This window comes from Pseudochaenichthys georgianus, chromosome 16, assembly GCF_902827115.2.
Source record: "Pseudochaenichthys georgianus chromosome 16, fPseGeo1.2, whole genome shotgun sequence".
NCBI lineage: Eukaryota > Metazoa > Chordata > Actinopteri > Perciformes > Channichthyidae > Pseudochaenichthys > Pseudochaenichthys georgianus.
This window is the reverse complement of record NC_047518.2, coordinates 41,617,814-41,744,919: the sequence shown is the minus strand read 5'-3', so window position 1 is coordinate 41,744,919 and position 127,106 is coordinate 41,617,814. Positions and strand designations below refer to the sequence as shown.

The following is a 127,106-nucleotide window of genomic DNA, read 5'->3' as shown; positions in this document are numbered from 1 at the left end:
TCCCATTGAGGGGGGGGTACTGTGAGGAATTGCAGTATCTCCTTCTCCTTTTTTCTGTTTGTTTGTCTATCTGTTTGTCTGTCTTCCTGGCTGGGCGTGGTTGACCTACTTTCCGTTTTCCGCCAACTCACCTCCGCTCCTGTTTCTCATCATCACTGATTACCACTACTCACCTGCTGCTGCTTAAAACTCCGGTTCGATCATCAGACTTCGCCAGTTCTTCGTATACTCACAGTGGTAAACTCCAGTTCCGGCTGACTAGTATTGCTAGTCTTTTTGTTTACTCTTCCAGTTGGATTTTTCATATACTAATCCTGTTCTGTTTTGTGCCTGTTCCAGATACTCCATATTCCATTCCGTCCTGCCTGCCACGTCCAGCCCAACCTCCGTCTCATCCCTGCTCCACGTTCTTCCCACTCTGTTGAGAGTTTACTTTGTCTCCTGCCTGTTTTTTGAGGAACGTAAATAAATCCAGTTTTTTTGACACTACACCTAAGTCTCCGTCCCAAGTGTTCTTGCATAGCGGGTTCAAGTTTTGAGTCTCTTTACGAGGAGCGTAACAGATACACAATGAATCGGAGCCGACGTTCTAACCTTCGGTTCGTAGGAATCCAGGAGTCCGCTGAAGGCAGTGACGTTATCGGCTTCATGTCTCGACTCATCCCGCAGCTCCTGGTGCCAGATGCCTTCCCTACCCCTGCCGATCATTGAGAGGGCACACCGCTCACCGACTGCCAGGCAAAACTCCCGTGCCAGCCCGCGGGCCATCATGATCGAGCTGCTGAACTTCCAGGACAAAGTGAAAATCCTTCGTCTTGCCAGGGAGAAAAAGTCTCTGGACTACAACGGGAAACACATCAGCATATATCCCGATTTCAATCCCAAGCTTACCAGAAGACGCCGGAGCTTCGATCCAGTCAAACGCAAGCTCCGTGAACATGAAGTACTTTCTCCTCTATCCGTGCACCCTCTGCGTTGTTGTTGATGGCACACAACAACGCTTCTCTACCCACAAAGACGCAGAGGCAATCTTCATGTCTACCTCAAACTCTCCTGGGTGACGAACATCCCCAGAGATGAGGCTGCTGCTAATGATAGCATGTTGATCCACTTCGATGGTGCAGCTAATTCAATCAATCAATCAATCAATCAATCAATCAATCAATCAATCAATCAATCAATCAATCAATCAATCAATGTTTATTTATACAGCCCACTATCACAAATGTTACATTTGTCTCAGTGGACTTCACAGTTTGTACAGAATATCAGTATGACAATATGAAACCCTCTGTCCTTAGACCCTCACATCGTACAAGGAAAAACTTCCGGAGAAAACCCACAGTTTAAAGGGGAACATGGGAGAAACCTCAGGGAGAGCAACAGAGGAGGGATCCCTCTCCCAGGATGGACAGACGTGCAATAGATGCCGTGTGTAAATGGAAAAGATAATACATTTGCAAAATAGGTAGTCCAAATGTTTGGAAATGCATGTGTGGAAGATGAATCCACGAGGATATCCATCCAGGACTTTTGATCCAGGACCACAGCCACGACTCAAGAACTAGGGCTCGCGATCCAGGACACAGGACCGCATGATCATCCATGACTCCAGATCCCGGCGTATATAGACACCAAAAAGAAAGACATTTGGGGAAGCTGGGTTAATCGGAACATGAGAGTACACAGGTATAGGCAGAGAGAAGGAAGAAGTAAGATGTCCCCCGACAAACTAAGCCTATATCAGCAAAACTAGGGGCTGAATCTAATCAGCCCCTAGCTGATAAGCGTTATCAAAAAGGAAGGTCTTAAGTGCACTCTTAAAAACGGATAGGGTGTCTACTTGACTTTCTCCTCGGTTTCCTCTCTTCTCTTTTCTTGTTTTTTATTTTTCTCATCTTCTCTAAAAACAGAGACCTGCTTACGTGACGTGTCATGACTGCTGAGATGTTGTTGACACTCTTTTTTGTGTTTACTATAACTTAATATAACAGGTGGGCACTGAAGGAGATATGAGTGGATAACTAGTCCGCATTTTCAAATCTCCGCGCGTCCCTAAACAAGCTGATATCTTACAGGAAGGAAATCCAGAGCATACAAGTAACCGTTTAACAATAATCTACTTTAATGGTAATATGACAATGCAATACAATCAAATACATTACCATACAAAACCATATAATTTCATATGCATAATGTCAGAAGTGGGCCCACCCCTGGCCCCTGCCCACAGGCCGCCACGACGTTCCAGTCCAAGCGGCGCGAGGAGAGAGAGGCAGAACAGAAAGCTGGATAGGCTTTCATACCAATGATACAGGAAGGGGTGGAGTTTAAGGACAACTGGTCGTCTTTTCCAGTCATCTCAAACAAACACCTCTGACCCTCACTGTCTCCTATTTCTGCAGCCTCTGCAGCCTCCACACATACACACATCCCCCCATCACATTCCAGAGACCACAGTGGGGTCTTGTTCCAGCTCCCCCACAGCCATAAAACCCTTAACAGGCCTTTGTCTACCGCCATTTTAGTCCTCACATTTATGAAAGGATGAAACAGATAAATCAATATAAAACACAAACATAGGTATTGTTTGAACAGTATTCACTTAACTGCTACTATTTGATAATTACCAGAGGAACTCAATGGACCTCTTTTAATATCTGGAAATTGCAACAAGACTTTCTGCCTTTTTCAAATGTAACACACTTCTTAAATATCAGATGCTGCAGCACCCGCCTGGCTCTTTCAGTCGTGTGGTTTGTTTACATTTTACAGTAACATTGAAGTCACTTCTTCTTCTTTGGCACGTTAGAGCCCTCTACTATTGCAATACTGCCCCGAGTGGCTGTTATTGTTAAATAATGCTTGTGTTCGTTCGGATGAATTTCTTTGAGCTACGACTTCTTTATCCTCTTCGTAATGCAGACTGAGCTCTGTGTAATTATGTATTATGTTTATGTTTAAGTTTATTCATGGTAATGCTCTGGGATTTGGTGTCCAGGGCTGCTTCTTAAAGGTTGTTTTGTGTTTTTCTGTCTTTTTCTTTTTGTGTTTGAATGTTTTGTCTGTTTTACACTAATGGTTGAATCTAGCAATCTTTCCAATCATGAATCACATTTATGCGTAACAAGTGACAAGTACATTATATGCTATTATTTCCAGACTGGATGAATGAAAGGGTATCAAAATCATTCATTTGAATATCAGGAGTCTATTGCGCAAAATTGATTTACTTCGGATATGGGTTGTTCTACATAAACCTAAAATCATCACACTCTCTGAAACTTGGCTTAATAGTAACATTACCGATTGTGAACTACAAATCACAAACTATTTGCTTTACAGATCTGATAGATGCAGCAGGGGTGGAGGTGTGGCTATTTATGTCTCCTCTGACCTTGTGACTGAGCTAATTGCTACTTCTATAGAGCCTCTACATTTTGAATGCATTTTTCTTAAAATTATTTTTCATGAAAATAAATGCTTAAAGAGCCTGTGACACGAGTTTCCCCCATCATCCAAACCCATCAATTTGAGTAAATATTGTCCCCTTGAAAACCGTTACTGAACTGATTTTGGATATTTGTACTTTGATAACCATTAATCTGCCTTCAATGTTGACCATTTTCTGGATCTTCTCGGGGATTCTTCAAGTCCCGCCAAATGATGTGTGACGTCATTGCGGGCACAGCGCTCCAGCTGCACCGTCCAGGATCCCAGCTTCTGCATGCAAATGCACGATGGCGCACACAGCAGCAAGCTCAGACAGCGATGACAGTTTAATTTTGAACGTATCTGAGAGCTCATATGAGGCTGAAGGATCGGTTTATGTTGTATCTGTTAGAAGTTTAGGAATGAGGTGCGTCAATATGGGCGATCATACGGTCATGTAGCCAGTGGTGGACTGGGACTAAAAATCATCCCGGGACTCTCGACCGACCCACTTCGGTACCGCTAGTAAGTTGTCAACGGGGGGAGTGGGGGATGTCAGGGGCGGCGGGTGCTGCAGATAGTAAATGTAAATATGTAAATATTTGTGTCACTGCATCCTGGTAAAATACAAATAATCACATATAATGTCTGTGTCTTTGACATTAGCGCTGCGAGCCACCTGTGCCCTGTACTACGAAGCCAGTTCAACATACCCTGGATATGTTTGAGTAACAAACAAACTAACAACAACAAACTAACAAACGAGATCTTGCTAAGCGGTCCTACGACGCTGGTTATCAACTCGGTAAATCAAGCCAGGGTTTCTCTCTCCAGCTGAGAGCGCGTTCACGTCTAAGACACAAGTGGATCTGACTTTAATTACATTTGTCTCGAGTGTTTCATCAACATAATGTGTTGCTTAAAATAATACTTCTGCATACAGTCTGTGACACTGTAAGTGTTGCACGGCCAGATACGGCTCAGCTGACTCAGATAAGGACATATATTATATATTATGATATTATATGATCGATGATCTGATTGATGATGTGATATGAATGATAAGTGCGACAACTTGCGATAACTTCTCTGCATACGGCAGTTTAAACTGTATTTCCTTTATCCTGTAATATGACTTGAGAGATTTAAACTCCGCACACTGAGTTGATCTCTTTTCTATAGACGCCGGAGGCGGGCAGCGTCAGGTAAAAAAAGTTATTTAGCCTTCTCAAACCTGAGCCTCACGCGCCGCCTATGGGGGATGTGCAAGTGACTTATCCGACCGGCCCACTTCGGTACCGGCCCATCGGGATTCGTCCCGATGGCCAGTCCGCCACTGCACCCAGCCCACGTAAACTGTCAACGGGGGGAGCCTCGCTGCGGGGAAACGGTGGACCTAGTGTCCCGATCGGAGTGGGAATAATAATAATAATAATCCGTGCATTTTATCCATTAATTTCCCCAACATTGTGGTAAAAAAAAACACACGTTTAATCCATGTTGGTGTACTACAACTACAAAAAGCATCGGTTTGTTTTCTCATCAGGAAATGCAGACCGGCACAAACAAACGATTTTTAATCATCATTCTCACCATCATTTAATCTATCATATGTACAATACTTTTTGGAGGATTTTCAGTTCAGGAAATAGGCTTGTAAAAAATTGGCATTCTTAGCATTATAGCAAGATATACTAGTAGTAGCATCGGTCCGATTAGCCAACTAGGGCGTTTTAGTCATGGTGACCCACGTTGAGCCACCACTGCCTGTCCGACTACGTATTCAATATGAGATCCTGAAGTTCAAATGCATGCCAAAGCTGAAATCAACAGATGATATTATTGCTTTCTGGGGGGGGGGAATCTGATGAGCTACCATTGCTCAGTACATTCGCAAAGAAGTACCTGATTGTTCCTGGTATGAGTGTACCAAGCGAGCGTGTCTTTAGCACTGCTGGTGATATAGTGTCTGCCGAAAGAGCAACACTTCACCCAGACAATGTCAATATGCTGTTGTTCTTGAACAAGAACAAATAGACTTGTACTCTTGCATATTGAGTCTTGACAGTCCACAGTCTCCTCACTGTCCGAGTAACATCGATGATAGATGCTTATGTTAACTATGTATGACATTTGTATCAAAATGGTCGGTATGTATGTATGTACATCACTATGTATATGTAGTATGTACTGTATAATGTACACATGTAGAGTTGTAGAAAAGACATGGTGTACAGACAGTACAGTACACTCTGACTGTACAGTCACTACAGTGTAGGTGTGTAACAGTGTAATGCATATATTCTACTCTACACTACCTTTCAGCAAAGTTTTAGGGATTTAGGCTCTGTCAGCTCAGGGACTGTTTGGTTACTTTAGTTTGGTAAATGAAATAAATGTTTGAACTTTGTAGTAGTTCACTGTAGTTGCTGTCATAAGTCATTTGTAGACTAAGTGGCAAAAAGTGTTTTCTTTACATTTGTACTTTGTAGAGAAATGTAGACACACGTTCGAAGGGAGCACAATACACCTGACGAGTTTGAATTTGAGTTGATTATGAGTTTATTTTCAATTGATAATTAGATCACAATAAGTTCACTTTAGTTACTCACACAAAAATTGGTTGGATAAATCATCTGATTGAGAGAAAAAACGTTTCAGTAGTCTAAATGTTAAACAGCTAATTAATGAGCCAACTCGTATCACTCTTAGAACCCAATCTCTGCTTGACTGGATACTGGTGTCACACCCTGACTGTCACAATCTTAAGGAGAACCCAAATGCAGCACTCGAGAAACCAAGGAGAATTGGTAATATACTTTATTGGAGATTCCACTGGATCGGAGGAATACCAACCGGGCAGTATAACGCACCGGAGGACAGCGGGCAGAAGGTCAGTCAGGGACAGGCAGAGGGTCAGGGAGTAAGCGAGGCGGTCAGCGTGGATACAGGCAGGGTCGGATAACAGGCCAGGCAGGATAGTCGAGGGACAGGCAGGATCAGGAAACAGGCAGAGCAGGCAGGTCGGGGACAGGCAGGGTCGGAACCGGGTAGGCAATCTAGTTTTGAACGCGGGAGAGACAAGCATGAGGCAAAGTACAATCTGGCAAAGAGTGTGTGTAAGGTGCGGGTTTAACTACTGGCAGAAGCTAATGGGTGCAGAAGAGAAAGAGAGTGAGCTAACGAGTGGGTGTGGAAAACAGGTGAGACAGGTGAATGGAAAACTACTGGTGAATGATGGAGCAGACTATGACAGAACCCCCCCCTTAATGGACGGCTCCTGACGTCCCTAAATGCTAATCTACAGATGAGGGTGGGAGGTGGGATTAATACTCATCTGAAAAAGTTCTTTCCGCCTCCCTCTCCTGCCCCCTGTGGGAATCTGCATCCTCATCAGAAGCCTGCCCCTCGCTGTCCTCCTCTGAAGAGCTGACGGTAAGAGGAGAGACTCTCCCTGTGTCTCTGCCCATCGACGTGACGGTCTTAGATGGTTGCTCGGGATTACGCCGATGGAACTCCCTGATGAGCCGGGTCCAACACATGACGAGCTGGAACCCAAGACCTCTCCTCAGGGCCGTAACCCTTCCAGTCCACCAGGTACTGGACTCCTCTTCCTCTGCGACGGGAACGAAGAAGTCGTCGGAGAGTGTACGTAGGCCCGCCGTCAATCATCCGGGGGGGTGGTGGGGGAGGGATCGCAGGAACCAAGGCACTCTCTCGGACAGGTTTGATCCTGGAAACGTGGAAGGTGGGATGGATCCGCAGAGTCCGAGGCAGTCTTAGCCTTACTGCTGCAGGATTGATTATCCTGACAATCTCAGGATAATCATGATATTAATACTAATGTTATTATATTAAAGCAGGGGTGGGGGAACCTCCGGCCCCCGGGCCGTATACGGACCGCTAGACCATTTGGTACGGCCCTCGAGGTAATTTATAAACAAAGTGGCCTGTGCCTGGTGGTGGGGCCCAATGTGATATAATTTCATGGGGCCCAAAATCCCTGGCGGCGCCCCTGCCAGGAGGAGATAGGTTTCCCTTCAACAGAGATTCAGGCCCTGTTGCAAAAACAGGCTGTGTCTGTTGTGCACTCTCAGGACAGAGAAAAGGGGCTTTACTCCATGTACTTCCTGGTTTCCAAGAAGACAGGAGAATTCAAACCCATTCTGGATCTTCGCATCCTGAATCAGCACATTGCCTGCAAAAAGTTCCATATGTTAACCATAAAACAATTACTGGAACTGGTGTAGCCGGGTGATTGGTTCACAATCATCGACCTGAAGGGCGCTTACTTTCATGTCAAAATTGCTCCAAAGCACAGAAAGCGGGTGCAATAGGGGCGTTACCCACCCTGGGCCAACCTCTCCAGGCGTGGCTCCTGAGAGGGATAGGCTGAGACGGGGTGGACTGTCTGACAAGGTTACACAGACTATCCAGGCAGCAAGAGCAGGATCCACCACAGCCTGTTACAAGACGAAGTGGTTGGGATTCCAGCAGTGGTGTGAAGAAAGGAGTCTAGAGCCTCTATCCTGTACATTGGGCTCTATGCTGTCCTATTTACAGATACTGGTGGACAGGGGGCTGGCTCATTCCACAGATAAGGTGTATGCATCAGCCATCTTGGCTGTGCAGAGTCCTGCACGGGTCTGATTTTCAAAACCTGAACCCGCCCCGCTACCCGCACATATTGCCAATTAGTTCCGCAACCCGACCCGACCCGTCGGCACAAGATCCGCAACCCGACCCGAACCCGCATATATATGAGCAGTAAAAACGTGCAATTATTAACACACGCAGTTGCATATTTGTCTTAAAAAGCCTGGGATGTTGGTTATTTTCTCCATCTAGGAACCAAAAGCCTCCCAGACGTTGGATTTCGCTCTTGAGGAAGTGTTATTGAAAATGCTGTATTCTCCGCTGGAGAGCTTCACCTCAGCCATTTCGAATGTGGCGCGCATGCTCAGCAGCAGATTGATGTGGTGCAGAGGTTATGATTATGCGCGGTCCCGCGGGGGAGAGGTCTGAGGATTTTAAACATTAAACTAAATTATTATTATTTTAATATATTTATTATGCAATACCCGCGACCCGACCCGCATCATCTTTGCTTTACCCAGAACCCAGCGAAGCATCTTTTTTGCGGGTCACCCGCCGGGTACCGGCGGGCAGGGAGGCAACATTGTACCTCCTCTGCCCAGTTTGTGCGCTGGCATGGCGCACTGAACAGCTGTTTGTGTGCTTTGGGGATGGTGTGGCCGGTAAAGCTCTGTCCAAGAAACGCCTGACAGGATGGCTCTGCGAGTGCATTTCACTCTGGACTTTCATTTCTATGGGCAGGCGGGGAGAGCCTTTCCCACCGGGGTCCGTGCACACTCTACACGTAGTATGGCTGTGTCGACAGCCTTGTTCAACGGCGTGAGTGTGGAGGACATATGCACGGTGGCGTCTTGGTCTGCGCCAGGCCTGTTCATAAGGTTTTATCTCTTGGACATGTTGGGCTCCTTTTCATCGTCTGTGCTTGCTGGGGCAACACATTGGACTGCTGAAAGGAGGGGGCTGTGGGTCAGTAAGCTGTATCTGACCCCCTTGGACATAATGCAATTACGTTTTCCCATGCTCCTTAGGGACCTGGGAAACGTGGTGCGCAGTAAACCCCATACAGGGATGGAAGACCCTCCCCGCCTGCCCATAGGCAGCCTTCCCCACCAAGGTCCGTGTACACTCTACACGAGGTAAGCGTGTGAGTGTGGAGGACATAGTACACTTACGTTTTTTCCCATGCTCCTTAGGGATCTGGGAAACGTGGTGCGCAGTGTGTAGTCACTTCTGCTGGCACGTGCAGGGTGGAGCTATGGGCTTATTCAGACCAATTAGGCTCTACCCAGCCAAGTGGCCCCAACTTCTCCACGGTCACAACCGGATGATAGGAAGTTGGGGTGCGATGTCTGTTAACCGAAGGCCGGTCAGGGGCAGTGTGGTGGGTCGATGTTGTGGGGCGACAGGGCATTTATCCATCGGGGCTCCACCCCAGGGTGGGAATTTCACGACGGCCGCGACGGCCATGGCCGTCGTTGCCCCGCACTTTGGCCGGGGCAAAATGCAATTCACGGCCAAAGTGGCCTTTGTGCCCCTGTCAAAAGTAAAAAAAAATGTCCTGTGGTATTGGTATTTTGACTAGCAATTTAGTTAAATTGTTTCGTTTATCAACGCTACAACATAGCGTTTCGTGAGTCGGTTGTCGTTGTTGGGGGGAAAAGCAAACAGCTGTTTGCTGCTCGCGATGTGCTCGCGATGTGCTCCGAGCAGGCTCCCGTGAGCGGGAGGGCGCTCCTTCTTCACTACAGACTATCGCGCCACCTAACCATTCGCCAAAATGTTTTTAATACGAGCGGTAACCGGCCAAGCGCCGGGCAAAAAACAATCTTCTAATAAAAGAAAGTCACCGGAGGAGTTAAAGGAGAGACAGGGAGTTGGCTGCAGTGCCGCATCCTAAAACCCTTTTATAATCTATCGATTAGATTTATGATTCGAAAATTATAAAAGTAGGATAGACATGTGGAGATTATCCGGCTGAACAAAACGTGCATTTATCAAACAGGTTTGTTTTCCACAGACCTTATTTCCAGCTATTTTCCAAAACCCTGTGGAGAAATTCCATTGCTTTTTGTGGAGGGAACCAGCAGCTTACTTTCAGGACGCGTCACTGGCTGCACCTCTCAATATGATGCCAGTATAAACAAGGTCTTCTGTCGGCTCTGTACATCAATGCCGACCTATGCTGACAAGTAAGTGAAGAGTAGACAATATAAAGGTATTGGGGAAATGTCCCAGCCGTTTAGGATAATGAAGGTTCTAATCAAATCTATTACATAGCCATTACATGTCTAACTCCTAATGACAGGAAGGCAGAAAGTGCATTATACAAATAATAATACTCATAATAATAGCAGCCATTTTTTAACAATGACCACAATATCATTATTTTAATAAACCAAATATGAACAATTGAGGAAAATGAGGAAGAACTGATGATTAAAATGTTGTAGTACAAGTAGTAATGTAGTTAGTGCATAAATGAATGCAACAAATGTGTTAATTTTCTTAATTATTAGTCGATTTTTTTTTTGGTGGACGAATGCTCCGGGCCAGAGGTTACAATGGTGGGGCCAGTGATAATACAATTTTACCCCTGACTGACTTATGTGGTTTATGGCTGAACTTAACGTATACGATTAAGAAACACTATTGCTATTCAGCCGTTTGTAAAACGACTGGTGTTGACGTTAGTGCTACACTTTTCAGTCATGTTGATTGACCAGCGTAATTTAACCAAACAGCCTTTGTGCCCTGTCATGTGGCCTTTGTGCCCTGTCATGTGGCCTTTGTGCCCTTAAAAAAAATGTGAACGGGAAGGCCAAATGGCCTTGCCCCTAAAATGACGAAATGCCAAGCCTGCTCCACCCACTGTACCCATAGAGTCCAGTAGAGGGCGGAGCCTGTATGAGATAGAACGGTGGGTTACCAGTGTCCGGGACGCGTCTATCGTTATTCCAACCCAGTTTAGATTTAACCACGCCCACTTCCGCATTACGCAAGAACGTAGCTCTACGCGATAGCGTCATAGACTTCTTCTTCGGCAGTTATAGCGGTCGCGGTAAAGTAGGATATTGAATAGTTGTTTTTTGTCTTTCCAAAGGATTTGTTGACTGAAAGTAAACGATCCTGTAATCAAAGCCATTTCGAAGAGTCCTGAGATTGTATTACTGGTGTTTTATCATCTATAAATAGCCTGTGTGTATTCTCAAATGTCGTTTTCAGGACAAACAAAAGACGTTTTAAATATCTTATCAGCTAGTGTAAGTGCAGAAATATTGAATATAACCTTGACTATTACTGTGTACTTCATTTATCTGACAGCATTATTTAATGATACTATTTTATATATATATATATATATATATATAGTGTATATATGTGAGTGTGTGTATAAATGAATGAATACATCTGTGTGTATAAATGAATAAATACATGTGTGAGTACATATAAGTGTGTGTTTATATGTTTATAAATGAATAAATGTGTATATATATATATATATAACAGTATCATTAAATAATGCTGTATGTGTATAACTGAATAAATACATGTGTGAGTACATATAAGTGTGTGTTTATATGTTTATAAATGAATAAATGTGTGTATATATATATATAAAATAGTATCATTAAATAATGCTGTCAGATAAATGAAGTACACAGTAATAGTCAAGGTTATATTCAATATTTCTGCACTTACACTAGCTGATAAGATATTTAAAACGTCTTTTGTTTCAGGAGGCGGAGGCCGAGGACCCCAGCTCTCTCTCCCTACAGTATGCTCCGTATCGTGTTGCTGTATCAGCTGATTGCTGCACGCTGCAGCTCAGCGTCTCTCTCTCTCTCTTTTTACACACAGCGGATTCGCTGCTCGTTTAACAGCCTAATATTTGTCAAACTTTCTTATGTTCTTTCTCTAACACGTAATGAAGTGTCATGGTTTTGGATTTTTGTTTTCATTTTCCACCTTTTGCTTTGAAATGTTTTCCTCCTTGTGTCTGTCTGATCCTACTCCCTGTGTTTGACTTCCTGTCGTTAGTTTCCCTCCTGTGTCTGATTGTGCCTCATTGTGTTCACCTGTTGCCTTTGTGTTTCTGCCTCCCCTGCCAGCTGTGTCTTGTCCTGTGATTACCCTTATGTGTATTTAGTCTTGTCTTCCCCTGTGCTCCATGTCTGTTCGTCGTCATTTCATGTCCCTGTCACCTATGCTTGTCCGTGTCTCCTGCCTGTTCCCGTCGTAAGTTTGTTCCTGTCTGTCGTGCACCCCGGTTTTGTTTGTGTTAATTAGTTTATTGTTTTTTTCTGCCTTCGGCTTTTGTTAATAACGCTCGCTTTTTGTTACCTCACTTATTTTAGTCCTTTTTAAACTGCACTTGGGTCCCATTTTCCAAACAACCTGACAATGAAGGCTATTAAGCGTTTTAGCTCCTATATTGTTAATATTGACCGCCATTTCCTTTATGAATTAAATCAGCCTCCCTGTCTGTGTCCTTGCGCTGTCCTCACATCCCCGGACCCCCAGACTCGGAGGAGCTGAGTGATGTCAGTATTGTCTATGAAGCAGGGTATAGAAAGTAGCCCACATTATTGAAAAGAAAATACTATTTATTTACTTTTACAAACAGTGAGTAGCTGGGCAGCTGCAGCATGTTTATTGCAGGACATGTGTTGGACACACAGACTGTGTGGTTGGACTCTGTCCCACAGGCAGGTTGCAATGTAACATCAGAGGAGACTGGGTCAATTGTACATTCTCAAACTGCACCAAGCCGATCGAATAAAACGGATTTAGGAAAATGGAGGTGTGATTACGTTAAGCTGTGTGCATATTTTTAACAATAACATAAAGGCTGTGAAAAGTGTTTCTTCTCACCTGTCCTTTTGTGACTATTTCAGACCTGCAACACAGAACACAATGAGATAATACACTTAAATCCAGACTCAAGATTAAATGAATGGTTATTGTAGGTACATGTAAAAACAATGTAGCCTCATGAAGAAGTAATATAAAAAAAATAAAGAAAAGTCTGTAATCAAGGTTGTGAATTGACAAGAAAAAAATACAATGTTTTCTTAAATGTACCCAATAAAAAACTAATGTTCCAGTTCTTTTCTCAGAGATTTGAGAGTTTGAATGTCAAAGAATATTCAAGTTATTTTATCTTACTATCACCACATTCACACAGAATTGTACACTCCTCTACTGGCAGTGTCATTTTTTATAAACCTACAGTCCTTATACACGGTTGTCTTAAAAATTGCAAATCCCTAATTCGTAAAAAAGGATATGTTAAGATATGGCTCGTTGTAAGCTTTGATGACTTATTGTTACACTTATTTGCATTTTCCTGCTAGTAAATGAAAGTTGAATGAGCAACCAGGCCTCCAGACGCTCACCCTGCAGCCTCATCAGCCTCCTCCGGCTTCACAGACTTCCCTCCGTCCCTCAGGAACCGGACAATATCCCGGAAAGTCTGCAAAGGACTAATGGTTAGAATAATGTCATGTTTCCAAAGAAGCATGTAGGAGCCGAGATCTTCCTCACAGCTTGCTCATGTACTGGATCCCATGCTTTGTCAAATTGACTTATGTATTATTGGTAAGCAGGGGCAAGGCGTGATGAGATTAGACTACATGAAGATCACTTCCTTAAATATCTATTTTGAGTTTCCCTCAACAAAATAAAAATCATGTTAAAGGAATCAGACATAAATATGCTCCTTTCTGGAAGCTTAGATATATACATATGTAAATCTGAGCGGAGCGACTCCCGGCGTCTCACCTGAAGTGGGACTGCCTGCTAATTGGTCTTTTCATTCAAAATCATTTTATATATATTTTTTGTTTCATAGTTTATTAGATTGTATTGTAGTTATTAATGTTTTCTTATTGTTATTTTTTTATAGTTGTATTTATTTCAAAGTTTTTAAATATTTGATTGTAGTTATTCTTTAAATATTGTTTATTTTATATGTTGTAAAATGTTGGATTATTATCTTTTTTTTTATCTCCTTGTGTACCATGAAATCTCATATACAATACACATACTGTATACTGCATGTGTGCAAAAAATGCCTTAAACTGCACCCTGGGAAAGAAAAGTGCAGAAATTCCTTATTTCAGGGTTGAGTGAAGCAGACTGGACCCAAATGCAGATTTCACAGAAAAATACCTTTATTCCAAGGTTAAATTGACAAAACAGAACACTACCACGTGAACACAGTCCAAGACAAACAAGGAACTAACAATGGCAGACAGAAAAACCAGAACTAAAATACACACAAGACTAATCAAAGAATCAAGAGACAGGTGAGGAGGGAGGAGAAAACACAGGGGCACAAGGTGAACACAATGGGGTAATCAGACAGGATGGAACACAGACAGAAAGCAACAGGCAAGACAGGGGGTGAACACTTTTCAAAATAAAACAGGAAACCAAAGACAGAAAAAGACAAACAAAACAGACAGATCGTGACAGGAGGGGGACTCGGGCGGACGGCCCAGGGGCAAGGCAGAGTTCATGGTGGGGGTCTCAGGCGGACGGCCCGGAGGCAAGGCAGAGTTCAAAAAGGGGCGAAGGCCACAGCGGGCGAACTCAGGGGGCCAGGCATGAGGGCGAAGGCAGCGGCTGGAAGAGTCGGGGGCCGGGCCCGAGGGCGATCGCCGCGGCCGGGAAAGTCAGGGGGCCGGGCTCAAGGGCAAAGGCTGCGGCTGGGGAACTCAGGGGAACGGGCATAAGGATGGCAAGAAGGCGGCGAAGGGACAGCTCCGGAGGACGGGCAGGAAGGCAGTGCCGGGACAGCTCTGGAGGACGGGCAGGAAGACGGCGTAGGCCGCGATGGGACCCCTCCATTGTCAGCTGGATCGCCAGAGCACTGGGATCGAGAGCAGGAGCTGGTGGAACCCCTGGCGGGTCAGACGTAGATGAGACCCTGGACGGAACATGGGCTGGTGTCAGTGGGACCCCCTTCGGAGCAAGGGCTGGTGTCGACTGGACCCCAAACAGGTGAGGGAATGCTCCGGTTTTAGGACAAAATTAACATGGGATCACTCCGGTCATTGTACGTACTTCGTCCCACTGGAATATTAACGGTCAGATTGAATACAACATCGACCCAATTTCTCCAGTCAATGACGGGAAAGTGACAAAACACTGTTTCACACATTTAAAAACACTTAAACAATTAAACAATGTTTACCCATGATTCAGGCACCTGCCCTGGCTTGTAAAATGTGGTGATGCGCCCTGGAGGTATCAGACTATTTAAAACATGTATACCCAGGATTCAATCCCTTTTCCTGGCTTGTAAAGTGCTGTGAAGCAGCCTGTTCTCTGGGTGCAGTCTGGGTGCAAGAGCCATGCGCTGCAAGGAGATCTCTGGGTGTGCTCTGTGGCTCTCACAGCCTGCTTCTTTCTGGCTGCTCTCTCCCTGTATTCACAGCACTTTCCCCCAGCTTTCAAACACTTATTGCTGGGTATGGAAGCCTTGTGCATCACCCTGGAGCTCTGCCTAGGTGCCTTTGAGTGTGAGACCCTGCTAACAGCAGTGATTGTTGGACACTTTCTTTGCTTTACCCCGGTTCTATCACTCTTTCCTCCTTTGACCATAAAACGTGTTTCCTGCTGGGGTACTGCCTGGTTCCAGGGCACCCCAAACCCTCTCATGGTCGGGGCACCATGAATTGATGCATCGGACCCAATGTTGCCATCACCAGCCCCGCGTTGGTGAGGAGGTGGGACCATTTAACCCGGTGGTAACCCAAGTCCTCCCTTGGTCTGTGTACCAGGCATTGAAGCATCGGACCCATTGTTGCAATCACCGGTTACGCTAACGCATATAAACGGAGAAACATAAAGAATTTAAATACCATTAACTGTGTCTGTTTCAGTAAGGATGTCGTCCGAATGCCCGGTGTGCAGACTCTTCTATCTGGCTTTGAACAAGCACCTTAAGCACAAACATGCAGTGTGGAACTTGGAGGAAAGAGGCATCATTCTTAAAATGGCCAGTGGCAGAATAAATGTTCGGACCAAACCCTTTCCCATCACAGGGTGTTCGTATGCTGGGAAGAAACTAGACCGTCATGTAACTCATGACCACCCTAAGTTCTCCCGAGATGAAGCACATCAGGTCCTGGCAAGGCTGAAGCATAGTGTGGCCCTGCAATTGCTCCATGACCTCAGACAGACTAATCCCATCATTAGAATGGCTACATCATTGGATATAGACAATGAGGAGGAATACCCGGTGCCCCCTCCACCCTTCTCCCCACATACTGAGTGTGACGAAGAGCACTGCATACAATGTGGCATTGAGGGCTCAGAAGGATGCCCTCATTGATGAGGTGAAGACCCTGCACTCCAGGCTGAAAAAGGGTGCCACTGCTGCTGTGCTTGAGGAAGAGGAAGAATGTATACGATTTAAGGACCTGGCAATCTCAAGTACCTCCGGCATAAACACAGTAGCCTCCGGTAGTGAGACCCCTCTCAGGATCCCGGTCAAGACTCTCATGCGGTCCCCAGCAGCCTCCGGTAGTGAGACCCCTCTCAAGACCCCGGTCAAGACTGTCATGCGGTCCCCAGCAGCCTCCGGTAGTGAGACCCGTGTATGCCAGAAGACCCGTGCGTCCGTCTACAATAAGCTGAAAGCTAATCTGGCTAAGGACTGGCCCTCTCCTCACTAGTCCACTGGGAAGGGACGGGGGAATACCATGCGTGAAATCACGTTGCCTCAAAGCATGGAGACGTACATTCAGACATACAGGGATCATTGTGAGGGTGTCGCATCGACAGTAAAACAGAAAGAAAATTATCTGTCCAAGGTCAGCCGGATAAAGAACTTCCTCGTATTCATGGCCCATGGTGTTAACCGGCTTTCAGATTGGCTGTTCCTAAAAGACACGAAGAGGGTCCGTGGCTGGAGCGAGTATATTGTAAAGTCGGGCCGGGCAGTCACAACATCGCTGTTGTTCCTGAAGAATGTGAACCATTTCCTGAGGTCCTGAGTCAAAGCTCCGGGGGTTCAGGCTCATCCAGTCTGATATGACTCACATCATCAGAGAGGTGAAAGCCAACATGAACGACTTGAAAAAGTCTGTCACTGTCCACCAGTTTAAGGTGAAGAGGAACAAGCTGGATCGTCTGCCGAGTCAGGCAGAGCTTCTCGCCGCCATGGCGGCGAGAAGCGCATCCCTGATCTCCTTGACCTGATGGCTTGCAATCCGACCTCAATCACCCAGTACCTGCTATATGGCTATCTAATGGCGCGTTTCCACTGCAGCGGGTAGCTCGCTTTAAGCGTGCAGAGCCGTGCGGGCCCCGTTTTTGGTTGTGTTTCCACTTGGCCTAGTACCGGCTACCAGGTCCTAATTCACAGTTTTTCTGGCCCCATAAAATGTATATAACCTTGAAGATTCCCAGGGGTTGATACAGTGCCAGGTATCAGACTATTTAAACCAAGTTTACCCAGGATTCAGACACCTTCCCTGGCTTGTAAAATGTGGTGATGCGCCCTGGAGGTATCACACTATTTTAAACAACTTTCCCCCGCCTTTCAAACACTTATTCCTGGGTTTTAGCCTGTCATTTTGCACGATATGATTTAACATTGAACCTCTCCTGGAAATGGACATATTCTGTGCATTTCCAGGAGAGGTTCAATGTTAAATGATATTGTGCAAAATGACAGGCTAAAACTCTCTTCCAGACGTTTAAAAACACTTTTCCCGACCATTTAAACATTATTTCTGGCTTGTAAAGTGCAGTGATGAGCCCTGGTAGTATCAGAATATTTAAAGGGTTACCAGGAGCATGAGAATATCCTCCACAGAAGGGGGGGTGGTGGTGCCGTGAAGAAGGCCGAATATGGATGCTGATGGGCTGACAGAAAAGCACCACAAAATCCACCACCTTTAAGTGTTACCAGGGGCATGAGGTTCTGTTGGGTGTGATGATCTGGGTTTAGTCCGTGGGGGAGTGCTTAAGTCCGGGGGCCCGGGGACTCACGGTGTGCAAGGTTATGGAGGTGTCCATGTCAGAGACACATGCTGGAGGTCATTAGTCCGTCCTTTGGGGCTCTTTGAGGGGCCACTGAGAGGTGCAATTACTGGTCTCTCTCCTGGAGGTGTTAAATAACCTGAGTCCCCATTTCAGGGACACATGCTGGAGGTCTCTCTCCCGAGAGTGGACGTCCATTGCCTCTAAATATAGGTAAAATTAGGTCTGTCACTTTGGGTAACCACAGCACTGTCAGACGTCTCCCGAGAGTGGACATCCATTGTCTCTAAATTGGGACAGGACATGGTGTTGGCAGGAAACCCGGCGGAGTACGTGTTATTCATGCATATTTGACTAATCACTCCCCCCTCAAATGGAAATATGCGTTTACATAAATGGTGACCAAACCATTTGAGACCCACTGGGATAACTTAGACTAAGTTAACTATCTAAACACTCAGCGAGTCCTTTACCTCACCTGAGCTGAGGTTATCAGTCTCTCAGTCTGACAGCAGAGGACTCTCCCCACACCTTGTTGACAGCTCCTTATATCCGTTAGCGCAGCTAGCTAGCACCAGATGCTAACAACAACAATACACGCAACCGGTGCACGTGCTTTATCTCACTCGCTCGCGCCACACATAACACACACCCTCCCGAGCTTGAATGACACACAGAGACCAATCGAGGGTATTAGTATGATCTGTATGAAAGTGGCCATGTCGGCAGGCCACATCATGTAGACAGCCAGTCACCCTCTGTGAGGCAGAGTCAGACCCACATTTGCGCAGCGTTGCGTTCACAATACATACATACAAAAAAAAAAGTCCTCAGGCTAGCAGGCCAGGCCATCGGGAAACCTCCCGGTCCTCCCGATGGCCAGTCCGGGCCTGATAGACCACCCAAATACTGTGCAAGCTTTTTTGATGACTTCACTGAACTGCTGTCTATAGTGTGTATTGACTTTGACCGTCTAGTCATTGTTGGTGATTTTAACATCCATGTTGACAACCCCCAGGACAGAGGGGCTAAAGAACTGTTTTGTGTTCTTGATAGCTATGGACTGACTCAGCATGTGACGGAGCCCACGCACAATAAGGGGCACACACTGGACTTAATTATCTCAAAGGGTCTGAATATCTCTAAGGTTGTGGTGACTGATGTTGCACTCTCTGACCATTCCTGTGTTTTCTTTGAGAGCTCTATTTCTGTTCACACAAGTGTTCAAAAAGAGGTAACCACAAAGCGATGTTTAACTGAAAATACTAGGGAAATGTTTACTCAGAATTTTTCTTCCACACTTGCCCCTGCTAACATCTCAGTAAATGAGCTAGTAGATCATTTTAATTCAAAAATTAAAAATGTTATAGATGCCATTGCTCCAACTAAGGTAAAGGAAGTGTCTGGGAAGAAAATATCTCCATGGAGAAAGGCCCTGACCTTGAGAGCAGAAAAAAGAGTGTCGAAAAGCTGAACGTAAGTAGCGAAAAACAAATCTCCGGGTTCACTTTGAAATCTATAAAGAGAGACTTAGCATTTATAATTTGGAATTGAAAAACGCACGACAGTCTTTCTTCTCTGACATCATTACCAAAAACAAAAACAATGCACGTGCCTTGTTTGCTACCGTCGACAGACTAACTAACCCCCCAGTGTCAGTAGCCTCTGCATTTCTATCCACCAGGGCATGCAATGATTTTGCCTCCTTTTTCACTGACAAAATTCAGAAAATCAGACAAGGAGTCAGTGCCTCTGCATCAGGTACAGCAAATGTGTTGTCCCTATGTCCACCTAATATCAATTCAAACACCATGACACAATTCCATCCGATTAATGATAAAAACCTGGAGGACATTATTCAACTTCTGAAATCCTCCTCCTGCTGCCTTGATATTATTCCAACAGGATTTTTCAAAGATGTTTTTCGTTGCATGGCCTCAGATCTACTTCATATAGTAAGCTCTCTTCACTCAGGTATTTTTCCATAGGCCCTGAAAACTGCAGTCATTAAACCGCTCTTAAAAAAGAATAATCTAGATGCTTCAGTAATGAACAATTACAGGCCCATGTCAAACCTGCCATTTCTAGGTAAAATCATTGAAAAAGTTGTTTTTCAACAGTTGAGTAATTTCTTGCATTTAAATAGTTGTTTCGATATGTTCCAATCAGGCTTTCGTCCAAACCACAGCACTGAGACTGCTCTTGTAAAGGTCTTTAATGACATCCACTTAAACACAGACAGTGGCAGAACTTCAGTGTTAGTATTATTAGATCTCAGTGCTGCGTTTGACACTGTTGACCACAACATATTACTAGACCGACTGGAAAACTGGGTGGGAGTTTCGGAAACAGTTCTAAATTGGTTTGAATCCTACTTAAAGGACAGAAACAACTGTTTCTATAGGTAAATACACATCTGAGTTGACAAATATGACATGTGGGGTACCTCAAGGCTCCATCTTGGGGCCTCTTCTCTTTAACGTCTACATGTACATGCTACCACTGGCTCAGATAATGAAAAACAACAAAATAAGTTACCATAGCTATGCGGATGACACACAAATGTACGTAACAATTTCACCAGGAGACTATGCTCCAATTCAAACACTGAGTAAGTGCATTGAACAAATCAATGACTGGATGTGTCAGAACTTTCTCCAATTAAACAAAGATAAAACTGAGGTAATGCTTTTTGGAGCCAAGGCAGAACGTATAAAAGTTGCACTGCAATGTTAAAAACAACAGATAAAGCCAGAAATCTAGGTGTAGTCATGGACTCTGACCTGAGTTTCAACAGTCACATTAAAACAGTTACTAAATCAGCCTACTATCACCTAAAGAATATATCTAGGATTAAAAGACTAATGTCGCAGCAGGATTTGGAAAAACTTGTCCATGCTGTTATCTTCAGTAGACTGGACTACTGTAATGGTGTCTTTTCAGGTCTCACTAAAAAATCTATTAGAAAGCTGCAGCTGATTCAGAACGCTGCTGCTCGAGTCCTCATAACACTAAGAAAGTGGATCACATCACTCCAGTTCTGAAGTCTTTACACTGGCTTCCTGTGTGTCAAAGAATAGATTTCAAAATACTGCTGCTGGTTTATAAAGCACTGAATGGTTTAGGCCCAAAATAAATTTCTGACCTCTTGCCAAATTATGAACCATCCAGATCTCTCAGGTCCTCAGGGACTGGTCAGCTTTCTGTCCCCAGAGTCTGAACTAAACATGGAGAAGCAGCATTCAGTTATTATGCTCCAAATATCTGGAACAAACTCCCAGAAAACTGCAGATCCGCTGCAACTCTTACTACTTTTAAACCCAGACTAAAGACTTAGTGCCGCTGCTTTTAATTGAACTATTCACATCTTAAACTGCACTGTAACTTTTATCCATGTATTTTTTCTTTTAATGTTTATTTTATTATCTTTTCTTTTTAATGACTGATTTTAAATGCCATTTTCTTAATGTCTTTCATTTTTGTAAAACACTTTGAATTGCCTTGTGTTGAAAGGTGCTATATAAATACAATTGCCTTGCCTTGCCAATGACAGAGAAGAGACTGTGAAGTTTGGCTGTACTCAGCATTGAATCAAAATGCACTAAAGCTTTGGATCTAAGTTTGTGAGGCGTTTTGCTGTAGAAGATGGTAATCGCCACCATACCTGCCAACCCTACCGATTTGGGCGGTAGTCTACCGCTTTTGACATGTTTCTACCGCCTACCGACTTAGCTGACTTTCCCTACCGATTTTCAATCTTCCCAAACTATAACAAATAAAAATGACACTACATAGACACTGGACTCGACTTTTGGCAGACACCGTTTGCAGCGTGTCTGTGATCGCGTCATACAAACAGTCCTCTGTGTTTCTGAAAGAGAAACAACGTGCAGACCGGGGGTAACGCTGCCTTTCCTCTGCACCCCCGGGGCTGATGGGTAATCACTCCCAAATGAGACGAGGCATTTGAGTCCTGCAGGGTTTCCCCCGTTAATATCAGTGTCTCGAAACACATGTTGGCGACTGAAAGACATCGGTGTTTGGTGTCCTCCTGAAGCATCCTTCACCTGCAGGGTCTCAGCTGGAAGAGGACCACACACACACACAACACACACACACACATTACCATGTCAGGCTTTGGGATATTTGTCTCCCGTTCTTTGACTTTTGGGACATTTTACGAACCAAACATGTCGTTGACGTCACTGTTTAGTGAACTACAGCAATCTGAAAGCCTGTACATTATTTATATCACACTTTAAGTGTAGACAAATGCAGGAAATTACTTTTTAATGCAGTATTTTCTGATTTATGATGCAACACAAAGATATATCGCTCTGTGCAAACCTTTGACTAATATGTCAACAACATGAAACAAGAATATGAACCTGGCTTTATCCAATGTTCACACAAGAGTTCTACATCCTGACACATCCTTCATCTACACCGTCTCAACTGAAAGAGGACCAGACACACATTCAAAATATAATAAAACGTGGAGACTTTGGGATATTTATCTCCCATTATTTAACTTTTCGGGCATTTTACAGACCAGACATGTCGTTGATGTCACTGTTTACTAAACTACCACTTTTTCTGAAAAATGCATAAAATGATGCAATATATGTATGTATATATATATATATGTAATTACTGGGGTTCCATTTCTTCTGATTACCTCATTTGGGCGTGCACATTTGCCGCGCGCAAACCTACCTCTTTTGGATTTGGAAAGGTTGGCATGTATGCGCCACATTCAGCTGTTATAGGCAAGCCAATTTTGTGCTCTGCTCACGGATGACTCGATGAGCATAAAAAAACTGTTAAGATGATGACCTTACGTGATTAAATATATTTTTTTCTTTGTGGGGGTCAGGGTTAGGGTTATCATATTTAAAATATTATTTGTCAAAATCTGAATTTTTAAATAACTACTAAATATATTTGTAAAACAAATGTAGTAAAAGTACAACATTAACTTACTAATGTAGTAGAGTAGAAGTATAAAGTGAAAATACTTGGGTAAAGTACAAGTATCTCAAATAAGTACTTTCAACAACGTCTAATAACACTAAGACCTTAGGCATAAGTCCCATATGTCATTTTCATTAGACATGAATTGAGGATAAATTGAATGATAAAATGTTGACTAACAATTTGTCATCATGCACAAAGAAAAGATTACATTTTAAGGTTTGTTTTTTGTGTAAATTGTCTAACAACATACTACAACATCATTAATATTATTGACTTTGTTCCCATTTCTGTTGCTTTGATTCTGGTCCTTCTGGTGCACAACATGTTACAAATATTCTTTAATCAATCAATCAATCAATCAATGTTTATTTATATAGCCCAATATCACAAATGTTTTAAGAAAAAGAAATCTTCATCAAAAGTTCTAACAGATGTTAATATTAGAATAATAAGGGTTAAAGCATTTATACTGTCCTACTGTTCCATTTCTCCAACACACTTTTACATTTTAGGAAATATTATTGTTTGCTTTTTTTTGCTGAAAACAAGAAGAAGATGTGTCTGGTCGTCACCATGATTTATTTTTAACCGGCGCCACAGTTAGTGCGCACATTCTCTTAGTGGCCAAGCAGTGGTACTACAACTTCTGGATCAGTCCGTGACGTCATTTGGCCCAAAAATACTTTTTTACATTGACTTACATTGGGAAAGAGCCGTCTGAAATATAGCGGATATTTTTTTGCTTGCTAAATCAACTATCAAGTATGAACACTTTGATATCCCTTATTTAAATGATAATGTCCTGAAAAGTTGCGAGTTAAAATCTCAGGCTTAAAGGTGGGGTATGTAATTTATTTCAGAAACACTTTTTGTTATATTCCATGGAATGCTCTTAACATTCCGATAGCAATAAATATAGTAAACGCTTTGACAATAAATACATAAACATTTTTAATCTGTGGAAGCCGTAGCACTGTAAAAAGCACGACCAATCATTTTAGCTGGCCCGGATGAAATAACTGGATGGCCTACCTGCATGTCAGCCTTCCATCTGTGCACAAACTTATCTCATGCCCTCATTGGTCATGTGTGCGTTCGTGTGTTGGAGGAGGGGCTCTGTGAGGAAGTGGCAGATTTGTTCTGGTTGTGTATTTTCAAATTCTAGCGCACTCAAGCTGGTTTCTCCAAAATTACCTACCCCACCTTTAAGTCCCTTGTCCATTAATTTGACTGAGCCCTACAAGCCATGATATTGCGGGTTAGAGGCGGGGCTTTAGGAAAACACAAGTGCGCACATTCTTTGATCCCAGACCCAAGTATTTTTTGTAATGAAGAGTCAGGCCAATTTGGCTTCAACAGGGCCCGCCTCCGATGCTGTATCCAGTTCTCTTTTTACATCCATGGTGGAGACTTCAGAAGTGACTGATTAACCAAAATGAAAACCGCAACTTTATGTTTATAGTATACTATTGGCTTTTGTACAACACTAGGGAGCTTTAGATGTTCTTGTAGGTGGCTTTTGTTAGCTCTCAACAGCCTCATGATAGCTGTTTCCAGTCTTTATGCTAATCTGAGTTAAACTAAGGCTGCAGCCACACAAGGACGAAAACGGCTAAACGCATAGGATTAACGCAAACGCAATCACAAAAAAACTTCCGTCCACACGCAATAGTTATCTGGATAGTGTCTGTCCACACGAGACCGCTCCGTTTAGCTCCAACCGCTGGAGAAGCTGCAGTACCAACACACTCTCACTCCCTAAGCGTCCAATAGCGACGTTTAGTCAGTGTCCGTGGCGTCCAATTGTGACGCTCCTAGGCTCCTTCAGCGTCATAAATGGACGCAAATAGCTTTCAACTGATTGCAATGTATTCCCATCTGCGTCGGGATTTGACGCTCATGGAAGCACGGCATTCGTTTAGTAAGTACTCCTCTTACTGTCGATTGATTTTACAGTGATATCTGCACTACTCATCGACTAAAAAACACCAGATTATCCTTGTTAATTACACAACATTGATTGGTTTAAATTGTGTGCAATGCTTTTGTATTTTTCCCCTTCGATTCGGAAAAACAAATATTTTTTCGTAGTAAAGGATGGCAGAAGACACTACACTACCCAGAATCCCCAGCTATCGTTTGGACTACACCATGTGCTCTGTTTGACAAACCCCGTTTTTTTCACCATTCATTCCAATGGCTGGCGTCTATGTCACATGATCTTCAAATTTCTCCCTGCAGAAAAAGAAAACATGGCCGAACTTCGTTTTATTCTCGGTGGAAAATGCCTATTTTAAAGTTAGTTTGGCCATTAAAATGCGTTTTGATGTCATTTGATGCGAGAAATAAGAGTTGTTATTTCAGATTATGTGTGCAGTGGATGTACATCAGGGGTACCCACACTTTTTGGGCCGGTGGGCTACTTTTGAAATGACCAGCTCACCGAGGTCTACCAACCAAAAATAAAATCCCAAATTGCAAGGAGCTGAATAACACGTGTTATGTATACATGGGATAACTACAACAACTCTATTTGGGTTCTTGAACAGAAACAAATACATGAATACATAAAACTAAAATGGCATGTTAACCTCTCTCTATTTCTCTCTCTCTCTGTTAAGAAACACATAACAAGCAGGCTAAGAAACCACTCTCCATGTCCTGAAATCTTAAACATAAAACACAAATATAAGTACAAGGAATACAATAAACGAGTAGAACAGTCAACTTAGACACCAGACTCAAATGGGTCCTATGAACAGTCTCTCAAAGTTATAATGAAATATACATAGGTCCAATATAGTCTCTCTCTCTCTCTCTCTCTCTCTCTCTCTCTCTCTCTCTCTCTCTCTCTCTCTCTCTCTCTCTCTCTCTCTCTCTCTCTCTCTCTCTCTCTCTCTCTCTCTCTCTCTCTCTCCTCTCTCTCTCTCTCTCTCTCTCTCTCTCTCTCTCTCTCTCTCTCTCTCTCTCTCTCTATAGATCTAGATCGGCATGAAAGCACATTATGCAATCTGCACATTATCCCGCTTGTTTTTGAGGAGCTTTTTGATTACAGATTTGAAAACATCGTTGCTTGCACAATGTGCACAAAGTAGCACGATTGCTGCAGCCTAGCAGCTGATCTCAGAGCACGCTCCCCTCTCCTGCAGGGGGGCGTGGTCAGCTGCAGGCTGCAGCTCACAGAATCAGCCCCCTGCAAAAACAGCGCTGGAAAGAGCAATTGGAGCGAAATGAGGCATCACTACCCGGCACTTGACTGATGTTATATCGCTTTGCATTCTGGGTTAACAGACTTTTCTGTCAATCAAGTAAACTCCTGAATTAAGTGGCAGGGAGTGTAACTGTTTAATGGTGTTATCTTTATTGCTACCCCCTTCCCCGTCAATGTATAGTGTTGGTCCACGGCGCAAACATATTAGTTTAACAAAATCCGCATCTAAAGATACGTTATTTTCCCCTGTGCAATTCCAGTCTCACATCTCAGAGCACATCGTCATTAACAAATACCGGAAACAGACCGAAAACATTTATAATAATGATAAAAAAAAAAATAATAATAATACTTTATTCCGAGTGTGCTTGCTTTTCTCTTTGAAAGTCATCACATAACGGCATTGTAATACACGGTTCGGCTGCATTACATATCTGCCGTAGTTCTGTATTTATAGAGCCCTGATGAGAAGACCTCTAGACAAACATGAGGAACTGAAAACGTGACGTGGATCATACATTTTATATTTGATCCAATTGGTAGATAGGCTGTCTTTACACCATAAAGGTGCACAGCTGATATAAAGGGACACCTGGTGGTTAAAGCATGTTATTGAATTTAATTATTAGATATTAATACGATCCCTATAAAGTATATTCATTACTCGTTATTCTCTACTAATAGTTAATTAAAGACTGTATATAATGACTATTTTGCACATCCCTTTCAAGATTTCAAGATGTTCTAAGGTTTATTGACATATCAAACTACACAACTGATGTGTATATATATATATAAATATTTTGAATGCAGGACTTTAACGGTAACAGAGTTTTCCTACACTCTGCTACTTCTACTTTTACTGAGTACTTTTCCCACACAGCATCATATAAACATATATTTATCTTGCATTTGTAGCTATGAGACAATATATATATAATATATAATATATATATGTCAATGTGATAAACTAAAACCTAGTTAAATGAAACTGTTGTTCATCAGTGTGTCGTTAGATAACTACTGGAACCTTGATCTAATGACTAGAACTGGTTCATGTGCATGGGAGTATACTACATGGTATTCAGTGATTGGATGCTGATCATGATTATTGATTGACTTTGGGGGAAGATATCAGACAAATAGCTCAGCTTTAAGGGTTTTTATCTACAGACACTTCTTGAAGTTCTGAGATCAAGTAACTTTGACTCAGTTATTTTGTTGGGACAAAACCTCACCGGGAATCAGGGTAAGCATTTCAATTCTCATTCCTACTAGTTTATTTAAAAATCTTGTATGTTTCAAACATTTTGTATTAAGAAGTATTATTTCCAAACTGGACTACTGTAATGCACTTTTTAGTGACCACCCGAAAAAACGACTGACAGACTTCAGCTCAACCAAAACTCTGCAGCTCTGCGGATAACCAGAACTAAGAAGAGAGAACACATTAGTCCAGTTTTAGCCGCTCTACTTGCTTCCTGTTTACTTTAGGATTGATTTTAAGGTCAACCTCCTGACATAGAAGGCCCTTAATGGGCAAGGACCTAGCTATATTGCTAACTCCCTTGTCAGCCACAAGCCGTCAAGAACACTGCGTTCCTCTGCTGCTGGTTTGTTAGAGGTTCCCAGAAACAGCCGCAAAAAGACGTTTGGTGATGCAGCTTTCGTTAATTATGCCCCAAAGCTATGGAACAAAATACCTAGAGACATCAGGGATACCTGCTCAGTGGAAGTCTTTGAAAAAAAAACTCAAAGCTATTTCAATACACTTGGATCTGATTTTCATTTCTTAAATGATGGCTTTCAGAAATAACAGAAAATGTGTTTTATGTTAAATATGTTCTATTAATGACTATCCTAGGTCTCATCCAGAATGAAGAAACTCAGTGTTTTCCTTCTCATGATCCTCATGGAGACGTGCTCTGCCTCCACTTATCGTGAGTATGAATCGTTTGTTTATGACGTCCCATAACAGGGAAGTGAATGTAAGGCTGTCCATTAGCAAGAAAAGCAGGTTTATACAAAGTAAGTTTAATTGTCTAGATCAGAGGTTCCCAACCTTTTTCGTCTCGTTTACCTCTTGAGCTGCTCTCCATTCTATAAGAGCCCCCTCACTCATCTGTGATGATGCGCCTACATTTCTTTTCAAACCCTTTTCTAGTTGAATTTAACCAAACTGCTCCTTAGTTGATAAGTCACCCTTAATACAAATGCATTTAATCTTGACCTTTACACTTATTATAGCAGTTTCAACATCTTTTGTTAAGACTAGAGCTTTTATTGAGATGCTCGACCTTGCTTATCTTTCGTAAACGTTGACAACCCCTGGTTGGGAACCACTGGTCTAGATTATAGCTTTAACTCCAAAAGAAAATAATTATGCAATGCATAAAATATTGTAATCTCACTGCTCACATTAGATATATACTATAGCCTCATCCCAATACCCCTCCTCGACTCCTCCTTTCCCTCACTCGCGTTCCTTCCTTGCATCTTAGCTCCGCCTCCGTAAGATGCGAGCGAGAGACACGAGGAGGTGACGCGAGGACAGAGGAGTCCTCAGGTATTAATTGGGACGTCCTCGTTCACTCAAACGTCACTCTTAAACGACGCATGTTAATGATGACATGTGCACAGCTGTATCCCCTCTCATCGGGCTTAACTGAATAACCCCTTAGAACCGGCCCATTTGTTGATTAAATATGTATTTAAATGAATGAATCTTTCTCTTGTTAGTCAAGGAATTCAATGTATGATGGTTGGTCCTGCTTTTGTGTTCTGTTTTAGTGTAAAATGTAGCCTACATTTAAATTAAAATATAATTATAGTATATATAATATGTGAAGCCTTTTAGAAATGAATTGCACATAATAATTCCCACGGAGCTGTGAGCACTTATACATTTATGTGACGCATTTCCACTCATCTTCCAGTTGTCGGTTTTCCTCTGTTGAAATCGACCAGCTGTGAAGGTGGGGGCGGGGCTTTTATACGCGAGTGGTGAAAACACTTCCGCGTAGTCTGCTCGTGTGTATCCTCCATCAGCATGTGTTCAGCGTTTGGAAATAAAACATTGCATAGACATTAAAACACTGATAAACATCTTTATCAAGTTGGCAACACGTGCACGCTGAGGCAACATGCTGCAAATTCAGAAAGCGCAACCCAGCTCACAATGGAATAGTTTTGAATGATCCCCGTTCTAATATCAAGTCATCATTTACTTTCTGAGAAACGTGCAGCATTTCTCTGTATGTAATTTGTGTTTTTTCTATTTTCTGTTTTCTTTAGTTGTTGTGCGTTGAATATTCAGGACCAGTTATCTGTTGGAACACTAATGTAGCTCAAACCATTTTCCAATGTGTGTATTATAATTATATATTCAACTGTCTCTTTTTCTAGAAAACGTGGCGTTTAAATTACGTGTTTGGATCTGCCATCAACGCTATTGATGGAAACCGGGAAAATAGGTTCCTTTATGGATCGTGCAGCCACACTGATACAGAAAGCAACCCCTGGTGGAGAGTGGACCTGCTGGAGCCCTACGTCGTCACCTCCGTCATAATCTCCAACCAACACATCCTCACTCCCAGGTCGGCCTATGTTGACGTTATGTCAAGTCCCCTGTGTCGGCTTTTTCCAACGCAAGGGGGGGGGCCCTTAGCGTCCATTTTCAGCTTACTGGGATGTCCATATGCTTCTATGGACGCTCATGGAAGCACGGCATTCGTTTGTGTCGGCTGCCCTTAAAGGCAATGTGAGCATCCATTCTCATTGGATAACGGAGAATTGTACACCCGGAAGTAAGTATTCCCCTTACTGTCGATTGATTTTACAGTGATATCTGCACTACTCATCGACTAAAAAACACCAGATTATCCTTGTTGATTACACAACATTGATTGGTTTAAATTGTGTGCAATGCATTTGTATTTTTCCCCTTCGATTCGGAGAAACAAATATTTTTTCGGAGTAAAGGATGGCAGAAGACACTACACTACCCAGAATCCCCAGCTATCGTTTGGACTACACCATGTGCTCTGTTTGACAAACCCCGTGATAGTCCTCAAGCTCTGTGATTGTTGAGTGTGCTCCGAGGGTTAAGCCGATTCTCGAACAGCACTTGAATGGGATGGAACCACGGCAGACTGTCCAAAACTGGATTTGAACGGGTCCGAAAAGAGCCGGTACTAAAATGAGTTCATGCGAACCTTTTTACCCCCTCGAAAGTCCCGAGATGGGTCTGTCTGCAGACCGCAGCAAGGAGGAGTTTCCTATAGGGGCGTTTCCTATAGGGGCGTTTCCTATAGGGGCGTTTCCTAACTTTTTTTATCCAGCTGCTTTTATAAATCCTCGCAGAAGAAGTCATTGTTCTAGTGATGGGAATTCCGGCTCTTCTTGCTGAGCCGGATCATTTGGCTCACCAAGAAGAGCCGGCTCTTTCGGCTCCCAAAGGGCTCTTCAGTTTACCACATATTATACCTTTTAATTAAATCAAATGTAGCCCTGTTTTGACTAATTATTTATATGTGTACACATATATCACTTAAAGTATTCAAGACATCCTTTGTACTAAAGTATTCAAAAGTAAAAATTACATGTTTAATATAAATTATTTGCTGTGGCCAATTGTTTTCATTGCATTTACAGACCCGTGTAACTCTCTGATACCACCCAATGAATGCATTGACTTGCTTGTAGAACCACGCTACACAAAACAGATGGCAACACCTATAAAAACTATTTAATAAAAGGGGCTACTGTATCAACCTATATAAAGTATATAAATATAGTTTTTCTCCGTGCAGGAGAGGGGAGCGTGCTTTGAGATCAGCTGCTAGGCTGCAGCGGGGAGAAGAGGGGGACAAAAAGTAGGAAGAGAAGTAATGGGTCAGAAACCCTCCTTTTTACGCAGCGGTCCAGACATAGACATCATAGCTACGGCGACATAGTTGCCAGTTACTTTTGGCATTAGGGCAGGGATATCTTTCAAGGTTTGACATAATGAATTGTGCTACTTTTAAAGCAAGCAACGATGTTTTCAAATCTGTAATCAAAAAGCTCCTCAAAAACACTATAGAAGCAGTTCCTGCCGTTGTTACGTTAGTTCAAACAGTAACAACGGACTACTTTTATTAGCGGATGCATGTCAATTTAAATCAATACAAAAAACAATTTTTTAAATCAATAAAATCTTTTTCTAAATCCATAAAAGCATTTAAATTATTATTGGGAGTCATGTCGTTACTTTGTTGAGAATGTGGCCATGTGTAATAAGCGGGATAATGTCCACATTGCACATTGCATAATGTGCCTTCATGCCGATCTAGATCCCTCCGCAAAAACAAAACAAAAAACGTCTCGTTCGCTGGCGAGAGCCGGCTCCCGTCGTTCACTATAGGAAACGCCCCTATAGGAAACGCCTCCTTGCTGCGGTCTGCAGACAGACTCTATTGAAAGTCCCTGCTAGAGAGCAGGGACTTTCGGGCGGCTCTTTTGTGAGAAAAGAGCTATATTTCTGATTGGCTGGGCGGATTGCAAACCACGCCCCGTAAAACTCCCAAAAAGTTTTGTGAAGCCGCCATTTTATTATCCTCGCATTAGCATCATTAGCATTAGCCCAGCGCAGAAACGCAGAGAGACTAACTTATGGCAACACAAAATAAAACATGGGAGCGGTGGAGATGAGGAGGTGTCGGCGTTCTGGCGATTTACTCTGAAGGCTTCAGTAGAAGCTGCTGGGACTCCCAGCAGCTTCTACTGAAGCCTTCCCCAACTCCGGGGACTTCCGGCCGGGGACTTTGGGCGGCAGTATACGCCGTGAAGTGGTTCGCGGCCTGCCAGTAAACCCAAAGCAGAAGAAGAAGAAGTGACGTCAGCGGCTTCATTTGCCTAATCCACCCCCAGGGACTTTTTCCGGTGTGAACGCGATCTGTACTTAGTTAATGCGAACTAAAGAGTTTGCATGAACTAAGTTCGCATGAACCTTTGTGGGAAAAGTACCGCAGTGTGAACGCGCCTTTTGGGAACCCCCGTTATAGACTACAGTATAATATTACTTGAATTCCTATTTTCCAATAACAAATAAAATATGGAAGTTATTTGTTTATATATGGTGGGGTTATCCCTTTTATGTCCTTCATCCTGACCGCATATTAAATCAAATCTTTTGAGAGTCATGGTGAAACAGAATAATAAAAAACAATCTGCATCAGGAGTCATACATGTTATTGATTTAACCTAAATATTTGTTTTGTTTTTTTGTTGCAGAATGTAACCTGGCCATTCAAGGAAAAGCTGCACAGTAATCAGTGTATGGTAATGGCAATGCATATAAGGCCATTGATGGGAATCGGGCCTGCAAGTGGACTGAGGGTTCCTGCAGTCACACAGACAATGATTTGAACGCCTGGTGGAGGCTGGCTCTGCCCAAAACACACAAAGTGTTTTCTGTTAAGATAACCAACCGAAAACTATACCACGAACGACTCGATGGAGCCGAGATCCACATTGGAGATTCTCTTGGAAACAATGGTGCTGACAATCCCAGGTAACTTACAGCCTGTCCTATTACAATACTAATATTAAACAGTCACTAAATTGGTATTTATTTGGAACACGTTTGAGGAACATTATTCAATTTTTCTCTCAAGTTTACATGGTGACACATTTTGGATTAAAAATCCTTACATTGCCAAGAAATAGGATTGGAGCGGGAATACCCTTCATTTATGAATGATTCCTCCAATGTGTTCTGATCTGATCACAGAAATGGACAAATACCAGGGTCGCCAAATTAAAAGGCCTGATCGAGGGTCGTCAATTGTGACATGATTTGAAAACATTTATTTAAACATTACTGAAATGTAAATATTGTTCATTATCAAGCCCTAATTAAAATATCTGCAACCAACATTCCAACCAAGTAAATCGTAGAAACCTAATGACGCTTTGAGTGCATGTTGAATTTAAAATGAAAAGCCTATTACTTCAATAAACCCTTCCTGAGGTTAACGTAGTGATTTCTACAAATGAAAAGCCTCGTTTTTAGTCTTACGCATCCGACCTGGAAAACTTTGCAGCCAATCTTATTTGTTACAGTGTATCGTGCACCAGGTCCTTATTCAGAATTCTTATCAGAATTCTCTGAGTTTTTATCAACTTTGGTTCTTAAAACAGACAAAGTAATTATCGTAGGTGACTTTAATATTCATGTTGACGATGATAAAAAATAGCCTTACTGTTGCATTTAACTCTATATTAGATTCTGTTGGTTTCTGTCTAGGGGTGCAACAACTAATCGACTTAATCGATTAAAATCGATTACCAAATTAGTTGCCAACTAATTCAGTCGTCGATTCGTTGGTGACGTCAACACGTGTGTTTTACGCCCCGTTAAGCTCTAACTTTATTGGTCTTTGTATCGGTACTGGAGACATTTAAAAAATATATGTCATGTATTATTGCTACAAAGACATTATATCGCAGTCTTAGTGTCGCCAACTCGTTTCTAATATGCAAAAAGACAAACAAATGCGTCTATGATGTATTTTCGATCTTTCTCTCCCCCGCCTGCTTGCGAGGGGGCGGGGCAGTTTACACACGGGCAGCTGCTACATGCAGCAACACACACACGTGGGAGATGGCGGAGAGAACGCGCTCCGAGGTGGTTAAACTTTACCCGTCTCGATGTGGAGAATGCTCGTTGCCAAAAGTGGAATAAGAGTTTAGCATGTAAGGGCGGTAACACGAGCTATTTGTCTAAACATTTAGCAAAAGTGCTCCACATCCAGACGGAGGAATGCACCGGGTTCGACTGTCTTTCTAGTAGCTCTGTAGCCCCGTCCACGAGTAACGTTTCCACGTCAGGTGTTATGTATGCTAGCAGCAACACACGGAGCTAACTACATTATACAAACATAATGATTAGAGGTAACAGAGTTATTTGCGGACTTTTGGTGACAGAGCCTTCAGTGTGGCATCCCCCACCCTCTGGAACTCTCTCCCCCCCGAAATCCGCAGCGCCCCAACCCTGGACATTTTCAAAAAAGCCCTCAAAACGCACCTTTTTACCAAGGCTTTCCCCACTGTATAGTTAGTTTAATAGGTTTATTTGTCCGCTACTTCCCCCCCCACCCCCTTAACCTGTCTGCCTTTTTTCCCCTACTTCCCCCCCCCTACCCGACTTGTAAAGCGACCTTGGGTTTCCTGAAAGGCGCTATAAAAATATTATATATTATTATTATTATTTAGTTTGTTAAAGTTTCAGCTATTCTGTTTACAGTTCTGTCATCAGATTATTTAATACGATTTGTTAAAACACTGTTGTTTCTTTTGATGTGAAATATTATTTATTTGAATAAAAAGCAATGTTAGTTTTGTTCACAATTTAAGTTATTTCAATAATATATGTATTTTGGAATCAAGTATTCATCTTTATTGTCTTCATTGTTAGTTTCCACATGCCTAAAACAACCTCAAGCTAAATCCAAAAGTTGATGGCTAAATAAGAGCGTTTGAGAAATTGTGCAAGGCATACAGTAATAGTCCGAATAGTAGATTAATCGTTTCATTAATCGATAGATTAATCGATTATCAAATTAGTCGTTTGTTGCAGCCCTATTTCTGTCAGAGTGTAAATAAACCAACCCACTGCTATAATCACACTCTCGACCTTGTTCTGACTTATGGTATTGAAATTGAGCAACTATTAGTCGAACCGCATAATCCTGCTTTATCCGACCATTTCTTAGTAACTTTTGAAGTACTATTACGAGACTACAAAGCATTAGTCAAAAGCTCTTGCAGCAGAAACCTATCTGTTAGTGCTATAGCCACATTTAAGGACGAGATTCCACCAATACTTAACTCGATAGCATGTCTGCATGTAGGGGAGGAAACTTATACAAAATGTACACCACCCCAAATTGATCATGTTGTTGATAGTGCTATAGATGCGCTGCGAATAAAATTAGACTCTGTTGCTCCTTTGAAAAAGAAGAAAATAAAACAACATAGATTAGCTCCATGGCATAATGCCGAAACCCGCAAAATAAAGCAAAAGTCTAGACAACTTGAAAGGATATGGCGTTCCACTAAACTTGAAGAATCTCGTTTAATTTGGCATATTACTCTCAATGAATATAAGAAAGCACTGCGTAAAGCGAGAGCAGCCTACTACTCTTCATTAATAGATGAGAATAAGAATAATGCAAGATTTCTTTTCAGCACTGTAGCCAGGCTGACAGAGAGCCACAGCTCCATTGAGCCTTCTATTCCCATAGCACTCGGTAGCAATGATTTTATGTGCTTTTTTAACGATAAAATTGTTACTCTTAGAAACAAAATTAATGACCTCTTGCCTTTGACCAATATAGTGTTATCAACAGAAACGTAAGTTCTAATATTACACTAGATAGTAAACTAGAATGCTTTTCAGCCATAAACCTTGAACAATTAAATTCAATGATTCTCTCTTCTAAACCATCAACGTGCATGTTAGACCCAATTCCAACTAAGCTGTTGAAGGAAGTTTTTCCATTAATTAGCACTTCTTTATTAAATATTATGAATATGTCTTTATTATCAGGCTATGTTCCACAATCATTCAAAGTAGCAGTGATAAAACCGCTTCTTAAAAAGCACAACCTCGATCCAGAGGTTTTAGCCAACTATAGATCTATTTCTAATCTTCCGTTCCTCTCAAAGATTCTTGAGAAAGCGGTCGCAAAACAGTTGTGTGATTACTTAAAAAACAATGATTTATTTGAAGATTTTCAGTCTGGCTTTAGAACACATCATAGCACAGAGACAGCTCTGGTTAAAGTCACAAATGACATTCTAATAGCCTCAGACAAGGGACTTGTCTCTATTCTTGTTTTGCTCGATTTCAGTGCTGCATTTGATACTATCGACCATGACATCCTATTGAAAAGACTAGAGCACTTAGTTGGCATACAGGGAACTGCTTTAGGCTGGTTTAGGTCCTATCTATCTGAACGCTCTCAGTTTGTACGTGTCAACGATGAATCTTCCACGCAAACCAAAGTTAGCCATGGAGTGCCACAGGGCTCAGTGCTCGGACCTATTTTGTTCACATTATATATGCTTCCGTTAGGCAATATTATAAGGAATCATTCTGTAAACTTTCATTGTTATGAGGCTTATACTCAACTATATTTATCAATCAAGCCTGATGAAATTAATCATCTAAATAAAATTCAAGCTTGCCTTAAGGACTTAAAAACGTGGATGACCTTAAACTTTTTGATGTTAAACACGACCAAAACTGAAGTTATTGTACTTGGCCCGAAGAATCTACGAAACAAATTATCTGAAGATATACTAACTATGAATGGCATTAATTTGGCCTCCAGTGAGACTGTAAGGAATCTTGGTGTTATATTTGATCAGGATTTATCCTTTAACGCCCACATAAAATCAATTTCAAGGACCGCCTACTTCCATCTACGTAGCATTGCAAAAATCAGGCATATCTTGCCTCAAAACGATGCAGAGAAACTAGTCCATGCATTTGTTACTTCTAGACTGGATTATTGTAACTCTTTATTATCAGGGAGTACCAAGAAGTCAGTCAAGTCGCTTCAGCTGATTCAAAATGCTGCGGCTCGTGTACTAACCAGAGTTAGGAAAAAGGGACCACATTACTCCTGTTCTGGCTGCCTGACACTGGCTCCCTAGAGAACACAGGATAGAATTTAAAATTCTTCTTCTCGCCTACAAAGCCCTTAATGGGCAGGCGCCATCTTACCTTAAATAACTCATTATACCCTACTGTCCTACTAGGGCATTGCGTTCCAAGAATGCAGGGTTGTTGGTTGTTCCTAGAATCTCTAAAAGTACAATGGGAGCCAGAGCCTTTTCTTATCAAGCTCCACATTTGTGGAATCAGCTTCCAGTTTGTGTTCGGGCGGCAGACACCCTATCCGTTTTTAAGAGTGCGCTTAAGACCTTCCTTTTTGATAAAGCTTATAGTTAGGGCTGATTAGATTCAGCCCCTAGTTTTGCTGATATAGGCTTAGTTTGTCGGGGGACATCTTACTTCTTCCTTCTCTCTGTCTGTACCTGTGTACTCTCATGTTCCGATTAACCCAGCTTCCCCACATTTCTTTCTTTTTGGTTCTATATACGCCGGGATCCGGAGTCATGGATGATCCTGCGGTCCTGTGTCCTGGATCGCGAGCGCTGGATCTTGAGTCGTGGCTGTGGTCCTGGATCATAGGTCCTGGATGGATATCCTCGTGGATTCATCTTCCAATTATACACACATGCATTTCCAAACATTTGGACTACCTATGTTGCAAATGTATTATCTTTTCAATTTACACACGGCATCTATTGCACGTCTGTCCGTCCTGGGAGAGGGATCCCTCCTCTGTTGCTCTCCCTGAGGTTTCTCCCATTTTCCCCTTTAAACTGGGTTTTCTTCGGAAGTTTTTCCTTGTACGATGTGAGGGTCTAAGGACAGAGGGTGTCGTATTGTCATACTGATATTCTGTACACACTGTGAAGACCACTGAGACAAATGTAACATTTGTGATATTGGGCTATATAAATAAACATTGATTGATTGATTGATTTCTGCTTCTTCTACAGGTTTGCTTTAATCACCAGCATCCCGGGAGGTCATACTGTTGAGTTCAAGGTTCCCAACGGGATGGACGGCCGCTATGTTTACATAGGTGTCACTGGAAGAAAGGAGTACCTGACCCTCTGTGAGGTGGAGGTGTTTGGCTCTGCGCTGGACGGTTCCTACAGTCACTAATTCAATGTAATGGATTGGTAATGTGTAAACAAAGCATTCCAAAATAAAATGTGCATCTTAAATGTCATTGTTTGCATGACGTCAAGATTTACAGGTGGAGATTGCAACGAAAGTCTGCCTTGATTTTTGCATTTACAGGGGACTTGTACACCTTCTGCGACTGTGCTTGTCTTATCTCATAAGAAAACAACTGATATTTTTTTTATATCAATAATTTAAGAACAGTGAAAGCAATGGTTCTGAAGGCAAGTTTTTTAATTTTTTAAAATACAGACAAATATTATAAAAGACATCTGAAATATTTCTTACCCAAAGTTCTATCAGAAGATCAATCCCCATCATGTCTGTAAGAGTGGTATCTTGATAACTGAAGTGCCACAGACAATATTAAAGTTCAAACAACTAATGTATGTCTGGAGGCCCAAACAAAGACCAGTTTCCTCTGTATGCCTGAGCCGTTTGTGTTTTTCTGTAGAAAGCGCCCTCTCATGGGGACAGCCTGCAATTTAATTAATGTTTTTTTTTTGCAGTGGAATTTAGCTGTCAGTTGGCTTTCAGCTAGCGGTCAGCTGTCTATCCCATAGCTGGGAGAGGGGCATCAGTAAATCTCGGGAAGAAAGCAATAAAACCTATTTCATTAAATATTGAATGGTCATTAATGTGCCACGACGAAGGAACCAACGACTGCTACCATTTACATGAAATCTACTGCTACAATAGGTTGAGTTGACTTTTACAAAACCTACTAACTGATAGCTTTTGATCACTAACCGTTACAGCAACCCAAATACACAGCTTTAATAACAAGACTTCCTTTGGCAAAAAAATGCAATAAGAAAGAAAAGGAACCTTTTTAAGGCCATACAGTTGAATTTTACAAAAAGTTTGGGTATTTACAAAAAAGTTCTGACGGGGCACATTTAGAGGCAGTCTACTTGTTTTGCCATAAAAAACACAACTCTTTCTGTCATTTTATAACTGGATTAGGAATGAAAGCTTGCCTGCTGAAAGCTGAATGATATGCAGTAGATATTGTATTTAAAAGCTTCCAAACATGGGAACATCATTTTCCAAAGACTCTTAAAACACTGCTGGCCTCTAAAGAAACATTTCAACAACTTTTGCATAAAAATACTTACACACAAATGCATTATAAAAATAGCGTATACAGAAGAATCTTTCCGCAGATCAACACTGCAGAACAATAGAAGAAGTCAGATTGTGTCAAGATGCAAAGGGTATTGCTTCACAGTATGCGGACATCAATGATTGGGCCTGCCAGACAAAATGTACTTAAGCCAAAGTCAAAGAAAATTAATTCCTAACATTAAGAAATAATACTGATGTATGAACAGCATGTCTTTGAAAACACTGTTTCCGAAAGTAAAGATTCTATATGACAGAACCAAGGGAACAATAACAAGCTTGGAAACCTTTGGCGTAATGGAAACATTGCTGTATGAAAACAATGCAGCAGTAAAGATGGTTGGCAACAGTCCACAGATACTGAGAAGTCAGGGCGAAATGTCCAACCGCTCAGTGAATCAGAGCAGCGCAAAGAGGGGGAACCGTTGGGCTTCGAGTAAAGAGCAGCAATTAGGCGCGTTCACACCGCAGTACTTTTCCCACTTTAGTTCCGATATAGTTCCGAAATGTCGCGTTCACACCAAAAAGAGCCGGAACTACAATTAGTTAATCAGAACCTTGTTTACCCCCTTTTCAGTCCCTGCTAGAGAGCAGGGACTTTCGTGGGAGAAAAAGGTTCTTATGTCTGATTGGCTGGGCGGATTGCAAACCACGCCCCGTAAAACTCCCAAAAAGTGTTGTGAAGCCGCCATTTTATAATCCTCGCACTAGCATTAGCATTAGGCCAGCGCACAAACGCAGAGCGGCTAACTTATGGCAACACAAAATTAGATGAGCAGGTGTCGGCGTTCTGGCGATTTACTTTAAGCCTTCCGAGTAAATCGCCTACTGAAGCCAGTCCCCGTACTTAGTTCATGGGAACTAAAGAGTTCTCATGAACTAAGTTCTCATGAACCTTTGTGGGAAAAGTACTGCGGTGTGAATGCACCTAATGGCAGTGACTGATCAAAACCTAGTGAAAGATCAACAGGTGCTGAACTAGTCCTTCTCACGGTGTTATCTGAGATCTTTGGAGACTTTGAGAACTTTGTAGATGTCGTTGGAGAAGACTGTGGTGAAGTGGGGTCGTGAGCTTCTGGACATGTGGGTGCAAAGGGGAACTTTACCAACGTTTTGGGAATCCTCAATGTCCCAGATCTCTGGCATGCTGCACCCGGGCCTGAGCGAAGAGAAAGGAAGACAAGGTTAATGAGAATGACACACTATTTGTCCTGCAATTCAAGTCAATTTAGATATTTTAAATGATTATATATAATATATATACTAGGGCTGTCAAACGATTACAATTTTTAATCAGATTAATCACAGCTTAAAAATTAATTAATCATGATTAATCACCATTCGAACTATGTCCAAAATATGCCATTTATTCATGTATATTGTGGGAATGGAAAGATAAATGAAAGAAGGCGGATATATCAATTTAACATACAGTATGTATGTTTATAACATTTTTCTGCATGTCAAAATGAAAGACAACCCACACACCTATCAATCATCAAACCGTGGGGTCTTAATTCATTACGTGTTGATTTCTATCAACGGGGGAGTACTTCAGGAAAGTCGACAGAGGGGTGGGGGCTAGTGGAGTACTTCGTGACCACAGAGCGTGAACGTTGTGATCAGCTGTTTTAGCGCAGTTCTCCAGTGAAGGGGGGAGTCTCCCTCCGCAGCCGGTTGGCGTAGTTTTGGCACAGTTCCGTCGTACAGACCGACGTTAACAGCAGCCCTGTCTGTGCACACGGAGACCGACTCTGTCGTCCGGTGATCTAACCGCCTTCTGGAAAAGCTTCACAAGTACGTCGGTACGCAAATGCGCTTTGTGACACAAGTGACGGTACGCATTTCAGATTACGCACATAACCTGCGTACCAGTTATGTGCACCCCTGTACCAGAGCCATATTATTACTATTATATGGCTCTGCCCTGTACTACAGCAAAAGTATTCTCCGTCGGGACTTCCTGCAACAACACCACGCCGTTATGAAAGATGTTCTATTGAGAAGACGATCACTACGTGACAAAAGTTTTCAAAACCGTGGCTACTGAAATCAATCTTACTAACTGCTGCCTGTGCAATTTACTCCGCGCGAGTTGGCAGACTTTATTTTGCTTACTTTAACATCATGTTTCATGGTGGGGCTAAGCCATTTCTTGGTATGGGTGTAGCCTACCCCAGCCATACCCTGGCGCTGCCACTGGTGGCACGTATGGGGCGGGCCATTCTGCACATGCGTTAAATGCGTTAAATATTTTAACGCAATTAATTCAAAAAATTAATTACCGCCGTTAACGCGATAATTTTGACAGCACTAATATATACATACCATGTCCTAAAATGCACACATGAGTGGTCACCATCAAATACAGAACACAGGGTGCCATGATTTAACCATACAGAAACACTCTTTCCAGCACCAGTTAAAGAGGCCCTATTATGCTTGTAGGGGGTTCCCCTCTTCTGTAGTGTGATATATAGGTTTTGCCACATTATAGGAGATAGAACTATGAACCTGAACATTTGCATAATATTTCCTCTTTAGAGCAAAATAAAATAAAATACAGAGTTTAACCCCAGATCAAATGCAATGTAAATACTGTTATATTATATTTTACTATATATTTTGTATTATTTTAAATATTTTTCTAGTTCTCTTCCTGTGTTTTTAATTCTTCTTTTATGCACCACGACACAAAGTCAGATTCCTCATATGTGTAAACCTACCTGGTAATAAACGTGTTTCTGAAATATTTTCTTCTGTGATTGTAATGTTTGTTGAGTGTCTGAACACTTGCCTTAAATATTATCCCTTGTTGATGTTGCAGGAAAGATTCCAGACTTTATCTTGCAATACAGTGTTATCATATTATAAAATAAAATATGACAGAAAACAGGTTGAAAAGTTCCCCCTCCTGTGAGAGGGCTCTGGAGGTACCTGGTTCTCCGGGTGCACCAGGAATCCTCCAGGACGAAGAAGTCCACCCCCAACGTCATCAGGTTCTCCTTCACTGTGTCTGCAGACATGCGGCTGTACATGGAGTACACCAGCTTGGTTCTCTCCCTGCGAGGAGCACAATAAAGCATTGATATGGTGCACAAGTTGGAGAACAACTACATGCAAAGTAAAGCAGTACAGAGGTGTAAGTACATTGTGAAGTCACTTTGTTACCAGTTAAAGTGCTGCATTTAAAATTGTGCTTCAGTAAAAGGTGCAAAAGTAAAATGACAATTTAAGCGTAATGGCCCATTTCTGAATAATATATGGGTCATTCTACCAAATTGATGCAAAGTCAGGTTGGAACCCTGTCTACTTCTTTGCACTGAGCCAGTTGCTCAAACAGACAAGCCTGTTTACAGTTGTCGGCAAAATGCCGCTCCTCTGTCTTCATCTTCAGTCAAAGCACGAGACGTTCCCACTGTGGGTCAAAATAATGCGCTGTGATGTGCAGTCGACATGTTGGATGTGATCCGAATGATCTAACGCAGCCCCTCATCCTCCACAATGTTAAGCTGTAGCCACCCATTTAGCTATCGCTGTTAAAAGCTTGCTGCTCGTAGTAGTGTCCAGACGTCTCCCCAACAAACTTTCAAGCGTGGTCTGCCACAAGCGAGCGGCAGGAGCGGGTCTGTCAGCATCAGCTGTGTGCTTTGCTTGCTGTTTAAAACACCTTTTTTTGTATCCATTAGGGGTGTTGAAAATAATCGTTTCTACGATGCATTGCGATGCGGACGTGGACGATTCGGTATCGATGCAGTGACGGAAGATAATCGATTATTGTGTAGTAACGTTGCTTCCTGATTTTCCGGCCGCGGCTTTACGATAACGTTTTTTTTTCTGTCACTTTAATATCAAATCGGTCGGTGACGCAGAGATCAGGGAACAGACGTGACAGCGGCACAGCAACACCAAACACGGAGCAGTCTGCTTTATCCACCAACACAAGAACACCAGTCCAGAACCCACAGCAGAAGGACCCGCTCTGAATCACTCCGTGTCGCTGCGGCTCAGAGACACGGACAGGGATTTATGTTTTTCAAAAATAATCGCGTTACAATCATGTCAGGTTTTTGGTGGATTTAATTAAGTCTTGGATTGCAGAGTATGAATGCCCTCTAGCAATTTTCAGACGATATAATGTAAAGTTTGTGAAGGCAGGAGAAAAAAAGAGGAAAAAAGCTTCCGTGATCACCGTCTCCTCTGTTCCTCCAAACCCCGCCCCCTCCCTGAAAATAATGAGTGACAGGCTGACAGTGACCCGATAGAAACTTTATTATTCACTTAATCACTGAGATATAATGAAGCTAACTTAATCTCATGCATTAATGGGATTTGTGTAACAGTAAGACAGAGAATGTGAGTGTGCACCCACATGCAGTATTTTAGTTGTTATGCTATTGTAAATACTCCTGTTGTCTGCTGTGTTCAGACTCAAGTCCTGTGTGTGATGCCACATTCAGGACATTCAGTGTCCTTTCTTTAACAGAAGACCGTGGCTAGAAGCTGCAGCTAGACTGCAGAAGCATTAGCTTTTTGTTTTTGAGGATGGAACAACTTCACACACGGAGGCTAGACCTATACAATTCATTTTTTTTGGTTTATAAATTAATGTCAAGACATTTATGTTATTGATTTCTGAAGCACTTTCTAAATAATAAAGAGAGTTCATATGTATTTACTGCATGTATGCATTGATGAAAAATAAGCCATGTGCAGTAATATAGAACATTTAGGATGCAACGCATTGGTATGAATTTGTGATGCATCGTGATGCATCGGGATATCGAATTGAATCGAATCGTTGACAGGATAATCGTAATCGAATCGTGAGACCAGTGAAGATGCACAGCCCTAGTATCCTTATCTCTCGCTAGAATCTCCCACCATCCAACTAACAACAACAACAACGTCAAGTCTTTGGGCTCTGAAACTACGGGGCGGGCCGAGGACAAATACACATGCGTTAATCGCACGTTAAAATAATTTGTGGCGTTAAAAAAAAAAAGATTATTATTATGAGTTATTAACGCATTAAGTTGACAGCCCTACTATTTACTGCAGTTTGAAAGGGTGTTAAATTAAATGTGGTGATGATTAATGGTTTTTGTGTTAATGTAATAGCAGCTAAAACAGGGCCGCGAACACTAAAGTAAGGGGGGGAAAACGAAGACAATAGGAGGGTTAAATCAGGGGTGTCCAAACTTTTTTCACGAGGGCCACATACAGAAAAATATACGAAGGGCTGGGTCACTCGCTAGACGAGAGGTATATTGCCTCATAAGCTAATTATAAGGCATGTGGCACAGGTTTAAACCCCACTGCAGTCAGCATGTCGTTGTGTCCCTGGGCACGACACTTCACCCCAAATTGCTCCTGTGGGGAATTCCCACAGTAATGAGTATGTAAGTCGCTTTGGATAAAATCGGATAACAAGTAACATGTAACAAGTAACAGCAAAATTAATCAAATGTAGGTCAATTATGCTTGATACTTGAAAATGCCGTAAGAAAAAAACAGCCTACATCACTGCTCTCCTTAGGGTTTCATTTATTTTGTTGGCAGCTCATTCCTCAGTTTGCTTAGAATAAGGGGAAATATGAAGGGTGTATTTCAAGCTTGTTACGTACATAAGTCATTGGGCCTTTTTTTTTTTTAAATCAACTAAGATATGTTAGAAAATGTTTCCAACTTTAATTGACTGAATTTATTAGAAAGTGGCCTTATTAACACACGAATACTGCTGTGTAATATATTTTTACATTTATATTTAAGAAGTACAATATAAGACACAGGTTATTTGTGGGCCACATTGGATTATACTTTTAGAATTTACTGAGGCCGATTCAGCAGTTGGGCTGCTGTGAGTTTCACTGACCTCAGACCAGCGTCTTCGTAGTGGGGGTGGTTGACGATGGGCCGCCCTGTGGAGAGCTTCACGCTGGCCATGGTGGGCATGGCTCCGGCAAACACAGAATCTGCATCAGTCACACACAAAAACAAGACAATGTTGTTGAGTTTCTCCAACACCACTTCTTCCTTTTTTATATGTCTCTACTTTGTACGGTTTTAATAACGTAAGCCATGGAAAATACTTATTTCTAATTGGCTGACAGGTGTAGTTCGAATGGTATCTCTAGTGAACAGACAATAACATGAATTACATTTTTGTTTATCGAGTTAAGCAGCAGGTGGCGCAAATTCTCCATTTTGAAAAAAAAAACCATTGCAGAAAAGATGGTGAAGCAATTCAAAGAGCACCAGTGGAAGTTTAAAGAGCCTGTGACACGGTTTTCCCCCATCATCCAAACCCATCAATTTGAGTACATATTGTCCCCTTGAAAACCGTTACTGAACTGATTTTGGATATTTGTACTTTGATAACCGTTAATCTGCCTTCAATGTTGACAATTTTCTGGATCTTCTCGCGGATTCTTCTAGTCCCGCCAAATGATGGGTGACGTCATTGCGGGCACAGCGCTCCAGCTGCACCGTCCAGGATCCCAGCATCTGCATGTAAACCTTTATATATATACAGTCAGATGTAAACGCACGACGGCGCACACAGCAGCAAGCTCAGACAGCGAGGACAGGTTAATGTTGAACGTGTCTGAGAGCTCATATGAGGCTGAAGGATCGGTTTATGTTGTATCTGTTAGAAGTTTAGGAATGAGGTGCGTCAATATGGGCGATCATATGGTCATGTAGCCAGTGGTGGACTGGGACTAAAAATCATCCCGGGAATCTCGACCGGCCCACTTCGGTACCGCTAGTAAATTGTCAACGGGGGGAGTGGGGGATGTCAGGGGCGGCGGGTCCTACGACGCTGGTTATCAACTCGGTAAATCAAGCCACGGTTTCTCTCTCCAGCTGAGAGCGCGTTCACGTCTAAGACACGAGTGGATCTGACTTTAATTACATTTGTCTCGAGTGTTTCGTCAACATAATGTGTTAAATAATACTTCTGCATACAGTCTGTGACACTGAGTGTTGCACGGCCAGATGAGGCTGGAGAAGCTGACTCAGATCAGGAAATATATGATATATTATTGATCGATGATCTGATTGATGATGTAATATGAATGATAAGTGCGACACGTCGGCGTCTTCTCTGCATACGGCAGTTTACACTGTATTTCCTTTATCCTGTAATATGACTTGAGAGATTTAAACTCCGCACACTGAGTGGATCTCTTTTCTATAGACGCCGGAGGCGGCCAGCGTCAGGTAAAAGAAGTTATTTAGCCTTCTCAAACCTGAGCCTCACGCGCCGCCTATGGGGGATGTGCTAGTTACTTATCCGACCGGCCCACTTCGGTACCGGCCCATCGGGATTCGTCCCGATGGCCAGTCCGCCACTGCACCCAGCCCACGTAAACTGTCAACGGGGGGAGCCTCGCTGCGGGGAAACGGTGGACCTAGTGTCCCGATCGGAGTGGGAATAATAATAATAATCCGTGCATTTTATCCATTAATTTCCCCAACATTGTGGTAAAAAACCACACGTTTAATCCACGTTGGTGTACTACAACTACAAAAAGCATCGGTTTGTTTTCTCATCAGGAAATGCAGACCGGCTCAAACAAACGATTTTTAATCATCATCCTCACGATCATTTAATGTGTTCATATGTTCGCCGAATTGACATGAAAGCACTAATACATGTTTATTTTTATATCACATTTGACGGGAGGAAATTCAGCAGCTCTCACTCCCGATTTTTAATCCTAATGTAATCATCATCTTCACCACGATCATTTATGTTTATGTCGCCGAATTGACATGAAAGCACTGACAAATATGAATATACTGTAGTCAACTTCATTAAAACGTTATTAACGTGCCTAATCTCAGTAATTCACCATTTCTACGCATGACAACACACTTTGTCCGTGTTTGGCTCTCGAAGCGTTCCCGCATTGACGTCACTTCCGGCTTCCCCCAAAACTTCAAAATGAGTCGAAGGAATTTCCCGCGATGTTCGAAATTATTGATATTTAACGGAACGGTATCGCTTTTTCTTTTTTAAACTGACGGTTCGAGATTACTAGTAGCCCAATATTTCATTGCACAACAGTTGTTGGGATGGTGTCACAGGCTCTTTAAACAGTGAAAAACAACACGTGAAGGTCACATCAGATCTATGTGGAGCCGTGAGGTGAATTTTGTTATATTCTACCATTTAATCATCTCATCGGCGTAGCAGGAGCTTCAGTGGACGGCTGAAGTCACATGCTTTATGTGTAACCCAAGCACATTGTCAAATTGTTTTGATATCCCGATATATTCTTTCAAATGTTCTGCTTTTTAACTCTCATTTTATTATTTTATGGGCATTAAAACACACGTATTGCAACCATGGAAGTTGCCAACAAACTCCATCGCTTAATAATTAATAATAAGCGTTAAAATAAATTGATACAATTATAGAAGTGCCCGTTCCTAAGGTTTATTGATCCTTCACTCACCAGGCGGGGTGTTTTCCTGGATCCAGTCCAGCAGCCCCTCCTGAGGCATGTTGCTGAACTCTCCGATGATCGCCCACTGCGCCTGCATGTTGGCCACGCCCTGCACCGCCATGATGGCCATGACCGCAAACACCGCCACCTGGTGTTTAAACCTGTCCCCGACCCAACCAAACAACTGGCACAACAAAGAGAGATGGAGAAAAGTATTTAAAATAAATGTTCATAATGTCAATCATGTGACCCTTAATTCACTTCATAACAGACCACATTTAAAATAAAAACATTTATCTAAACAAAAAGATATATTAAAAGATCATCTTATCCTCTGCTGCAGAACTAAAAGCAACTGTAAAGCAAAACTAAGAGAGCAAAAGAGCAAGAGATTAAAAAACAACAACTATTGATAATATTGCATATTATAGAAGACTATCTTTATCTATAAAAATACATTTATTAAAGGTCACCTATACGCTATTTTTAGGCAATATCATAGGTATCAGATATATAAAAAAATACAAAAAACATGTCTATGAAGTGTTTTGCTCAAAATACCAAACAGATCACCCATTCTAGCCATGCCTCATATCCCTCTGTTTCACTTCCTGTTTCAAAAGTGCTGATTGTGGGTATAAACAGGTCTGTGTCTCAATTAGATTTTCACCTGTATAAATAAAGGCTAAAAAAATAAAATAAAGCTTCTTTTTTTTTTTAATGAAAAATATTAAAATAAGAGGGGGCGGAGCTTATGCTGGCTAATGCGGGACCTGGCAAACATAGATATATATACACACTAGATGACTCACCCGCGCTGCTGGCCAATGGAGACCGTCGTTGCCACATGGCGGCCATCTTGCCACAGGCAGCTCGCTCATTCATAACATTATGTCTATGGTGCACTATTGAAATAACCGTAGACTGCTCAATTTTCAAACGGTTTGGTTCGTTATAAACATCAAAGATATAGTTATGATACTGCATACTTATAATTATAATCATTAACTTGTTTTTTTCAACATGTCTTGTTGTCTCCTGTATCATAGCCATGCTAATAACGTTTATAATAAACCAAACCGTTTGTAAATCAGTCAAGATTTCAGCGAGTTAAGAGTATTTTTGTGCAGATCACTCACCTGACAACAGCTGTAGCAGTAGTTGTTGACTGTGGTAAGATGGCCGCCGGTGAGCTACGCTGGCGACTCCCACTTGAGCCATCTAGTGTTTATATATATCTATGCTGGCAAATACTAGAGGCTTCTCAATTCCTAAATGTTCCCTCCTCGACTCCTCGGTCCTCCGGTAGTGACCCGGAAATGAATTTCAGCGCACCATGTTGAAGGACATCTCATTTCTCTAAATGCACATCGAGGACCGAGCATCGAGGAGGCTCTCTGGAGGAGCTATGATCGAGGATACACTGATGCATCCTTACGTTACGCACGGCCGGACTTATCTCAGCCAATGACAGCTCTGCATGCATCCCCGGGATATTATTTTAGTAACTGCTTGAATCGCAACGCGATGTTTACAGTGAGAACAGCTGTGAGGTCCGTGCAGAAAGCAGAGCAGTGTGTAAAATATATATCACTCAGTATAACAGGCCTACTCTCTGTATTTGTATGCTGTACTTTAGTAGATATCTACAAACAAAGACACACCGGGGACACATATTTATGTATAAAAGACATCAAAAAGTGCATTTTGCATTATAGGTCCCCTTTAAAGCACATCTAATCCTCTTTGCCGAACAGAAAGCAACCGTAACACTTTTTTATACATGTTTGTATATATATATACGCCCAAGTACCCAAGTACCCAAGTTATTGAGTGAAAGATTACATTTTTTTATTTTTTAAATAACTTAACTTATCAATAATATGACCTGTAATTCAATTCATTACTGATCTATACAACATGATGTATTAAAAGGTCATCCTAGCCTCTGTTACAGAACAAAAACAACCGTTATACCTATATTTTCTTTATATAATCTCTATAAAGAGAGACAACAAGAGAAAAAACATAACTGACAGACTAAATGTGTGCCTATCAAACTGATAACCCTTATTAAAATGCACCGTACATACTGGCTATTTAATCAGATGAAGAGGTAATGACTACACCAAGATGAAAACACACTTTTTAAATAGAGCACATGGTTTTTGTTTAAACAACACCCTTGACTGGGGGTTAGAGACAGACCTGTTTGGAGCAGATGAGCGAGGCCATGATGCACATGTGTGGCGTGAGGAAGAGCTTCAGACGCATGATGAGGACGGCCAGGACGGCGAAGGCCAGCAGCTGCAGGCTGTGGTACACCATCTGCACACACATGGAAATTAGTCAAAAAATACACTCAACTTTATTGCTGAGCTACATTTGGAGACAAAGTACGGCTTGAGATCAACTATCCTGTTTGTCAGTCACACACTCTGCTGGAACACTGGCATACATTTATTTCTTGGTGCTTTACTGACACTAGCTGGTGATTAGTGGTACAGCACAGACCTTCAGAGGATGTAGCTTTTGCCTATATCTCCAGGGATTTGATTGTTTTTAGAGAAGAAATTGACAAAAAGATAAAAAAGAATCAGCCTTTGATTGTTTCGTTGGGATCTGTTGCTAAAGATATATGCGACACAGCTCAGAGAAAGAAACTGCAGATGCTTTAATTGATTGAAAAGAGGGTGCTGTAACAAAACTGTGTCCAGTGTCATATTCATATGACGGACAATTTCCAAACATCCTCCTTTTTGTAAATGTCCGTTTCTTTGTCTGTTACACATATTTAGAAACAAAGGTTTAAATGCATGCATATTCTTTCTATTTTGAGGGACCCATGTTATCGAATGCTCTTTTTTGTTGAAATTGAAACTACTTATTAAAAAGTTTAAAGGGCCCATGTCATGCTTTTCCGGTTATTACCCGTCCCCTTGTGTGTTATGTAGCTTTTTCTGCATGTAAACGGTCTGCAGAGTCACAAACCCTCAAAGTACACCCTGTAGTGAGTAAATCTGAAACACAGAAAAGACCTGTCTATGCTGCCCAAGAACGCCTCGTTGGAGATTTTTCTTTTTCTTCCTGGGTACAGTGACGTGACCATACCTAACTGGACCAATCCGTGGAGCTCCTCACACACACACACTCTCTCAGCGGATAAACTGTGACGCGCTTACACTGTAGGTGCGCCGCGTTTGGGGGTGCAAACACCAGTAATAGAGCTCACACTGGCCCCTCCTCACAGCAGCGAGCCGTACACAACGTCCCGCTAACACGGCACCCAGACCCCACGCAGCATTCTCATCTGTTTGTCATTGTCACTACCCGATCCGTCCCCCTGCCCGATCGGTACTGTGCATGTGCGAGATGGTCCGCCATATTGGACAACTCCGGACGGCAACCCAAGATGGAAACTTGACACAGTGGCTTTTTAGCAACGCTCAAAAAGAAAACTCGAGAGAGATGAGTTATTGTTATTACAACGTGACTTCACTATTATTTAATAACTATTTGTATTGGGTTCTTTTATTTGGGGTTAAGTACATTGTCAGAATAAGTGAGAAATAGATTTAACTTCTGTTAGACAGCTATCATACTGAATAAATATTTACTGTGAATGTATGCAAAAATGTATGGCATATGGCTGTCTAACAGAAGTTAAATTCATTCCTCACTTATTCTTACAATGTACTTAACCCTAAATAAAAGAACCCAATAAAAAGAGTTGTTAAATAATAGTGAAGTCACGTTGTAATAAAAATAACTCATCTCTCTCGAGTTTTCTTTTTGAGCTTTGCTAAAAGCCACTGTGTCAAGTGTCCATCTTGGGTTGCCGTCCGGAGTTGTCCAATATGGCGGACCATCTCGCACATGCGCAGTACCGATCGGGCAGGGGGACGGATCGGGTAGTGACAATCATTACTGGTGTAATTTTCTGGTTGCCAACGCCATTGTAACACATAATCACTGATGTGTGCTCATCAGAACAGAGTGGACGAGCTGACCAATCAGAGCACACTAGGCTGACAGGGAGGGGTCAGGAGCTCCAACAAGCCGTTTAGGACAGAGAGTGAATACACATACTTTACAGAGATGCTGTATGAGAAACCAATGTGAGTTTGGAAAATTGCACAATGTAAATCTATTCTAGTAGACCTTTAAAAACAAGCCTCTACAATGTATTATTTATAAATTAAATATATTCAAATGAAGGAGTGTAGATCTGATTGAACAAGCCATTTAAAATAAAACTTATTTTAAAACTTGTGTTGGGAATTATTCATCGATTTCTGTTATAATGTAGATGCTTATTTTGGAAAATCTATTGCCAAATGTAATATTTAGTTTCTACTTCACATTGGCTTGTTACTTTTTAAAGACGGTGGAGGTTGGAGGTATACCACGTGGAGTGATTTCAGATGAATACAAAATAATAGTGTCCTAAATCACTCAAACTTGATATTTCCGAAGACGTGACAGCAACTTGTGCTTATTAAATCATAAGTCTCAGCCCAGCTGTCAGTGCAGCTATGATCTCTTCAGAGGCCGGTCCAATTCAAAGTGACCTGCACCGAGAACGACTGTATAATGAAATGTGCATGATGCTTTGATCTTTTTGAACATGGTCGTCGCTGCTAGGATCAAGAACACCCTCGGGTCACATTGAGCCATACGGAAACATTAAAGCAATTATCTGGGAAACTTTGGAAAGGTCCACACGCTGCGGCTGCTGGAGGAACATCTGAAGGATATTGAGGATATTACAGGAGCAGCTGACAAAAGGCAGCAGAGGGAGGTACTATCTCACACAGGCTCTGCCCTCTAGTGGACTCTATGGGTACTACTCTCATCAATGATACACGAGCATTCACACAATGAAGTTGTATAAACTTAGCCGGCCAATCAGGGCGAGCCTACCTGAATGCGCACGCAGGCTCACAGTATATATAAGGCAGCTACACCTCCTGACTGTCATCCTTTTCTCTTCAGCGAGCGAGACAACACCTGACAGAAAAAAAGAAACATTTCGTGGAAGGTTTGGCGGCGGAGTGGGCCACCAGAGATAGAACGGCAGTGTGCGAAAAAGCACAGGTCCCACCGTCCGGGACATGGTATTTACAATATCGGACAAGTAGATCTTTCAATTGACTTTTTTTTCGCCAATATTTATTGACAAATTATTGATAAATTCAGCTTACAAAAGGCATAACTAATTCGCAAATTGTCCGTGTCCGTCTTTAAACACTCTCATCTCCTTCTCAATCAGCTTTATTCGATTTGGTTCTTTTGCTTGAGTAGAAGTAATTCCTTCCTCTTCTTACTTGAAAGCAGCAAGAGATGTTTTACTTGAAGGAACCATGCAACTGCTCTTTTCAGTTTCCTCCAATCAGAGTAGTGATGCACTAGCTTGCTTGTGGCATTTAGGTCAGTTGCAATGGTTGGGTTCACGTTGAATTTGTCCTTCTTCACCGCTGGATCATCAGGATAGCTGTCATTGACCATTGTAAGTGCGTCTGGAAACTCAGGCCATTTGTCCTCAGGTTTTTTCAGAAACAATGGACCATTTATCCAAGTCTCACATTTCTAGAACGATTCTGCTGCCAATCCCCGAGATGCATAATCTGATGGATTCAGTTTAGTGTTGATGTATTTCCACTGTGATGGTGCTGTTGCTTCTCTGATCAGACTTATTCTGTTGGCTAAAAATGTCTGAAACCTTAGCGTTTCATTCATGATGTATCACAAAACAGATGAACTGTCAGTCCAGACGACAGATTTGCATAATGGGATTTGCAGCTCGGTTCTGATCATCTTGTCCATGCGTACTGCCAGTACTGCTGCTGTGAGCTCCAATCTTGGGACAGTGACTTTTTTCAGAGGCACGACGCGTGACTTTCCTGACATGAAGGATATGTGAACGTCTTCATCTTCATTTGTCATCTTAAGATAGGTGACAACACCGTATCCAATCTCGCTTGCATCACTGAAATGGTGCAATTGTGCAGATTTAATTTGTCCATAATTCTTTGGTTTGATACATCGATCAATCTTGAAGCTTTCTATCTGCTTTAATCCCATGAGCCATCTTTGCCACTGTTTCTTGAGAGCCTCCGGGATTTCTTCGTCCCACCCACAATTGAGTTTGCACAACTCTTGTAAGACATGCTTTGCGGTGAAGATAAATGGTGAAAGAAATCCAAGTGGGTCATACACAGAGAAGACTGTTGAAAGGATACCTCTCCTTGTGGCTGGTTGAGATTTTAAGCAGACTTGAAAACATCTTCCTCCACATGCCACTGTATCCCTAGGGCTCTTTCTATTGGAAGATTGTCTTGGGTCTCTAAGTCCAGGTTTTTTACCTCTTTGAGTTTTTCACTCTTTAGGATGGATGCCAGCACAGCTGTTGCTTGTCCACTTTGTCAGATGAAATCCTCCCTTTGCACAAAGATCCTTGAGTTCTTCACATAACTTCACAGCTTGATCAGCAGATGTGACAGATTTTCAAGCAGTCATCAACATAGAAATGTCTTCCGACAGTGTCAACAGCTTCTGCAGAGAAATCATCTTTGTTGTCTTCAGCGGTTTTAGTGAGAGCATAGGTTGCACAACTTGCTGATGAAGTGGCACCAAATAGATGTACCGTCATCCTGTACTCAGCGAGAGGTAAACTGACATCTCCTCCTGGCCACCAAAGAAAGCGAAGATAATCAGGAGCCACCTTGACCTGATGATACATCCCCTCCACATCAGCCATGAAAGCTATCTGTTCGTGTCTGAATCGAATGAGCACATCAAGTAGCGTGTTGGTAAGATTGGGACCCTGTATAAGCTTGTCATTTAATGAATATCCTTGATAAGATGCAGAACAATCGAACACTACACGAATCTTTTCCTTCTTTGGGTGATGAACCCCATGATGTCCATGATGACCTTTCCACTCTCAGGTTTGAGCTGCTCTTGGGGCAGTAGCTGAGCGTGGCCTTTTGCAATCACAGCCTCCAAGAATGTTTTATATTCATCATGGAAAACGTTGTTCCTTTTGAATTTCCTTTTTAATGATTCTGCTCTCTGCTCTGCAAGTTTGCGATTGTTTGGCATCATGATATTCTTATGTTTGAATGGAAGTTTAAGCTGATAATGTCCATCCTTGATTTCAGTTGAATCTGACATGATCTTTAAAAATGGTTTGTCTTCAACTGACATCTCTTTCTTCTCATCACACCCTTTCTCTGGAAAGTCATGATTGTATTGCTGCACCAGCAGCTCACCTAAATCTGTCACTGATATCCGATTAACAACAGCACATGAAGTATTCTCAGATTCAGTGGTTTCCTGATTCAGTCCATTCACAACCCAACCTAAATCAAATCTAGTTTTATTTATATAGCACATTTATAAACGATTTTTGGTCGAGCCAAAGTGCTGTACATATAATAAAAATAGCCTACAGTAGAGACTCTTTACAGCAAATACAACAGCACAGATTGTTCAGAATATCAGTATGAGAAAAACGACACCCTCTGTCCTTAGACCCTCTGTCCTTAGACCCTCACATCGTACAAGGAAAAACTTCCAGAGAAAACCCACAGTTTAAAGGAACATGGGAGAAACCTCAGGGAGAGCAGCAGAGGAGAGATCCCTCTCCCAGGACGGACGGACGTGTAATAGATGCCGTGTGTAAATCGAAGAGATAATACATTTTACAGCATATAGACCGAATGTTAGGAAATGCATGTGTCTGAAATAAGAAGATGAATCTACGAAGATGTCAACCTAGGACTGTCTTAACCGCAAAGGGTCCTTCATTTTGACTGTTTATTATTTTCCACGGCTCCATTAGCTTTGGTGCATTTGTTCCTATAAGCAACCCGATTTCACAATCCAATTCAGGCAACTTAATCTCTCTTAGATATTTCCATTTATTTATGGTCTCTTGAGTGGGAATGTGCTCTTTTCCAGCAGGAATTTCCTCTTGTGTGTAGACTTTAGGCAACTGATAAAAAGCATTGCCTTCGATGCAACTCACTTCAAGACCTTTGACAAAGGAAGTGTCAATAATTTTCTCCTGACCCATTGTTTTTAAGAGGATTTCTGTTCTCTTGGCTTTGGCATGCACATCTTGTTGAAGGGCTTCAGTACAAAAACTTGCAGTGCTTCCCTGATCCATAAATGCATAAGTCTGCACAGTCTGGTTCGAGTTTGACAACTTTATTTGAACTGGGATAATTGGTAGGGTTTGTTGACCACCGGCCCCAGTGTGGTTTCTGCCATTTAAAGAGACTAATGCACTGCTTACAGAAGCTGCTTGGGTGTATTTATCAGAGTTGTCTTTTTGTTCAATCCTTTTCTTGTAGATGTGCAATATTGTTGGATGTTTCATTGAACAAACTTCACATTTCATTCTTTTCTGACAGTCTTTGCTTAGATGTCCTTTCGTTAGACAGACAAAGCATATTCCTTGTGCTTTTAAGCAGTCAATCTTTTCATTGTGAGATTTTTTGTGCATCTTACATGTTTCAGAGGTGTGTTCTCCTGCACAAAATACACAGCGCTTCTGAACAGTAATGCCTTTATGGTCTGATTTGATGTTTTGGAACGGTTTTTGCTCTTCATTGACTCCTGGGCTTGTCACAGTAACAAAACTACTTCCCTTATAACCATGAGCAGGCTTATTGCTGGGTGATTTGTACACTTTAATATCCCTTTTTGGCATGACATCCTGTATGTCTCCAAACATGGGGTCTGATACAATGCGTGCATGCTTTTCAATGAAGTCGACCAATATTGGAAACTTTGCTTTGTCTTATTGTGTTCATAATATGCATATGCAGTTGTTCTCCACTTTCCCTAAGTTTAAATGGGAGTTTTATGATCACATTTCTCATGTTTGATGTGCTATTCATTTCATCCAAAAACTCAACATCTTCCATTGTGTTGCAACATCCACGAAGAAAGATAGCATAAGAATGCAGTGCTTTTCTATCTTCACTCTTGATGGCATTCCAGTTCAACATTTTGTCCAAACAAGCTGCTGCGATTAAGAGTTGATGTCCATAGTTCTCTTGGAGCAGTCTTTTGGCTTCCAAAAAGCCCTTTTTAGAATCCATGTATTGGCAACTCTTGACCAAGTCTTTAGCTTGGCCTTCTGTATACTGCTCTAGAAAGAACAGCCTGTCTTTGTAATTGTCAGTTTTATCTTCTATTGTATGTTCGAACATTCTGATGAATGAAAGGTACTGTAATGGATCTCCTTTAAAGATGGGTATTTCTCTGGATGGGAGTAATGTTAAGCGTTGCTCCTTCATTAGCATTTCAGTGATTTCGTTTTGTCGCGGCATTACTTGAATAGAGTCATTGCTTTCTGTACGAGAGCTTTGTCTGACTTGGATGGAGTGATGCTGCTGTGCTGATGCTGCGGTCCTTGTTGTGGGCCCTGGTTGTAATACATGACCACTAGGGGCTGCATGATTTGAGTTCATTGAATTTGAGTATATGAAACTCTTTTTATTATCCTTCTCCACAGGTTTTCCTTGGTTCTCTTCATCCTGGAAATCATCATTTTCATCTGGCTGACCCGTGTCATACTGCTCCTCTCCCACACAAGCGTCAGGATCAGAGTCATCATCATCCTCAGAAGCTTCCAATGTTTTCATTTTGGCTGTTGCAGCATCAATATCAGTTTGAAGCTCAAGCTTTTCCATTTTAGCTCTGGTATTGGCTTTCATTGCTTCCAGGTCAGCTTCTTGTTTTTCAAGTGAGTGTTTCTGTGATAAGGCAGCAGCGCGTGATCTGAGCGCAGCTCTTTCTGCCTCTGCCTTTCTTCTTACTGATGAAGCTGTTGAAGATTATTGCTGCCACTAGAACTTTTACCTATTTTGCTTATCATGCACTGATATTGCTTTATGTGGACTTGCCATATTTGCAGTATATGAGCCATGGTCAGAAGGAGGCACATGCTCAAAGGAGGCAGCTCTAGCTAACCATTTCTTCATCACATCTTGAAACTCATTGAAATATGCAATTTTTGGGAGATACCAGTCAACATGATCACTTTCTTGTTCTTGCTCCGACAGCATTTCTTGCACTGAGTAATGTGAGTTTGAAAACTCTTTGGAGAGTATTTGAAAAACCCCACGACAACCTTGCATCTCAATGATATTCCCATAATCAATCATGAGTGAATCAATCTCATTTTTTTTCCTTGAGACTTGACCCAATTTCGTTCTCTTTTTTTTAATTAACTGCGCCAGCTTATCTTCTAAAGCCTTTTCTGTAGGTCTTATGTCAGCATTTTCCACGGGCACTTCACGTTCATTCCCGTTTGGGTCCATAGGACTTTCATTCGTTTCCACATTTTCCTTTTCAGCCATTGTTATGCTTTATTGTCATTAAATATCCACTAGTAAACAGCTGTCCTTATTTTAATGTTGCGCTTTGTTAGTGTGCGGCTTGGATCCGCGGCAGTAAGCCAGATAGACAAACTTATTAAAGCGCTTTTCAAGATGCGCTCCTTGAGTTACGTTCCACACTTTATTCATAAGCGAATTTATTCCACTTCCAGCATTAGATTATACTGTATTGCAACATCCACAACATGCGGCACAAGCCTTTTTCCACAGAAATCCACGTTGTCACAATCCAGAAAGTCAATGCGGTCCTTCCTTGTTCACTATGAAGTCCGTGATTTGTAAACTCACGATTCACATCCGCTCGTATCCATTCATTTCCAAGAGTATTTCATTCAATATAATAATATGGTGGCAACCATTTAATTCCACACGGATTTGTCCGTCACGAGAGTTTTTAACAATGTCGTGGCTTCCTTCCTTGTTTTTCCACCAAGCCACTAGACGCCTTAAGCAGACAGTTCTAACTCGTTTCTTTCTTTGAATTACTCACAGTTTGAAGTGTTGCTTGGCCTCCGATGGTTTAGAAGATGTTGCGATGTATTTGCTCAAAATAAAATAACAAACTTTTGCACATGCAACAAAGAAAAATAGGCCTTTACAATATTCAAAAGAAATAGGCAAACTCAAATAAAACAACACAACTTAAGTATTCTTTCTTTCTTGATAATGCTTATAACTTCACAACTTAAAGAGTACTTGTACGGTGTGTATGTACGGTCACGAGTACGAGTATGGTTGAGTACGGTTAAAAACTGTTCCTCGACAGCGTCTCTGCCCATCACTGTGGCGTTAGCACAGGCGCCGTGGGAATTGTAGTCCTTTGTAGTGCATTGACTACAGACGTCACAATTAGGTGGCCTTTCTTATCAAATCAAAATACTGGCTCTAACACTCCCTATGCTCTGTGTTGCCGTATCAGCTGATCGCTGCACGGTGCAGCTCAGCGTCTCTCTCTCTCTGTCTCTTTCTACACACAGCGGATTCGCTGCTCGTTTAACAGCCTCATATTTGTCAAACTTTCTTATGTTTTTTTTCTAACACATAATGAAGGTTATTAAGCGTTTTAGCTCCTATATTGTTAATATTGACCGCCATTTCCTTTATGAATTAAATCAGCCTCCCTGTCTGTGTCCTTGCGCTGTCCTCACATCCCCTGACCCCCAGACTCGGAGGAGCTGAGTGATGTCAGTATTGTTTATGAAGCAGGGTATAGAAAGTAGCCTTCATTATTGAAATGAAAATACTATTTATTTACTTTTACAAACGGTGAGTAGCTGGGCAGCTGCAGCTGTGTATTGCAGGACATGTGTTGGACACACAGACTGTGTGGTTGGACTCTGTCCCACAGGCAGGTTGCAGTGTAACATCAGAGGAGACTGGGTCAATTGTACATTCTCAAACTGCACCACTTAGAACTAACTAAACAATTATTTTTATATAATTGTATTCAATAACCGTAACAAAATTAAACAGTATGAAGTGATTTGTAAATAGGAATACAGATTTGACTTAGTGTTTTCCTAAATATATTTTTCTCCCAGTTTGTCTTGGGACAAACTCTCCCAGAACCCTCTCAAAGAACCAGAATCGAGAACCGAAAAGAACCGGAATCGAAAAGCGTAACCGGAATCGTTAAAATCCAAACGATACCCACGTATAAAACTTGTTTTTCACGGTATTGTTTTCATACCTATGTGTGATACAGTAAAATCTTACCGTAAAAACCGTGGGAAAATGTAAAATACGATGCTGATCGATTTTTCTGGACAAGTGAAACATTTATTCGGACAAGTAAATTGCCAAACTCACTTGTCCATGGACAAGTACTCTCTAAAAACGTTTTCTTACACTGGTTACGCAGTGTAGCCCTAGTTCTATAAGCACAGACGGAGCCCTCTACCTAGGGGCCCTCTCTTTCCTATGCCGCTCGCTGAAGAGGGTGTAGGATGACAGTCAGGAGGTGTATCTGCCTTATATACTACGAGCCTGCGCGAGCATTCAGATAGGCTCGCCCTGATTGGCCGGCTACGTTTATACAACTTCAGTGTGTGAACGCTCGCGCATCATTGATGAGAGTAGTACCCATAGAGTCCAGTAGAGGGCTCCACCTGTGCTTATAAAACTAGGGTTACAATAGGTAACCCACCGTTTTATAACGGAAGGGGAAGCTGCCTTTCATGTCTTACTAATGAGAAAAGGGATGGATTTCACTAATGGCGCATTTCCACTGCAGCGCGTAGCACGATTTAAGCGCGCCGTGCCAAACCCGGCACGTTTTGTTGCGTTTCCACTGGGGGTAGTTCCGGCTAACGGGTACTTTTTCACGGTTTTTCGGGCTCTCCAAAATCCAGGTTCTTTCCAGGCCAACAACAGGGCTGAATATGCTAAATTGCTGGCAAGGGGGCTACAACTACAACAAAATTAACATATTTTACAGTGATTTAATTGTAATACACGTTTCAAAATGATGCCGAAGTAACAACATACTGATACCGGATAGTAAAAACCATGAATTAATGCTTTGACAAGTCTGCAGACAGACGGCAGGCGAAAAACCTTTTAAAATGCGTGTTTTCTGAATGGAGCTTGGCTAAGCTAACATTGTATATGCTCCGACCGTCGACACTCACAACAACGGCCTACAGACACAAATAAAGCAGCGACTGTATCCTCCATGACACAGACAGTCTGTGGTTTGTACTTGTTTAACTTTTGTCTAGTTTCTGAACAGATATGAGGAGCTGTGAGCTCTGAGTGCTAACAGCTAACGTTGGTTTTGTGGTTCTCATTGAAGAAGACGTCACGGCTCCGCCTACACTGCGTTACTATAGTTACTGCCCCAGTTCCTAAACTGTAATGGAAACGCAGCATAAAGTGAGCCAGTCCTACCAACGCCTAATTATACCGTACTAAGCCATGTGAGGCCCTGCAGTGGAAATGCGCCATAAGGGACAGAGTAACTGAGCACTGGAGGAAGCACTGGAGGAAGCCAATCGAATAAAACGGATTTAGGAAAATGGAGGTGTGATTACGTTAAGCTGTGTGCATATTTTTAACAATAACATAAAGGCTGTGAAAAGTGTTTCTTCTCACCTCTCCTTTTGCGGCTATTTCAGACCTGCAACACAGAACACAATGAGACAATAAACTTAAATCCAGACTCGAGATAAAATGAATGAAATCATATTAGGTTATTGTAGGTACATGTAAAAACAATGTAGCCTCATGAGGTAATATAAAAAAAAAAATAAGAAAAGTCTATAATCAATTCAATAAATAAAAGGTTGTGAATTGACAAGAAAAAAAAGTTTTCTAAAATGTACCCAATAAAAAACTAATTTCCAGTTCTTTTCTCAGAGATTTGAGAGTTTGAATGTCAAAGGACATTCAAGTTATTTTATCTTACTATCCCCACATTCACACAGAATTGTACACTCCTCCACTGGCAGTGCAATTTTTTATAAACCTACAGTCCTTATACACGGTTGTCTTAAAAATTGCAAATCCCTAATTCGTAAAAAAGGATATGTTAAGATATTGCTCGTTGTAAGCTTTGATGACTTATTGTTACACTTATTTGGATTTTCCTGCTAGTAAATGAAAGTTGAATGAGCAACCAGGCCTCCAGACGCTCACCCTGCAGCCTCGTCAGCCTCCTCCGGCTTCACAGACTTCCCTCCGTCCCTCAGGAACCGGACAATATCCCGGAAAGTCTGCAAAGGACTAATGGTTAGAATAATGTCATGTTTCCAAAGAAAAGTGCACAGTAGGAGCCGAGATCTTCCTCACAGCTGGCTCATGTACTGGATCCCATGCTTTGTCAAATTGACTTATGTATTCTTGGCTTAGCGGGGGCAAGGCGTAATGAGATTAGACTACATGAAGAGCACTTCTTTAAATATCTATTTTGAGTTTCCCTCAACAAAATAAAAATCATGTTAAAGGAATCAGACATAAATCTCCTCCTTTCTGGAAGCTTAAATATATACACATGTAAATCTGAGCTATGACTCCCATGCAGGGCAAATTACACCACGGCAATCTACTGAAATGAAAAAGCCTCCTCAGGGGAAGAATAAATGTTAGCAGTGAGCGGAGCGACTCCCGGCGTCTCACCTGAAGTGGGACTGCCTGCTGAATTGTTCTGAAAGGTGACACATCTGTAACATTTCTCTAAATACAAACTGCATTTCCCCCAGATTGTGACCAAAATAAAACATGGGTGTAATTATAACATTTTAAATTAGCTTGAGTTTCATTAAAAAAAAATTTATATTGTTTTATTTTTTAATTTCATAGTTTATTAGATTGTTATGGAAGCCCATTTCCGCCACTTGAAAAAAATAAAATCCCCATGAAAAGTCATTATGAGATAAAAAAGTCGACATAATGAGATAAGAAAGTCGAAATAATGAGATAGAAAGTCGAAATAATGAGATAAGAAAGTCGACATGAGATAAAAAGTCATAATTATGAGATAAGAAGTGTGCATGCGCTGCAGTGGCGCTGTCTTCAAAGGTCCCTTCATCACCTTGCTGCTCTCCACCATGCAAACGGCATCTAGTCCTAAATAAGGTAACTATTACAGGTGACTTCTGTAAATGTTAGATGTTACATATAGCCTATATTGCAGCTAAACTACAACAATGCAGTTTATAGCTTTGACATTACCTGTTATGAATATAATATATATGCCTATAGTTTTGTGGTAACGTTCACGCCACTAATGACAATAGTGTAGGCATACTGCTGCTGTGAGTTGCTCTAACTCTAAACCGTGAACGTTACCACACAACTATAGGCATATATATTATATTCATAACAGGTAATGTCAAAGCTATGAACTGCATTGTTGTAGTTTAGCTAAACTAGGCTATATGTAACATCTAACATTTACAAAAGTCTCCTGTAATAGTTACCTTATTTAGGACTAGATGCCGTTTGCATGGTGGAGAGCAGCAAGGTGATGAAGGGACCTTTGAAGACAGCGCCACTGCAGCGCATGCGCACTTCTTATCTCATAATTATGACTTTTCATGGGGATTTTATTTTTTTCAAGTGGCGGAAATGGGCTTCCATAGATTGTATTGTAGTTATTAATGTTTTCTTTTTATAGTTGTATTTATGTCAAAGTTTTTACATATTTGATTGTAGTTATTCTTTAAATATTGTTTTTTATAATGTATTTTATAGTTTTTATCGGTTATTATGATTTTTTTTTCACTGTCAGACTTTTTTTTACCTCCTTGTGTACCGTGAAATCTCATATACAATATACATACTGTATTCTGCATGTGTGCAAAAAAGGCCTTAAACTGCACCCTGGGAATGAAAAGTGCAGAAATAAAACTCCAATCAGAGCAGACTGGGCTCTGGTTTCAGACAGAGGGTAAAAAGAAGTGCTGCAGCACAGGCAGTATGAGAAAAATAAAGAGCTTTTTGAACATTAAAGCATGGAGACATGTCCCAGTAGAGGCACTAAATACAAATATGAACCTGAGAATTAGCACAATATGCCCCTTCAACAAGGACTAAATGATGTTACTTTTGTGGGTCATTAGTTTTGCTGCTTGTTTATCTGATTCCAGTCCAGAAGCTACGGGAACACTTACCCTCCAGGCGATGACAGCGACCACCAGCATGTTGATGGGCAGCAGCAACGTTTTAAGGTATTTTAAAGGGGTCTAAGGGACAGAGAGACACCCCAAGTTAAGACATCTCAAAATCTTGACTGTACACTGCACAACATAAGCAGGGTCCAGTTTGTAAAAGTGTTTAAATCAAAATGAGCTGTCAGGTTTCTATTTCCTTTCTAAATTCAAAGCACAGATCTGGTTCTATTTCATCCCTACTGACCGTCAGAGGCGGTGCTTTAAGAACTGGATATGTCCATCGCGTGCATGCGCAGGTCGAGTACCAATACCAACAGTCACCTGTGACCCCACGTGACACCGGGCTATATCTGCCTGTGTCGTCAGAGGATCCTTTTCATCTTCTCGCTGCGCGAGTACCGTGGCTCAGAGCCCTGCATCGGGTCGGGTACCCGCGGAAAAAGTGATTCGCGGGTGGTATTTTTTCAAACGCTTTTTTCCGGGTTCGGTTCTGGGTAAAACAAAGATGATGCGGGTCGGGTCACGGGTATTGCATAATAAATATATTAAAATAATTTAGTTTAATGTTTAAATCCTCAGACCTCTCCCCCGCGGGACCGCGCATAATCATAACCTCTGCAACGCATCAATCTGCTGCTGAGCGCGCCACATTCGAAATGGCTGAGGTGAAGCTCTCCAGCGGAGAATACAGCATTTTCAATAACACTTCCTCAAAAGCGAAATCCAACGTCTGGGAGGCTTTTGGTTCCTAGATGGAGAAAATAACCAACATCCCAGGCTTTTTGAGACAAATATGCAACTGCGTGTGCTAATAATTGCACGTTTTCACTGCTCATATATATATATGCGGGTTCGGGACAGGTTGCGGATCTTGTGCCGACGGGTCGGGTTGCGGAACCAATTGGCAATATGTGCGGGTAGCGGGGCGGGTTCGGTATTGCACGTCGCGGGAGTGGGTCTTGAAAATCAAACCCGTGCAGGACTCTGCCGTGGCTACATGTTGTAGCATACAGCGTTCGGCTTGAGCTAGGAATTCTCTGCACACAGCTGGTTGTGTGCAGCTTCGCGACTGATGCAGTCGGAGCCGCGAGTTGCTTGCTCGTCCTCCAGAGGCAGTTGTGGCCGGCTGCGCAAAACTTTGACGGACAGGTTGGTGATGGCAGTGTCCCCGCTCCCGCTCCCAGCATAAGTTGTCCTGTTTGCTGTCTTGTTTGTTATTTGGCTTAGACTTTCTGGTGACGGCAGCGTTTCCGCTCTCATAAGTTGCCCTTATTGTGCTCTTTTGTACTTTTTTGCATCTGATTGTGGCAGCGTTGTGCCCGAGCTATCATTAGCATTTTGAGTTTCCAGCTTTAGCTGCGTTTTGTCGTTTAATTTAGTTGGCAGTAGCGTGGCTCAGCCTAACTATGTTGTTGTTATTTTATTGTATTGCTAGTGTGCATCCGCTTTGGCTGACACTTGTTATAAGCACTGGGATTTTATCCGTGCTGTTTTTTTCTTTTGAAGCCAATTATCTGGTCTTAGCATTTGTGTTATTTGACTTGGACTTGAAGGCAGCACGCTCGCTCCCACTCCCGGTAACGTATTGATTTGATTGTTAGCAGCAGCCATCTGGCTAACATCTTGCGTTCTGTTCAACTTCATTATTTAACTCAGCTGGGGAAGGCAGTGCTCTCGCTCGTGGGTGTAGGACATTTATGTTTGCATGCCTCTTTGTGTTCTGCGATTAGTAGCAGTTTCGATACTACTCTTTCCATTCAGCAGGTAACTGGTGAAGGCTATGCTCTCGCTCCCGCTCCCGCTTACGTTGCATCTGGCTACCTACATAATGGCCCATTCATGTAGCGCCTGTATGGCTTCTCTTGAGCCCGAAGACGGCCATGACCGCTGCCCCTGTTGCCTTGGGCTTGAGGATGCCATGTCGCTAGCGGCTTTGGCTAGCCTCTTCAATGACGAAGTGTAGGACGAGGCCTCGCTCACTTTTGAGGAGGCTTTCCACTGCTCTGCTCAGAGTTCTCTGCAGGGCATGGAAGATGCATCCATGGTGGCCATTATTCGTGCAGCCCTGGCATGCTTGCAGCTTCAGGTTCCGCAGGCCGAGTCGCCCTGCTCCTGTCACTCTCACTGTTCCTCCTTCAGAGGAGTATCTGAGGGAGCTCCATGCATGCTGGAGAGACACCAGGGCCCTCTCCCACTCTGGCTTCGATGCCCGGACCTCCACTAAAACTGGACTAAAACGTTTTGAGTTTTCGTCAACTAAAACTAGACTAAAACTATGAAGGATAAAAAGGACTAAAATGTGACCATTTTGTCTAAAGACTAAATTAAAAAAAGCTGCCAAAATGAACACTGGCCCCACACGAATGTGGCTGAACCGCCTCCACTTGGACGCCAAATGGCACAGGCACAGAAGAGTCAGGGTGTCTCAGCGGTGTCTCCACTCTCTGTCCCGCTGGAGGGACAGGGCCTATCTTTTGATGGGCATGCCCATGGGCGCCATCTCATCCCGCCAGGAGACTGTCACTACGGATGCATGTCTCTCAGGGTGGGGTGCAGTGTGGCAGGGCAGGACTGTTCAGGGTCAGTGGTCTGCCCAGGAAGGTGCACGCCACGTCAACGTGCTAGAGCTTCGGGCTGTGCAGCTTGCACTCACGCACTTTTTACCCCAACTGGGGGGCAAGCATATCCTTGTTCGTTCTGACAACATGTCCACTGTTGCCCAGATCAACCATCAGGGGGGCACCAGGTCCGCACAGCTACTCCGGGTGTCACAGAGCCTTTTGTCTAAGGTTGTGCTCTCTCTTAACAGCGGCTGTCCCACTGGGTTGTCGATACCATCTCACATGCCTATGGGGCCAGTGGCCGCCCCCTGCCATCAGGGGTGAGATGCCACTCTACAAGGAGCATCTCAACATATTGGGGAGCCCTGAGAGGGGTTCCCCTGGATCCCATCTGCGCCGCAGCGTCGTGGGCGTCTTGTGGCACATTCTCCGGGTTTTATCGAGTTAATGTCGCCACTCCCCATCCTTTGGGCGTGGTCCTATTGCAGAGCTCCACTGCTTCCAGTTAGTGAGTAAGTGCTTGGATTCTTCATGACATTGTTGGTATAAGTCATCCAGTGCTTAGAGCACCGCCTCTGGCGGTCAGTAGGGACGAAATAGAATGTAAGTTACGACTGTAACTACGGTTCTATGAATCCCAGATGACCGCCAGAGTATCCTGTCACTCAGAATCCTTGTGTTCTCGCGAGAAGATTCTGTGAACAGATCCTCTGACGACACCGGCAGATATAGCCCGGTGTCACGTGGGGTCACAGGTGACTTTATTGGTATTGGTACTCGACCTGCGCATGCGCGCGATGGACAGATCCAGTGCTTAAAGCACCGCCTCTGGCGGTCATCCGGGATTCATAGAACCGTAGTTACAGTCGTAACTTACGTTCCCTGTGCTCTGATGCCTGCTGGAACATATCAGACTCTTTGATATAAAACAGCAGGTTTATTCTGATAAAAATACATGTTTTTCACACCAATCCACCTCAGATTTATCTCAGAGAACACTTTAGCAAACAAAGTCACAAGGAGGATTATTTGTTAATCTTGTTGAGTGCCAGTTTTTGGTAAAACAAACTTGACCTCTAACTCCAGGAAGTCAAACTCTGCAGCACACGTGTACATCAGAGTGTGGAAGTCTTTGTAGCTCGTGAACTTAGACTTTATCAGTCCACTGATGTGTGCCTGGAAGAGACACAAAAAAGAGACATATTGCAGACATGTTTTTGTATTTTTTCATAAACAAAAAACTTTATTTCATGATTTTAAATGTATGAATGCATTTGAAATAGTTTTTGATTTAATTCCAACATTTCTGATGTCAGCATGAAACTATAAGACACTTTATATTAAGCTGTTAGCTCTCAGAAAGCCAATGCAAACCTCTGCAGCTGGGTTTTCAATTGTGGGTTGACTACCCTATATGATCCTAATTTTTTGACGGAACCTGTTTCAGATTTGCCTTTATTAAGCATTTAACGGTACGTGAACTGATAGAGCAATTTGAGGCAAAACAGAGAAAGAGAAGAGGGATATATTTGGAGTAAAATCTGTGAATTTGACGGATTAAAAAGGTAGATGTCTGAGAAAAAAAACTTGAACATTATCTGAGAATAATAACAAAAATGTATAAGAGTGAAATATTTGTGTAAGATACTAGAAAAATTGATAAATCTTTAATCTCGGTGAATATCAGAGATTTTCTAAGCAATAAAACCATTCAAAGTCATTACTATTGTTTTAATTAAGTTATAAAATCAGATATATATTCTACTGTCAACCATATTCAAATATTAGCATTTTTTCCAGCCACATGACTTCTTTTAAAGGTAAAGTTGCTGCAGCTTACATCATCTGAGGCGCAGAGGACCGTGGACAGCAGGAATTTGAGCAGAACTGTGGAGCCGACCCAAGCGAAGCCCTGCATGACCTGAGGAGGGAGAGGAGACACACACTGACAGCCTGACGTGTACACACACCCCCACACACACACACACACACAACTCAGGACAACCATCTGTAATTAAAGCCGTAAAGTGCTGCAGACTTGGGAACGACCAAAGAGCTGCATAATCAATAGCATCTTTATTTAAAAATGAAAGAGACTGCTTTATAGCTCCATCTGGGTATTTCTTCCATAACAAAGAGGCAGAATGACGTGTATCCCTCCAAACATAAGACGGAAAATAATTTCAACATACCCACATGACGATGCCAGGTTTGAAGAGTTGAGCAAATCGATCCCTCAATGCGATGATTGCCTGGAAATAAATGACCAAAACATAATAAAAGAAGTCCAAGTCACCAACACACATTATTATTAGTGGTTTTGCATTTTAATGTTCCTCTGCAATGCTGTTTACTCAACCTAATGTACAGTATAACCAGCTGGATGCGTGGATCAAATTGAACTAATCTTGAGTGACCCACTGCATTAAACATTCGATGATGGAGGATATATTGTTCTCTAGAGTTTCTACTCACCCAGATGGAGACGAGCGAGGAGGCATAGAAGGACGTGAGCAGCATGGAGTTTCCGAACATTAGGACAAAGCAGACAGCGAGGGTGATCTGCAGCACGAGAACAGGAAGGAGAGGAGGTTTAATACATTTAGATGTATTGAAAATGATTGAAAATAATGTGAAACATGTAGGCTGAGACGTAGAGCTGCAAAGCAAATTATTAACAACATATATTTGCCTCTCTTTGGCAGCAAGGAGTTCTGGAATAGATTGTATACTGTGCATACACAGCTACAATCAAAATATAATCCTACTTAAACACTTGATGCTTAATCCCACAGTGAAGAGTGAGATAATGCATTCATTGCATTATGTAGACAGAAGGGCAGTCATTCACAATAAGAGGCACTTATAAACCGGAGTGTGGAAAGATTGTAGAGAAGCTCAACTTGTTTAAAAAATAACAGGTTTATTGGGAAATGCAATTCAGTTCCTTTATGCACTTCACTGCACTTTATCCAGATGGTTGACAAGTCACTTTTATATCCAGAAGACCACATCACCGAGACCACTTCCCCCCCGTCCTTCAACGAATACATTTTAAAAATCCCAAAGCACTCAACAACCAGGCTTTCTGGGGGGCAGAGCCTTCTCCATCGCTGCCCCCTCTCTCTGGAACTCAGTCCCACAACAGAGACGGCACTGACCTTCAAAACACTGACCAAAAAATCCCCTGTTAAGACTTGCTTTAAATGTGTGATTAACGTTGTGTCCTTGTGTTAAATGTTGTTTTATTAGCCCGATTTTTATTTGACTTTAGTTTTACACTTCTTTGAGCACCTGTAAAAGCACTTGCAAAAATAAACGTCTTATCATTACCTTAAAGGTGGGGTAGGTAAGTTTGAGAAACCGGCACGAGATACACTTTTTGTTATATTCCATGGAATGCTCTTAACATCCCGAAAGCAATGAATATCTGAAGTGCTTTGACAATAAATACATACAAAAATGTCTTCTGTGGAAGCCGTGGTGCTGTAAAAAGTACAACAGACTAACTGATCCAAATCAAAGCAGCAATCCAATCACTAGTCTGCTGACGTCATGTGCGCGTTCATGTGTGTTGGAGGAGGTGCTCTGTAAGGAAGTCTGAAGGAAGGGGCGGATTCTTTTCGGCTGTGTACTTTCAAATTTGAGTGCACTCAAGCCGGTTTCTGAAACTTACCTACCCCACCTTTAAGTACTGACCGGACAGTTGATGATATAGTTTTGTTTTTTTGTATAGGTATCAGTCCTGCATGTTTGTCTTCCCTGTAACAAGTGTCACTGCTCAGGCTTTAAACAGCGCTGTAGGACGTAGGACACAAATGATGGTTTTTTTCTCACACACACACACACACACACACACACACACACACACACACACACAGACAAACACACACTCACAGGCAAATTCATCGTTGCCAAGCTCTCTAAATTATTCAGAGGCATATGCTTTCCTCCGACACAAATCTCCAGCATCTAACCACAAAGAGCCTTCTCCTTATCTTTGGAGCACACGGGGCCTGGCATGCTGAGGGGATTAGGGGGGGAGGAATGTTGAGGAGAGGGACGTACGGCCAGAATAACACACACACATACCAGAACACAAACTTTACACACATATACTTTTGTCCTTGTCAGGGCTAACACGTTGCCCACATAGGGTTAATGCTAAAAGGCAGCCCTGACATCGTGGATGCTAAAGAAAGTCACCCCCGTCTCGGCTGGTGTTGTCCTCGCGGCTCATGAAATTCTTCCGGCCGAGGAGCTGAGTCAGATAAGGAGAACCGAGACGGAGCACATTACCGCTCAGGGGACAGCAGCTGGAAATACTTTTACTTATTCTGGGCACAACACATAATCCTCAGACAGAGAAAGCTGATGCACATGTGTGATTCAAAAAACAACTGAGCAACAGAGAAACTCCTGAAACCTTAACTTAGTTTATTTTTAAATTCCTAAAATGAGTTGTCCTTTACATTCTGCATTTTAAATAGGCCGTAATATGCTTTGTGGGGCTGTCCTTTCCTGTAGCGTTATATAGGTTTGTGTGCATGTAAATGGTCTGCAAAGGGTAAAATCCCTGTGTTCCAGAGGAAGCTTCTCTCCCCCCCCCTGCCTGAAACGCTTCCATTGATCTCCTTTGTTTACTTCCCGAACATGGTGACATCGATGTGTAACACTCGCCCTTCTATTTGCTAGCACTCCAACACATTGTAGGTGAGGCCAAGGGGCGGGACATAAGCGGTTGACCGACACAACAGAGCCGGCCAGCTAACCAATGAGAGCAGACTGGGCTCTGGTTTCAGACAGAGGGTGAAAAGAGGTGCTGCAGCACAGGCAGTATGAGAGAAATAAAGAGCTGTTAGCATGTAGACATGTCCCAGTAAGGACACTAGATACAAATATGAACCTGAAAATGAACATCATAGGCCCCCTTTAAATAATTTTGTCTCAGAAGCTCAGGTGCATTGAAATCTTTTCACTGTTAAATCAAACCGAATACAGAGCTGCCATTGCATGATGCTTCACTGACAAAAAAGTTAGGAAGAAGAAACACTCTTCACACTGACGGATGGATTCATTTCAGATTGTGGAAAGGTAGCGTACTGTACCATATGAGTGACGAGGATGGATTGCATCTTGGCAGCGCCGAGGTAACCAAGGATGTAAGAAGCAAACAGAGAAGCCACCTAAAAACATATAAAATAATAATTTAGACACAAAGACAAGGGAAAAGAGGGTCCAAGTTGAAAACAATACCAACGTTTTCCTTCTAAATGTATTCTGCTTTCATCTCCATCCCTTTTCTCTCAGTCTTTTTTGCCTCTTTGTTTCTTTCCAATCCTGGCCAGCTCCTGCAATCTCTGCATTGTCCTCGCCAGAGTCCTCTGTTCTCTCCAAGTCTCTATTTTCTCCCTAATCTCTCTGTCGCTTCTTCTTTCTTCCCACACTCCCTCACAATGTCTCTCTCGCTCTGTGTTTACCTGAGTGAGCAGCACAAACTGGGCAAACTGCCAAGGCAGCATAAAGCACAGATTGGATATGCCCAGGGCGACCAGGGCTGTCCTGCTCGGGCTCCGTGTCCTGAGGAGAGAGGAAGAAAACTGTGTGGGTGTAGAGGAGATAAATGAAGATGCATTAAGACGGCTTTGAAAACACACACATACACAAGCACACACATTCAATTTCACTCTGAGTGCACTACAAAGCTGTGGTTATGTTCCGAGTCGGCCTCAGAAATATGACACGGTGTTCATTCTCCTTTTAGAAGAAGTCACAGTTTACTCGCTGCACTGACATAACACAAGGTGGCGTCTGCCAGTTGATGTGCAATGACAAGATAACTAGTCTGTGTGACAAGTACATTAGCTCACAACGCTGCTGCTTCAGTGCTTCACCGTTGAGCAGAAAACAAGCCTTGCTTCACCCCACTAATTACAACACAAATTGTAGCATGTCTATCTTTGGTTTGGTGTGGCTCGGGAGCAGCAGTTTCATCAGGTCGTTTCACATAGTTAACAGAGTGTTGAAATGAAAACAAAACCAAATGCTTTCCCAGGTTATCGATGTTCGAAAACGACATGGAAAATGCATCGTACAAACAACTCACTGAAGCAGGAGATACAGGCACTTACAGGGTTTTTTTAACCGCTGACTTGGACATTTAACAAGAACCAGCGAGTCGCTAGCAAACACCATCGCGCACCGCGCAGGTGACTGAAGAAGGGGGAGAATGACTGGAGGACATGAGACTGGCAGAAGATGGGGATGTGTGGAGACAGGTGGTGATGTCATCGCAGTGCTCCAACGGCCCCGGGCTACAGGAGTGACCTGACAGGACCCGATGTTCTCCAGACAAAGATTTCACACAAGCTGTACACATGGCACAGCTTGGCTCTACTCGACTCCCTCTTCTTCTGGTATTCAGAAACATGTGAGGTTCTAAGAAAGCTGAGTTGATACAAGAAGGTACAAAACTGCAGACCACTGACTTAAAAGAATGTGTCCGGATGCAAACTGTAGTTTAATGAGGCGGCGCGACGGCAATCAGCTAAGAATATTGCCTACATTGAATGGGTAATATTCACAGTGAAAAAAATAAATAGAAAAGAGCACCTGTTGGCAAAGTGAGTCTCGTCAAGTAGTTTCAATTGCAATAGAAATGGTTTATTACATGCAGGGAGTGAATACCATAATATTCCTCTCTACTATATACAACCGTGTTCTATCAAAGGTTAGAGAGCTGCATGTTTCATGTGCTGATCACATGTGTAATGACACTACTGGCAATAATAATAATAATATATTTTATTTCTATAGCGCTTTTCTGAACCCAAAGACGCTTTACATTTGGGAGGGAGGGTAGACAAACAAAACAAAAACAAAGACTGAACCAAAAAGAAACAAAACACAACAGAAAAGCAGTCAGGAGGAAGTTGGTTGAGGGGGGGGGGGGGGGCTTATGGATAGAGAGTTGAAGAGGTGGGTTTTGAGGCGGGACTGGAACAGGGTGAGGGACTCAGACTCACGGAGGTCTTGGGGGAGGGAGTTCCAGAGCTTCGGGGCTGCCACAGAGAAGGCTCTGTCCCGAAGCTCCGGAGTTGGCCTTGGGGATGGAAAGCAAACCGGCTGAGGAGGATCTGAGGGACCGGGGTGGTTGGTAGAGGGTGAGGAGGTCAGTGAGGTAGGGGGGGGCCAGATGTGTACCTTACGTGTACACATTGAGAGGCACTTAGTTACTCACAGAGGTACAACTCAACTCAAGGTGGGATTTGTGTATGAAAATGTCAGAAAGAATATGGCTTTACTCTGATGTTCTTAAGTTATAATACGGAGAGTTTGCCAACAGTTGATATTGAGATTTGAAGAGAGAAAGGGTGGAGAGTTTACCGTAGGATGTAGGTGAGAAGGAGCATCTGCAGGACTAAGAAAGGGTAGGCGAAGCTCTCCCTCAGGGGCGGAGTCCACATCACACGAGTGCTCTGACACACACAGGACATGCACAATAAAACGCAAATCAAAACATCACAGAAAGTAACCAAAAAGTATTAAGATAGTTTTCACAAGCACTGTCTTCCTCTGCAGCTTAGACATATCAACAGTTATATTGTATTTGTCATGTAAAACAATGCTTGTATCCACAACAGCATCTGGGTGTTGAGCTCTCCGGTGTCTGAGTGGATGTTTATTTTCCACACTTCTAATGAAACTACCCAACATCACGGTTTTGATTTATATACCAATAACTTAACCCCATACACTTTAATGGTTGGAACCAGGACCTTCAGTATTTAGATCAAGTGGCTTGTGAATAATTAGTGCCACATTCACAAGCCACATGCTGTTATTTTAATGTGCCAGATGTATTTTAAACCAACATTTGCATATCTCCTGCTGCCATGTATACAAGCGGTCTAACTGTACCGAGCAGCGTTGGCACACAACGTTTTATATGATCTCGTTTTTTAAGTTGTCGGAACTTCCCAATGGTTCTGTTCCCTGCGAGCCACACAGTCTGAATCGTTTATAAAGAGGGAACCTGTGGCTATAGTTTGATAGAATCACCATTTAATACACGTGTATACGAACTTTACACGACAAACTCACATTGTCACCTCAGAACATACAGCTTCATTACCAATGCTGCTGAAATCCCCACCAGACTCAAAAAGAGAAGACTGGCAACAGGAGAACATTGTACAAGAGTAGGGTTGGAATTAACCATTATTTTCTTTATCGTCTAATTCATTTTTTTAGTCCATAGAATCGTTTAAATATCACATAAAACATAAATTAGAATAGAACTGGGAGGGATGAAACCCTCTTTAATGGTCACACATGCAGAGCACACAGTGAAATGTGTTTTACCCCATCCTAGCACCAGGAGTCCAGTACTAGGAGCAGTGGGCAGCTATTGCACAGCGCCCGGGGAGCAATGGTAGTGAGGGGGGAAGGGGGGTCCTTTGCCTTGCTCAAGGACACCACGGTAGGGCAGGAGGTGAACTGGGACCAGTCCACACTCCATATTTTAGGTCTGGGCGGGGACTTGAACCGGCGACCCTACAGCTCCCAGTCCAAGCCCCGACTGACTGAGCCACTGCCGGACATTAAGGGATGTTTTATGTGGAAAAGGATAAAGGAAAAGCAGCATGTTCTGCTATATTTGAATACAAAAAATATGATTATATAATATAATTCAAAGAGGAATCCATTCTCATTAACTTATCTATAGATTGACTTATTGTTAGAGCTCTATTCAAAAGAACTGAGAGACACAACGGTGAATGTGTGTGAATGAAATGTTGACATACAGAGCTTTAAAAATAGAGACCTTGTGCTCTGGGGGGAAACTGTGGAGGAGGAGGGACTCCGCTTTGAGTCTCTAAGCTCCTTTGAGTGCCTTTACACATTTCACATCCTTACACCCACAGACTTATTGTACTGAATTACAGGACGAGGCAACGAGCGTTTAGCTCTCCGGGCTTACCTCGCCGTGATTGAAGAAAAAACACATCGTGGTCACAACGCCGCCCAGTCGACTGCCACTAGACGAGAAATAATGGGAAGAGGGGGAGAGAGCAAACCAAAGCTCATCCTCCATCTCATGTCTTACATCCGTATTTGACAGGAACCAGAGCACAAAACCGTTTTCTGTCATTAAGTTCATCCTCTCCCGTCTGGTGCCCATCGGAGCGTGACGGGAACGAGCCCTTGTGCAGTGCAGTTACCTGAGGTAGGCGCCGTAAATGAAGAACAGGCTCATCATGGCGCCGTTCAGCAGGAACACGAAGGTCACGTAGAAATATGCCGGGTCGCCCATCCCTAACACACACACACACACACACACACACCACACACACACCACACACACCAACCACACACACACACACACACACACACACACACACACACACACACACACACACACACACACACACACACCCACACACACACACACACACACACACACACACACACACACACACACACACACACCACACACACACACACCACACACACCACACCACACACACCACACCACACACACACACACACACACACACACACACACACACACACACACACACACACACACACACACACAGAGAGAGAGAGAGAGAAGATGTTTCCAGAGGTCCTATTGTGCCTTTTCCTTTCCTGTAGTGTGTTATACAGTATAGGTATTGGTGCAAGTTAATGGTCTGAAGACTTGAATAGAGTTTCTATCTGAAAAACCCTTTTGCTTTGATACAGATAAATGTCTGGAAGTTTCATGAACAAGACTTTTTCTAACTCTAATTTAGGTCAATGCACACACATAGCTCCTAAAACAGGTAGTGTGTCTGCGAGCTCTTTCCAGGGGGATGTGTTCAATGTGCACTGCTCTCCATTTGAGGACAACACACACACACCAGAATCTCCTGCTGCAGGCTTTCTGTGGCCACGTTTTACAATATGGGAGCTCCTATTAACTCAACATACCACGAATACTGTATGTAGAGTACATTATGAGATGTTAAATGTGTTTATCCGTGACAGCATCATATGTCATAGTCAAATACAAAGCATATAATCTGAACGGTCACAATCACTTATCCTCAGTGTGTTCATATACAAAACACAGCATCATGTTCTCCAAAGTCCAGGCACAGAATATGCAGTGTGTTTGGCCCTGAAGGCAAACACATTAGCAGTCAACAGCGGGAGTTAGCCATAACAAGGACTGTAGTAAACAGAAGATTACAAATGTTGATTTACGCATCAAAAAGGGGAAGAACTAAATGCTGTGGAGGCTTTAACCACATCCTATATTAAACACAGAATATGTATTTTCTCTAAAATGGTGGGTTAATGTAGGCACACAAAAACAAGGGTCTGGTCGTTTTTTGTAGACCTTTCTATTTGATATTGTCAAGTACTACACCTATAATGAAGAGCGTTCATGTTCAAAGCCCCAACTGACTGGACTACTTGACCTGCTGCCATGAGATCTCTTGCATCATTGGGTTTGTTTAAACATGCATCATCGTCTCACTTTCAACCGGTCTGCACTTGTTATTGAGGAAACTGATGATGAAACTGATTTGCTCGACTGTCTCAAATTGTAATGATTGTATGCGTTGCTTGAATTTTACTAAACAGCCTGTACGTGGTTTTGTGTCATGTTTTGCTTTTTGTTTATGTATGTCTGTAAGTTGTTGTTATTGTCGGGACCCCCTTGAAAACGAGATGGTGCGTCTCAAGGGGTTTACCCCAATGATTAAACATTTCTATATAAAAAAAATTCTATATATAATGTTGATGGTTTTGATCACATTTGGGACCTTGTTTGGTTTAATCCCTTCCCCTCTCTCTTACCTCTCGAACATGAATAGATAAATGTAATAAAAACAAAGGACTAGCAGGAGAGAATGTGCCTAGATTACACTGGATTGTAAATAAATCAAGACTTCTGCTTGCAAGGGGAAGTCTATAAACATCCCACATTTAAGATTTAAATTAGGGCTGAACGATTAATCGATTTTAAATGATGCGATTATCAAATCGCAAAGCCTGCAATTTCTTTTTACTTTTTTTTCTTCTTCTTTTATTTTACATTTTTTTTTTTCTTCTCGTGTGTCAGTCATCCACACCAATCAGAAGTGCTGTGCTCCACATGTACCAGCCATTGTTAACCAATCAGAAGTGGCCCATGATAGAAGGTGATAGACAGATTGATCCAATCACCTGCCAAGTATTTCTGAAAGTGCCTGCCCTTTCCAAACGGCTTCCAATGGAGCTTTAGATGCTTTGGTGAACTGTCCGAGTCAGGTTAGTGACGCTCCATCACGTGTTTCTATTACAGGGTGAATCTCAAACTGAAGCTTGACTTTAAAGCAACCCAACGGAAGTCTCATGTAAGTTTACTTCTTTCATTCGTAGCTCGGGCTGCGGGGGTGCTAGAGACGGGAGCACGTTGGTACGACCTTCCTAGCCGGAGTTATGGCCGCATGTTACAATAAACTTCCGTTGGGTCGCTTAAAAACAAATATCGCAAATCGAATCGAAATATCTGTCAGAAAAATCGCAATTAGATTATTTCCCCAAATCGTGCAGCCCTACTTTAAATGACACAAAAGTGGAACTGAACTTATTAGGACCGTATGTGACATACTTGAGATGTGTAGAACTAACCGTACACTTCCCGTTGACCAGCGAGTGCGTCGACCTAATTAGAACAGAAGGTGCTGAACATGTGACACTGAATACAAATGTAGTAAATGTTTTTGGGACAGAATGGTTTACTCTAATGCACTCACTAAATATGCAGGTTCGCAGAACAGATTGACAAGGATGTAATGACTAACAGGGTAACAGAATGTGTCTAACATTAGTGCTCCGACAGTATATGGAGCTCGTTCTAACGGCAAATATCATTCTGGTGCTCACAGTTACAGGAAATGTTCCCTCTCTTCTGACTGGTAGCTCTTATGCAAGGCAGCTTGCGTCAGGTTTGTGTAAACATGGTGGAAAGAGCCTGTGTGTTTGTCCCTGGGTGGAGTTCTCTGACAGAAACACAGATTACAGCTCTTAAGAAGGAAAGCTGGAAACAACGGGTTTACTTTCAGCAGATTTAGCCTTCGAGGAAATGTTCCTGTGAACAAATATCAGGAAACTATTTGTATGAAATAGGTTTAACTCATTATATTTCCCATAGAGCTACTGTAATGATGATAATAGTGTGCCCTTGCTGTCTGTGCTGAAATGTAGATCCTTAACGTCATATCTTCTCTTGAAGAGGATTGTGTGAGCCATGCTTTGTTTCTCTCACCTTCAAATCAATGTTTTGCAGTCGGTCAACAGAAACATATATACATGTAAGATGTTGATGTACATGGTGCAGTGACAATAATGGAGTTCTTAATCAGCGACGATAGTGAGAGTGGAGAGATGATTTTCAGACATTTTTGAATACCCTTATTCTTAGATGGGCTTTTGACCTGCTTGTGTTGCCTCTGGTTGTCTGGAAACTCACAGTGGCGACTAGACTCTAAGTCCTGGCACAAGGCCAATAAATAAGCCAGCATACAACACACACAAGACCACAATTTCTTGTTTTTACACTTCTGATTGTGTACGTGTTACACAAACAAGATTTAAGAGTTTAATTAGTGAGGTTTTAGCTACAGGAGGTCAGGTGTTATTCCCGTTGTTCCCCCTGTTGAGCAACTCTGTAGAAAAAACGGTTTAATTTTCAATGGAAAGTATAAATCATGAATGCGTAGCGTTGAACTCATTCTGTAACATTTCTTTCATCTGCCAACTCCCCCTTGAGGCTGTTTGACTGCATCCACGAGTTCAGAAAAATCATCAAAGTCTGAAATAAAATTAGTCACCCAGTCAATTCAGCGTGAGACAGTGTGTTGAGAACAGAGTCTTTTAAATGCTGCTAGAGCTTTAGGTCGTAAAAACAAAGCTATCTGACTGTGTGAGGCAGTCATCATTCAACCTGCTATCTGCAAGTGTGTGCGCGTGCGTGCGCGTGCGTGCGTGTGCGTGCGTGTGCGCGTGTGTACATGAGGGTATTTGCAGTATGTACCTTCACAGCTGTCCACGGGAGTGAGCCCCTCCCCTCTGTTGATGGACCAGCACATCTTTGTGGGAATCCCAAAGTATCCCATGACACCCGTGTACATCCGGAACCAGCTGGCCAGGACCACCTGTGGAGCAGAGGAGGATGAGAGGCTGTTTTTAAGCCTGTTTCAACAACTTGTTAGAAAAGCCTTTGTGTCCTCTCATCTCAGGAGGGAACGGACACACAGTGCTAAGATTGTTTCCCTGAGCAGAAACTATTTGAAATGAGTAAATAATGCAGCCTAAAATACAATTGAACTAATCATAGAGAATGCAGGGTATAAAAAGAGCTGTTAAGGGTGGAAAACAAGACCTAATTTCAATTCTGATGGCAGCGTGTAAAGATAGGCTACAGGATGATGTTGTCAGAAATCACCTTTAAAAAAAAAACAATTTAAAAAGGAAAGGCTGAAGCAGACACACCAATATTTGGTAAAGACAAAATATGTGAAATTATCTTAAGGAAGTATTGTTGTGCTGCAGAAAAGTCAGTATTCCAGAGACTTCATAAAAGTCCTTTTCAGATAAAAAACTAAATCGCACCATGATCATTTAAATATTGTTTTCAAATGTACGTTTTCATTTGTTTTAATTCCCCATGTTAATCATACAGCAATTGCAATATCAGTTAGAATTTCAAATAGCTATTTTTTCCAAGTTGTGCAGCCCGATGCGCCAATATCACCAGTAATAACATGTAATAAGTTTAAAGTCTGATAAATAAACATTTCTGAACACTATGATGAGTAATCCCATCAAACACTACAGCATGCCAGAATGAGCATTACCTCTGGATACAGATTGAATCTCTGCAGCGTGTTAATAACCAGAGGGTGCTCTGTCAGCCGATCATTCATCACCATGTGGAGGCCATCCAGGAAAGAGGGAGCTTCTATAATGGTCTTATAGTAGGAATAATACAGACCCTGGAACCAAATGAAGATACATACACATGATTAGACACAAACAGAGCGACTGAGAAAGACATTTGAAACAGAAAAGTCAAGGCAGAGTGATGGAGAAGAGGAACAAAGAAAGAAAAAGAGATGTTTGAAGAGTGAGAGTGATACAGAGAGGAGACAGCAGACAAACGCTAAAAATAACTTCACAACATGTCTTTCTCAGTCAGACGGAAGGAACCGGAGCGAGCTCTACAGGCGCGGCAGATGGAAACGGTTCACAGCCCGTTTAGTAGCACACAGCAGGGGTGAGTGGAGAGAAAGGTTCTGTTTGCATATGATAAGCTCTTCACCTTCACGGTCATCGCTCAGAAAGGGGTACGAACGCCGCATGTTGAATATCAGCCACTTTTGCCGTTATAGTGATGAACATATGCTGCCTTAAACCACACTTACTAACTTAACCCTTGAGTGGCACGATTTTGCAAATGAATTAACATTTTGCATATTGTTAGAATGTCAGTTTGGATGGTGAAGTTCAATGTTGTTTATAGAACTGTGGGAGCAAATGCTGCTTTTCTCTGAATGTGCAGATGGTTTGGAGTCAGTTTGGTCACGTTACACTTCTGTCTTGAATATATTTTGTGTTGCCACCTCACTTTAACTGAAACCTGTTAAACTAACACATTCAAGGCTGCTTTCACCTTTCTGATTGCTGCGCCAACTCTGGCAGATTTGCAGGGCATAGTCCATCTTTGCTCAACAAAATGGGGTTGTCAAATAGAAACACAGTGCATGGAAACGCCAATACCCTTTAGTCTACTGCTGTGTTATCACCTTGTTTTGGACAACAACAAAATGCCAGAATACAAACTGCAGCATTGCTCAATCGGATTTTTTATTTATAACCCACATAAGAAAGACATCCCATCTTATTTACAACAGAGCAATTTGGTTGAAGAAGGCTTAAAGGCAGTACCGTTATTTTGGATGATGCTGAAAATCTAATTTATTTTACCATTACTTTCTGCCTAGTTCTTTATCTATTAAATCACCTAATCCTTTGGGAAATGACGTTGTTAAAGATAGTGAAAGACACCTGTAAGAGCTGTCCCTGAAATACTTATTTTGTCCTACAGTCCAAAAATAAAATTCATCTGTAATCACATTGTGAGAAAAGGTAAATAAGTGATTTAGAATTGTAGCAAATTCATTTTATTTCAGTTGTCTAATAGATTATTGGGTTCAGCTCTAATGTTGAAAACACTGTTGTCTATTGTTCCTTTTAGTAAATAAATGCACCTCATGTCATGGCTCATCATAGGCATCATATCATATGTTAATGATAAGAATGATATGCCATGATCAGCTGGAACTCTTTACCGGTTCACATCATTCAGGAAAATTCTCAAGTACATTTCAAAAGGTTGCTAAAAAAATTTTTAGTATTACAAAGTAAATTTGAACTGTGCCTGTGGCTATGTATGCATATATTATTATGTACACTTATTTGTATTTACTTTTGTTTGGCCTTAGGATGGCGATAGTTTTGGATGCCCATTTTAGTTTCACTTCATTTCACTGTAAATAGCATGAAATTATGAGCTGTTTTTGTTTTAATTTTGTTGCATGTATGTTTATGTATGTTTTGGGTGTGTGAGGACCCCAGGAAGAATAGCCAATGCTCATGCAAGTGCTAATGGGGATCCTAATAAAGACATAAAGACATATAAAGATGCAAAGGAGGTAGACACCTGGACATCTAACGGACTCATTATATCACAGTTGCTGCCAAATAGAAAGCAGAATATTATCTTATCGTTCCAAAAGTATATTGATAAAGTAGGTCTACCTGTTTTTTCTGTTATAAGAGTGATACAAGTTCTATGCAAGTGTCAAATTAGCAGCAAATCTCAGCGTATAAAGTGAAATGATTAGTTGATTTATTGATTGGTGGTCTAGCCACAAAGACATTGGTCTGCAACTATTGTTACGATGAATGAATAACACAAGTCATTTGTCAAGGACGAATGCTAAACACTTCCTGGTTCCAGCTTTTCAAATATCAGAATGTACTGCTTTTCTTTGTTTCAAATTATTGCAAAATGAATCGCTTCGGGTTAAGGACTGTTGGTCGGACAAACAAGACATTTAAAGATGTCCAATGGCATTGAATTAACTTGTTGTTTAAGTTGTTTTGCAATCAATCAGCCGATAAGTCTCAAAATAGTTTTACCAAATGAGAATACAAGTAATTGTTAGTTGCAGTCCTGCTGTGACACGATTTGCATACAACCCCATACGTTGTGCACCAGCAATTACACTTGTACCTGTACTGTCTCACAACAGAACATAGTGGCAACTGCTTCCAAACAATGTTATTAGTGCATCCATAACAATAAAACCACAACAACAGTAATCAATTTACCATTTCTGTCCGGAAAGCCATTTCTTTCTCCAGGTTTGACAAGTGTGAAAAGTGTCTGTCATTCTCAAACAGCTGTGAGAGATGATGCCTGATGACAGCAGGAGAAATATGTGAGCCAAGAGCTGAATCCACAAATAAACACAGCAGCAATGTGTGAGCAATAACACGATGATAGTGAAACTTACCAGTGGAGATACCCAGTCAGAGCAGCTGTGGACAGAGAGAATCAACTTTAAATACTGCTTAACAAAAATGTGTACTTTACTTGAGTATCTCCATATTTTGCTACTTTGTACTTCTACCCCACTACAATTCAGAGGTAAATAGTATACCTTATCTCCACCAGATGTATTTGATATGTTGAATTACTTTGCAGATATTGATTAATAATGTGAAATATAATCAACACTTAAAAAAGGACTATAGTTACACTTTGAGTCACTTTCAAAAGCTACCCTGCAGTATACAAAGTGCATACAACTAGGTACACCTTTACCAGTGTTGATACTACTTTAATCCATCAATAATTATAATAAAAACATATATTATTCTGGATGGGCCAATCTGCATAATGAGTACATTCACTTTTGGCACTTTAGGTATATTTTGATGCTAATACTTTTGTGCTTTTACTTGAGTAACATTGGATTCAGGACTTTTACTTGTAACAAACAGAGTATTCCTACACTCTGGTACTTCCACTTTTACCTAATTACTATATCTAAGTACTTCTTGCATCTCTCAGGGTGAGTTTGATAATAACATGTGTGGCTGCTGCGGTGAATTCATAAAATAACCCATAAAAAACATTAGCTTTAACTTTTGCAAGAAAATCTGTTAACACGGCTGCAAGTACCAGGCAGATAGTAACACTTTTATATTAATTAATAATAGCAACAATAGGTGGCTAATGCTCCTGAGCTAGCTTCTATGTGCTAACATTAGCCAACTAATCAGCGGCGGAGATAACTTAATTTACCCGCTAATGCTACTGTTATACACATAACGTTAGCAGCCGTTAGCTGGGGGTCCACGGAGAAGCTAGCAGGCTAACTCACCGAGCAGAAGAGTGACACCCAGCTTCCCGACTGCAGAAGGAGTTAGCCCCAGCTTGTGTCTGATGAGCCCGTTAGGATGGGAGCCGTTGAAAGCTTTGCCTGCTCGTCTGCCGTTACTTTTGGCAGGAGGCGAAACAAGCGGGCTCCGGTCAGCCTGGGTCGTTGGACTCTTTCCGGTCTGTTTTCTGTTTTTAGCCACCATGGTTTCGCCAGGGAAGAGCCACGAAGGCGAGAATCCGAGGAGAATAAGAAAAAAAACCGAGGGGTGTGAGCTAAGCAGCCCCACAATGATATCTGGTCCGCGGATCTGCCCCTTCACTACCTGCTGCCTGATGCTTTCATGGTTCCTCCTTCACATCTGATGAAGCTCCGCCCCCTGCCGGCCGTGTGTCGCCACTACAAGGAGCTTCTGCTTGTAACCATGACAACAACAAGCAGCGGGTACCATACGGTACCATACTGTTAACCAGATTGTTTAAAACACACACACACACACACGCACGCACACACACACACACACACACACACACACACACACCGCCCTGAGAAAGCTTCGGTGTAATTTGTATTAATTTTTTTTATTTGGTATTATTATTATACATTTGTTATTCACCCATTGATAATATCCCAGCATTCAAAGTGAGATTCAAATGAACAAATATCGAGTTGAATTAATGTTGTAGGCCTATGTGTGTTATCCTCTGAACGGAACTAATTTCCGGTAAAAACTGGTTGAGGTGGTATGAAGATGTTCCCTGGGTGGAATACAGCGCAAGTAGGAACGCGCTTTTCTGTAAAATGTGCAGACATTTCCCCAGCCCAGGAGCTGAAGGTGCATTTACGAGGGATGGATATGTAGACTGGAAGCACCTGCGTAACTCGATGGAGAGACATAAAAAAGCGAAGACCACTGCAAGTCCATGAACAGGTTTGAATGCTACACAACCTATTGTTGAATGGGTCCAGATAAAAGACATTACATAGATAAAATACAAGGCATTACATATAATAAATGACATACACAGCATAAAAACAATTTATATCAGTGTCCTACAAATAGACAACTATATACCAATGTCTCCACAGCTGCGATTGGTTAACTTAACAAATAACTCCCGATATGATTAACACGATCAAAGGCTTTAGAAGCATCAATGAAACACATAAGAACTGAGGAGTTATTACCTCTATATGTGTTGACAATTTCCTTTAAGGCGTATATACACAAGTCAGTGCCATGTTTAGCCTTAAAGCCAAACTGGTTATCTGTTGAGTTAATAACGTCATCTAATCTGTCCAGCAGAATTCTTTCTAGGGCTTTTGACAGTATGCTGGCTAATGTTATGGGCCTATATATCTAGGCTTCCCACTTTACCGGCTTTGTCCTTAATAACTGGCACCAACAGAACAGACAACATTGAGTCTGGTAACAAGCCATGACTCATAAAGGCAGTAAAGCAGATGAAGAGGAGCTATCTTTACACTGGCATATTTAACATGTTCAGCAGAAATATGATCTACACCACTGGCTTTGTTGTCCGACAGCTTGTTTATAGCTTGGCACACCTCATGTGGCATTATCACCATTGACTCATTGTTATCAATATCATCTCCCTATAGGGTACAGTTCACTTTGGACACAGTTGAATAAGGTACTATAATGCTGTCGCCATAACTCCACAATGTTGTATGTTCCGGATGTTCCGTCAACAGTGCATGGTAGAGATATTTTGCATTTATTAATAACCCTCACTTCTTTCCAAAAATCCATAACATTGTTACTTAGCAACTTCTTGTACTCAAATACAGACCCTTATTGTCTGGGTCTGCCTGCCATAGAGAACCGCAGTGATGCGTCCTAAAACCCGGATGTAAACTTCTTCCGGTTCCTTCGTCAAAAACGCAATGCAATTTCTCCATAGGATTTTGGAAAATAGCTCGAAATAAGGTCTGTGGTTGACACACATTTAAGAGAAGGATCACGTTTTGTTCAGCCGGATAATCTCCACATGTCTCCCCTACTTTTATAATTTTCAAATCATAAATCTAGTCGCCAAAAGCGAAATGCTAACGTTATGCTATAAACGAACTACAAGCCAGTACAGCAGCAGGGTCGCACGACTTCAACGTCACGCCAACTTAAGATCGTTTCAACTGACTTGCACTGAAACTGCACTTTGAACACTTTAAATATATTAATATTTTAAACTGTATACCCCGTTTATCTAGGCCCGTTTTGTTTTATGTATAGGCTACATGTCACACTGTGGGAAACGATATTTCTGGATGTATAACACATGTAGAATTTGTTTACAATAAAGCTGACTTGGACTTCCGCGTGCTTGCATATTTTAACAAAGCTTTTCATTTTAGCCACACTGAATTTAACTAGAAGTCATGGCTGTGTCAATTACCAGTCTGATATCGTTTTACAAAGATGACAAGAAGAATGGAGATAGAGGAGAGAACCACTACAAGTCAGGACACGTGCAGCCTCGATGAAGGTGTACTTACCGGTGTTGTCAGGGCTAGCATGAGGGACAAGGATTATAGAGTGTCGGTGAGTAGTTATAGCAAGAGTACCGTTAACCTAGAGTTAATTTATTCACATTAATTACCATCAACAAATCCATTTTATGTGTCACATGAAATCTTTATTAGGCAAGGCAAGTTTATTTATATAGCACTTTTCAACACAGGGCAATTCAAAGTGCTTTACAAAAAATGAAAGACATTAAGAAATGGAATTAAAACCAGTCATTAAAAAGAAAAGCTAATAAAATAAACATTAAAAGAAAAAATACATGGATAAAAGTTACAGTGCAGTTTAAGATATGAATAGTTCAATTAAAAGCAGCGGCAAAAAGAAAAGTATTTTTGCTGGATTTAAAAGTAGTCAGAGTTGCAGCGGACCTGCAGGTTTCTGGGAGTTTGTTCCAGATATTTGGAGCATAATAACTGAACGCTGCTTCTCCATGTTTAGTTCTGACTCTGGGGACAGAAAGCTGACCAGTCCCTGAAGACCTGAGAGATCTGGATGGTTCATAATTTAGCAGGAGGTCAGTCATGTATTTTGGGCCTAAACCATTCAGTGCTTTATAAACCAGCAGCAGTATTTTGAAATCTATTCTTTGACACACAGGAAGCCAGTGTAAAGACTTCAGAACTGGAGTGATGTGATCCACTTTCTTAGTGTTATGAGGACTCGAGCAGCGGCGTTCTGAATCAGCTGCAGCTTCCTAATAGATGTTTTAGTGAGACCTGTGAAGACACCATTGCAGTAGTCCAGTCTACTGAAGATAAAAGCATGGACACGTTTTTCCAAATCCTGCTGTGACATTAGTCTTTTAATCCTAGATATATTCTTTAGGTGATAGTAGGCTGATTTAGTAACTGTTTTAATGTGACTGTTGAAACTCAGGTCAGAGTCCATGACTACACCTAGATTTCTGGCTCTGTCTGTTGTTTTGAACATTGCAGGCTGAAGCTCAGCGCTAACTTTTATACGTTCTGCCTTGGCTCCAAAAACCATTACCTCAGTTTTATCTTTGTTTAATTGGAGAAAGTTCTGACACATCCAGTCATTGATTTGTTCAATGCACTTACTCAGTGTTTGAAATGGAGCATAGTCTCCTGGTGAAATTGTTACGTAAATGTGTGTGTCATCTGCATAGCTATGGTAACTTATTTTGTTGTTCTTCATTATCTGAGCCAGTGGTAGCATGTAGACGTTAAAGAGAAGAGGCCCCAAGATTACAAATATTACACACCAGAAAACACAGAAATATCCATGAAATAAACATACAGTAGGCTATAAACAATTAAAGGGATAATTGGGAAGGCATTACAAATGTAAATATATTTTAAATAATAAAACAATCCCACCACCACAGGTATCTACAGGAGAAGAGGGAATTCTCTCCACAGAATGTGAATGCCCACGTGGAGAATGGAAATGCAGTCATGCGGCTGCATTAGCCATCTTTGCCATCCACAGTTTCAGCTGCACTGACACCCCCTGTCAGTGGAAGAAGCCAAAGGCAGCTAAACGTACGCATTCAGTGGAGGAGCTATTTCCTCCAACCAATAACTCATTCAACCCGCTGACAAGAGAGCCCACCTCCGAAGATCGTGACTGGCTGAGGGACAGACTCGGGGGCAGGTTCTCAGGAATGTCTTGGCTTCTCTCCCCCGAGCCAGAAGAGGAACACTACAGCTTGGAAACACTTACTGTTCCTGAAATTCTCAAATCTTTTGGGCATCAGGGACCTGAGGCAATTGTGGCAAGCATGGCATTGTCTGAGGAGCAACAGAGGGCAATTCAGGTGGCTACACTGGTCAGCGAACCAACCCAAACTGACATTTGTTCAGGAAAGGAAGGTTGACTGGCAGCAACTTTGGAGCTGTCCTGAGGTCAAAGCGTGTGACTGCTTCCCTTATTGCCAGGGTGCTAGGGCAACAACAGGCCCTTGATGGTGTTTTGTCTGCACAGGGGGGGACTATGAATGAATGTGAGGGTGTCAGGGCATTCACCACTGCATCCCAGATGCAGGTCCATGAGTCAGGTTTGTGGCTCTCCCAATCAGGAGTGTTGGGGGCATCTCCAGATGGTCTGGTAGGTTCTTCCGCTGTGCTGGAGGTAAAGTGTCCTACGGAGCCAGGGAAATGACAATTAGTGAAGCATTGCAAATCAAGGGCTTCTGTGTCAGTAAGGAAGGAGAAACATTCAGCCTGCGTGAGGAGCATCCTTACTGGCACCAAGTGCAAGGTCAGCTTCACCTCACTGCAAGAAAGAAGAAGACATTAAGAAATTGTGAATCGTTTTTAATTTACATTTACTCGCCTTTGCAATGTTGTTGTTGTTAGAGTGTTAGGCTTCCTGTCAGCTCGTCTGTTGGGAAGATATAAAATATTAGTTTCATGGAAGTCACACCGTCACATATAAGAGCATTAAGACATACAGTACATAGGCTAAAACAAAACATCTAAAGATATAACCTTGCACTTTGTGTCGTGAACATTTTCACTATTTTGACATTTTTATAGATCAAAATTGATTATAATAGTTATATTTCTTAATTAATTAAGATATTACTGTATTGATCCCAATTGGGGAAATGTTTGTGTTGCAGCAGCATAACAAGAAAAACAAAATATAAGTTATTATATATACAAAAGTATGTTAGGGATGGAATATTAAATTGAATATAAATGTAAAATGTACATGTGATTTTACGTCCAAGAGAAGCTATGGAGCAGAGAGTTCTCTGCCAGGCAGAGGTTATTTGTTATTAGTTCAATATGTCAAACTGATTTCCCTGAATACAATCTTTAGTTACATGGTTAAACGTTATGCTGCTTGTACTAATTAGACTTATCATATAAGCCACACAGGTTTTAATAGGATGTATTCATTATCTTTACTTATGTTGCGGTCTTTTCAGCAGTGCCATCTCTAAAACGGCGATACACTACCCATCATTTACATTTCACGTGACATGGACAAAAATGTAACTTCAGCTTACCTCATGACACGAATCCAGACTCTCCTTTGGAAAACATTGGCCGGGAAACGATAGAACGAGCACGTTTCATGCGAAGACCTGTGACTGCAACCCGGAGCAAAGCAACAAACCATTGCGTAGCTAACTAGTAGCGCTAGCTTTAGCTAACGTTAGCCAACGAAACGAACTGCCGAGTCAAATTGGAAAACACTGGTAATTAATTGTTCTATAATTTGTAAAACTACGGTGTTAAAAATGACCATTTCAAAAATAGAGATTCTAATGGTAAGATATAGATATACAGATACTAAAGATACTACAGATAGGCTACTAAAGATAGGCAGGTACTTGCTTTCAAGCAGAACACAGGGGAAAACAAACTTAGCGGAGTGTTTACGTGTGTAGGCGTAATGACGTACAACGGCCTCGACAATTTCTGTAGTCCTATTCAGCCACTCGGTAACAACCATCGTTTTTCAGACACGTAAACTCTTCAAAAATCACCAGTGGGGCCACTGCTGATGTATCTACTGTCGTAGAACAAAACGTGATTTATCTCTTAAATGTGTGTCAACCACAGACCTTATTTCAAGCTATTTTCCAAAACCCTATGGAGAAAATACATTGCTTTTTTGACGAAGGAACCGGAAGTGCTAAAAATGCTAACTTACTTCCGGGTTTTAGGACGCGTCACTGCGGTTCTCTATAGCCCATGATTTAGTGGCTTCACAGGCTTCAGCATGATACTCACATACCTATTCCAGCCAGGCCTGATGTTATGTTATGCTAAAGTGATTTTAATACGGATGGAGCCTACATTTATTTGGTTTTTTTGTGTCTTTATAGCTCTTACATTGATATTGGAGATTTCAATGAATTTATATCATCAGTCAAGTCTTCGACCATTATTCGGAGGGAAATGCGGTGGGGTGCCCAGGTATATTAAAGTATAATTCGCTAGCTATTTAGGTTTAATTTGTTGTAATCCGTCCGCGAGCACGACGGCATCTGCGATCCCTCGCTCTACCCCTCACGGCCCCTACACACGGCGGCGTGCGTTGCCGCTTCAACGCTTCTGCCCATTCACTTTGAATGGGGTGACGTCACGATTCGCCGAACTGCATTGTGGGAGCAAAGCGTAGCTTCTCTCGAGGTGCTCGCTGCAAAAGTAGAGCAATGTTCTACTTTTGCCGCCTCGACGGAGGCGTCAGCCAATCAAATCCCTCGTATGTAAATCTGACAGTACAAGCAGTAGCCAATCAAACCGGGTGTATGTTGGGAGAGCCAGACCGCAGTTATTTCCCATATGTCAACAAAAGGAGGAGAAAATGATCGTGGCGTTAGGGAACATACAGGGATACAAACCGGAGGAGCCAGGCATGGGGGGAGGTGGCAGAGACAGTGGGGGAAACTGGTAGGTTTTCGCCTGTTTGAGGAGTTTATATCCAGTGTATTTCGTTTGAATGGACAGCTAGCAAGCATAGACAGTATATTTAGCCAGCATGGATGTAGCATGAATGCTTTGCTTTGTATGTCCGGGGCGGGACATTCATGTGGTTGGTTGTTGGTCGGGCTGCTCGCGTTGACTCCCCAAGCTCAAGACACGCCCACCGCCAAGCGGCAACGCACGCCGCCGTGTGTAGGGGCCGTCACTATCGTGAAGGGTCTGCTTTATGCGCTCCGCACAGTAACCCTGCTGCGAGGCTCCCCCGTAGATTCCACCGGGTCTGTCTGCGGCGCGTTGCGGCTGCGCTGCGGTTTTAGTCCGGCCTCCTCCGGCGTCATACCCTACCGGGCGCGTTTCAGAAGCATTTCAGAAGCGGAGCGTCTAGTTTTTGTTGATTTGGGCATATTTCCTGGACAGGCTACTTAGTACAGACAAAGTTCATAATAATTGTATCCCAGTTATAAACGACATGAATCAAAGATGTGTTGCTGTATTTTAGTGGTAAAACATGTGAGAATCAGGAACATTATTTTGAGAACTTGATGATGACGATAAACAGAAAAAATAAAGAAAGGTTTCAAAATTATTGTCTCTGCTGTAATAAAAAAAACAGGAAGAATCCTGATTTCAGACATGCAGACACCATCACACAGATGTACAGACTTAGAGTTCTGGTCTGACTGGCTGTCTGAAGGTCAGCTCTGGTTCTGGATCTTTCTCCACACTGGGGACAGGAGGAGTCTCCTGATGGGCCTCGGCGCATCCCAACTGCACGCCATGGGACCCTGACCAAGCGTCGCTCCTGGACGTTTAGGGAGTGAGAGTGTGTTGCTGATGGAGGTCGCTGCTCCCAGTATGAGGTGATGCACTGTCTGCAGAACCAGTGTCCACAGCTGGTAGAGACTGGATCCTTCAGGGCGTCCTGACCCAGAGCACAGCTGCTCCTCCACAGGAAGAGTACTCTTCCTCTTCCCTCTGTTGAGATGAACACAGATATTACAGATATTATTAGTTCTTGTTAATCAATCAATCAATCAATGTTTATTTATATAGCCCAATATCACAAATGTTACATTTGTCTCAGTGGTCTTCACAGTGTGTACAGAATATCAGTATGACAATACGACACCCTCTGTCCTTAGACCCTCACATCGTACAAGGAAAAACTTCCAAAGAAAACCCAGTTTAAAGGGAAAAATGGGAGAAACCTCAGGGAGAGCAACAGAGGAGGGATCCCTCTCCCAGGACGGACAGACGTGCAATAGATGCCGTGTGTAAATTGAAAAGATAATACATTTGCAACATAGGTAGTCCAAATGTTTGGAAATGCATGTGTGTATAATAGGAAGATGAATCCACGAGGATATCCATCCAGGACCTATGATCCAGGACCACAGCCACGACTCAAGATCCAGCGCTCGCGATCCAGGACACAGGACCGCAGGATCATCCATGACTCCGGATCCCAGCGTATATAGACACCAAAAAGAAAGACATTTGGGGAAGCTGGGTTAATCGGAACATGAGTGTACACGGGTATAGACAGAGAGAAGGAAGAAGTAAGATGTCCCCCGACAAACTAAGCCTATATCAGCAAAACTAGGGGCTGAATCTAATCAGCCCTAACTATAAGCTTTATCAAAAAGGAAGGTCTTAAGCGCACTCTTAAAAACGGATAGGGTGTCTGCCGCCCGAACACAAACTGGAAGCTGATTCCACAAATGTGGAGCTTGATAAGAAAAGGCTCTGGCTCCCATTGTACTTTTAAAGATTCTAGGAACAACCAACAACCCTGCATTCTTGGAACGCAATGCCCTAGTAGGACAGTAGGGTATAATGAGTTCTTTAAGGTAAGATGGCGCCTGCCCATTAAGGGCTTTGTAGACGAGAAGAAGAATTTTAAATTCTATCCTGTGTTCTATAGGGAGCCAGTGTAAGGCAGCCAGAACAGGAGTAATGTGGTCCCTTTTCCTAACTCTGGTTAGTACACGAGCCGCAGCATTTTGAATCAGCTGAAGCGACTTGATTGACTTCTTAGTACTCCCTGATAATAGAGAGTTACAATAATCCAGCCTAAAAGTAACAAATGCATGGACTAGTTTCTCTGCATCGTTTTGAGGCAAGATATGCCTGATTTTTGCAATGTTACGTAGATGGAAGTAGGCGGTCCTTGAAATTGATTTTATGTGGGCGTTAAAGGATAAATCCTGATCAAATATAACACCAAGATTCCTTACAGTCTCACTGGAGGCCAAATTAATGCCATCCATAGTTAGTATGTCTTTAGATAATTTGTTTCGTAGATTCTTCGGGCCAAGTACAATAACTTCAGTTTTGGTCGTGTTTAACATCAAAAAGTTTAAGGTCATCCACGTTTTTAAGTCCTTAAGGCAGTCTTGAATTTTATTTAGATGATTAATTTCATCAGGCTTGATTGATAAATATAGTTGAGTATCATCCGCATAACAATGAAAGTTTACAGAATGATTCCTTATAATATTGCCTAACGGAAGCATATATAATGTGAACAAAATAGGTCCGAGCACTGAGCCCTGTGGCACTCCATGGCTAACTTTGGTTTGCGTGGAAGATTCATCGTTAACACGTACAAACTGAGAGCGTTCAGATAGATAGGACCTAAACCAGCCTAAAGCAGTTCCCTGTATGCCAACTAAGTGCTCTAGTCTTTGCAATAGGATATCATGGTCGATAGTATCAAATGCAGCACTGAGATCGAGCAAAACAAGAATAGAGACAAGTCCCTTGTCTGAGGCTATTAGAATATCATTTGTGACTTTAACCAGAGCTGTCTCTGTGCTATGATGTGTTCTAAAGCCAGACTGAAAATCTTCAAATAAATCATTGTTTTTTAAGTAATCACACAACTGTTTTGCGACCGCTTTCTCAAGAATTTTTGAGAGGAACGGAAGATTAGAAATAGATCTATAGTTGGCTAAAACCTCTGGATCGAGGTTGTGCTTTTTAAGAAGCGGTTTTATCACTGCTACTTTGAATGATTGTGGAACATAGCCTGATAATAAAGACATATTCATAATATTTAATAAAGAAGTGCTAATTAATGGAAAAACTTCCTTCAACAGCTTAGTTGGAATTGGGTCTAACATGCACGTGGATGGTTTAGAAGAGAGAATCATTGAATGTAATTGTTCAAGGTTAATGGCTGAAAAGCATTCTAGTTTACTATCTAGTGTAATATTAGAACTTACGATTCCGGGAGCTGTTGATAACACTATACTGGTCGAAGGCAAGAGGTCATTAATTTTGTTTCTAAGAGTAACAATTTTATCGTTAAAAAAGCACATAAAATCATTACTACTGAGTGCTATGGGAATAGAAGGCTCAATCGAGCTGTGGCTCTCTGTCAGCCTGGCTACAGTGCTGAAAATAAATCTTGCATTATTCTTATTCTCATCTATTAATGGAGAGTAGTAGGCTGCTCTCGCTTTACGCAGTGCTTTCTTATATTCATTGAGAGTAATATGCCAAATTAAACGAGATTCTTCAAGTTTAGTGGAACGCCATATCCTTTCAAGTTGTCTAGACTTTTGCTTTATTTTGCGGGTTTCGGCATTATGCCATGGAGCTAATCTATGTTGTTTTATTTTCTTCTTTTTCAAAGGAGCAACAGAGTCTAATTTTATTCGCAGCGCATCTATAGCACTATCAACAACATGATCAATTTGGGGTGGTGTACATTTTGTATAAGTTTCCTCCCCTACATGCAGACATGCTATCGAGTTAAGTATTGGTTGAATCTCTTCCTTAAATGTGGCTATAGCACTAACAGATAGGTTTCTGCTGCAAGAGCTTTTGACTAATGCTTTGTAGTCTAGTAACAGTACTTCAAAAGTTACTAAGAAATGGTCGGATAAAGCAGGATTATGCGGTTCGACTAATAGTTGCTCAATTTCAATACCATAAGTCAGAACAAGGTCGAGAGTGTGATTATAACAGTGGGTTGGTTTATTTACACTCTGACAGAAACCAACAGAATCTAATATAGAGTTAAATGCAACAGTAAGGCTATTTTTATCATCGTCAACATGAATATTAAAGTCACCTACGATAATTACTTTGTCTGTTTTAAGAACCAAAGTTGATAAAAACTCAGAGAATTCTGATAAGAATTCTGAATAAGGACCTGGTGCACGATACACTGTAACAAATAAGATTGGCTGCAAAGTTTTCCAGGTCGGATGCGTAAGACTAAAAACGAGGCTTTCAAAAGAGGTATAATTACATTTTGGTTTAGTATTGATAAGTAAACTTGAGTCAAAGATTGCTGCAACTCCACCTCCTCGGCCCGTGCCTGGTTAAAATGTTTTCGACTGGCTCTAAACTTTATATTTTACAGTCGTGTTTGTGGGTTGCTGTCGTTTCAATTAATTTGTGAGAATAACACATTTTACATGCTTGTGGTTTATTAACTTAACTTAACACAAAGTTCATCATGTACTGTGTGAGAATGATTTCACTATATAGTTACTATTATTTACTGTGGCTGAAAAATGCCAAGGAACACAGAATAATCTTTACTTTCCTCTACTGTGTTTCTCTAGGGTGCCTTTCTCCTTTTCCCTATTGTACTTCACTGCTTTTCTTTACTGTACTTTTTGCATTTCTATACTGTACTCGCTTAATTCTTGTGCCAGGCGCAAACCATTAAGCAAAACTTTGCGTCTGGTCTAAACACAGGTTGTTGAACACAACCTGCTCACCAAGTTTTTACTATTATTACCAAACATCTGAAATTATATTTAGAAAAAGATGCTTAGGCCAGGGTGAGGATTAAACTTAGGCAGAAACCCTTGTTCTGAAAAAGAAAAGATGAAAGCACAATAACACATTTCGTTAGATTATATATTGTTTTAAAAACTAAATATCCTTGGGTAATGTTAACTGTCCTCCATTTGCCTTTTACACTGTACTTTATATGTTGGCCTACTGTACTTTACTGTGTGTATGCAATGTACTTAACTGCAGTAATTAAATGCACTTCACTGCATTTTCTATTCTGCTATACTCTACTGTGTTTCCGCACTGTACTGTGCTCATGTAATTATAATAAAAGCAGTTTGGATGATCAGATAACATAAACGATGAACCTTCTTCAGGTCCGTTTACAATAGAAACAGACTTATAATTTGTTTCTGAGGGTCCAGGTTCATTACTGAAGAATATAGGTATTCCTTTAGACCGGTCACTCTTCAGAGACAGACAGCTGGAGAATGAATATGTGTCCTCCTCCTCTTTTGAATCACTCATCTTGTTCTCCAGTCCGAGAGATAAACCAGAACCACTGAGGACACACACATAAATAAACAAAATATAATACAATTATGTCAATCAAAACCATCATAATGATACACTTTGGTTGCAATACAACAAATCAGTCAGAATTCAGTCATGCCGCTCTCCATGTTGACCGCTGGCGGGTCACAACAATACCAGTAAAATACGTGATAAACAAAAAAGGGCATAGAATAGACATCTACAAAACAGATTCATAATTCATTATATATAACTTAATATAACAACTATAGCCAATAATGGGTTAAGGGGTTTAAGTTTATTTTAGTTAATCAAGCCTCAAGCTAGGGGACAATATTTAAATGGTTGTGCTTTCTGGACTACAACACGTTTGCTATTGTTTTGCCTGTATTAAATAAATACATAAAACATAAAAGTTGTTTTTTTATTAAATTCATTGTGATGGAGACTTTGTTATTATCACTCCTGTAGCTCATGACCGTTTCACCAACATTTTAAAACCAGCAGATGTCACTAAAGGATAAAAAAATATTTAAAATCTGAAATAACAATTCAACATTTTTGGAACAGTGGCTCTGGTTGTCTGATGCCAAAGAGACATTTACACATATTTTAAAGGCTCACTTTTGCTTTATATTTGTCTTTTTTCATATTCTGATTTGTTTCAACAAATTCACATTTATTGAGAGCAGCAGTCATACTTTACAACCATGGCCCCTGGCAGACCCCCACACACAACAACAAAGACTATAACACCCCTGTTGTGCAAAAATACTTATGTGCAATATATATATATATATACTGTAAATAGCTGTTCAATATAGTACACTTCCACCTTTAATACTTTCACCTGTCTGCTATATTTCAAAACTGTTACACTGTATGTGTATTTTGTAAACTGTAAATTGTGTTATTTTTGAATCCTTAATATTTTTATGCATGCTTCTTAATGAATATTAAGCTATATTTGGCTCTTTACTTGCTGTAACAAATGTCAATTTACCCTCTGTGGGACGAATAACGGCATTCAGATTATTCTGATTATCATCATATGTGGATGGAAGAGATTCTGCAGGTCCCAGGACAATAAAAGGAAGAAGGGCAATTGTATTTCCATGAAACAAAAAACATCAGATTTTGGAAAGAAGAATCTCTTTCAGGTTGAATAGTGAGTGCAAAAGTTTCTAACTGACGACAGAGTCAGCAACATCAGGAAAGATGTGTTGATCTCATATGTTTAGCTTGGAGAAGCACAGGGAGGGAGCTGCAGGGGGGAAGCTGGTGGTAGCTTCCCTCAAACTCCTCAAACAAACATCTGCATGCTGCTTCCCGCTCAGGGTGATGTAGCGATGTGGGATGAGACGTTTTTGGGAGACAGTGTGTTTGTTTTTCTCTGCCAACTCGGTTCTGGGAAAGAAAAGAAACTGTGGAAATCCTCACATAAAAAAAGGAGAAGGAAGACGAACATGGAGCAGAAGCTGAGGTCATGGATCACGGGACATTTGTTTTATAATTTGACAGGATTTTGTGTCTTTGGCTTTTGCTTTTAATCTACCAATAGAGCTCTAATTCCATTAGAACTTGAATTTTTTTCAACAAATTCTATAATTCTGGCCATGCTGCTATTCAAAAGGAGAGTTGGTTGAAACAGACGTAGCTTTAGCAAAACAAGTTATGACGTATCTAATGGAACTTTTAAGTGTTTATCTACACTTTTTATTAATTATGTACTTTCATGTCTTCAACATTTTAAGAAATTGCTTTTTCATGTTTTTTTAAATGAACATTCGTCCCTATTTTGTTTGCATTTTTTGAACAAAATGTGTTTTTATGTTTTGTACTGCATGCATGTATTGAGAGTTTACCTGCAAGAAAATATCCCTTTGTCCATAAAATGAACTTGACTTGCCTTCTTTTGCAAGTGTAATGAAAATAAAAATGAAAGTATCTTGGCTCGACTCAATTCAAATCCTGTCAATGTTGGCCAAACTTTCTCAGTGTCTTCGATCTCTATCACAATCAAAATTAAACTTATTTCTCTCAAAATGTAATTCTATGTTTGCCCGCGCCCTTCTGACAGGATGCTTACACCACACTACAGCCGTTGTTGTTGGAGCGCCATGCGTTTGTCCATCCAAAGCCACGCCTGAAAACCGCCAGAACATGTGGACATTGCATGGGATAAAACCCCTTTCCCTGCATGCCACATCTCACATCATCACCCCCAATTTCAAACTCATGGTGGTATTTTCTCAAACTCCCGGCTGATCCATGGCTGGCGGGCCCCGGACGAAATACAATAACCGAGGCTGAGTTGTCATCAGGGCTGTCAGAGGAAGACTGTGAAGGACAAGCTTTTGAAAACTGTAAGCTCAGCCTGTGATTACTATGTGGACATTTATTTTTACACCAAACACAACATGGCTCTGGCGGGGTGAGGGTGTGGGTGTCCGGGTTATTTTGTCCCGAGCCAGTGTTGAAGTTTGGGGTTGATGACACTTCATATCCAAGGTGCTTCATCGGGTGTGTTGCTTAAGGGACCTCTTGCTAATTAAAAACAGCCATGTCTGAATAAGACCAATACAAATAAATACATATATTTAAAGGGGCCCTGTTATGCTTTTTGAGGTTTTCCCTCGATTAGACTCCTTTGTTTACTTCTGTAACATAATAACATCACTATGTAACACTCGCACTTCTATTGGCTAGCACTCCAACACACAGTACATGATAGACTAAGAGGCGGCACATCTCTAAGCGGGTGACCAATAACAGCAGAGACGGCCAGCTAACCAATCAGAGCAGACTGGGCTCTGGGTTCAGGCAGACGGTGAAAAGAGGTGCTGCAGCACAGTACAGACACTAAATACTAATATGAACCTTGCAATTAGAATAATAGGGCCACTTTAACATCATTGATTTAAAAATAAAATAATGTATCTTTAGGTTTGTCTGTGGCAATGTCTGTAAAAAAAGATTGCTGCAATCTCTGGCCTGTACGATCCAAAATCGCCTGTAGTTTTTACTGTAGGTGCCACCATTGACAACAGAACAAAAGATAATTTCCCTTCAACCAAAGAAGCAATTATCCTAAAACAAATCCTCTGAAGAAGTGAAGACAAAATGTCCTCAGTCTTAATGTCCAAAACCCAATTTAATCCTCACAGAAATAGCAGAAGTTTAAGATTAAACACACTTGCCAAGACAAGTAAACGTACACCAGTGAATCTTAACATAGGGAGGTAACTGCTGGTAAACACACAAAAAAAACATCTTGAAATAATATCAGCAGTATTAATATGGACACTCGTTCACACACAGAAAGGAAAACACTGCTCCACTATTACAAGGAGGAGGTTAGTTCAACAAATAGTGATTCATACTTTCCCAATGTTGTAAAAACTAACCATTGTATTACGTGATTAAATAGAAACACACACGGCCGTCTTCCCACTGTCCCATGGTTACTTTGGCATCAATGGATCCCCTCTCTGTCCGAGCCAGGATCCTCTTGCAGACATCTGGGCGATGTTTTTATAGTCGAGGTGACCTCGCTGCAGCTTATAAACACTGCAAACTGTTTCACACCTCCGCCCGCTCACTGACAGGACAAACACACACAAAGAGACAAGACTGAATGTGTGGTTTTGAATATAAATAAATATATTATACAAGATATATAATATTTTTGTCTTTGTTCTCTCACTTTAAACTCTCAAAATGAATCACGTGATAAGATTACATGACAAACCATAGAAAAATATATTAGAATTCTAGATTGAACTGCACACAACACCATTTCATTTATAAAATGATTGGTAACAAAATATCTAAACCCAGTTTGTAATATTGCAAATGCAAAAGGTTTATATCAGTAGGCCATGGGCTCACTCACCATTATATAACCTCATGAATGGTTTGTTGAGTTAAGGCTGGTTTCAGTTTAAAGATATGCTGAAGGTTGGGTATATATATACAGTGCCCCTCATTCAGGAAACTTTCTGCAGGGTTTGTGCACCAGTGCGGGCTGCTGGTTCCTTTCTTTAAAAATCTTTTAACCATTGCCCCTTACACTGTGAAGATGTAATGAACACAGGAACAAGCAATGGAGTAAGTATCAGCACTGAAGTATTGTGTTATTTGCACTTTGTCAGCAAATGATTCGGTCCTCCATCAAACATCATCTGTTTTTCATGTGGGTTTATCCTGAACTTTAAAATCTGCTTTACTACACGTTGAATTACCTTTAACACATTCTTAGTATTGATTCTCCCACTGCCCCTGGACCATTTAAACATGGGGTATGTAATTTATTTCAGAAACACTTTTTGTTATATTCCATAGAATGCTCTTAACATCCTGATAGCAATGAATATATTAAATGCTTTGCCGATAAATTCATAAAAAAAAATCATCTGTGATAGCTATGGACGGAGCCCACGCACAATAAGGGGCACACTGGACTTAATTATCTCAAAGGGTCTGAATATCTCTAAGGTTGTGGTGACTGATGTTGCACTCTCTGACCATTCCTGTGTTTTCTTTGAGAGCTCTATTTCTGTTCTCAAAAATGTTCAAAAAGAGGTAACCACAAAGCGATATTTAACTGAAAATACTAGGGAAATGTTTACTCAGAATTTTTCTTCCACACTTGCCCCTGCTAACACCTCAGTAAATGAGCTAGTAGATCATTTTAATTCAAAAATTAAAAATGTTATAGATGCCATTGCTCCAACTAAGGTAAAGGAAGTGTCTGGCAAGAAAATATCTCCATGGAGAAAGGCCATGACCGTTAAAACAGAAAAAAGAGAATGTCGAAAAGCTGAACGCAGGTGGCGAAAAACAAATCTCCAGGTTCACTTTGAAATCTATAAAGAGAGACTTGGCCTTTATAATTTGGAATTGAAAAACGCACGACAGTCGTTCTTCTCTGACATCATTACCAAAAACAAAAACAACGCACGTGCCTTGTTTGCTACCGTCGACAGACTAACTAACCCCCCAGTGTCAGTAGCCTCTGAATTTCTATCCACCAGGGTGTGCAATGATTTTGCCTCCTTTTTCACTGACAAAATTCAGAAAATCAGACAAGCAGTCAGTGCCTCTGCATCAGGAACAGCAAATGTGTTGTCTCTGTGTCCACCTAATAACAATTCAAGCACCATGACACAATTCCATCAGATTAATGATAAAAACCTAGAGGACATTATACAACTTCTGAAATCCTCCTCCTGCTGCCTTGATATTATTCCAACAGGGTTTTTCAAAGATGTTTTTCCTTGCATGGCCTCAGATCTACTTCATATAGTAAACAAATCTCTTCACTCAGGTATTTTCCACAGGCCCTGAAAACTGCAGTTATTAAACCGCTCTTAAAAAAGAATAATCTAGATGCTTCAGTAATGAACAATTACAGGCCCATATCAAACCTGCCATTTCTAGGTAAGATCATTGAAAAAGTTGTTTTTCAACAGTTGAGTAATTTCTTGCATTTAAATAACTGTTTCGATGTGTTCCAGTCAGGCTTTCGTCCAAACCACAGCACTGAGACTGCTCTTGTAAAGGTCTTCAATGACATCCACTTAAACATAGACAGTGGCAGAACTTCAGTGTTAGTATTATTAGATCTCAGTGCTGCGTTTGACACTGTTGACCACAGCATATTACTAGACCGACTGGAAAACTGGGTGGGAGTTTCGGAAACAGTTTTAAATTGGTTTGAATCCTACCTAAAGGACAGAAACAACTTTGTTTCTATAGGTACATACACATCTGAGTTGACAAATATGACATGTGGGGTTCCTCAAGGCTCCATCTTGGGGCCTCTTCTCTTTAACATCTACATGCTACCACTGGCTCAGATAATGAAAAACAACAAATAAGTTACCATAGCTATGCAGATGACACACAAATGTACGTAACAATTTCACCAGGAGACTATGCTCCAATTCAAACACTGAGTAAGTGCATTGAACAAATCAATGACTGGATGTGTCAGAACTTTCTCCAATTAAACAAAGATAAAACTGAGGTAATGGTTTTTGGAGCCAAGGCAGAACGTATAAAAGTGAGCGCTGAGCTTCAGTCTGCAATGTTCAAACCAACAGATAAAGCCAGAAATCTAGGTGTAGTCATGGACTCTGACCTGAGTTTCAACAGTCACATTAAAACAGTTACTAAATCAGCCTACTATCACCTAAAGAATATATCTAGGATTAAAAGACTAATGTCACAGCAGGATTTGGAAAAACTTGTCCATGCCTTTATCTTCAGTAGACTGGACTACTGCAATGGTGTCTTCAAAGGTCTCACTAAAAAATATATTAGAAAGCTGCAGCTGATTCAGAACGCCGCTGCTCGAGTCCTCACTAACACTAAGAAAGTGGATCACATCACTCCAGTTCTGAAGTCTTTACACTGGCTTCCTGTGTGTCAAAGAATAGATTTCAAAATACTGCTGCTGGTTTATAAAGCACTGAATGGTTTAGGCCCAAAATACATTTCTGACCTCCTGCTAAATTATGAACCATCCAGATATCTCAGGTCTTCAGGGACTGGTCAGCTTTCTGTCCCCAGAGTCAGAACTAAACATGGAGAAGCAGCGTTACAGTTATTATGCTCCAAATATCTGGAACAAACTCCCAGAAACCTGCAGGTCCGCTGCAACTCTGACTACTTTTAAATCCAGGCTGAAGACTTTTCTTTTTGTGGCTGCTTTTAATTGAACTATTCATATCTTAAACTGCACTGTAACTTTTATCCATGTATTTTTTTCTTTTAATGTTTTAAATTTAAACGTAATTAATTTCTCCATGACATTTATGAGAGGGACTGCTCGAAAGTAGGATATTTGGGATATCCATCGTAGCCAGGGTTTACGATCAGTTTTTGGGTGATTTGTACTGAGGAACAAGTATCACATCACCGATGGGTGAAAAATAGTGTTTTGGTAACACGAGGTGTTCAGGTAACACTTAAAGACTTTGTTATGCAACGCAAAGCAGAGTAGGGGGCTAGTACACCCTCCTGAGAGTCCGATTGTGGATGGCATGCGAGCATAACATGGTGAAAACAATTAGTCTAAATTTACAATCGGGACGGAAATGTTCGGATTTCCAAAGGGAGGTTCTGTGAATAAATTAAAAATCAAGAATCTAAATAATTGAACTATTCATATCTTAGACTGCACTGTAACTTTTATCTTTTAATGTTTATTTTATTAGCTTTTCTTTTTAATGACTGATTTTAAATGCCATTTTCTTAATGTCTTTCATTTTTTGTTTTTCTTTTAATGTTTCTTTTATTATCTTTTACTGTTTTGAAATGCCTTTGTCTGGATGTCTTTCATTTTTGTAAAGCACCTTGAATTGCCTGGTGCTGAAAGGTGCTATATAAATAAACCAGCCTGTCCTCCTACAAAAAACGACCAAATAGGTCGATTGTTTAAGCACCTTAGATTACGACCCATAGCCACGTTTTAAAGTGTAGCACCTCTAGTGGTCGTGTAAGAAACAACATGCTCCCGTTTATTTACAAATAACCCTCTCTGGAAAATCCTAAATTGTAGAACAGTTTGGCCATTAAAATGCTTTTTGATTAGATTTCTAGCGAGAAGTGTATATTGTACTTTTATAATCTACGTCCAGTGGATGTGTAGGATCTATAGTTTGATAGATATACAAAGATGATTTGAGGTCTCGCCAGGAGAACGTGTATATGCGGCAGCTTCCATGTAAAGTTAGCGTGGGTGAAAACAGTATTTCCGGTCTCGAAGTTTTCATAATAAAACCGGATATATTCCCCTCACTGTCAAATAATTACACAGTGATATCTGCATTACTCATCCACTAAAAAACATCAGTTTATCCTTGTTAATTACACAATATTGATTGGTTTAAATGGTGTACAATGCTTTTGTGTTTTTAACCTTCGAGTCAGAGAAACAAATAGTTTTTTAGGAGTTTAGACACTACAGTTTCCGAAGACACTACACTACCCAGAATCCCCAGCTATCGTTTGGGACTACAACATCCGCCTTGCTTTACAAACCCCGTGATTAGTCATCAAGCCCTGTGATTGGATGTTGGAGTGGCAGTGCGACAAGGTTACGCTGAGCGTCAAAGCTCTTTGAAATGGAATGGAACCACGCCAGACTTTCCAAAACTGGAATTGGACGGGTCCAGCCCCCGGCTCCAGCTTCCCCCCCCCCAGAACTACACATGCTGGCTATTGTGTGTTTCGCAATATATGGCACGTCTCTTTATAAGACGTTTTCGTATTTCCCACAATTAGAAGTTGGAAGTATTAAACGTGTATACCCTGGAGGTTTAGGGGATACGAAAGACAGTGGTGTTATCAATTGTAAAACATATAATTAATAAATGGTGAAATAATATACCCACATGACACCTAAGGTCAGAAGAGCTTTATTTAACAGATGGTTTTATGTCTACCCCTCCTGTTGTTCATTGATAAGCCTGAAACATGCACTTGTCAAGGTTCAGATGCACATTTAGCAAATATGGCAGTAGCCATCGATCATCTTAAGATAAGATACTTTATTGATCCCAAGTTGGGAAATGTTTTTGTTACAGCAGCATGTACTACTTTGTTCTACTCCACTACAATTCAGAGGTTAACCTGGTATTTTTACTCTACTACATTTATTTTTGTTACTTTGCAGATTCTGATTAATGATGTGAAATATAAACAACCCTTAAATCAGACTTTAGTTACACCTGAGTAAAATTCAGCCTTATCAGTTTGTCTGTTTTGCACATCCTCCTGTTAATATCTTTGGACGTCCTGCACTAAATTGTTTTATTGTAGAGATCACTACAGTATCTTCTTGATATTTTCCATTCTATATTTCTATCATTGACCCCTATTTTGTATGTAGGCTACTCTTAATATTTAAATGTTTTCATCAATAACTAAATAAATATAACTTATTCTACAACTAAATTCAATAACGTGCTTTAACCACTAGGAGGTGCGGTTTAGACCAGTGGTCTAGTTAATACAACATAATAATATCGTACATAATATGACTATAAACTTTATTGGGAAATTAAAACAGAACGTTAAAGGAAAATACAGTTTCAGTCTCTCGATGTGAAGCTTATGCATTGTACCATGAACTTGTATAGACCTGTAACAGTCAACTGCATGAGGAGTTGGAAAGGTAGTTCAGAAAATCAGTAATATCTTTAAAAACTACAAAAAAGTCTGTGCACCTTTATGGTGTAAACACAGCCTATCTACTAATTGGATCAAATATAAAAGGATTTTACAGAGAGGGTTATTTGTGAATAAACAACCCTCTGTAACGTTTGCATTCAACGGGAGCACTAGAGGCCGACAATTTTAAAACGTAATTATAGGTCGTATTAAGCGCTTGAACAAACGACATATTTGGTCGTAATAAGGTTCTTAAACAATCGACCCATTTGGTCGTATGAGTTGGAGGACTTGTTGAAATAAACTTGCCTTGCCTTGCCTTGCCTTGTGGAAGCCGTAGTTCTGTAAAAATAATTTACAGTACTACGGCCGCGGCAGATAACTGGATGGCCTACCTGCCTGTCAGCCTTCCATCTGTGCACAAACTTATCTCGTGCCCTCATTGGTCATGTGCGCGTTTGTGTGTGTTGGAGGAGGGGCTCTGTAAGGAAGTCTGAAGGAAGGGGCAGATTATTTCCGGTTGTGTACTTTCAAATTCTAGCGCACTCGAGCTGGTTTCCCCATTCTTACCTACCCTAATAGAGTGGCCAAGTCCTTCCCCTTCCGGTGGAGCTCCATGGGACCTTATTTTTCGGGAAAATTATGTATTGAAGTCAATGGAGAGAGAAAGATTATCTTTCGATCCCGTTTGAATTATGCCACGAATTACACATATGATGTTTGTCAATTTAAAAGATAATTTTGCCAGTCAAAAAATAAATAATGTGTCGTAGAACTGTGAAGTAACACATTTGTTCGTGTGAAACGCTCAATGAACTACATCTCTGGTCTAGCAGAACAACACACGTCACCGTCACTACTGTCTTGTCAACAAAATGATTTACTACCCTCACTATCACCACAATCAAACACGTCCAGAAGAATGTCATGCAAAGCTTCCTGTCTGCCTGCCTTCCTTTGATTCTCTCTAAACTGGCTGGTCTTTTTAATGTTTAATGTCAACCATTTGTGCAGATAGCGTGAAGTAGAAAAGATCGCTGATGCTAATGTAGCGTTAGCATTTCTCCCCCGGGCTTAAATGGTGTATTATAGAATGATCACACTGGTGTGACAGTACTCTTCAAAGGGTTCACAAAATATGACTACTACTCTTACTGTTTAACATGTTGGGTTACTTAATGTTACTTCATGTAAAGGCTAATACAAATGACAAGGCTAAGGCTGTAATGCTAACTAACGTGCTAGCTGATAGCTAGGTAGCTAACTTGATCCAGCCACTCCTGGTCCTTTCATCAGGCGGGAAGCGAAAGAACGAGCAAGACCCATTGCTGGTATGATAACAACCTGGTACTAAGCACACAGGCATCTTGTTAAAGTTATCTTATCTCAGGGCTCTCAAGTCTCACGCATTTGGCGTGAGACACACGCATTCCACTCCATTCACACGCTCACACGCCACACCTTGTATTTCTCACGCAGAGATTTCTTTCCAGGGTACCGCCCACCAAGTTGCGCCGCAATTTTGTAAACAAACTAGTACAGAATCACTGTAGCCACGCATCAACCAATCAAAAGAATGTAAGCTATCGAACAGCCAATTAGAAAATAACATGGCTGTATCCGGGTAGGATTTAGACATTCTGCCCTATACTTTATAGACAGTAGTGCTGTAGCGTCGACTTCAAAATATCGTCGACGACATATTTCCGCGTCGACGCGTCGCTACACACACGTGGGTGTGTAAACAAAGCAACAAGCAGTTCGTGGAGACTGAAACGGCTACCACCTCCTCCTCACAGGATTGTGCACGAGGCCCTCAAACGAAAACATCTCGCCCTCGGTCTTCAAAAGCATGGGAATATTTTAAAGTTAGTCCAAAACGCAAAGATATTGTCATTTACAGTCTTTGCCAAATGGAGTTGGCATATCACCCAAGCACAACGGCTATGTTGGAACATTTAAAGCGGCAGCTAGCTGTGGTGGCTACCATTAGCAGCTAGCATTTGCTCTCCGATTTTTACATAAAAATGGAATTATGGATTATAAATTCAATCATTTTTTTATACATAGACGTTAAAAACCTATGGATTAACCGATTCAGCCGCGTTTTTTCTCATTTTAATGCCATTGAACACGTCTTTTGATCAGATTGACAGCTACGGTGGTGAGACGATCTCCCTAGAAGCTCTGTAAAGGTACGTGTTGTGATGACTGTATTTGCTTCCCCTGTCGCGAGTCCGGATCACTCAGTGATGATACTATATACCTACATAATCTGTGGAGTCTCAGCTTTAATCGGATATTTTATATATGCAGCTACGATAAGTAATAAGGGTACTTTTATCTTGAGTTCTGTGCCAATGTCCGTTAGCATTTTTCGCTCATGGGTCATTTAGATGCTTTTTATGAGACTTGTGTTTTGTTTTGGTAAACATGGTTTGTATCGTCAGTTAGCTGAGATTATTTCCGTTAATCTGGTATAACACATTAATAGTTTGTTAAATATTAAGATCCCCTGAGACACAGTATCGTGGAAAAAAAAATGTTTACATTACTTTTTTTACATTACGTTTTTTATGAATTGAACAACAGAAAAATAATCGTTAGATTAGTCGACTAATCGATCAAATAATCGCCCGATTAATCGTTTTCGAAATAATCGTTTCCCCCCAGCACTAATAGACAGGTAAGGGTTTCAACATTTTCCAGGATTTCAATACTTTGATTGAATACATTAATCAGTTCTTTACACATGGTGCTCTTTTTAGATTTCAGGAACTACTACCTTTCCATGGGCCGGAGGAACAGGACAGGTGTGTGAGGAGTTCCTGGAATATCAGCTGATGGATATCCCCATGCCCCAAGATCCCACCACCTTTAATGTTGAGGAGTTTTGGGGGAGTATGTCCTCAATCAAGTGCAAGGTAAGAAATATTTGGCACCACATGACATACACATAATCAATTGAAATCAAAAGCAAAGCATTTGAGTAATAGAGTCTCTTGGTTCCTTTTTTTAAAGGTGACCGGTTTGAGCCAGTTTGGGAGGCTCACTAAAATAGCTCAACTTGTTCTAGTGCTCCCTCACTCTAATGCCGACGCGGAGAGGGTTGCCACCAACACCTACAACAAAACACACACACACACACACACACACACACACACACATCCCTTCACTAAGAATGAAATAAATATGTTTTTATTTGTATGAATTTATGTGTCATTTATCAGATAAGACCACCGTCCCCACCCAAAGCCCCGCCGCTGCCAAAATCTCACTCTGAACTCTGTTCAAAACTTGAGAGCCCTGTTATCTATCTCTTATATTTAGTGGAGGAAAACAATTGTGACATCAGTTATGACATCACTTACTGGGATTTGTAGTCTTTCTAGTTGCGTATTTTTCATAGTCTTATATTTCAACAGTTTTATGACAAACTGTGACTTTTTGACATGGAAATTATCTTTTAAGATTGACAAACATCATATGTGTAATTCGTGGCACAATTCAAACCGGATCGAAAGATAAGTTTTCTCTCCCCATTGACTTCAATACATAATTTTTCCTAAATAAGGTCCCATGGAGCGGAAGTAGAGGGGTGTGACTTCGCCACTCTATACTCTCAAACAATTTCTCCTCAGTGTGCATTCATTGTTACTTAGTATGTTTATCTCTTTAGCTTGAGAAAGGAGCAAAACAACAATTATATATCAGGCTTGAATCAAGGATTTAAAGAATGATTAAATCATAATATTCTAAACGTTTTGATTTATATACGTTTACATTATTTGTGATTTCCGATAAATGGTGCTCAACTCATGCAGCTTCATACACCATGCCAAGGGTAAAACATCATCAATAATGTATATCAAGCTAATCTAAATGTTTGTCTTTGTGCAGACGGAATGGTACTCTGAAAGCCTGACGTATACATGTTGTCTATTATACTGTGTGTGTGTGTGTGTGTGTGTGTGTGTGTGTGTGTGGTGCGTGCGTGCGTGCGTGCGTGCGTGTGTGTGTGTGTGTGTGTGTGTGTGTGTGTGTGTGTGTGTGTGTGTGTGTGTGTGTGTGTGTGTGTGTGTGTGTGTGTGTGTGTGTGTGTGTGTGTGTGTGTGTGTGTGTGTGTGTGTGTGTGTGTGTGTGTGTGTGTGTGTGTTTGGTGGGGGGAGGAATTAATTTACGGGCCAACTGGCTCCCTGTGGTGCTGTGACATGTTTATCACGCGGCAGAAACACACGCTGTCAATGATCACCCGTTGTTTGAATATCAGTTATCTCAACATTAGGCTCCATTAGTATTCTCTGCAAGTCAATTCAATTAGCGCTCTCCAGGGGCCTCGGGGCCACAACACCACATCAGTCAGGAGCGAGCGGCTGTCGCAACATGGGTGTGTGTGTGAGTGTGTATTTTACAACAAGTCCTCCAACTTATACGATCAAATGGGCCGATTGTTCAGGCCCTTATTACGACCAAATATGTTGTTTGTTCAAGCGCTTAATACGACCTATAATTGCGTTTTAAGGTTTTCGCCCTCTAGTGCTCCCGTTGAATGCAAACGTTACAGAGGGTTGTTTATTCACAAATAACCCTCTCTGTAAAATCCTAAATTGTAGGATAGTTTGGCCATTAAAACGCTTTATGATTAGATTTCTAGCGAGAAGTATATATTGTACTTTTAGAATCCACGTCCAGTCGACATGTAGGATCTATAGTTTGATAGATATTACGATGATTATTTGAGGTATGCGGCAGCCTCCATGTAAAGTTACGGATTGAAACAGTATTTCCGGACTCCACTTTTTCATAATAAAACCAATGATCAAATGATTTAACAGTGATATCTGCACTACTCATCCACTAAAAAACATCAGTTTATCCTTGTTAATTTATACGACATTTATTGGTTTAAATTGTGTACAATGCTTTTGTGTTTTACCCATATGTTTTTCTCTTTTGATTCTGAGAGACACATTTCTTTTTTCAGAGGTTTTGATAGGCTAAAACATCGATTGTTTTAGCCGCAATGCATGTCGGGATATGGTGTTTATTCGATATGAAATCGGAAAAACTTTTTTTTTAAATAAAATAATACTTTATTCCGAGTGTGCTTGCTTTTCTCTTTGGAAGTCATCACATAACGGCATTGTAATACACGGTTCGGCTGCATTAAATATTACATATCTGCCCTAGATATGTATTTATAGAGCCCTGATGAGAAGACCTTTTGACAAACTGGAAGAGATGCCGCCAAAACTGAATATGTGACGTGGATCATAAATATATTAGCAATTAAACAACATCTTCCATTTCTTTTCACACAATACGTCTCCTTGCAGTATCAACACTAATTCGGCTAATAGGTTATATTTACACCATAACGGTGCACAGCTGAAAGAAAGGGATTTTTGTTGTAGTTTTTAAAGATATTATTTACTAAACTACCTTTCCAACTCCTCATGCAGTTGACTGTTACAGGTCTATACAGGTTCATGGTACAATGCATAAGCTTCAAATCGAGAGACTGAAACTGTATTTTCCTTTACCGTTCTGTTTTAATTTCACAATAAAGTTAATAGTCATATTATGTACGATATTATTAATTTGTATTAACTCCACCACTGTTTTTTTTTAACCCGCACCGCCTAGTGGTTAAAGCACGTTATTGGATTTTGTTGTTGATTAAGTTGTATTTGATGAAAACATTTAAATATTAAGAGTAGCCTACATACAAAATTGGGGGAAAGTAGAAGGCATGATAGAAATATAGAATATAAAAGATCAAGAAGATACTGTAGTGATCTCTACAATAAAACAGTTTAGTGCAGGACGTCCAAAGATATTAACAGGAGGATGTGCAAAACAGACAAACTGATAAGGCTTTATTTAAACATTAAAGAATACTTTAATGTAAGGTCTTCTTTTGAATAAGAAAAAAACGTTGGGGATATCCACAGATAAATATGAAGTCTGACAAAGTACTTAATGTCCAATATATTGCATGGTTTATTTTGGCACAATCACCTTCCCTGAATTTGACTCAGGTGTAACTAAAGTCTGATTTAAGGGTTGTTTATATTTCACATCATTAATCAGAATCTGCAAAGTAACTAAAATAAATGTAGTGGGGTAAAAATACCAGGTTAACCCCTGAATTATAGTGGAGTAGAACAAAGTAGTATGCTGCTGTAACAAAAACATTTCCCAACTTGGGATCAATAAAGTATATCTTATCTTATCTTAAGATGATCGATGGCTACTGCCATATTTGCAAAATTTGCCTCTGAACCTTGACAAGTGCATGTTTCAGGCTTATCAATGAACAACAGGAGGGGTCACAGACATAAGACCAGCTGTTAAATAAAGCTCTTCTGACCTTAGCTGTCATGTGGGTATATTAATGCACCCATTTATTAATTATATGTTTTACATTTGATAACACCACTGCGTTTCGTATCCCCTAAACCTCCAGGGTGTACACAGAGATAAAGAGACGTGCCATAGAACATGTTGCGAAACACACAATAGCCAGCATGTGTAGTTCTGGGGGGGGGGGGGGGGACCCGTCCAATTCCAGTTTTGGAAAGTCTGCTGTGGTTCCATTCCATTTCATAGAGCTGTTTGACACTCAGCGTAACCTTGTCGCACTGCCACTCCAACATCCAATCACAGGGCTTGATGACTAATGACGGGGTTTGTAAAGCAAGGCGGATGTAGTGTCTTCGGAAACTGTAGTGTTTAAACTCCGAAAAAACAATTTGTTTCTCTGAATCGAAGGTTAAAAACACAAATGCATTGTATACAATTTAAACAAATCAATATTGTGTAATTAACAAGGATAAACTGGTTTTTTTTAGTGGATGAGTAATGCAGATATCACTGCGTAATCATTTGACAGTGTGGAGAATATATCCGGTTTTATTATGAAAACTTCGAGACTGGAAAAACTGTTTTCACCCACGCTAACTTTCGACTGGACGTGAATTCTAAGAGTACAATATACACTTCTCGCCAGAAATCGAATCAAAAAGCATTTTATTGGACAAACTATTCCACAATTTAGGATTTTCCAGAGAGGGTTATTTGTGAATAAACGTCCCTCCGGAGCGTTTGCAATGAACGGCCCGGGAGCATGTTGTTTCTTACACGACCACTAGAGCACCTCTAGTGGTCGTGTAAGAAACAACATACACTTTAAAACGTGTCTCTGGGTCGTAATAAGGGCTTGAACAATCGGCCTATATGGTCGTTTTTTGTAGGAGGACAGGCTGGTATTTTAGTAATCTTAGAGGTTAAGAGGAGGCATAATGTATTTTGTCTTAATTACAGGTTAAAGCTTTTTCTAAAATTATTTCAAATATAACATTTAAAAATAAATGTCACCCTTTTCTTTCACACAAATAAAGCCTAAAAGTAGATACGGATATATTATATATATATATATATATATATCCGTCATATTTCTATCTGTGTTGTTTTGCATATAATTGTTTGGTGAATCTTCTTTATTTACTCCTTTCTCTCTTCACAACTCAGATATGATCTTGGAGCCGCAATTCATTGTGGTTCATTCTCTTTGAATACATTACATGTCACTTGTTAGACGCTTTTATCCAAAGCGATTTACATACTCAATACTGTGGGCAATCCCCACAGGAGCAAATTGGGGTGAAGTGTCTCAGGGACACAACGACATGCTGACTGCAGTGGGGTTTGAACCTGTGACCCCCTGACCCGAACACCAACGCACAACCCACTGCACCACACGCCCCCCAAATAAGTGTGTACTGTAGATATCTACATACCACAACCTCACAATTATTTTGCTATCAAACTGTAAAATAATCATAATTTACCGTCTGAACTTGACAGAGTTTTTCTTTATGTGCAGGTTGACTGGTTGAATGGTTAGTCCTCATGAGCATTCTTTATTGAACTTGTTTGTAGTCAGATGTTGGATAAAAAGTACGTGGTTAACACAAGCTGAAGAGATTTTGACTGGGAAAAAATACATCGGCACATTTTTCACTCGGCGGATGCTGACAAGACAAATACTGAACATCATCCACCTTTAGCTTAGCGGTGGTGACATGAAGTCATGTGACCGTGATGTCATTTCTTTATAGCCTAACATTAGCCTTTTTACTTATATCGATTGCATATACGCTTCATAAATCACAAAGTGGTGTTGAACTAAATGGGTAAGGTATCAAAGACGTGTGCTGGCCACAATATTCCAATATCCAATTGAAAAATCCCATTTGATGCTGACTTCCGGGTTGGCCTCCAAAGACACCTCCTCACTGCACCACTCTATTGTGAAAAAGAAACAAAGCCAGATTTTGTGTTGGATTGTTGCCATTTATGTATCTCTATGTGTGCGTGAACATGGTTGATATTAGGTGATTGTTTTACTCTCAGATGTTTTTGTTCCAGCAGGTGCTGTAGCTGTAACACTTGTGTTTTATCCCCCTCAGGTCATCTTCATGGCAACACCTGTTTGAGGTGGAGAGCGCGATGGCCTTGGCCTCGTCTTAATCCTGGTAACACAGCTGCCCGGATTACCGGAGCACCTTGACCTCGAGCATTTGAATCCCTCGCTTCCCGGGACAAAGCTGTCGGCCGGTTCACCTGCCGCTCGGCTGATGGAGAGATAAAGTGAGGAGGAGACGTCAGAGCTGAGCACACTCTGATACACATCAGGGCTTCATTTCACTCAACCAAAGCTGCTGCTGGCTCAGCACAGTGTATGGAGGATTTGTGTCTTTCGTTCTTTAAAGGGGCCATATTGTGCTCATTTTCAGGTTCATGTCAGTATTTAGTGTCTCTCCTGGGACATGTCTCCATGCTGTAATGTTCAAAAAGCTCTTTATTTTTCTCATACTGTCTGTGCTGCAGCACCTCTTTTCACCCTCTGTCTGAAACCAGAGCCCAGTCTGCTCTGATTGGTTAGCTGGACGGCTCTGTTGTGATTGTTCAACCACTTAAAGATGTCCCGCCCCTTAGCCTAGCACATACAATGGGATTTTAGCCTTTGCAGACCATTTACATGCACTAGAACCGATACAACACACTACAGGGAAGGGAAAACTTCAAAAAAGCATAATAGGACCTCTTAATAGTTTGTTGAAGGTCCCACGTCATGGCCATTTCTACTGATCATAATTCCATTGTTGAGGTCTACTTAAATAGATTTATATTGTGCAATTTTCTAAAATCACATTGGTTTCTCACAGCATCTCTGTATAGTATGTGTATTCACTCTCTGTCCTAAACGGCTTGTTGGAGCTCCTGCCCCCCTCTCCCTATGAGCCCAGTGGCCGTCTGCGAGACAGCGAGACACAGCGAAACCCAGCCCGAAACCAGCCCGAACACACACATACCCGCAGCCTGGCTGGGAGTTTGTGTGTGTGCTCACACACCGACTCACAGCCTCGCCGGGTAATAACCGGAAAAGCATGACATGGGACCTAGACTTTTTTATGGACATAATTGCATTGTGAAATCATCATATTTAGCCTTGAAAAATCCAATAAACTAACATTTGACTAAATAAAAACAGTAACTAATAACAAACAAGCTTTGTAAAAGTACAACATAAACACATTGGACTCTGCAATTCCTAAATATCTAGTATATTCAGACTATATATAATATATAGTCTGAAATCTAAAAGGATGACTTTACTCTGGTGGAAATTTATCATAATTTCCCTTAAAGTTAATTTGTATCAAGATAGAAAAAAAGGCAAAACGTTGACAAATGATGTTGATTTGGTCCTTTTTAGTCCTGCAGGCTTAAAAACAAAACATAAAATATTTGATGTCCACGACAAACGATGACCCTGTTTCTACTGGTGGGTATATGAAACATTTACAAACACATCAAAGCAACCATTTATAATAAGTAAAGATGTAGGGATTTGTGATATTTCGTAAAGTTCTTAAAAGGACTGTATGGTAACAATAAAGATTAAACGCTGGGAAAAGAGGCAAAGGGCAAGCGAGAGGCCAAGTGTTGGGTTGAGAGAGAGGACGTGATTGGCTTAAGTCAGTGCAGAGAGATTGTTTCCTTTGGCCCTGTGCTGCCATTTCCTGCCCTGGGCTCAATTCTTCCATATGATTAGTCCGATGTGCAGAGCATGCAGTCATATGACGGGCTTTGCTTCCAGGACAAATGGAGCGGAGCAGCAACAGAGTCGAACACAGCGAGGATTATCTGCAGCGGAGGGACGACTCTCAGGTGACGATGGTGACACTGTTTGTTTGGGGGAACAACCTTTTGTACAACTGCTTTTGTTTCTCAACCCTCACATCCTTACACACACTTTCAGCGAGCCAACACACAAGCCCTTGAACACATGCACTGCAACCCTACAATGATCTAGGTTATTCCAGGAGAGATTCTATGCGAGAACCAGTCGTCCCAATCATTTGGACCGGATAAAATACTTTACCCTGCCAGCTGCCTAGAATTAAGTTTATGTAATGTCCAACAAAAGTCCCTTACACACCAAGCCGATTTCGGCCGTCGATAGATGTCGATAGATGTCGGGCCGTCGATGAGCGTTGTGTCGCCCTACTCAGATTGGTGTGTCTTGGTGTGTCCCGCCCCGTTGTGTCTTTCCGGCCGTGCCGACACCTTCCGCCGCAAGGCTGTCGGCTAAAGGCCGTCGGCCAAAGGAGTCACTCTGATTGGCTATTCAGCTTAGCGAATCAGTGCATGAGAAATGAAACGGAAGTGAGGGACCCAAACAAACTATTAAGAAGGCAAATCTGAGATTTAATTTAACTCCAGCTCTCGACACAGGTTCGGGAAAGCCCCGTGAGCTTCTCGCTGTAGAGTGAAAATGGAACGCACGCTATTTGTTGTTTGTTTATATCACAGTCTGTCCCTCTTCTCTCGGTTATCACGCAGTCGGTCTTCCGGTTGTTGCCTCTTTTGAATGACGAATACACACTACCGCCGCCTGCTGGTAAGGAGAGTTATTGCCACTCACACATGCGCAGTTCGTACGTGCTTCTTGGCAGTCGGCTGAAGTCTTTGCGGTGTGTTCCAGTGCGACTGTTGGCCAAGAAGTTCGACGTTCCGTCGGGACGTGTTCTTTGGTGTCAGTTTAGTGTGCAAGGACCATTAAACAAACATCCACCGGTGTAGAAGAGGGGTCATTAACAAGAAGAAGGACACTCCTGTTGTTTGCTTCATTTGTGAAATGGAAACTCCAGACCCTAACCCTATCGCTATTTAAGCACTTCCAGTCTCTAACCCTTAACAAATACAACCTGAAATAAAGTCCAACCCATCAACCATGTCAAAAAGATTTGTATAAAATGTAGCTACTTTCATCAAAAATGTCATCACTCTCTAACTGGTCTTGACATGGAAAGACAGACAAGCGCACAGTCCCAAATATGCACACTCAACCACCCACCCCCTACACACACACACACACACACACACACACACACACACACACACACACACACACACACACACACACACACACACACACACAAATCCAGCCCTAACCAACCCTGAGTAGGGACTATGTAATATAATTAGCCCAAATCAGTGACCTCCTTTTCAGACCCTACACAATGCAAGAGAGGCCCTGCGCTCCCTCAGCAACCTCCCAACACACACACACACACACACACACACACACACACACACACACACACACACACACACACACACACACACACACACACACACACACACACACACACTCCCGTGTGCTTGATCGTAACGTTTATTTTTTTCTCTGCTATGTCCACAAGTTAAAAGTGATGTTACATTTGGATGGAAACTTGACTAATGTTCAACGGCCGTGTACTTTTAAATCTTTTCAAATGAATAAAGTTAGAAAATGAGAATAAAAATAATATGAAAGAGTAAAATTATCAAGCATATCAATTACAAACATGCACAGCAGTTGGGCAAAGTTAAACGTGCCACAGTTACTCACTGTTACCTGCTTTGACAATATCGACGGATAATATCAGTACGTGGTGAATGTACTGTAGTATTTTTTACTTTTCCTCAGTAGAGGATATGACTGGAGTTCTTATCCATTCCTATTTCCCACATCTCTCTTTCTCTTTCCACCTAAACTCATTACCACGGCGGTTTTGACTAATCCTCTTACTGCTACAGACTGATCAAGTATTGGGGAAGCAATCTGGAAAGCCAATTGCTTTAATTAAGGTGAAGAGTTCCTGACCATATACACCGCACGCACAAGTAGTGTGTGTGTGTGAGTGTGTGTGTGAGTCCACGGCTGTGACTTACACACTCAGCGAGGTTCTTCTGTCATTTGTCAACACCCTGGCGGTTTAATCTTTCCTGCCTGTGCAAGTATTAAAAGATTATGAGCGTTCTGCATGGCTTCATGCATGCCGCATAAGGGGCTGTTTCTCCCCGGGCCCCTCACTTCATTCTCAGAGAGGGGGGGCAGAGGCCAACGGGGGCATGCAGAGGCAGAGGAGGAGGTGTTGGTGATTTGGGACCAGGGGGCGGAGGTGGGAGAAGTACTCAGATCTTGTAATTAAGTAAAAGTAGAAGTACGGGGGTAAGCATTTTCTGTTACAGGTAGAAGTTCTGCGATCAAAATGACAATGGTAACGGGGCCAATTTATAACTCAAAATTGACAGTAACTTTTTTTATACCAGGTTTTTAATTCATAGCTAAACCATGAGTTTGCCAGCCGAAATGACAATTGTTGCTACTCTGGCTAGCTAGATAAATAGGCTAACGTTGACTGGGAATTGGAATTCGAGTTGACTCGTTTAACTCCAGTTGACTTGTTTTGCGAAGACTTCTTCAATGTACTCTTTCTAACAAACATAGATAACATTGTGCTGAAAGACACACAAATAAAAGGAGCTTTGTTGTTCTTGTATTGTTGTGTAGAGATATTTCATTGGGGAATATAAGAATGATAAAGACTAATGAACTGTTTGGCTAGATTTATGGTTTACTGGGTCTGGGGTTTCCTCCAGAAGGAAACTACAATTTTTGTTGGATGTTATAATTTCTACAGCTGCTAGGGGGATTTTCTACTTGCACGTAAACAGATATTGTATTAGGCAGCTGCTGAAAAGACTAATACTGTAATTCATATTCGGAAGACTGTCCCCACTGTTGACGTCACAAAAGAAAAGGCATGGACCATGGTAACCTGTAACTGTACTTGACTGACACATGTTGCTATACATTAAATTACATTACATTGCATTTAGCTGACGCTTTTATCCAAAGCGACTTACAATAAGTACATTCGACCAGGAAGACACAACCTTGAAGAAAACAGAATCATAAAGTACATCAGGTTTCATAGAGCCAAGCATTTCAAGTGCTACTCAACTGGCTTTAGATAAGCCAGTCCTTTATTAGTATATAAGTGCTCTGTTAGCAGTTCTTTGTTGGTAATTATATCGCTTGAGGTGTCCTGATGTCAATGGGGAGCTCATTCCACCATTTTGGAGCCAGGATAGCAAACCCACGTGTTTTTGCTGATGGGAACTTGGGTCCCCCTCGCAGCGAGGGTGCAGCGAGCCGTCTGGCTGATGCAGAGCGTAGTGCACGCGCTGGGGTGTACAGTTTAACCATGTCCTGGATGTAGGAAGGGCCAGATCCATTCGCAGCATGGTACGCAAGTACCAGTGTGTTGAAGTGGATTCTAGCAGTTACTGGAAGCCAGTGGAGGGAGCGGAGGAGCGGCGTGGTGTGGGAAAATGTAGGAAGGTTGAAGACCAGACGAGCCGCTGCATTCTGGATGAGCTGCAGAGGTCGGATACATTTAGAGCATCTACAAACAAAAGTGTATGTTTTATTCAAGAGTTTCAACAGTTCACATCAATTCAATTCAATATGTTATTCACAAACATATCAGGTACACTCATTGGACAGAATGGAGATGTGTGAAATGGGAAACCATGAAAATCTATCCGAAGATCGAGGAAAGGTGCCAAGACACCAAAAAGAAAGTATAATATACTAACATGTCGAGAATTGTAGAGAGTTCATGTATTTTACAGAAACAACCCCCTAAAGAACACCTCACACTAACCACATACTACCAAGAATTTAACCAAGTTTGCTTCAAGTCTCTGGTCATTTGGGAGGAGATCTGTAGCACATGACATAAATGTAAAATATATTTTGACTGTGTTTCGTCTTGCAAGGCACTCTCACAGAGCTCCCTGCCACTCTGTCCACCTGTACGCTTGTCCAACAGTCAGATGTAAGGAGTGTATACTTCTTGCAGGCAGAGTGTGTACTTCTTGCAGGCAGAGTGTGTGTTTCCAGAGGGTCCAGGTACTGGGGCGAGGTGTAATCGTCTCTTTCAGCACCCTGGCTGGCGTGCTGCAGTGATCTTTCCGCGGCTGGGCGTCCCGCTAACACCTCTCCGCTCACTGCAGTCCTTCAATTAGCAGTTTATTATTGCAGGGGCCCGCAGCTCTGGCCCCCGGGCGCTCGCAGCTACATGCCAATGCCGCTACCGACAGTCTGTGTGTGTTTGCGAGGTGCCAGAGTGCAGAGTGACTCCTTTCAGCAGCAGCCTGATGAGACATGATGTGAGCTGTTTTCAAGTATATGTGTTTCAGTGCTGCAGAATATACAGATCCACTGGTGTGTGTTCATCTGTGTGTGTCAGTGTTGGTATTAGAGCCTCCCCAATAATCCTGACACAATGAAACATGTGTCCTGTTCTGCTTGTAAAAAATGTTTTGATATGTCGTGGAGAATTCAGTACAGCGTGGCTGGTGTTTGACTCCTGACTGATTCCAGCATGAACACACACACACACACACACACACACACGCACACATTGGTGTTTAAGACTTGTTTAACTCAGGGGATGTGCTACATGAGAAAGATATTGTATCTGAGCTTTGAGGTCTCACAAAAATGAATGATATCATTTGACATTTTGGGGATAAAAGCTTGAATTTCATTGAATAAGGTTAGAAGCGTCCAATAACAATGTTCTTGTCTGATAACAGTGATGATTTTACACTTTGCAATGCATTTGTTTAATATTTTCACAAACATAACACAAAGAACATGTGAAGTTAAGTGGATTACCATGATGTATCTATTGTATTTATTTCAGCCCGCCAAGCAACATTTCCATTATACAGAGCAGAACGTGACATTTCGACCTATCTTTTTGAGTTTGAAATAAAGAAAAAACATATTAGTTATTAGTTAATGAGCCGTAGAGGTCATGATAGATGTATATTTTAACTTTACCGGGAGCCAGGCCACTGTTTGTCCTTCATTAAGTATTTATGCTAGAGATAAATAGTACAAATTGTTTTTGCTGCACAGGTTTCACACCTTGCTGCTGCTCCGTGCGGGCTTTACCGGGTGGGAGTGGGTTAACACACACACACACACACACACACACACGCAAGCACACACACACACACACACTCACAGCCCCCCCCCCCCTTCGCTCTCCTCTGCTGCCAATGCGCTGCTGGTTAGATATTGTTAGGATTCCATTTGCCATTTACATTTTCTCTGCTTGACATAATTGAGGAATGGATGCTCTTATGAAAATTAAACTCGCAGTCCTCCCGGGTTACTGTAACCCTGTTAAAATGTAATGAGATTCTTTATGCGTCGTCCTGTGATTTTTTTATTAAATAGAATATCAGTATGACTAATTCCCCTGGCCCAAATGTGGACTGGGACACCGCATTATTGATAGGCCAGTGCATAAGTGGTCTCTCTTGTCCTGCCTCTAATGGCCTAATAATGCATTATACCAGTATCAGTGGGCCTGTGGCTTGCAGTGCTTATTGTCGTTATTGAAAACACCTGGGCGGACCATTCATCAAGGTTAAATCACCAGGGCCCATCCGTTCATTAGGCTGTCAGTAAACATCTTTATTTAGTTTCGGCTGCCGATACTGACAGAATGGAGGCAGGAGGAGCCCTGACGAGCAGCTGTGGCCCCCGAGCATCCAGGAAAACACACGGACATGAAGCCAGGCAGTGGAAAGGCTCCTGGCCCCGCGGTTGGACGAGTCTCTCCCTGTCAATTGGACGGATGACGGCCAACCTAATCCGTTCCCGGACGAGAGGCAGTTTTTACGATAGCTGTGCATTTGCTGTGCATATTCATCTTGTTTGATGATTGTTTTGTGTGTAAGCAGAGGGAGAGGCTGAAAAACTGTCTGAGAATTTGGAGTTTTTTTTTTCCTATATCCCGTGACGGATGGTCCCAGGGCCGTATAACGAAGAAAGATGGGCCAGGCGGAGGAGCCGGTGGAGAAATGATTAACCTCATTGACTCCCATCTTTACTTAAAGAGCAACTTGACAAATCATCACTGCACAGGCTGAAGACAGCAGTTTTTAATATATTCATATGGGTACTAAATAACCCTAATACAACACACACATACACACGGCTGCTACACTTGCAAATAACTATGAGTGACACTTAGATCATGTGTCTCATCAAAATGCAGCTTTATGTATTATTTTAGATATAGCTGTATTCTGGTCAGATCTTTTAGCAACAATACAAAACCTAAACTGAATTGACGTGTCATAGCACAAACATGCAATTTTAATAAATCTTGATTCACAGTATCAGAGGAAAACATATTTAAATATCCATTTACTTTAAACCTTAAATGGTTTCTGTATCTTGTGGAATAAAGTCATTTCACAGGCTGTGTCGATGTGTAACATGGGTGTGGTATAATTGTCAAATTGGTGTAATAACGGAGTACAATAAGTGTTATATAAATGTACCAATGTTGTAATAATGGCCTAAAAACAGTGTGATGGGTGTAATATAGATGCAATATGGGTTTGATAGTATATAAAACCTTAGATGGGCAATGTATCTCAGGGGATATAACAACAAATAAAAGTAATATTTTGAAGAAAAATCTTGAACTGTGTCAACCTACTTTGCTATATAGAAAATAGCAATACATTATTTATATGACCTTGCCCATTTAATGGTTAAGCAGATATTTCCTATATAGTAACAAAATGTAAATATATAGTTTGTTTTACACAGTTTTTAAACACAGTCTTTAATTAATTAACAACGTGCCATAAACCTTGGCGTGCACGCTGAACAAATAAAGCATCATTAAGCCATAATAGGACATATATCTAATTCGTTTTCTCCCGGCCCCAAACAGGGATAAATAATTCATTGTCTGCTCATAATTAATTTCTTTACAGCCACGGGACTCGTGTAGCAGAATTGGACAATTTAATGAATAAATTACAGGCAGGTTTGAGAGAATAAGTGACGTCTACGGCTGTGTGCTGCAACACAAATGGGACCTAATAGGGTTGACCGTGACATTAACGATTAATTTAGAGAAAATAGCGACAAATTAAGCAGATGGGATAAAGTTTCAGGACTTAATTTCAATAAAAAAAGAAAAGAAAAACAGACTACTTTATCGGTTTGGATTCTAATCTGGAAAATGGGCTAAAAATCAAAAGCTGCCATCACTGGCTTTTAGTAGTTTCAAAATAAATGATGTGGGCGACTTCTGAGTCAGTGGGAATGAAGATTACAAAAGCATGGTGGTAAAGAATTTGCTGACTTGTGGTGCAGCGAAACAAATGATGTGTTGCTTCATCAGTTTATCACTGCCTCTCTGAGCAATGCACTCAGATTTAGTAATCTCAAAAAGTACAATTTTCTTTGTCCTATTCTCTCTTAGCAGTGTGCTGAACAACATAATGCGCTGCCTACATGAAACAGTGGCTTTAAAACATGTTTTCATTAAAAACATCAAATCTCTGCTGAGCACATTATCACTTTTTCAGACACATCTGATTTGATCCAAAATGGATTCACAAGAAGTTCACACTAAAAGTTTGATTGTCATCCTTCACACCAACAACTGACATAAACGTGGGACGTATGGTGGCCGACAGGTGGGAATGTGTAACAATGGCCCTATACTCTTCCAACAGGAAAAACACACCGTCGCTCCAGAAACAATGCAAATATAAAAACTAAAATTTGCCAAAACTCTGATGAAGAAAGGTCTTCACCAACTTGACACAACATGCGCATTGTTACTGAAAGCAATGCATTAACGAAACGCTGCAAAAAATATTGCTGCAAAAAGCTAAAAACACAACAGGACACTAATGGCGCTTTTCCACTGCAAGGCCTCGCACGGCTTAGTACGGTATAGTTAGGCCTTGGTAGGCCAGGCTCACTTTATGCTGTGTTTCCATTACAGTTTAGTTACTGGGGTAGTAACTATAGTAACGCAGTGTAGGCGGGGCGATTGGCTGTTCGGCGGGCGGAGCGACGCTGCATTAAACTGCCGTGACGTCATCTTCTATGCGAACCACACAACCAAAACATCCGCCGTTAGCTGTTAGCACTCAGAGCTCAAAGCTCCTCATATCTGTTCAGAAACTAGACAAAAGTTAAACAAGTACAAACCACAGACTGCCTGTGTCATGGAGAATACAGTCGCTGGTTTATTTATGTCTGTAGGCCGTTGTTGTGAGAGTGGACGGTCGGAGCATATACTGCATTAGCTTAGCCAATCTCCATTCAGAAAACACACATTTAAAAAGGTGTTCCGCCTGCCGTCTGTCTGCAGATTTGTCAAAGCATTCATTCATGGTTTTTACTAACCGGTATCAGTATGTTGTTACTTCGGCATCATTTTGAAACGTGTATTACAATTAAATCACGGTCAAATATGTTCATTTTGTTGTAGTTGTAGCCCCCTTGCCAGCAGTCGAGAGTGTTTATGTCACTAGTTTAGCATATTCAGCCTGGTTGTTAGCCCGGTAAGAACCTCGATTTTGGAGGGCCAGAAAAAAGGTGAAAAAGTAGCCCTGAGCCGCAACTACCCCTAGTGGAAAAGAAAAGAAAAGCGGGCCAGGTTACCGCGCTACGTGCTGCAGTGGAAAAGCGCCATAAGTGACGCACACAGCTGGGACCGGAGCGCTTGTTGAAGTTGTGAGATTATAAAGTTGGCCAACTGTCTCTTTCACAGAGTTAGTCTGATTCATAATTAGAAGTGTTTTGTCAGTATACTTGAAATGACTCAGTTAGCTATGTTAGCTAGCTAGCCTACAGCTGATCTGCAATAATATCGGAAGGAATCATGTGATCTGTCAGGGACCAAGCAGTAAGACAACAGGACACAGGAGTGGTTTAAATAAACTAGGGTTTTTATTTACCCAAAAATCCACAAAACATCATATAATAGCTAGGCCTATAAAAGAGGTCAACAGAAAATACCTCAAAGAAACATAACAGGTGTTAACTCAACAAACGGACCTCCTACAATGAAAAACCAAGGAACCTATATAGTGGCTTGGCCAAACCGAGTTGAACCCAATGGATAATTAATAGTCACATCATACACAAAGGACACTGACAAAACCCAAATCCCCCCTTTGACATGGAAGCAGGTGGTTTGTCCCAATCTGTCCCAATTGGCTCCTTGCAGTATTTATGAGCCCTCAGCGCTCGGCCACGCCCTTTGCTGAACCAGGAAGTAACCTCCCCCAATGGACATGGTAACTCAAGAGACAAAGAATGCAATTAATACAAACAAATACTTGTGTTTTAGCTGTGCTAAAATGTTTGAAGTAATGTCAGATTACAATCAAATAAAGAGTTTACCATCTAGAGCAAATGTGTGGTGTTAATTGGCATGTTTTATTGTAGCTGCACTAAAGCAAAACTACTGAAGATGAGGATGCAGTGTAGTTGGTTTACCCTGTGTGGCTGTGGCCATCACAGATCACATAGATGTTTTTGTTTTTGTAGGATTTAGTTTATGCAGCCCTTTTAGTAAAAGCTGCACATCTTTCACCCACATCAAACCATACTTGCCAACCTTGAGACCTCAGAAATCGGGAGCATTTCAAAACCACCATGGGGGGGGGGGGACTATTTTTTAGTGACTATCTCCCTCACCCTCTCAGACTGTCCGTTGTGCGCATTACTAAAGAGACGCGCTAACATGGAAACCAAACAATGGTGTAGCTGTTTTAAAGTCCGAGTGGCAACAGTCGTGAGTAAATCTGATTTTGTCAGAAATCGGGAGAAATGCGGGAGGAAACCGGGAGAGGGCAATGAAATCGGGAGTCTCCCGCGAAAATCGGGAGGGTTGGCAAGTTTGACACACACGTGGCAAACGATGTAAATTGTGAAAATCCCAAAATAGAAAAAAAAGTATTGCACCAAAACATTCTGGTTAAGTTTAGGCGACAAAATACTTGGGTAGGTTTTGTAAAAAGATAACGGTTTAGCTTCAAATGAGTATGTTTGATAGATTATTAAAGTTGAAGACATCAGTTAAAGATTTGACGCTGACTATATTTCACGGGAAATGAGCAGCGGTCTCACAGGTGGAGTTCCTTTGTTTGTTTCACACACAAACAATCCTCTAGTTGTAGATGTTTGCAGACTTAAAGACAGTTAGAAAGCCAATACTAATTCAGAGTCGAGTCAAACGCACCTCGGGAGAAAGTTCACTTCCCTCTAAGCATAATTGACAATGCAGTTTTCGTAGGAACATCATTTTCAGAAGAGCAGGATGGCTAACAGAGGTTAGAGTTAAGAAAATAAAGGTCAAAGTATTGTAGTTTAATAACGGCTAATTGTGGGGAAAACGTTGGCCCATTCCTTCAACTTCACATTACATGGAGAGCTATAGACACATCCAGTTCATAACAAGTGTCAATGTGATTCAAAATGGATCGTCAACATGTAACAGTTTAATGTCATTTTAGTTGATTTGATGGATATATTCTGGCAATATACAGGAAAAGGTCAGAAAGAGATGAAAACTATGGAACTGTGGGTCACCACACACACACACACACACACACCCACACACACACACACACCATGTGTACATCACTTCAGGGGACATTACATTGACTTACATGCATTTCCTGGAGACTTATCCTAACCTTAACCATAACCAACACATGCCTAACCCTAACCAAGTCTTCACCCTAAAATTAATGATTCCATTGTGTCCCCGTAAGGGAGGCGAGTCCCCACACGTGACTGTAAACAGATGTAGGCCCCCACAAGTATAGTAATGCTAGACCACACACACACACACACCAGCTCTGGCACACTGTGTAGAGACACCACATGTGTATCTGGCGGTTGGCGTGTTGATGAATTGATGTGGCGGCCGCTCTTCTGCTGCCAGCTTCGGACACACAGCTCGGATTCATGGGAACCGAAAAGCTGCATGAAACAATATTTCTCTCAGAGTCCGAGAGCAGCCCGTCTGTCACTGAGCTGCCGGGCCCCGGGGCCTCAGACCAAACACAAACAAACTGAGTCAGCTGGACGTAGATACACACTTTGATGCACACACAGTGATGTACATCAGAGTCGCACACACACGACTCATAAGCTGCATTCAACTCAATGCCTCATATACTGTAAATATAGGAAGGTGTTTATTTACATGTAGAGCAAAACCACACAGCTTTTTGGTAGAAAATTCAATATTTGATGCAACTTAAATGCTGTTTATTTACAAATGAATGTGCTATAATGTAATCTCTGTTAAAAGTACATTTTAAGAAAATATACGTTGTCAAAACCAACATTTAAGCACCTTTTACATAATATTGAAGTCTTAATTTATTTTGGATTGCACCTGTTATGTTATATTTCTAAAGATTACATTAAGGAATAAAAGTTCAAATATTTATTATATTATATAAAATGTTGTTTTGCAAACATATTGATGAATTGGTGAATTTACCAAGTTACCAAATGCCTTTATTCATTCTGTATTCAAGGATTATTTTTGACATACTTATATTTCTGTTCAATTATACTTGAGTACTTTTATTTCACTATACTTTTTCCATAACATTACATCACATGTCACTCGTTAGACGCTTTTATCCAAAGCGACTCAATACTGAGGACAATCCCCACAGGAGCAATTTGGGGTGAAGCGTCTCAGGGACACAACGACATGCTGACTGCA

The 127,106-nt window shown here is 41.5% G+C and overlaps 1 protein-coding gene and 2 long non-coding RNA genes across 3 annotated transcripts; 2 read left to right on the top strand and 1 right to left on the bottom strand.

The window, feature by feature from the left end:
- The first annotated feature begins 27,350 nt into the window (after window positions 1–27,350).
- LOC117461383 (uncharacterized) lies at window positions 27,351–29,628 on the top strand. The gene is made up of 3 exons (XR_004553695.2): window positions 27,351–27,461; window positions 28,077–28,152; window positions 29,618–29,628. It is a non-coding gene; the product is annotated as an uncharacterized lncRNA (long non-coding RNA).
- An 8,609-nt stretch (window positions 29,629–38,237) lies between these two features.
- Window positions 38,238–84,022, bottom strand: dpy19l1l (dpy-19-like 1, like (H. sapiens)). Its single transcript, XM_034103166.2, has 22 exons — window positions 83,686–84,022; window positions 82,813–82,837; window positions 82,628–82,715; window positions 80,089–80,226; window positions 79,266–79,386; window positions 75,415–75,508; window positions 75,174–75,231; window positions 73,577–73,668; window positions 71,671–71,770; window positions 71,299–71,376; window positions 68,666–68,752; window positions 68,383–68,442; window positions 68,031–68,111; window positions 67,265–67,366; window positions 63,630–63,701; window positions 61,654–61,730; window positions 61,111–61,135; window positions 49,811–49,930; window positions 47,612–47,786; window positions 45,022–45,121; window positions 42,084–42,209; window positions 38,238–40,305 (listed from the first exon to the last, which is right to left on the bottom strand). The coding sequence occupies exons 1-22, from the start codon at window positions 83,885–83,887 to the stop codon at window positions 40,143–40,145; spliced, it is 2,184 nt and encodes a 727-aa protein (XP_033959057.1). The 5' UTR covers window positions 83,888–84,022; the 3' UTR covers window positions 38,238–40,142.
- Window positions 84,023–107,933: 23,911 nt separating this feature from the next.
- On the top strand, window positions 107,934–108,313 carry LOC117460369 (uncharacterized). The gene is made up of 2 exons (XR_004553633.2): window positions 107,934–108,032; window positions 108,130–108,313. It is a non-coding gene; the product is annotated as an uncharacterized lncRNA (long non-coding RNA).
- Window positions 108,314–127,106: the final 18,793 nt, after the last annotated feature.

What these genes read in the sequence shown, in the direction of transcription:
- dpy19l1l (XM_034103166.2), bottom strand. Translation starts at nt 83,887, where the DNA reads ATGGTGGCTAAAAACAGAAAACAGACCGGAAAGAGTCCAACGACCCAG. An exon ending in TGGCTTTCCGGACAGAAATG is followed by an intron (nt 80,227 to 82,627) that starts GTAAATTGATTA and finishes ATTTGGTTCCAG; the next exon opens with GGTCTGTATTATTCCTACTA. An exon ending in TGGTGCACCCGGAGAACCAG is followed by an intron (nt 40,306 to 42,083) that starts GTACCTCCAGAG and finishes CTCTTCGCTCAG; the next exon opens with GCCCGGGTGCAGCATGCCAG.